The sequence below is a fragment of the Manihot esculenta genome, chromosome 5 (assembly GCF_001659605.2).
Source record: "Manihot esculenta cultivar AM560-2 chromosome 5, M.esculenta_v8, whole genome shotgun sequence".
Lineage (NCBI taxonomy): Eukaryota > Viridiplantae > Streptophyta > Magnoliopsida > Malpighiales > Euphorbiaceae > Manihot > Manihot esculenta.
In genome coordinates, this window is record NC_035165.2 from 29,785,993 (window position 1) to 29,930,171 (window position 144,179).

The 144,179-nt window shown below is 32.4% G+C and overlaps 8 protein-coding genes and 1 pseudogene across 12 annotated transcripts in view; 6 read left to right on the forward strand and 3 right to left on the reverse strand.

Annotated features, from left to right (window-relative positions):
- LOC110615774 (adenine phosphoribosyltransferase 1) overlaps positions 1-982 on the forward strand; it is a 3,605-nt gene extending 2,623 nt beyond the window's left edge. For both annotated transcript variants that reach the window (XM_021757868.2, XM_021757869.2), the window contains exons 6-7: positions 295-353; positions 671-982. In XM_021757868.2, the coding sequence (XP_021613560.1) occupies positions 295-353; positions 671-721 (110 nt within the window). In that variant the 3' untranslated portion in view covers positions 722-982. The remainder of the gene's footprint in view (positions 1-294; positions 354-670) is intronic.
- A 14,903-nt stretch (positions 983-15,885) lies between these two features.
- LOC110614522 (transcription factor bHLH84) lies at positions 15,886-17,809 on the forward strand. The gene is made up of 5 exons (XM_021756076.2): positions 15,886-16,111; positions 16,175-16,501; positions 16,584-16,817; positions 17,125-17,256; positions 17,717-17,809. Exons 1-5 carry the CDS (start codon positions 15,920-15,922, stop codon positions 17,807-17,809), a joined length of 978 nt encoding a protein of 325 aa, XP_021611768.1. The 5' UTR covers positions 15,886-15,919.
- A 1,749-nt stretch (positions 17,810-19,558) lies between these two features.
- Positions 19,559-30,953, forward strand: LOC110615433. Of its 2 annotated transcripts, none has more exons than XM_043956855.1 (9): positions 19,559-19,945; positions 21,801-22,543; positions 24,283-24,550; positions 24,672-26,046; positions 28,180-28,328; positions 28,403-29,114; positions 29,201-29,282; positions 30,026-30,073; positions 30,210-30,953. In XM_043956855.1, exons 1-9 carry the CDS (start codon positions 19,651-19,653, stop codon positions 30,411-30,413), a joined length of 3,876 nt encoding a protein of 1,291 aa, XP_043812790.1. In that variant the 5' UTR covers positions 19,559-19,650; the 3' UTR covers positions 30,414-30,953. The 2 variants fall into 2 exon arrangements, with proteins under 2 accessions (XP_043812790.1, XP_043812791.1); XM_043956856.1 differs by having other exon boundaries at positions 19,806-19,945; positions 21,793-22,543.
- A 3,771-nt stretch (positions 30,954-34,724) lies between these two features.
- On the forward strand, positions 34,725-42,901 carry LOC122723720 (activating signal cointegrator 1 complex subunit 2). 3 transcript variants are annotated; one of them, XM_043956857.1, is made up of 9 exons: positions 34,726-35,393; positions 35,902-36,061; positions 36,154-36,215; positions 36,521-36,615; positions 38,366-38,479; positions 39,188-39,253; positions 39,617-39,714; positions 39,970-40,388; positions 41,367-42,901. In XM_043956857.1, exons 1-9 carry the CDS (start codon positions 34,949-34,951, stop codon positions 42,563-42,565), a joined length of 2,658 nt encoding a protein of 885 aa, XP_043812792.1. In that variant the 5' UTR covers positions 34,726-34,948; the 3' UTR covers positions 42,566-42,901. The 3 variants fall into 3 exon arrangements, with proteins under 3 accessions (XP_043812793.1, XP_043812792.1, XP_043812794.1); XM_043956858.1 differs by lacking the exon at positions 35,902-36,061 and having other exon boundaries at positions 34,725-35,393; positions 36,532-36,615; XM_043956859.1 differs by lacking the exon at positions 34,726-35,393 and having other exon boundaries at positions 36,014-36,061; positions 36,532-36,615.
- A 2,294-nt stretch (positions 42,902-45,195) lies between these two features.
- On the reverse strand, positions 45,196-49,687 carry LOC110614422 (interferon-related developmental regulator 1). Its single transcript, XM_021755950.2, has 13 exons — positions 49,373-49,687; positions 48,934-49,108; positions 48,740-48,820; positions 48,361-48,443; positions 48,162-48,277; positions 47,947-48,057; positions 47,602-47,711; positions 47,007-47,289; positions 46,840-46,917; positions 46,687-46,737; positions 46,493-46,582; positions 45,930-46,007; positions 45,196-45,428 (listed from the first exon to the last, which is right to left on the reverse strand). The coding sequence occupies exons 1-13, from the start codon at positions 49,380-49,382 to the stop codon at positions 45,384-45,386; spliced, it is 1,311 nt and encodes a 436-aa protein (XP_021611642.1). The 5' UTR covers positions 49,383-49,687; the 3' UTR covers positions 45,196-45,383.
- A 5,406-nt stretch (positions 49,688-55,093) lies between these two features.
- Positions 55,094-57,003, forward strand: LOC110616080 (annotated as a pseudogene).
- A 2,904-nt stretch (positions 57,004-59,907) lies between these two features.
- On the reverse strand, positions 59,908-65,513 carry LOC110615151 (calcium-transporting ATPase 1). Its single transcript, XM_021756872.2, has 7 exons — positions 65,020-65,513; positions 64,290-64,344; positions 62,256-64,207; positions 61,732-61,890; positions 61,283-61,454; positions 60,883-61,181; positions 59,908-60,555 (listed from the first exon to the last, which is right to left on the reverse strand). The coding sequence occupies exons 1-7, from the start codon at positions 65,194-65,196 to the stop codon at positions 60,307-60,309; spliced, it is 3,063 nt and encodes a 1,020-aa protein (XP_021612564.1). The 5' UTR covers positions 65,197-65,513; the 3' UTR covers positions 59,908-60,306.
- A 25,719-nt stretch (positions 65,514-91,232) lies between these two features.
- On the reverse strand, positions 91,233-93,450 carry LOC110615969 (U-box domain-containing protein 4). The gene is made up of 2 exons (XM_021758244.2): positions 92,265-93,450; positions 91,233-91,495 (listed from the first exon to the last, which is right to left on the reverse strand). The coding sequence occupies exons 1-2, from the start codon at positions 93,243-93,245 to the stop codon at positions 91,418-91,420; spliced, it is 1,059 nt and encodes a 352-aa protein (XP_021613936.1). The 5' UTR covers positions 93,246-93,450; the 3' UTR covers positions 91,233-91,417.
- A 22,751-nt stretch (positions 93,451-116,201) lies between these two features.
- LOC110614682 (mitochondrial outer membrane protein porin 2) lies at positions 116,202-119,279 on the forward strand. The gene is made up of 6 exons (XM_021756299.2): positions 116,202-116,398; positions 116,472-116,539; positions 117,878-117,988; positions 118,071-118,157; positions 118,246-118,454; positions 118,797-119,279. Exons 1-6 carry the CDS (start codon positions 116,350-116,352, stop codon positions 119,101-119,103), a joined length of 831 nt encoding a protein of 276 aa, XP_021611991.1. The 5' UTR covers positions 116,202-116,349; the 3' UTR covers positions 119,104-119,279.
- Positions 119,280-144,179: the final 24,900 nt, after the last annotated feature.

The window sequence follows — 144,179 nt, forward strand, 5'->3', positions numbered from 1 at the left end:
GGTTATCAATGTTGCAGGACAGTTGTACTTGCAAGAGTTAGGTTTTCGTAGACATGGAATGACTATCCTTTATGCATTGATGTTTTGATGCGTAGGTTATTGCCATTTGTTTTGTTTTAATGATGTGTGTCACTTGCCTTTGGCTTCCTACACCTAAATGTTGGTTGAGAGCATGCTTAGTTGTTTGCAGTCTTGTTGATGGTTGTTAAATTATCACCTCCTTGTTATTCTTCTTTGTGAAGTCAGTTTATGCATCTTCATACCGTCAACTATTTTTTTTGTTTTCTATTGCAGAGCGTGTCGGTGTACATGTTGTTGAATGTGCTTGTGTCATTGAATTGCCCGAGCTGAAGGTATGTCCTTAATTCTCATGATATGTACATCCTGCGTGGCTGGTAACTATTGATACAACTAATCAATATTAATCTTGCACGATTGGAGAGCCTTAACTCTTCGAAAAAGTTTTTGGCTTTCTTTTTCTTTTTTCAAGAGAATGTTGCTTTCTTCTCTTGATTTTTTCATTTTTCTGCCAAAAATTATCTGCTGTCTTCTACCATCATTGTTTTCCGTCTAATAATTTCTCAAAGTTAGATCTAGTCATGGACTCGCTTACCATTCATAACTTGTTAATTAGTTTATGTACTATATGTGCTCTTCTTGTTCATTTCAGGGTCGGGAACGGTTAGGAGACAAACCATTGTTTGTTCTTGTAAACGGTTAGAAGACAAACCAATTTCTACGAGTGTTAAAAATTTGGATGAGGTGAACGGAACTCGGTAATAAAAGGATTGGACAACAGTATGCGGAACTTTTGATGCTTCTTTTCCTTTTTCTTTTGAACTTATGGCTTGGTTGCATTAAACTGTAATTTTAAGCTGATGGCGAATGTCCAATGGACTAAACAGTAGTGGAATCATCACCCTTCAGTTCTGGTTCTGGGGAAATGAATAGATTGGATAAATCAAATGCCATTTGCATCCCATCCAGTTTGGTATATGGAGCATGAACATGAAAAATGAGACACCATTGTTATCCCTTCATAGACACCAGCCCTCTGTTGCCTATTTGCCTGTGTGAACATTTGTTTGATGCCTTTTTAATATTTATTGTGCTTGAAGCTTGATTCCTAGCCTTCTTTCGGGTACAACTATTGGTCTCCCTCTTTAGCTCACCATAAAATTTAAGCATGCTGTGAAAAAATTGACTTTCTTCATTTCTCTTGCTATAACATAAAAGAATTGCTTAGGCTGGTGGCAATGCCAAGGCCCTAGGAGAGCTAGAGATCCCAAGTAGACATGGCCATGGGCCTGGTTCTGTTTTGGAATCGGATTGACCTTGCTCGTTAAAGTTAGGACCGGAACTAGACTAGTCAATAGTTTAGGAGCTAGGCTAGTCCAGAGGTTGGTAGGCCACAGTCCTTACTCTCCCTTAATGTTGAGCCAGACTAGAATTAGTGACCCGATCATCTAGAGCTGAATTTCTTTTTTTATTTTAAAGAAATTTTGAAGTTTTATTTTAATAGTTTAATTACTTCAATCTGAATCAAATGGAAATCAAATTGAACTGTGGGGAATTAGTCTCATTGATCATAGTTCAGGTTGGGTTCGCACGGGAGCCCTTGGCCAAAAACAGTGGGGGGTGTCTATCGTTTGGTTATAACCAAATTAATCAAATTTCAATAGGGGAAGTATACCAGTTTGATTTTGTTACAAGTCAGTGATTTTTAAAATTATTTGGTTTTCTGTTATTAATTCGGTTAATTTTGCTTTGGTAAACTAAAATAACCGACTGATCGAATATTTGATTTGATTTGATTAGGTTCGATTTTAGCCAAATTCATAATTTGATTAAAATTTTAGTTAAAATTAATTGAATGCTGACCCCTGTGACTAAAGTTGCAAGTTGGTGATGATCAGCCTAAAATTAGTGAACCAATCCGGCTTGATTCAACCTGATAAAAAATTTACTTCACTATATCCCTCTGTTTGATATTATTTTTTAAATGAATTCTTGTAAAATGTATAATTTTATTTTCTTTAAATCATATATTAAAAAAAATTTCCATTCCAAACTATAAAATTTAATAGAAAATAATTGAATTTTTATAAAAAAATTTATTTTATATTTTGTGACTGTTAATAAAATATTTAATTTTTGTATATGTCTTTCTAATAAAATACTCTATTCAAATTTAAATTAATTTTTATAAAATTATATAAAATGGTAACTTTTTCAAAATAAAATTTTTTTAAATTAAAAATTAAAAATTTATTTTTTAAATGACTTAATTTTTCAAGTTAAAAAAATTGAATTAATAAAATTCTTAAAACATAAAAATATTTTTTTTAAAGAGGAAGTCATTGTTTTAAATAATTTAATTTTTTAATTCGTAAAATAATTTTCATTAGATAATTTTTAATGATCCAAATGTTTTTTTTTTTCTATGATCACTCAATCTTGAAATATATTTTATTTTTATTACTCAATTTTAACTTGTTTAAATAAAATTATTCAACTTTAATTTTATTTTAGAAGAACTCAATCCCATATGCTATAGGATGTTTTTATGTTATCAACCCATCCTCTCTCCCTTAATTGCTCACATAATTTATATTTAATTAATATATAATTATTTATTAATATAATTATTATATTTTAAATAAAATTTGTATTATTAAATTTTAAATATATATACTATTTAATATGATTATTTGAATTTGAATTTAGAATTAAAAGAAAAAGAATTCTTGTTATACAAAGCAAGAGTTTAAAAGATTTATTCTTAACTATAAGTAAGGTTTAATTATTAATTTGTTTATTAAGATTTTTTAAAACTATACGATTGATTAATAAAAATAATTAAGTAGATAATAGTAAATATAAAAAATATAACATAAAATTTAAATAATTTTAAAAATAAATTATTAAATATTTAACAAAAATAAAATTAATGAGGATTTTCGTTGCTAATTGTTGAATTTTGTAAATAATACAAAATCTTTTAAAAGTAATTATTTAGTTGTAGAAGTAATTTGATGTAGATAAAAAAATCTTTATTCAATACTGATTAAATATTATTTAAAAAAAATAAAATTATATCAATAATTTAAATAAAGAAAAAATTATTTTTAATATTAATTATTAAGTATTATTATTGAACTCTTTTTATTACATATTATGTTCATATTTTATGTTTGAGATATATAAATTTTTGATTTATAGAAAATCTTTATTAACTAAGAAAAATAAACTAAAACCTTAAACTTAGTTTTTATTTAAGTTAAATTTGAATTACTTAATGTAATAAAGTTTAAAATAATAATAATAATAATAATAATAAAATAAAGATAAAAATATAAAATAATAACTAAATTATTAATAAATTTATAAAATTAAGATTTTTTTAAAGATAAAATAATTAATTTATTATTTCTTTAAACATAAAAAATGACAGTAATTAAAAAAAGAAATAGAGAAATGAAAAAAATATTTAAAATAATGATTTTTTTATTTTACAAATCTAAACTTGTTATAACATATTTACAAAATCAATGACTTCAAATAAAAATTACTCAATAATCTAAATGTTTTCCATTTTCCATAAAACAAACCTAAATATACGTTTTTATATTTATTATATTATTTTTATTATAAAATTATATTATAAAAAATACTCTAATATTTACATTTTTATTACAAAGATCATAACATATATTTTATACAAACTATAATATTATAATATTATATATTTCTAATTTTAATACATAATTAATTTCTAATTTATTATTTATATATATATATATATATATAAACTAATTTATAACAATGAAATTCAGAAAAATATAAATTAAAATTTTTATATTAAAAATTTTAAATAATAGTAAAATCCATTAAATTAAAAGATTAAAAAAAATTTCTTAAATTAAGTATTTTTTATAATATCACTTTCAATATAAAATTATATTATAAAAAATACTTCAATATTTATATTTTATTATAAACCTCATAACATATATTTTGTAAAAAATTATAATAGTATAATATTATATATATAAAAAATTAAATGTATAATTAACTCAATTAATTTTTAATTTATTATTTATACATATATAAATCAATTTCTAACAATAAAATTCAAAAAAATATAAAATAAAATAGGAAAAAAATATTTCAAATATAATATAAAATTATATTATAAAAAAATACTTCAGCGTTTATACTTTTATTATAAAAATGATAATATATATTTTATGTTTAATTATATAGCAAAATATTAAAATTATAATATTATATATAAAAATTTTAAATATATAATTAGCTCAATTAATTTTTAATTTATTAATTATATATTTATAAACTAATTTATAATAATAAATTTTAAAAAATTATAAATTAAAATTAATAGAGAAAATAATTATATTTTAACCTAATTCCTAAAGAAGAATAATTAATAAAAATATAATAGTATAATTAACGTATAAAATTTATTTTTTATTTTTAATTAATCAAAATAAAATCAATTTATAATAAATATAAATATGAGTATTTACACAATTTTATTATTTACTATTCCTCTCATTTTGATATATAATCTAAATTATATGTATATAAAATTTATTATAGATAATAATTAAATTAAATTAATATTTGATCAAATAATTTTTTATTTCTAAAAATAATATATTATAATGTTTAATACGTTTTACAAAATCCACTTAATTAAAAGAGAAAAACAATTATAATTTTAATTGATTAGAATTGATATAAACTCTAAAGTTTATTTAATCAATAAAATTTAAATTGAATTAGTTTGAATTTTTTGAAAATTTTTGAATTAACTTTATTAAATCTAATCCACATAGAATTATCAAAATTATCTATTAAAATAATTTTAGAAGTAAAACTATAAAAATATTTAAATAACGTAATTTGATAATTATGTTAAATATTTTGTTTAATTTTTTTAAGTATTTAGATAATATTAAAATTAATTTAAAATTAGAACAATATCTTTCATATATAAACTCTACAATTAATTTAATTAATAAAATTTAAATTTAAATTTAATTAACAATATCTTTCTTATTGATTAGTACCCTTTATGTGTAAATATGCCTTGGAATTTATTGGCTATCACAATTTTTTTATATCACCGTAGATTGGCTTACTCATCTCACCAACTTGTCATCTCATTTGTTGTCTTGAAGATATGCATCCATGTACATGCCATGCATGTTTTTTCATACATGTAAGCATCCATGTCAAGTTCACCATGAAGGAGCCAAAAAAGCCAACCATCGGCCGCCACCTCCTCATCCTTCTATATATATGTTCTTCTTGTAAAATTTATATACTGTGTTGGAGAGAAATTATGTAAGATTTTAGATTTTTTTTATTGGACGAAAGAAAAATGTTGTGAGTTTGAATAAATTAATTTGAGTGTTATTTTTATTTTTATTTAATATTTTAATTATGATTTAAAAATAAATTTAAATTCAAAAATAAAATTTGATAAATTTTTACTCTGGGAGTAAATTTAAATTTTGGGCGGTTAAAATTTTAGAAAAAGCACCACGTTGACAGCGTGAGGGTTTCTTAACTTGTACTATCCATATACATATGTCTAGGGGTGATCATTCGGTCGGTTTGGTTCAAAATCGAATCGAACTGAATAAATCAAAAATCGAAATTTTAGTGTTTATGAAAATCGAACCGAATCGATTTTGATCAGAATCCGAACCGAACCGGTCCGATTCGGTTCGATTCGATTCGGTTTAATCGGTTTCTATTTTTAATAATTTTTTTATTTTTTACACTTTATTTTTAATATTTTAAAATTTAATTAAAATATTTTAATTTTAGTATGATTTAATTTCTCTATATTATTGAAAAAAACATATTATTATCACTAATCGGTTCGATTCGGTTTTTTCAGTTTTTTTCTGATCAAAACCGAATCGAACCGAAATAACCAAAATTTTTAAAATTAAAAATCAAACCGAACTGAAATATATAAAAAATCGAACTAAATTTTTAAATCAATTCGATTCGATCAATTTTTTCAGTTTGAACCGAATACTGCTCACCCATACATATGTCAATAATAATTCCAGCTCTTCACAAGAAAAGGACGTTTGGGCAGTCTATTTGACTTAGAAGTGGTCCCCTTCTTTTCTTCTTTAAAAATTTATAACTACCTAAATAATTTTCATGTTTTTTTGAAATAATAATATATATTATTATTTAAGAAAAAGTTTGACATTTCATTAATTTATTTATAGCCTACCCATAATTTATGCATCCATATTATAAAATATCATAAAAGCATTGACTTATACTAATTAAAATAAAAGAAGCCATTCATTTTGGAATTTAATTAAATGATTTTGAAGTCGATTGGAGGGTTGAAAAAAATAATAAAAATAATAATCTTTATTTTAATATAAGAATTCGGTCACTTTGATTTAAAATTTAATCGAATTGAATAAATCAAAATTTTAATATTTATAAAAATTGAATTAAATTGATTTTGAACATATTTAAATTAAACTAATCTGATTCAGTTTGATTCGATTTAATTGATTAAATTTTTTATATTTTTTATTTTACTTTTATTATTCTAAAATTTAATTAAAATAATTCAATATTAACCATAGATTAATCTCTATATTATTAAAAAAATTATTATCACTAATATGTTGGATTTATTTTTATTAATTTTTTTATCAAAATCGAATCGAATTAAAATAATTAAAATTTTTTAAAATAAAAGCTGAAATAACCGATAATAATAAAAAATCAAATCAAATATTTGAATAAATACAATAATTTACTAATTAATTTATGTGATATGTGAAAACTCATTAGTTAATTTTTTAATTTTAAAAGATATATTAAAATATCTTTAAAATATTTTTAAAAAAAATTTGATCAGTATTCATTAATTTGAAGTATCAAATGTGTATTATAAAAAAATTATTAATTAATTTATAATTTTATATAAATCTAAGTATTTCAAATTTTTTTCAATGAATAAAATTAATGCTATGATAATTATTTTTTATATATATTATGAAAAAAAATACTCTTCATGTACGTAGGTTGCCAATTGATGTATTTTTATTTATTTATTTATTTTGGTAAGATTTTAATAATGATTGTTTCACTAAACAAAAAGTTTGATTATTTATTTATTGTGTGTGTTAGTAAGCAACCTGAAGCAATTAGTTTCTTTTTAGCTAATTAAGCAGTAATTAATTTCCATTTAAAAGAATTCTAATAACTGATAATTGATATAAACCCATAAAAAATAATAATCTTTATAATTTTTATCTATATATTTTTTAATTATTTTAAAATTATTATTTATTTTTTTAAACTATAATAATATATAAATCAATTATTATAATTTTATATAATTTTATTTTATTTTTAAAAAATTTTCTAAAATAATTTTTAGAATTTAATAAAATTTAATTTTAAATAGATATATTTAAAAAGTTAATAAAAAAATTTCATTCCTTCACATGAAAAGCTGAAATGAAAAAAAATTGTAATATGGAAAGGGTATGCGTTTATTATGAATTATTTTATTATTTAATGTCTTTTCTATGAAAATAATTATTATTAAAATATTAATATATTTAAACTCACGTTTAGTCTGGTAGTAAATATATCTGAATAAATTTAAGAGATCTCACATTTTTTATTTCTTCAACCTTTAATTTTTATTTTAAAAAAATATCAATATATTTTATTGAAAAGTTTGTGGGTGTGTAATAAAATATTTTTTTAAAAATGCATTTGTTGACTTTTTTAAGTGATAATTTTTACTACATTAATATATTTCAATATTAAATATAATAATTTAATCTAAAAGATAAGACCTTTCTTTCAAGAATAATAATTAAGCTTTAGTTTATGAGGTTCTCTAACACTAACATGAGACAACCACCAATATGTAATAATAAATTATTATTCCTTTTAAATTTAAAGTCCAGATATCGTAATCAATACCATAATTATTACTATTTATTTCATAGGCTATGTCTATTTTATAAAAAAATATTTTTTATATTTTTTGATATTTAAAATATTCAGAGAATATTTTTCTTGTTAAAATGAAGTTATTTTAAACACATCTATATATCATTTCATTAATAAAATTTATTTTTAAAATAAAAAATAAATTATCTCATTAAAATTTATTTTTCACAAAAAGTAATTTTTAAATATAAATTATTTTTTACAAATAAATAAAGTTAAAATTATTTTTAAATAGTGCAATTATTATAAATTTAAATTTATGTAAAAATAATTTTAACAAAGCTCGGTACTACATTTGAACTGTTTAAGAAGAGTTACATGATATGATGATGATGATCATCTCTGTTTAGGAAGCGTTTGGGTTTCATGGAAGTCAGTTTGAAGGGAGAATGCATATGACCTCTCGCGTGAGGCAAGAGGAAAGGCTGGTGGGATGCTAGTTGACTAACGCTTCACTAGCTAAAAAGGTTAAGCACTTTGGCTTACTTCTTTCATGAAGCTTCTTCTTCTTCGTTTTTTTTTTTTAAAAAAAAACATTTCCTTCTTTTCCTATAATTAGTAAGAGTTAATAGAACCTTCTTATTCTTATATAATTATATATTCAATAATTCAACTTTAAATACAAATAATTTTCTAAATTATAATAAATAAATAAATTAGTATTGAAGTGAAGAGACTCTTTGAAAATCGAAAAGACAATTTTTAAATGATACTTGTATAAAGAGAATATTTTATTCTCTCTCTATATGCATACACATACCATTGTACCAGAGCCTCAAAGTAGGAACACGTGGCATAATAAAGAAGAGTCACGTGGATGACTCTGGGTGGTTGATGCATAAAAATATATGTTGGTTGGTTGTTTAGTAAGACAGAAGTAGCTGTCTCTATAGCGATTTGTCTTGATAATGGTTAATACGCAGAAACGCAAACCCTAAACCACCGCAGCGTCGTGCAAAGCCGGCTTGCATTATCCCGTCTTCAACTTTCAATCCTACTCACGAATAAAATCTCACTTCTCTCTCTGCTAACATTCTAGATTTTATTCTCTTCTAATTTTAATTTCCAAAATTTTGGGATTTTTAGGGTTTCAGTTATCTTCTTTTAGAGATCAGATCGTGCAATGGCCGGTGGAATTTACAAATAAGAAAGCAATACCATATATATATTTTTTAAAATAGTACGTTAAGGCCAGTATTCATTTGACGCGTGGATAACAAGCGCGAGGATCGGCGGAATCTAAGGGGCCAAGGATGTGTATTTGTGGCTTTGTTCAGGTAATCTGATGTGGATTACTGCGAGACTTATCTGGTTTTTGCTATGGTTGATTTCGATGAAGATTTCACAGCTGTGTTTTTGTTTTCCAATTTCTTAATTAATTTAATTTCCAGCCACATCGTTTTAATTTTTTTTTTTAAATTAAAATTTAAAAAGATACCAAGTTTTCAATTTTGGTTCTATGCCAAGTATGCAAGAAGAGATGAAAACTTCCTTGAAAGCGCTTTAGAATAAAAAAAGAAGATGATAATTAAAGTATGTTACTTTTTGAGGGTGTTTTCACTCGTGCAGGGCAGTTTCCAAGCAATACTCATGCATGGCATGCAGTGCTATAGAGTAAAATTAAATAAATGAAATACAAAAATTAAAAAAAAAAGTAATGTATGATCTCAAATACTTGTGTTTGATAGTAAGTGATGAGAGAAAATTTTATTTAAATTTTATTTAAATTCGATTTATTATGATTCTATATAATTATTATATGAAGAAATTCACGTATTTATATTTTCGGTCATGATATATCGCATTTAATAAGAATTATCTTATTACATAGTATTTTTTTTTTATTTTTTATTAAATTCGATTTCAGAAATGACATTGTTATATCTAAAAATATTATTTCTTTTTTTTTTTCAATAATTTTAGTTGGAAATTTAAAATTTTCTAATTGAATTATACCAATCAAATAAAATCCAAGAGTGTAATGCAAAATTTGAAATTTTGTTATTAAAGGATTAATCAATGCAATTGTCAAGCATAATTAGTTAGTAAAACTAATATCTAAATTTCATTTTACTAATATTTATAGGATCTGTTTTATTTGTGAAAAATAACTTATATTTTTTTATAAAATATTTTTTAAAAAATAACTAATTTTTTATTATTAATTTATTAATAAAATTTTTAAAATTTAGAAAATTATTTTTTTAAAAAATAAGTTATTTTTTTTAAATAATATAATTTTTCTTTAATAAAAAAATATTTTTCATTGATTAATTTTTTTAAGTGTTTTAAATATTAAAAAATACATAAAATATTTTTCATGGAACAAAACATAGCTTTAATTGGTAATTTATTCATTCTATTTAATTTTGCATTTTACAAAATCAATAATAATTTCATAGTTCATCCAGTTTAGCTCTCACAACTCAACATTGATGAATTCAATCTAATTTAATTACAATTTTTTAAGTTTATTTTAGTTTAATTGCATTGAAAATTTAAATAATTAAAGGAGAATACTTAATCTTGACAACTCTTTTGAAAGCGACATCAAAAGTGTCCTTGTCATTATTCTATACTTAATTACTTGCAAGTTATGAATAATTACTTATGTAGATCACTGTTTGCCCCATAAAAAAAATGCATTATGCATGCAATTTTATTATGTCTCCCACTTAAAATTAAAATTTTACCTAATTGGTTTATTAATCCCGGCCATTATAATTTAATATTATTTTTATTTTTATTAAGATTAATAAATTACTCTCTCCCCCATAATTTTATTCATTTTATTTTTCATACAAATTAAAAAATATAATTTTTTTATTAACTTTTTAATTATAACTATTTTAAATACATTAAATTTTATTAAATATTAAAAAGTATTTAAAAAGATTTTTTAAAAATAAAATAAAATTAAATTAAATAGGTATAATAATAAATTTATATATTATTATAATTTTAAAAAATAACAATAATTTTAATATAATTAAAAAATAAACACAAATTATAAAACAGAAAAAGTAATAGTCAGTATAATTTATTATTCATATATATATAGTTTATTTTAACTATATAATTAAATACATAATTTAAATAAATCATTTTTGTCCTGCCGACAACATCACTGGTAGAGATGTAAACGGGTAGGGTACCTGCAAAATTGAGAGTACCCAAACCCGAACCCGATTATATATACAATTCTCGAACCCGTCCCAAACCCGTTTAATATTTTAATTTTATTATCCGAACCCGTCCCAAACCCGTTTAACAATACCCGCACAATACCCGAACCCGATTTTTTAAATTCAATTCAATGACAAAAACCAGCAAATAAACTATTTAACATTTGCACAATCTAGCAAACCCAGCAGTAAAAGGAGAAATGTTCAATGACAAGAACAGCAACTCAGCAACCCAACAAATAATGATTTATAACCAGATAATCAAATTAATTGTTCATAAATTCTAAAAATCAACAGTATTACATTAATCAAATAGCAAATAATTAATTTTTTTTAAAGTATCTAAATAATCAATTCAATGACAAAAATTACCAAATAAACTAGAAGGAGAAATGTTCAATGACAAGAAACAGCAAACCCAGCAAACCCAGCAACCCCAGCAACCCTAGCAACCCCAGCAGTAGAAAGTTCCAGTCAAAAAATTTGATTGCAAATTCAGCAAACCCAGCAGTAGAAAGTTTCAATAAAAAATTTGATTGCAAACCTGAAGAAAGTTCCAGTCAAAGGAGATATCGCCGATGCCGACCGGAGAGCGGGAAGAGTTGTCTCCGACTGGGAAGTGGGAGATGCCGCCGCTGGAGAGAGAGAAGGAGATATCGGTAACTGGGGAGAGAGAAGATTTATCGTCGTCGTCGACTGGGGAGAGAAAGGAGTCGACTGCCGCCACTCATCAATGCAGTGGGGGAGAGAGGCCTTGACTGGGAAGTGGGAGATGTCGCCGACTGGAGAGAGAGAAGGAGATATCGCACTGTGGAGAGAGAAGATTTATCAGGGAGAGAAAGAAGACGTCGCCGGTGCCGATTGGGCTGCCGGCAGTCGTCATGAAGTGGGGGAGAGGCGTCGACGAAGAGAGGAAAGGGAAGCGAGGGAGAGAGTCGACGAAGAGAGGAAAGGGAAGCGAGGGAGGGAGGCGCCGACGGAGAGAGGAAAGAGTAAAATGAAAAAGGAAATTAGGGTTAGTTTTGTTAATATAGGTAATCGGGTTCGGGTAACGGGTATCCGATCACCTAACCCCGAACCCTACCCGAATCCGAAATGGGTAAAATTTTTTAAATCCGAATCCGCTCAAATCCGTTTTGTAAAAATCCAAATCCGTTCTAATAGGGTTTGGGCGGATCGGGTACCCATAAAAACCCGCCCGCCTAATATCCCTAATCACTGGTTAAGGCGGAGAGTCTGGTTAGCTCTGATATACATATACATAATAATAATAATAAAACTCAATTTCCAACACTATATAAATAATATCAAATTTTACAATGTAAATATTTATTTTTAAAAAAAGTTATGCCTTTTTTTTCAAAACATATTCTTTTTTATGTTTTTTTTTATAAATCTTTTACTCAATTGTGTTTATTATTTTTCTGCGCATCCATACCCTTCCGTGTAATCTCATTCTGTTGCCCTACTTTATATAGTTTTCCATTTTTTCAATATTTACAATCATTGGTTTTCCATCTGCATATCGCTGTACTTGTCAGCGTACTTTCATTCTCACAAAATAGTATCATCTCTTTATGAAATGTTACGATACAGCGATACTGTTGGTTCTTCTCTCAAGAAAGAAGATCCTAAAAAGAAAACTCTTCTTAAAGAAGAAAAATCTCAAAGAGAAAGGTCTCACTAAGGTAAGACCTAGAAACACAAACCACTAAGGTCAGGTCGGAAGGGAAAGGCCGGAAGAGGAAGACCTGAAAGGACAGACCACTAAGGTTAGGCCGGAAGGGTAGACTACTAAGGTCAAACATTTCAAAAGAAGACCAGTAAGGTCACAATGTTTCTAAAGGAAGACCACCAAGATCAAACCTTTCAAAAAGAAGATTACTAAAGCCCAACCTTCTAAAAAAGCAGACCACTAAAATCAGACCTTTTAAAAGAAAAACATTAAAGTTAAACCTTTCAAAAGAAAGACCAGCAAGGTCAGACCGTTTTCAAAGGAAGACCACCAAGATCAGACCACCAAAATTAGACCTTTCAAAAGGAAGACTACCAAGACTCAACCTTCCAAAAGAGCAAACCACTAAGGTCAGGTCTTTCAAAGGAAGAATATTAAGGTTAAACCTTTCAAAAGAAAGACCTCAAAAAGGAAGGTCTCACTAAGATAAGAACCAGAAGGGCAGATCACTAAGATTAGCCTGAAAGGATAAACCACTAAGATCAGGTCGGAAGGATAAAGACCCGGAGGGGCAGATCACTATGAACAGGTTGGAAAGGCAAGGTCAGAAGAGTAGACCACCAAAGCAGACATTCCAAAAGGAAGACCAACAAGGACAGATCCTTTCAAAAGGAAGGCCACCAAGTTTAGACCTTTCAAATGGAAAACCATCAAGGTCGGACATTCCAAAAGAGCAGACCACTGAGGTCAGACCTTCCAAAAGAAGAACATTAAGGTGAAACCTTCAAAAGGAAGAGCACTAAGGTTAGACCTTCCAAAATGAAGACTACCAAGGTCAGACCTTCCAAAAGAGAAGATCACCAAGGTCAAACCTTTCAAAAGAAAGACTACTAAGGTCAGACCTTTCAAAAGAAAGACTATTAAGGTCATACCTTTCAAAAGAAAGACTACTATGGTCAGACTTTTTAAAAGAAAGACTACTAAGGTTAGACCTTTTAAAAGGAAGACCATTAAGGAGCAGACCACTAAGGCCAAACTGGAAGGGTAGACTACTAAGGTCAGGTTGGAAGAGAAAGACCCGGAAGGGAAGACCACTAAGGTCAAGTTAGAAGGGCAAGGCCGAAAGGGTAAGACTTGAAAGGGCAGACCAGTAAGGTCAGATTGGAAGAGCAAACCACAAAGGTTAGGTCGAAAGGGCAAAAAGGTAGACCAACAAAGTCAGACCTTCCAAAAGAAAGACTAGCAAGGTCAGACCATTTCAAAAGGAAGACAGTCAAGGTCAGACCTTCCTTTCAAAAAGAACACCACCAAAGTCTGACATTCCAAAAGAGCAAACCACCAAGGTCAAATCTTCCAAAAGGAAACCTATTATGGTCAGACCCTTTCAAAAAGAAGACTACCGAGGTCAGATATTTTAAAAGAAAGACTACCAAAATCCGACCTTCCAAAAGAGAAAACCACCAAGGTCAAACCTTCTAAAGGAATAATACTAAGGTTAAACTTTCCAAAAGAAAGACTACCAATATTAAACATTCCAAAAGAGCAAACCATCAAAGTCAGACTTTTCAAAAAGAAAACCACCAAGATCAAACCTTTCAAAAGAAAGACCACCAAGGTCCGACTTTCCAAAATAGCAGACCACCAAAGTTAGACCTTCCAAAAGAAGAACACTACAGCCGATCTTCCAGAAAGAAGACCATCAAGGTCAAAACTTCGAAAAGAGTAAATCACTAAGATCAAATTTTACAAAAAGAAGACCATAAAGGTTAGACCTTTCAAAGGAGAATTATCAATGTAAAACTTCATACAACCACACCTTCAAAGTAAGAACTCTAAAGATAGGGTCTCTCATAATCAAAACTTTAAAGGTAAGATCTTTAGAAATAAAATAAAAATAATTCTATTAACAAAATAATAAATTTAAAATTTTCTCTTTTTTTATAATAATAGAAAGTACTCATTCGGTTTTTTTTATAAGTATAGAATGTATTCTCTCGGTCTGATTTATATTTAGTCGTCTAACTCAATTGATCGCATTTTTTTTGAAATTTGTAAATCTATATATAATATTTTTTTATATATTTATTATAATAATAACTTTAAATTTTTTTATATATTTATTATAATAATAACTTTAAATTTAACTATATTATAGTAAATATATATAATATATTTGTTAAAAAATAAATTTTTAATATATTTAAAAACATATCACCACGGTACGGCACGGATTTAATGCTAGTAATATATATAAAGACATGGTTAATTTGAAAGAATTCCTTTATTACTGTTTCATTTTCAATTATATGGATATGCATAAAGGATAAAATGCTTGGAATGTTGATGAAAGATTAAAAATCAATGAAATAGCTCGAGAACAATATATAATCAAGAGAAAAACAGATTAGGTCTAAAGCCGCAACTAAGGAGACAAAGAACGAGTTCCAAGGTTAACGTGTCGGTTTTTGCGCGTTTTAGTTTGATTTAAGAATTTCAGATTCATGTCCATGTCATGCCGTCCTCAGCTCAGACTTATGTTTCTTTATAATCTCTCTCACTAATATGTCAGAAAAATTCCATGTCTTTTTATTTTATTCATCAAGACTCTTCCCACGTTCTCTCATTTTCTATTACATTAAAACTCACTTTTCTTCTTCTCATTAATCATAATTAGTCCTCTCATAATGACCCTTTTGCCTTCTAATTTCAGTTTATCTTATTCTTTAATTGCATTGAAAAATTTTCTATTATTTTAATCTATCATCTTAGTTGTCCTTTGCCTGGTAATGGGTCCACATTAGACTCCTGAGTTTAGTTGCAGAGAATGAAGACTTACATCAGAGGAATGATTAGGTAATTAAGAATTATTTCTTAGTATACAAATGAAGTCAACACTTTCTAACATCTTTTGTAAGAAATGGGTATAAATATGTTCCTGGTTTTTTGCTTGCTTCAGACACAAACAAGCTTGAATTGGCAGTTTCTTCACAGGCTTAGGCTTCTACTTGTTGATATGGAGACTTTGGGAGCTTTTCCTGATGGAGAATGGGACTTCAGCAGAATGTTTTCGACACAAGATCAGCTTGACATCACAAGTGAATTGCTTGGTCAGTGTTCATTTCCTGTCGGAAACGAAGAAGGGGTGCAGTTTGCAAATCCGACAGCTTTTTTCTCAAACCCTGAAGCCAATTTGAACATGGCTGACGTTAATGAGAGTCTGTTTTATTCTTGGAACACTCTCAATTCTGATTTGAATCTGATTTCTCAGGAAAATAGTAGCAGCAGTAACTGTAGCAGTAGTGTCTTGATTCCTTCTTTCAGACAAGAAACCTATTTGTTTAGTGATTCTAACAGTATTCTGACAACAAATGATGATTCTATGTCCATGGATTTTTGTATCATGGATGAGAAAAATTCAGGATCTTTTGTCGCAATGTTTCCTGAAATTGCAATGACAGAAACAGAAACTGTCTGTATAAATGAACCAGGAGCTAATTCTGTTCCTGCCAGGGAATTGCAGCTGAAAAGAATGCTTGATTTCCCTGAATCAGAAGCCAATCCATCAGGGAATAAAAGATCTCGAGTTACAAGAGATGTAAGAACATTACTTTTGATACTATGAACTAATTTCTTGTAGGAAAAATTCCTTATTACTTGTCATTGATTTCTAAATGCAGGTGCAAAAGAGTAAGAAGAAAGTAACTTCCAGGAAAAACCAGAAGTTCATTCCAGGAAACAATGAGGAAAATGGACAGAGCTCTAGCAGTTGCAGTTCAGAGGAAGACAATGCTTCTCAGGATTCTAACAGAGGAGCATCTTCTGATTCTAAAGTTTCTGAAACTCTCAATTCCAATGGCAAGACAAGAGCTAGTCGAGGATCCGCCACAGATCCCCAGAGCCTTTATGCAAGGGTAAGCTATTAATGCATATAATTCCTTAGAGCCTGTTTGACATTGAATTTGAAAGCTAAAAAGAGCTTTTTAGCATTTTAATTGCCATCGAAAAAAGCAGTTTAGGAAAAACTGTTTTGTTATTTGGTATTTTTATAATTAAATTATGTCCAACAGATTTTAAATTACTTTTTAATATTTTCTAAATAATATTTAAAAAAAAATATTTTTCTCAATAACAGCTCTAATGCCAAACAGGCTCTTAATGGTTTAAAAGTTGGACCCGTTGATATACTTAAATTAAATTTCTATTTATTAAATCTTGCAGAAAAGAAGGGAGAGGATAAACGAGAGATTGAGAATCTTGCAGAATCTTGTTCCTAATGGAACAAAAGTTGATATCAGTACAATGCTAGAGGAGGCAGTCCATTATGTAAAGTTTCTGCAGCTCCAGATCAAGGTAATGGCAACTGGGATTTTTCATTTTTTTTTTGGGATACTGTCAAAAAAATCTTAAATCTTTTTATTTTTTACAATTATAGTCTTAAAACTTTTTTTAACAAAATACCTAAACTAATGTTTTATTTACAATTACACCCTCCATATCCAATTCACTGTGTCATGTCATCCTCCGCCCTTTTCTTCTCATCTAGATACACTCAATGGTAGAAGACCAAGTTTAGAGAGCAAGATGCTAACATTACAATTCTTTGTCAATATTTAACAGTGAATTAAATAAGGAGGGTGTAATTGTAAGTAAATCATTAGTTCATGGCATTTTTGTGGAAAAAAAAAGTTAAAGAGTATAATTGTAAAAAATGAAAAAGTTTGAGGTTTTTTGGCACATTTTCCCTTTTTTTTATGCAGCAAGAAGAAAAATAATAAGCATATATGCTAATCTGTCTTCTTTATCTTTGCAGCTTTTGAGCTCTGATGATCTGTGGATGTACGCACCTATTGCTTACAATGGAATGGACATTGGCCTCAATCAGAAGATCTCAATGCTTCTATGAAGCTGTCATGACTTTAAATTAATGTTAATTTATAATACAAATCAGATCAACAGTAATAAAAATATATTCACTAAAATAATTTCTGTTCAATCACATGGATTATAACATATATATATTTCTACGCTGTCGTTTTGATGATCCTTGATCTGCTGATTCCGTTTTATATATAGATTTGTATTTATTAAGAAGATTTAGATGGCTTCACAATGATCTTCCAATTCTAAAGTGCCAGAGTTTAATCAACAAATTACAAATACAAACTGATCTATAAAGATTAAATAATGAGAGTAATGTAATCAAGAATATACACCTGACCATAGTTTGATTCGAATCGATTAATCAGTTTCGCTTCTTAAATCATACTAGAATTTTATATAAAGAGACTGGTTACAGTCCACTCTTTTTTGAACCAAAATCGAAAGTAAATTACAACTCGTCAATTTAATTTCAATTTAATTTTTAATTTTTAAATAAATAATTAAAACTGAAATAGTAAAAATTTATAACCGTAATTGAAATTCTCAATTTATAAGATGGATCTTTGATATCACCAAAGAGAAGAGTAATTGCTCTATTTTGATAAATTTAAATTCAAGTATCTATTTCGAATAAAAAACGTTGTCTTAAATTCTACACTGAAAGTGAAGGGTTAATTTGTTATTTAAATTTTAAACATGAGGCAATCTGTAATTTACCAAAAATCAATGTTTTGAGAACTTCTGATTCTAAAGCACAGCCAAATAATTTTGGGATAAATTTCACTAATTGTCCCTCAACTTAAGGTGTTATAACAATGTGATTCCTAAATTTTAATTTATAATATAAAACTTCCTAAATTTTAACTTAATTAACATAAAAATCCTTTTAAACAATTTATAATATTTTAAATTAATTAAAAAAGTAAAAAGACTTATATACCCCTTATCCTTCATCTATCATGGATCCATTTGCTTGACTTGACTTTACTGTGGAGAACCTAATAATCACATATCTCTCTTAGTAGACCGGTGATTAAATACTAATAAAAGTAGTTCTCAAATGCCCTCTTTATTAACAAAATAATATTTCTGTTAATTTTACCATCAATTATTTATTAATTAAAAAAGTCAATTTAAATTAAAAGGAATAAATTGTTATAAATATTAAAATTATAAGTATTAAATTATTGTAAATTATTAAAGTTAATAATTTATCTATTAATTAAAAAACCAATTTAAATTAAAAAAACTAAATTATTATAAATATTAAAATTATATGTACTAAATTATTATAAATTATTAAAGTTAAAAAGATTAAACTATTGTAAAAAATGAAATTTAAAAGATTAAATTATTTGAATTAATAGTGAATTTTAATAGAAAGACTTCTTTTAACAAAATAAAATTTTAAGGATTAAATTATATAATACTAAAATAATAATGATTAAATTATGAGTTTTATTAAATTTTAATAACTTTATTATAAATTATCTTTTATTTTTTTAATTACAACATGAAGCTTATAAATAGTCATAATTATTACTGGGATGGAATGTATGTAAACTAATTTATTTATCTATTTTATCATTATGGACTGTAGAGAGAAAGAGAGTGTTAAGAGAGAAATAATTGAGTGGAGAAAGAAAGTTATTATAACTAAAGTTTAGAATAATACAGTTAAAGTTCCTAAATTCAGGAACCATACGTGAAATTTACTCAATTATTTTGTGGGACCAACGAGAGGGCTACTTGAGTAATTTCGTCTGCCATTCCATTTCGTTCCCAAATGAGCCTAGAGAAACTCGACTCCTTCTCTTAGGTCCGGGTTGAGGCGCACTCCCTCTACCTGCGTCCTTCCGAGCAATGTCCTCATCAGAGCAGCCTCTCAAGAAGCGGAAGCTCTACGAGACTCGACCAGAAACACCGCCACCGGCACAACCCGCAGAAACCCTAGCTGAGCCTCGGAGCACCGTAGTTTCACCATCAACACCACCACCACTCTCCCAAGAGGAAATTCTCGCGAGACGAAGAAACAGAGATGAGATTAAAAATGTCTACGATACTTACAAGCGCCTTAAGTTCTGCGTTTCTCAAAAAGAGGGCCGCCACATGCCCGACCTTGAGCAAACTTATCTTGCTCTCATTACTGCCTCAAGAGGTAGCGCGTTCTGTTTTTGCTTTCCTTTTCGGTTTCATTGTCGAAAACTTTCTGGAATTTATGTGTTCTGATGTGCTTTTTGTTTAATCTTTTGAAGTGGATTAGAGTTTATAATTTTTCATTTGATTATAATAGAAGTTAATTCGCATTTTTCATCGCTGAGAAACCCGAGGAAAAAAGTTGATTATATTATCAGGTTGTGAATACCGAAACTGAATTGAATTTTGAATTTATATTAATTTCGTAAAGCATTTTTTTTTTTATAAAAAATTTCTTATACATAGATTGGGAGGAGGGAGAATGTGACTCTTTACCTTTACCAATTATGCTATGCATAAACCATGAGCTCGTTTGGGAATTTAAAAGTGCTGAAATCTTCACTCTTAGTGTGACTTTTTGTATTTTGAAACATTTAAGTCATGAGCCTTGGACATGCATAGATGATTGAATAGTAGCAAACGTGGAGTGATAGAAATATGCTTTTGTCTGTTGAAACAAGAATTTGAATACCTTTTATCTTTATTTGGGAGGAACAGTACCCCGAAAGGTGTGGCAACATTTTAGCTTTACATGCACTACTTCAATCATCTATTATTGTTGCCTGCTACCTTGAAGTTTTTTTTGTACTTGCAGAGTCATATGTGCTCATGTTGAATGCTTGAGCATAGTTGTCAAATCAAGATTTGAATCAAGAAGTAAAATTCGATAAAGTTCTAAAAATAAAAAATTAAGTTAAAAAATTCTTATAATATGTTTTGCTAAATATATAATTATCATTTATAAATTATAAAGATTCTTTATAATAGAATAATATGTATTTTCTATATTATATAGTTTTATGCTACAAATTATAATTTTTAAATTGTAGAAAATAGTAATCATCATAAACTTGCTAAATTTTTCTTTAAATTTGATCAAATAATTAAATAGTAAAAAAGGATAACAAATTTTAATATTATTAATATAAATTGTCATAACTTGACAACTATAATTAGTTAAGTAAATTAACTAAAAAGAAAAGAAAAAGAAAGAAGAGGGAGAAGGAAAAGAATGGATGGTGAAAGAAAAATAGTTAAGGAACTGCTTTATGTACATCTTTTATGGTAAAAATAAATGAGATCTTATATTTTAAAAATATAAAATATGATAGACCCTTTATAAATAATTGATTGAAATCGGGTGAAGACTCGGTTGATTCATATTGATTCACTTGATTCATTATTGATTCTTGCAATTTAGTCACATTTAGGCATATTAGCAATTTACTCTATATATTTGAATTGCTAGGATGTAGAATCGAATCGAGGATCATAAGATTCAACAATCTTAAGATTCAAGTTAAGAATCATAAGATTTTGGTACATTTAAGATTTACCCTATAGATTCGAATTGATTTGTTATAAAATTGATTTGAATTGATTTGTTATAAAATTGATTCGAATTGTACGATTCTGATAATGGTGTGCTTGAGATTAAATGAATTTTCTGTTAACTTGATTGTATTACTTAATGCCTATGTAGCCTAGTCCATCTTTCAGTATTTGCTTGCAAAATATACTTTACTTTATCAATTAAACAAACACCTAGTTTGAGGGCGAAAGAAGTTGGGCGCAGTGCAAATAAATGAAAATCTAACATAGAGAATATTATGACAAAATTTTTCCTCTACATTATACTATGTGCGCAACTGCATTAAAGCTTTTTTGACTCCTTAAGAAAGGTGTTGAAATATTCACATTTCTGAGATGTCCTACAATTGCACATGCACACATCAAAAAGAAAGGAAAAAGGAAAGAAAAGCGGAAGAAGAACAAGAAGTGAGAAATTAGTGACTTGTATGCTGCTAGTGTTGCAGGTTGCACTAGTGTACAGCGTATAGTAGCTGATCTCATTCCTCGATATGCGTCATATTGTCCAACTGCCCTTGAAGCTGCAACTAAAGTTGTTATCAATATGCATAACCAGAATACGGCAGTGATAAATAGAGGCGAGGATTCTAATGGTATCGCATTTGAGACTGCAAAGGCCTGTATTTTTGGTTTAGCTGATATCTGTCACACTGCTTCTCTGGTGGCTCCAACATCTTCTGTAATTCGGGGCATCTGTTCTGCTGTTTTTCAGAATGTGCTCTCATTTTTCATGTCCTCGTTTGAGGGAAAGGGTGCTTTTCAGATTGTTGATAAGGAAATATTGAAGATGCTGGGTTCTGCTGAGGTCTTTTCTGAGCTAAAGCAAAAGTTTTCTGATGAAGACATATCTTCAACAGTTAAGTTATTCAAGTTTCGTGTGCTAAGTATGTTCTGGATCTTCTTTTCTTGTTCGAAAAATCTGCTTGCAGCATGTTTTGATCTCCTCAAATCTGCTGGCTCTGACCACATTCGTGAAGCGCAGTGTTTTCTTAGTCAGGTGACAAGCAGTCTTGATGATAATTTTGTGCCTCCTCTATCAGATAAAGCACACGATAGGCCAGCATCATCCAAAAGCTGTAAAAAAACAAGTGTCACAGGCAATGAAGTTAGTGATGAGGACCTTTTATCAGATGGCAACCGTGTTTCAGCAGATTCACATTCTGTCCAGCGGAACTGCTTATTGCAACTGGTAATTCTCTAAATGTCTCCACGTGTTAAACAGATTATTATACTGCATTTTTTTATTAGCTTTATCCCTGTCAAGCATTACATGGTGATTGTTTGTTGGTGTATATATTATTCTTGAGAACATTCCTCGAATACAGAAAGTTATTCATGTAGCTGGTCTAAATCTAGTATGAGGTTAAGGCCTTATGGAGCTAAGTATTTTCTTATAATTATGAATTAATGGTTTGAACTGGAGATCATGTCTTGGTCTATGTAGACTTTTATTAATAGAGTTAGAAACAAAATTTAAGGGGATTCAAACATCAAAAGAGGCTGTAATTGTATTATGAGATTGAAATTCTTAATTGCAAACTATTTCTCCCTCAACAATGAATTCTTGATACTCACTCTTATTACACTGAATATACCGGTAGAAAAGAGAAATACAAGAAACAACTCCTAATAAAAGAAATTCCATGAGACACTCCTGTGGAAGAGATTCTTGCCCCAGCGCACAGTTATTCTTCAAAATTTCTTCCTCTCTCACACCTTTGCTCTGGTTTCTCTTTCACAGCTCTACTTGTGGATTTCAAGGTTGCTTTTCCTCCTTGATTCCCTCCAGAAAGAGCTTCCCTTTAGTTACTTTCAATTGGTTGCTTCTTGAATCTTCCTTTCTTTTTTTTTTTTTTTTTTGTTCCTCCTGAAATACATTCTTGGCTGCTGGCCTGCATCTTCTACTCCTGGGCTTCAGGCTGAAATCATATAATTGCCAGCCAGCCCCTTCAAGTTCAGCCTTGTGTTCAAGGCTGAATTGTGCATACTTATTTGTATATCAACAACATCTGTCACTTGCATAGTAAATTTCAGTGGAGGGCTTGGTTCAAGAATTGGGCCTGTCAGTGGACTTGCGCATTTGGCTCTTAATCCTTCCTTTAGACCATGCCTAGCACTCATTGTCATCTTCTTCCTTGCTGACTCCACAGACACGAACAGAGAAGAGTCCCACTCTTGCTTAGCAAATTGAAGCTTCCTTTCCATCTCATCGGCTATTTTTCTCGGACAGTGAATTGGTCCTAGACAATTTCTCTGCATCTCCACCATTACACTGTAACAACTTTGGGGTAACTGGTCCTGGACAAGGTGCGGCTCTTAATGCAAAAATCTGAATAATACTGATACAAAAGAAGAATCCTAGAAGCAACTCTTAATAATACAAGTTCCAGGAGACACTCCTGTGCAGTAGATTCTTGCCCGGTTCAAATCTGCTCTTCAGAATTTTCTCTGTCCCACCTTTGCCCTGATTCTCCTTTTTATACAAGTTCTTGGATTTTTTCCCCTTTTGTAGCATCTTTAATTCGAAGTGCCTTTTCCTGTGCGTCTCCCTCTAACAAAAAGAGCTTCCCCACAGCAATTCCAATTTCTTGCTTCTCAAATCTTCCCTTCCACTTTTATTCTTCTTGAAAATACATACTTAGCTGTTTTGGGCCTGCATTTGCTACTTCTGGGCTTGTGGGTGAAATCATATCACTCAAATGGATGGGAGATCTTCAATCCTTGGCTTACAGCAAACTTGTCAAATTTGTCTCATCCCAGGCCAATTTTAGATGCAATAGTTAGATTCTTATCATTGGTTATAAGAGTAGATAATAGGTTTTGAAGTAGTATAAGTAGAAACTAGGCACCTTTGTGTAAAATTTCCTATTAATCAAAGGGTATTTGAGCTTGACATTGCTTTCTTACTTTGAGATTTCTTCTCTGCAGGTTCTTGGTAACAGTGTATCATTGAGAAGTTGGATGTTCTCAAAATATAAGAAGCAATGTAACATGCCATCTTTTGTAGCTGTATCAGAAATTAGATCCACGCTGGAAGAAATCTTTGAATCATATACTGAACTTAGTAAACTAGAAGATACCCAAATGGACAGTGATGAGGACAATTTAGATGCCTCGCAATTTATCAATAGGCAATACGTGGTATCTAGGATCTCTAATCAACATCAAATCTCTGGTGAACTGTCTAGTAAAGATGGTAAGTTAAGAACTCATGGTAAATCCGGCACTGATGGTGTTGCTGGTAACATTTTTACGTCAGTATCTGAAAGCATGCAGTTCAGTACTTCCCCTTGAAACTAATATCTGTTTGAATGCAGGTACTAGTCATGATAATGGAGGGTCAAGATCCATGGACTTTGAGATGAGTGATCCTGCAGATGCTTCACATGGCAGGTCTTCCCTGCCCAGAGACTTACAGAACCAACAGATGCTTTCACCTGTTACAAGAACAATAATAGACTCTAGGAACAATTCATTTGAAGGTGGAAACCATAATGTTCATATTGACAAGAATACAACTTCAAATGTTGACTTCAGTTCACCAATTGCGAGATCTGCTAGTGGAGCCATAGATAATGCTTTTGCTTCTCCTAAACATCATTTGGGGACACCATATGGTTCAATGACTCAGACTGTTTGGTTCTGTGATGGGGACCCTGCTGCAATGGATATTTTCTCTGCTTCTAGACAGCTTTGGTTGGGTTCTGTAGGCCCTGAAGCATCTGAAGCTCATCTGAGGTTTCAGCTTGAGAGGTTTGGCCCTATAGAACAGTTTTTCTTTTTTCCAGCGAAAGGATTTGCCTTGGTGGAGTACAGGAGCATAATTGATGCCATAAGGGCTCGGGAATATATGCGCTGCCATTTTCCTTGGCAGATAAAGTTCATGGATATAGGATTAGGAACTAGGGGAGCTATGAATGGTGTTGCAGTTGGTTCTAGTTGTCATGTTTATGTGGGAAATATCTCAAGCCAATGGGCAAGGGATGAGATTTTGCATGAATCAAGGAAAGTGCTTTACAAGGGTCCTTACATGTTCACTGATCTTAGCAATGAAGGAGCATTATTAATGGAGTTTGAAACTCCTGAAGAAGCTACTGCTGTCATGGCACATCTCAGGCAGCATCGGAAGGAAAAAAGCAGTCATCTGCCGCCTTTTAATGCTGGGTCATCAAATGTTACAATGTCTCAACTGGATGGTGGAAGATCAATGCCAGCCCCAATCCATGCTGACATCAGAACCAGTAATTCTGGGAGCATGTGCAAGATTGAATCACCTCATACTCAAACCGCAGTTGGGAGCCCTGCTGACAGCTGTAGGACAAGGATGTCCCACTTATCTTCCTTACTTGCATCATTGCGGACAAAGTACAGCATTAGTGTACACCCAAACTATTTTGAGAATTATACATCTGGATGCAGCAATGCTGCTATGGTGAGGGATGTAGACCAAGTGCCATCAAGTACACTTTGGATTTGTATTCCAAATGTTAGCTCCCCCCTCATCACAGATGATGAGCTAATGTCAATTTGCAATCTTGCTTCTGCTAATGTAGGATCTATAGTTAGGTTGATGCGAGCAAACATGCAGATGGGTTGTGGTTGGTTTGTTGATTGCAGCAATGTTGAAGCTGCAAACACTCTTCTGAAAAATCTTCGTAGTTGTCCTGGGATGTTCTTTCAGATTGATTTCAGGTTTGAATTCTCTACTCCGTTAATTTATTTCTAGAATTCTCCAAATTGTTTTCATTAATGGAATTGAAAGTTTTCATTCCTTAGGATTTATTTTGCTTACCAATGGTTTCATACTTGGATGCCAAAATGACTTTTTATAATAGTCTTAGATGGCCAACAAATAATGCAATCTGATTTTGAAAATTGGCCTTTTACGAGTTCTTCGGCACAAAGCAGAATCCACTGTACTCAGGAAAAAAGTACCTGGAAGTTCTTGATTTACTTAAACCTGCTTGAACACAAAGATCACTCAAAACCTCCCTTAACCTAAACATGCATAACTCTCCATCAAACTCCCATAAAACCTTCAAAAATCAAGAAAGGAAGTTCAGGATCTTCACTTACCTCTTCCAAACAAGAGAATAAAGGATCCCAACGTGGAGATATGGAGAAATCCTCTCTCAAAGTCTCCAAGCTTCCAAACTTTGCTCTTTTGCTAAAAAACTTCAAAAACACATGAAAATCCATCAAAACCATGAACACTGCAGAATCCACTGTACTCAGGAAAAAAGTACCTGGAAGTTCTTGATTTGGAACTAACTTCTTTTATCTCTCTTCCTATATATTTGAGTTAATTTCTCCAGAAATATAAGTTTCCTGTTTCTTATATACATTTGCACTATGATGATTCAGACTTAGTAGCTGGCATGTCAAGGTAACATGTTACAGATGTTGCTTCTGTTAATAGCAGATGGAAAATTGATTTGCAGATGTTATATTTTATTTTATTTTCTAATTAAGTAGATTATAAAGATAGATGGAAAATAACTAACTAGATGGTAAAGTGTTAACTTTGTTACTACTGAATATGTGAAAGGTTCTTGATTTACACCTATCCATTAATTGACTTATTTATGTATTACCTATAATAACTGAATTAAGTTTTAAATTACTACTTTTTATATATACACAAAAAGGCTAAAAGGCCAAATTTACCTCTAAACTATACAACGGGGCTGAAAATGCCAAATTTTATCTTTCAATCCAAATTTACCCTAAACTATTATTAAGAGGCCAAATAAGGCCCTTATTTGTTAGGATCTTAGAGTGCAAGCTACGCTCTCATCAATTTTTATTTAACCTTTTAATGATAGTTTAGGGGCAATTTTGGACCAATATAGTTTAGGGGCAATTTTGGACCAAAAGATGAAATTTTGCATTTTTGACTCCTGCTGTTAGTTTAGAGGCAAATTTGGTCTTTTTGCCAAAACAAGTCATGATCATTGATTTTTGTTAAATTTTATTTTGCTCAAGTCTAAATTTCTAATGAAGATAAAACTTTCTTTGATGTTACTTTCCAGTTATTATGTATTTTACTGAAAATAATTTCAAAAATAAGGCAATAAAATCTGGCAAACTAATGCTTCTTATTGTAAATTTCATAAACATCCTAGCATAAACCATAATTTTCTTCCACAAATGAGCAAAAACACCAATAATAAAGACAAATAACTAACCCTTTGCAAAATGTGGATGTAGAAGTGTGATTAATTCCTCTTCTTCACTTGAAATAAATCTTAGCTAAATGATGATATTATCTCAAGAAATGAAGGTGTGTAAAAGATGGAAATTCGGGAGAAACAGAAGGAAAGTGAAAACCAAGAAAGAAAACATGCTTCTTGTCTCTGCTCTCAAAAGGAGCTTCTGCCCATGTGAGTAACAGGCTAACAGCCATTACCATTTAATGGCTAATATTAGCCATTACCAAGACCAATTTTTCTGTCCATTATTTAATGTGGATAACAGTAAGTCCCCCCTTAAAACCTGTATTCAACTGCTGTTTATGTTACATAGCAGCCCGTTGTTTAAAACCATGGTGGTGAATCTCTCTCTCTCTCTCTTGTCTTGTTCATCCTTGCCAGTTTGCCCATGGATGCGTGGTGCTTGATACAACCACTTTGTTTATTTCTGTAATATCCACTGCATGGTTAATTTTATTCGGCAAAGAGATGCTTGGTACTTTTATTTGCATAAAGTTTTATACTTGTTCTTTCCAAACATTACTTTTTGCAGGTTATTTTTCCTCGAGAAATTAATATTTCAATTTAAGCACCTCCTATCCCTGACAACAGATTGTTCCTTTTGTTTGGTCAGTCAACCAGGAAAGAACTATACTGCCTCGTTCCCAATGAAGTCTGATGGCAGCTCCATGGAGCTTGTATCACCCAGAATAAAATCAGAGAATCATGGGCCTACAGTACAAGCTGCTCGTTCATTTGGGGGAGTGGACCCTTCACAGGGAGGTAATATTTAATTTTTTATATCAATTGGTAGCTCCTTTTTCTCTCTTTACCGGAAGTATTTACTCTTTATTTAGGTGGCCGTGCTGTTTCTGCTGCCTCTGAGCAAATGTGGATGTACAAGAAAAATGAAATGGAGCTGCATCCTGCACCTGCGAGCATTCCAAGTGTACCAATTGGAGCTCAGGGACGACCTATTCTCCCACCACAGCAGTTCCAGCCATCTCAATTTGTCCGACCTGTTTACCATCCTCCAAACAGTGCATGGGATCCACGAGTTTTGAACCATCATGCTCCTTTGAACCCAATGTCTCCAGTGGTAATGCCCAATATCTTTCAGGGTAGCACTGTTGCACCGCCTTTTATACCTGCTTCTGTGACTCCATTGGCACAGATACAGCGACCTCCAGTACAGCACTTTGACCAAATGTTCTCCCTGCCTGTTGTTCCACCACCCTTATCTTCTGTGCCTCCTCAGCCTGAAATACCCCCTCCACCTCCACTTCCCCCTCCGCCTTTTGTACCACCACCTTTAGCATCAATACCACCTCAGCCTGAAATACTCCCTCCATTGCCACCATCCCCGCCACCTGCTCCCCCTCCACCTCGTTCACCTCCTCCACCTCCACCCTTTGCAGAATCAACTGATGCAGAAACGTCTGGAAAATCTAAGCAGTATCAGTGGCAGGGCACACTATGTAAAAGTGGGGTTCATTATTGCACGATCTTTTCATACAAGGTTGATTCTGATATTTGCAAATATTCAAGTCTGATTTCTGAACCTGTGGAGTAAGAAATTCATTCCTCATTATTTTTCAATTTTGTTGAAAATGAGAAAATTATCTTGCAATCCTTCTGACACACTACTGGTGCAGATGGCCCTCTAAACTGGATATGACCAAACGCACAGATTTTCGGCATGTGAAGTCAACATTTACAAGTACACCACCTCATAAAGTGAGTCCATAAATATATCTCTGCTGACTTCTCTCTCTAATATCTTTTCATCATGTTCATACTGCACAAGTCTTTTAAATTATTATCTATGAAATGCATTCTCTGAGGCTTTCAGTACCAGCTAAGCATTATAATGGGGTAGTGAATACTTATTGGGATCTAAATACTTCACATTTGTATGGTGCATACCAGAATGATCTGCATAAATTATTGATGGGTCGATTTGCTCCTTGAGAATTGAGTTCTTCAAACTTTATTTTTTTTTTCCATTTCTAAGGATGGTATTTCTGTGGATGAGATTCTCATATTGGAGCTTCCTTTAACTATCAACAATTTTTATTAGTTGATAGATGTTTCACCTCCCAAATGATCTAAACACTATTAGATGTTCCTTCCTAGGGTTACACCAAGTGATCATAAGGCCAGAAGATCTCAAGTTAGGCTAATTGGTGTAGGGACTTGAGATTCCGAGTCTAGTGATTCATAGTGATAGCCCTCTGGAACTTGTGTTTATGTGAAGAACTTGAGTTGAGTTTTATGTATAAGTGAGACATCTTCATCCATTGAATGTACGTCACATGCCTTGTGATCCTGAGGAGCACTAAAATAGGCCAAGTAGAGGAAATGACTTATCCATGTTAATTTTTTGTCTCTCTCTCCCTCTCTCTCTCTCTATATATATCTCTATCTATCTATATATATGTCCAAATGCGATTTTTTATGGGTTTCAATTCTTGATGCAGAGGGAAGTATGCCTGTTGATCCCCTCATCTGCGAGTGACCAAAAAGGGGTAAGTTATCTCATTTATCTTTATTGTTTGGTTTTGTAGTAATCAAACATTAAATCTAGTGATAATTCCTTTAATATTGAGCATCCAATAGGATAACTGTGAACATAGGGTATCATATTAAACTTTCGGCTTGCAGTTTCAGGACTTCATATCATACTTGAAACAAAGGGATTGTGCTGGAGTAATTAAAATCCCAGCTGTGAAATCCATGTGGGCAAGGCTTCTCTTCATACTTCCCTACTCGCATGAAACATGTTCGATGCTTTCTATAGCTCCTGATGCATCCAACTGCTTGATTGCTTTGGTTTTGCCTAAAGAAACAAACTTCGAATGGGTTTGATCGCAGTTATTAGTTGAACAGAAGCTTAGCAGAGTCTCAATTCTGCCATATAGTGATCTTTGAAGTCTCAAGGTAGAAATTTGATCTCTTTACAGCATATCATCCATTGGATAACAGTCGCAGCGACAGGAAGAAACCAATGTCAATCCTGGTTCCAGTTATCACCTTGAGGCTTATCGCAGGGCAAAAATCAATTTGATTGAATGATGTTGGTCAATTCAACTTTCAAATGATTTGGTGAGATGCAAGTCTAGCACAGTAGCTGGATGCAACAAATACCTTGCGGCTCATTTCCAGAATGGGAAAAACTTTTTAGTGCAAATCCTGCTGCAACCTAAACGAGATTTAGGCAGCTTCAATTTTGTTTTTGTTGTCTTTGACAGTTTTCTACTGTAACGATGATGAAGCGGTACATTATGTTTTGTATTCATCTTATTGCTGATTGAAAGTAGAGGTAAAGGTAGTTCTGTTGATATTTGTAGAATATTTTGTACTGCTAATTTGTCAGCACTATATGATGAGGACTGCTTTTTTCTTCTTTGTTGGTTGAATATATACTTTCATTCATAGACTAGTTGAGAGTTGGGATTAATTCATGATATTTACATTAAAATCATAACCTATTGAACGTATAAATTATACAAATCATAACAATTTAATACAAATTAATCATATCATTTGATAATTTATTGAAAAAAAAAAGTAATAGTTGATCATTACATGCAAAAGTAAGACTATTTGCAATATCTTGAAATAAAGGAGTACTATAGCAATATCTGAACTAAGTTTTATAATGAAAATAAAATTTTATTTTATATATTACAAATTTATATTTATTAAAATTGCCTCCCTAGTAACTAACTTTACGCAGTATGTGGATGAATTTTAAAGAAAAATAAAAATGATAAAAAAATATTATGGATAAATTTTAAAGAAATGTAAAAATAATAAAAAATAACACATTGAACAATTTAATTCATGTAAAGAACTACCTAGTTTTTTTTTTTTTACATGCAATTAGTTACATTACAAGGCTACAGTTAGCAATAAAACTTCTACATCATAACAAGCAACTCTACAAAAGTACAATGAAGCCAAGAATGTGGAAGCCAAACACTTTTAAAGTTTAAACCGTTATGCGTTCGGTATATGTGCTTATAAATAATAAAAAAAAATTGATGTATTTAGTTAAAAACAACTTATAAATATATTTATTATAAAAATCACTAAAAATGTATAAATTATTTTTTTATTAAACGAAGATAATGTGTTGTAATTTTAAATATTTAATATGAATAGTACAATAATTTAATAAAAAAACTAGGGGACTGGTTTATTTTATTTGTACTTATAAATTTAGATTATTATAAACAAACATGTCATTTAAGTTTTAGAACTTATAAGTTGATTTGACTATCTTATAAGTTAGACTAAACACCCTCCTAATCTTATACTTATTATCTCCAAAGAGCAATAATAGGTTTAGGTTTTGATTTTTGAAACTTATGTAAATTTTCCATTCTAACTATTGCTCGGAGTTTTATCAAATTAAAAAATAAACTATTACTCAGAGTTGACTTTTTTAATTAGATCAGGGAGAAATTTTCTTTCAACTCGATCTTATTCCTAAGACTTTATTCTCCTGCTAAATTTATCGGTCATTTTTTATTTTTTTTAATGGGACAACTCATCTTTCCATTTAGAGTTATAGATTTTTATATCTCACTTGAAATATTTTTTTTTGTTGGTTTATAGAAAGGGGGTTCATGGTGAGAAAATTAAAGAATATACTATTTCAAGTATTATTGCATTTCTTTGTGGTGTTCGTTTTAGAAATCTACATGCAAGTTTGGATCTTGATATGTCTTCTTTGGGGCAACCAAATGTAAGTTTAATGATTTTTTGTTTTCTATGGTGAGCACCTCTAGGAGATATTACTAGTGCAGTCACATAGTCTTTCAAAGACTATAGGAGATAAAGAACTTTGTTTGCTGCCAGTGGTTCCCCTAGGCTTGGATCCTCCCTTGATGCTACACTTATGTTTTTTGGCTCTCCTTCGATGGGTTTTCTTCTTGAAGTTGTTGTCAATGAGAATCATCTTAGTTATTAGATCACATTACGATGAAGATTTTTTATTGAATGAATCTGCTTACCCTTTAGAATAAGAGAAAACTAATATTATTCCTATCAACAAACTTCTCTTTCCAATTTTTTTTTCAATATCTCTCATCTTTGAGCTATTATTGATATACGCTAATAGCCTATTTTACTATAACAAATTTTAAAAAGCTTTAAAAATGATTTCTCACAAAAATGCTTGATAACCACTGGATTTCTCCACCCGGTCTAGAGTCAGACCCATAACCCATAACGACAATCCATCACTTGGAAGCCCTCTGGTCTCTTGAATGAACCAGGACCAGCCCGCTCAGCCTTAAGACTAAGATCCATTCAGACCCCTCAGTCAGACCGGCCCAGCTTAGTGGGTCCTGAGACCGGATCTCCACCTGAATCAGTCCACTTCTCTCCAACCCTGTCATGAGAAGAAAGGACAATAGGCCTGGTCACTTCGCAACCCTATCCACTCGCGCGCCGGAGGGAATTAAATGGCTACCTGACACAGAGAGGGTCGCTACATTATCCGTACGTACGGACCCATATGACAGCAAGTGTGGTCCTGTGGCAGAAAAGTCGTAACACGCCAAAGGAAGGGTGGGATAAAAAAGGGAGACACCCTCCTTACAAACTAAGTTTTGCTTTTAAACTTAGAGAACGTTTTATAAACCCTATCTTCTGGATCTCAGATTATCAATACTCATAAAACATTATTTTACAAATTGAGAACTTCTCCAAATTAAAAGAAAATTATACTATATTTTTTTGTTATATTTTAAGGATATATTTGGTATGGGATTAATAAGATAAGATTAATGAGTAATGGTATATTCTATCATGGAATAATTAATCCCTAACAAAATTATTTTTCATGATTTTTGGTTCATTTTAATTATTAATCCATTAATTTTTGTTATAATAAAATGAAAAATAAAAGAAGTTGAGAGGTTAAAATTTAACTCATTGATATTGTACTAAAGGAGGTACTGCAACAAATATGCACTTATTAAAGGGTGATAAATTAACTTAATGTAAATTTTAATCTAAAATTATTTATAACTAAATTAAATTAACTATTATCTATAATATATAACTCCTTTAATCTTATAGCAGACATGCTCTAAGGAAAAAAAAAGTTTAGATTTAGTTCATTATAAGCATAAAGTACTATTATATAAATAGTTAACGTATAAAATATTTTTTAATTAAAAATTACTATTATATAGTTATAAAAATAATTTTATTATATATGATCTTTAATAAATAGGATCGATCTATATAAATTAGCACAATATTAGAAATTAAAAGTATAATATGGATATCAATCATTTAGTTAATAATAAAATTTATTTATACTATTATTTAAAATAAATATAAAAATAATAATTTTAAAACTAATGCGCTAAAAAAATTGAATACTATATTCAACTTTACACTTATTTTGCTTTTATACTATAATAAAATAAAGTTAGTTAAAGATTTACTTGAAAATTAAATTAGTATCAATGAATAAATAAGAGATTTCGTGATATATAAAATCTCGTAAGGTAAGTGTAGTGTAGATTTATTTTGTGAACGATAATAAAATCAATCAATGAATAAGAGATTTTGTAATAGTAAATGTAGTGTGAATTTATTTTGTAAACAATAATAAAATCAATTAGTATATAATAGTTTCATAATAGCATGTACAATGTGAATTTATTTTATAGACATAATAAAATATTTTGATAGATTCGACTAATTCTTTAAAATGAGTTTTTTATTAATTCAGATATTTTTTATTCGGTTCATCGTTATCTTTAGATTAAAAAAATTAAATTTGAATGTTAAAATATTATGATCTTTAAAGATTATGCCGTGATGCAATTCTATATTAATGATGCCTTCTCGACTTTAAGTGAACATTAGATTACATAAAAAAATAATTAATAAAATTACATTCAAATTTATTTTATTAAATAAAATGATAAAATATATATTTTTTTTCATACATGAATAAATGTTACTTACAATTTTGAAAGTATTTCTCATAATTTTTTTTCATTTATTCCAGCATTTGCAATGTACTATGCTTTTAAATTTCTCTTTTATCAATAAAATTAATAATGGCATAATTAAAGTTAGGACTAATTTTTATATAAAAAGACTTGCATTTGTGTATCAGATAAATTAGCCTTGGTGGACCGAATTTGGGTAAAAATTACCTCTACTTCGATCCCCAAGAGAAAACCAAAATCGCCCACCCTTGCTGACGTCACGCCTAGAATGAGGAAGCAAAATACGTGCGCAAGGTACAGAGGCGCCACTTGATATCCATTGCCAGTCTATCACTCATCAGGAAGCAAAACCTTCATCTCCTCCGCAATCTCTCATTCACGTTCTGTATATTCGAAACCAGAAACACACAAGAGATAAACATGTCGCAGCGTTACTCTCACAACAACAACAATAAGTCACAACAAGAGTCGAGCAGCACCCACGCCAGAAATTTCCCTAAAAACAATAAAAAATTCATTCCCAGAAACCAAAATCCTAACCCTACACTCTCAAATTCTCTTAGACAATCGCTTTCGAAGCAATCCGATTCTGCCGCCGCTGCATCGACTGCTAGCAGCGGCGCAGCGTCATCCAGTAGGGTCCGGATGGGAGATAATAAAGCTTGGGTGTCCAGCAGAACGGCGGCGGGACCTCAGGATGTTGGCAATTTCATTAACTACTTGCCGCAGGATGAGGCGGTGGCGGCTGGGCTTGGCGCCGAGGAAGGAGGATTGGATCCAGTGGAGTCTCAGAGAGTTGTGGATCTTTTGAATAGTGAGTTATCTCGGTTGCTTAAGTTGAGCCCTAGAGAGTTCTGGAGAGAAGGTACTCTTGCACTTGGACTATTACCTTTCGCCTATGTTTGTTTTTAGTTTATTCCTACAGTGTTTTTTTGGGTGTTCGTTGATGGGGGGTTAGATGACTATCTTTTTTTGTTTTTTTCCAAGTTTAATTGTCAGGTTTTGATGGACTTTAATAAGGTTGATGATAGTTCTGCTTGTGATGAAATGCTTAAGGTCGCCTAGTGCAATGCAGCGAGTGTTATTACTAGTGTTTTATATTGGAGTTGGGGATTCAAAATAAGGACAACCTAGGCATTATTTGCCAAGTATAGAAACACCTTGAGATATTCTAATCATAGTCTCATAGTTGCTTAGCGATGTGCATTGATGTTGTTGCTATCTGTTTTAACTAAACTACAAAGATTATTATTTTTGTTACCATCATATGCTTGTTGCCTTTGTTATTGTAGTATTGCTTGTTTTTGGTGGAAACCTTTTTTTTTTCTTATTTTGGAATTATCACTATTTTACATTTGTCCGCATTTTCTTAGTGGCCAGTGACAATTCCTTGCATGAGTTTCTGGATAGCTTCCTGAAATATAGGAGTAGATGGTATGATTTCCCGCATCGTGGAGTTAAGGGCATTGTTGCAGGCATCATTGTTGGAGAACACGATTTAAGTCGCCGTGTTTTCATAGTATTGTATCGCATGTAGGTTCCCATGCTCTATGGTAGGGTTTTATGTCTCATTTCTTTATTTTCATTGTTTTACATGGCTTAATTTTGATGCTGTTTTGTTGCAGATCTTCCAACAGGGATCCAGGTGCTCGGGCTGCTGATACTCTTAGTTCAAGAGAGCATGCAGGTGGGTTGTCTCACTTCATGTACATGGTTTCCTTCTTGCAATTGTAAAGAGGTTCAGCTGACACCAAAATACTCCCCTTGCTCACTATACTATTTCCACCTTGTTGTAAAATAATAATAATAATAATAATAATAATAAATTGAGATACTGTACAGGAGTTGGAATCTGTAATTGTAAAATTGAAAGTTAATGTCGTAGGCCTTCTAGGATTCAACTGGTTTAGGCTGAGACTTTTTTATTAGCTTAGGATTCAACTTATTACTATATCTTTCTTTTTCCATTTTGTTTACTAGTTCTGCATGTAGTCCTTTTGCAGGACAAAAAGTTGCTTGACTTGCCAAAGCTGTTGGATATATGTGCCATTTATGGCCACGAAAATGAAGAATTGACTCAGTTACTGGTATACATGTTGTCCCTACCATCTGATCACTTTAATTATCTGATTCAGTAGATATTTAATTCTGTTCATCATACCATTACTGATTCTTTATCCGGGATATGATCAATATTAATTTTGGATGCTTACAATTTGTTGTCTCCTTTTGCTTGCCTTCACCGAGCCTGGTTTTCTAAACTTTAGCCTTGGACGAAAGATAACTTCAGAATGTACTATTATTTTTCCAATTCTGGTGAACATAATATCATTAGCTTCTTAACTGAGAACTGTTGCTTATAAGAGGTCTAGATGGAGGAAGAGGAAAGCAGCGGCTGAGAATAGAAGTTGAAGAGTCACGAGCAGGGATTCTGAGTAGTTTTTTTTTTGGGGGGGGGGATATTTAGTTGGCTGGTTGTTAGTTTTGGAGGGAAATAAGAGGAAGTAGTTATAGAATCTGTTGGGCAGTTAAAGTGTCACTGATGCAGGTATTGGAGGATGATATTTAATTTAAAGGAAGAGAAATACATGTAAACTCTTCTACAATTCAGTGGCAATGCAATGTCTTTCTATTCTTCTCAAGTTATCTGAGATTCCTTTATTGTCTTACCTTGTTCTACCTCCTCTCAATTCTATTCTCCTCTTACTATATTATAGGGTTCTTGTAACAATTTGGTATCAGACCTGTAAACGTGTGGGCCTTGCTTCCAAATTGAGTTACTGAGGTTGCAAGTAGGTATTAATCATGACAAGCTCTGTGGTGATAAGTCAGGAGGCAGTCAAGATGGCTGAATTAGAAGAACAGTTTTCGGAATTACTAGGGAGACTGACAGAGGCGTGGAGGAGGTGAGATCTGAGATTCAAGAGACTAGGAGGGTGCTTATGGATGAAATGTGGTCCATGATGGCCGGGTTCTTGAAGGAAAGAGTCAAGGTGAAGCTAGTAATGGTGATGATGGTGTTGCAGTAGCTAAGGGTAACAGATCTGATAAGAGGTAAGGAATTTTTACCCTACACCAGTAAATACTGGTTCTTCAATTGATACTGGACGCGCAGAAAATAGAATTGATTACTTGTGATGGGAGGATGCTATATTGGGAAGTGTTTGGAAGGGGATAATCATGTGGAAGATTTGGAGATAATGGATGGGTTTGTGGAAGATTATCAACGAAATTTCGGAGGCTGAGGCTTCAAATGTAAAGAATGATGCCAAAGTTAGGAGAAGCATACCTTCCGTAAGTGTTCATAGGGTGACTGAGGGACGAAATCAGACAAATGATGAGGATGTTTAAGCCTATGTTCTCATAACAAGAAAATACAGATGCATTTCTATTGATGCTCATCAGATTAGCAGTTGACATGTAACAACTAATTTCAAGATTTTGACTTGTTAATAACTCAAATACATGAAGATTCCAGTGATAAAAATGGATTGATTTCCCTCAGCAAACATATATTGCGTCATCATTTGACCAGAAAGAAAAAGTTCAGTTATATAAAAGTGTCTTGCTGTCCTTAGCTGTGATAGCAGAACTTGACTTTTTGCTTCATAATCTGCCTTATCCTGTTGAAATGTCATGAAATTGTTATGGAAGTGTTTGTGCAAATTATTGTTAAAGTGCCTCCTCCACTGGATACTTGTGAAAGTTGAAATTTCAGAAGATGGATGTAGTGGGCATCTCATATTATTGCATGTGCTCGTGTTTATATGAAGATGTTCTTCTAAGCCTTAAATTGAATTTTAAAATATCTCTCTCTCTCCCCTGATTTCTCCCCAGGTTGCAAATGCTTTGCAAGCCCAGACTGGGATCCATGATAATTTAACTGCTGCCATGTCACAGTTTTTGGAGATTGTTAACACAATGTTTCAACGTTGCATCTCATCTTTGGAGGTAACTTTTTGCCACTTATGTTCTACATCATGATCATGCGTAGAGTGGATCTAGCTGTGTGCTGATATTGCTAATGGAATTTACACATTGCATCAAGAAGATTTTCTAGATGTATACTTTGAGCATATCCTGTATGTATTAATCAATTATGTGAGCCTCCAATTGACTTTAGTGTGCTTCTAGCTTTTGTGTAAACTGAAACAAGTTTATATAATTTTTAAACTGTTAACTTTGCTTTTCTGTGAAACACCTCATCAAATTGTTTTTGCTGTTTTGCTAGATTTTTAATATTTGAATACTAGATAACAGATTCTTCACTGTAACAGGCATGCAATAGTCTCTGCGTGCAGTTTACCTACTGAATCAACCCTTTTTTCAGTGTATTTGGTATTTCAATTAGCCTTTTGCTCATGCTGCATTCATAGTGATGACCTTTTCGTTTTTAATGATAGCCTCCTATGCTATGAGTTATAACTTGTATCACTTTTTTCTCTTTATTCACTTAAAGCAAAGCTGGTTGTAGCTTTTATTTGTGGGGAAGAGGAGTGAGTTTGGAAACTGAAAGCTTTAAACTTATGTTCATGAGTATTATGTTGATGGAAAATTTCGTTGGTTTGTGGAATAAAATAACATTGGAATTAAAGCCATAGGTATGCATACATTTTTATGCAAGTCATGATAAACGTTTCCATGTGACATCATAAATAGGCTTTATTTTCCTCTGCAAGCCATGAAGACCGTGGATCTAGTTCTCTTCATTATGATTTCCTAGAGGTAAACTTTCTTTCTTGTTTGGTAAATTTATGACACTTTCTTTCACCCTGTTCAATTATTTCTCTATCTCTCTCTCTCTCTCTCTCTCTCTCTCTCTCTCTCTCTTATTCTTGATGAATAAATTAATGAAAAATTTGGTGCTGAATGTAATATACACTTTATACATACACACACACAGAAACAAACATGGTAAGCAGAAGTGCTTTATTCTGCTTCATCTTGAAAGATTTACCACAAAATAAGTTGCTGCTAACTTCTAGAGCATAGTTGTGGATGCAAAATGGATTCAAATATATTTATATTAATTTGTGTTGTTTACTAAGATCCATTATTGTGATTCAAGACTTTCTGTTCTATTTGTAGGTGATGGATTTCATAAATGATGCAGTTGTTTCCATGGATGCTTTTATTAATGCGTACAAACCAGCAGCTGCGTTCTTTTCATGCCCTGTAGAAACAAGGTAGCTGTTATGTCTGGAATTCTTTAATTTATATAACTGGAAAAGCCAGAAATTGTTTATGACGATCAGAAAATATGCTTGTATGTCATGCGGAATTATTAGTGTTTCCTTCTTCTGGGTGCTTGCAATTTGCTAATTATATGGCTATACTGAGTCAAATATAAGTCAACTTGATCATTGCATTTGAATTGGAGCTATATTTCAGCAAATTCTTGGAAAACTTGGCTTCGTCTCATAATTTGGTCATCTTTGCAGTTATGGAATTGAAGAATTGTTGGTCATGCTTGCAAGATTGCATGATACTTTGCTTCCATCTTTACAGCGTGGGTTCCGAATTATGTTGACAGGAGGAGATGAAGAATCGATATCAAATATTTCTGTTAGTTTGAAGATGTTATCCATGAGAATTTTCAAACTGGGCTGGAAATTATTGGATATTTGCTATTTAAGTAATGAAGTATTCACAGATTGCCTTCCCCTTCCAGCCATAACAAAGATTTTTCCAGCAAAAGTGGAGGACCCTGTCATTAGAGCAGATATATTGATTCAAACCTTTAGGGAGATCAGTGGAGTTCTGCTGTACACCCAGGACAACCAGCACAGAAATACATTTCTTCAGAATCTTGATAAGAATTACCATCTAATGAGTAAACTGCAGAGCTTACAGGATGCTGGTGAGTGGCCTGTTAACAAAGTCTTGTTTTCATACAATCAGTTAGATGCATATTGCAATCCATGCTGATATCGTCGTGATGTCGGTGTTACTGTGGCTGTTTAATATAATTTTGGAGAAAAATAAATAATTAAATATCTTTCATGAGTTCAAATATGTTCAATTTTCCAGGAATGACATTGTCAATGTCTTAGGAATTAGGGCCAGTGTAAATGAGAGAGTTTAGCTGTACTTCATTTGTAATTACCCAAAATTTATTACTACTAGTGGCTTTACTTTGCACTGTCATAATGACGGTTCAGGGATGACATTGTCAATGTCTTGGAAATTAGGGCTAGTGTAATTGAGAGTGTTTAGTTGTATTTCATTTGTAATTACCCAAAATTTATTAATACTAATGGCTCTACTTTGCACTGTCTCATAGTGTTGGTTCTTGCTTGAGATGACATTGCCACATAGTTGAAGAAAATGTTTAAATGCTTGATTTGGTAATTGAGGTGCAAATGTTATGCAGCAGCTCAGTGAACTAAAAAGTATAAATAAATGCATAATTGGCCGCCGCATCAAACTAGGTAACTTGTGTTCTCGAGAAAGATATTGTCACTTCTCTTGGCACAATGGCTTTTTGCCAAGCATGCATGGGTCAATTGTTGTCTTTTTATCTGTGGCCTGACAGGCTGACACAGAAAATTGTTATGTGCACAGCCTGGCAGAGTTATCTTCCAGATGGAAAAATCTGGACTGATGGGTTGTTCTGATAATGCAGGGCTTGAATTTTTGACAACTGCCTAATTAGCTTTGTAATTTACCTTCTCATTCATGTATCCACATAGCTGCCATTAGAATGATGCTAGGTTTGGTCTACATTGATTTTATTCTCCTAAGTATGAGTTTCCTTTCAGGCTACTTGAGTAAGTACAGTTGTGGAAATTTGAGCTTTGAAGCTATCTATGCTTATTGTTTAACTTGTTCCTCCCAGGATGGATATTCATAGATGATGAACAACTACAGTATTTATCTGGGATAATGATGTGTTCTCTGAAGGGCACTGTTAAGGAGCAACCAGTTATGCCAATCCCTGTTTCAAACAACAAAGTTGAAATGGATGAAGATGCAGCCATCAAAGAGTCCAAAATTAGTCAAATAAAGGACTTATTTCCTGATTATGGTAAGGGGTTCTTAGCTGCCTGTCTTGAAGTTTATAACCAGGATCCAGAAGAGGTGATTCAGAGAATACTCGAGGGGACTCTTCATGAAGATCTCAAGTGTTTGGATACATCACTGCAGATCATGCCAACAGCCAAGTCTGCTTTGACAAAGGATAAAGGAAAGGGGAAGTTAGTTGAATCTACACCATTCCCTTCGACGACACCAACTCATTCTACCAATACAGGGGTAGCAGGAGAACGACAATTTGACAGTCCATCTGTTTCGTCCTCATCTACAGTTGGGAGGTTTGTTAGAAAATCTCATGATGTGCAAGAACATTATACTCTTAATACCAGAGATGACAAGGATGCAGCTAGGACTATGGCTCTGATTTCACAGTACGAGTACGAAGATGAATATGATGATTCCTTTGATGATCTAGGTTTGAGTGTTGCAGATTCAGGGTTGGAGGAGAACGAAATATTTAGGAGCGAAGTTGGCTCTAGCTTGGGAAAACCTTCAGGGACTGAAAGTGTAGGCTCTGTTCAAACTGCTTCTAGTACGAAGTGGGGATCCAGGAAAAAGCCGCAATACTTTGTCAAGGATGGAAAGAACTATAGCTACAAGGTCGCTGGGTCAGTTGCGGTCGCAAATTCCGATGAAGCTTCGCTAGTTAATCAAGCACAGGGAGATCTAATTTATGGTCTTGGACGTGGTGGTAACCTTCCCATAGGTGCAGTTAAGAAGCTGATGGAGTATCAGGAGCAAGAACAGCAGAGAGAATCTGATGAACCAGAAACGGAAGGGAGAGGAAACACGAGGAATCCCAGGGGTAGAGGCAGAAGGGGAGGGGGAGGAAGGCCGAGGGAGTCTCATGAAGAGCAGGATAACCAATCTGATGGTTCTGAGATGCAAGGGAGAGGAAATGCAGGAAATCCGAGGGGCAGGGGAAGGAGGGGAAGAGGAAACAACAATTACAGGAAGGATAGAGCTATGCATAAGCACTTTTCAGGATTGTCTGGTTTTTAGGGAACTTGCAAAATTTTCAGGAAGATAATCTATGAAGAAAACTTTCTACGCTTGCCAAAGATTATTATATGTTGAGATATAAATACAAGTGTATAGTTGGATCCTTTCCAATTAGTCAAATCTGAACAGCCATTTCTGGAGGGTTGTTCTTACTGGTCCTCCAAAAGTTCCAGAAAGTCTCTACTAGGAACTGGGAAGTGAAAGATTTGATGTTGCTATTTACTCCGCCCTTTTTGTTTCCACCTTCCCGGGCTGGAAATACAATATATATGATTTTGAAGATTTGAATTAATTTAGCATAAATATTTATTAAATTATGAATTTCAAATTGCAACATCTTAGATTCTTAGTAATGTTATTTTATAAATTATTTAAAATTTATATTTAAGTATGATACTGTCCATGTCATGAAAAATTTAGTATCTTTTCGTTTGCAGAAAATAATTTAAATTAATTTTACTAAAATTATGCATGATTTTTTTTTAAATGAAAATTTTGAGTTAAATAAATAAATAAATTGAATTATAATGAATTGGATAAAATATTTTTTTATTAAATTTAAATCTCATATTTCAAATTTTCTTATCTGAATATAAGGTATATTTGTTTTTAAGTTTAGTTAATGACAGCTGCTTTTTTCTTTGGTTAATGATAACTTTACTTTAAATTATATTAAAAAAATTAAATGTCCAAATAAAGTTAACTAAATTAAGTAAAATTAAGCTTAAATTTTCGATTATGATAAATAATTATTTTAATTGGATATTTTTAATAATAATTTATAGATAAATTAAAAAAAAAAATTTATATTTTAATTTTTCAGTGGTAAATTTTACCTTTTAATTGTATAGAAAAATAAATTATTTATTAAGAGAAATAGGAAAATATTCTATGGTTTTACTTCAATCCTGTCATCAAAAAAGAAAGTTTCTAGAAAGCAAGAATAGAGTAAAAGTTAAAGCCAAATCTCTTTAAGCGTTGTATGTTGGCGCTTCATTATCATTAATTTAATTATTCAACTTGACCATAATAATATAATTAGTTAGTTAGATAATGATATGAATGCCAATTTGACAAGTAAATTTATATATATTATATTTTATTTTATTTGAATAATTTGAGAGACACTTAAATATTTAATTATTAATAACTCAAGAGTCAAGACTATCTATTAATACTATGTGTGCCATTGATGAAAAGTCACAAGACTATTATTATTATCATTATAATTTAAGATGAAAATGGATCATTTAATTTAAATTTGCTGCACAAATAAGTAATTCCATATTCATCTTAGTAATAAATTTTAGGATAATGTATAAAAAGATACCGTCTGATTTTATTACTTTTTTTTATTTTAAAATTTATAATTTAATTTATATTAAAATAATATTTATAATATCATATTATTAATAAATACTGATAATTTTTAAATATCATAAAAAAACTATTAATATAAAAGTTATATTATAAAATATTAATTTAATATAAAAATCAAAAAAAAAATTCTTACACACTTTTTTATTTTATTTTTTAATTAATAATTATATTTTATTTATTTCGTCAATATTTCTTGATAATATTAAAAAAATTATTACTATTTACTATTCACATATTATTTTAATATAAATTAAACTATTGTGAATATTATTTTAATATAAATTAAACTATAAATTTTAAAATGAAAATGAGTAAAACTCTTTTTTAATTTTAAGATAACTATATAAAATGACTTATATTGAAAATGTATCATTTATATTATCAATACTTATATTAAAAAAAAAATAAAACAAAAGAGAGGTGAGAGTAGGGAAAAAAAGATCTGATTTTTGTCAATATGACTTTTGTTTAGTTACAAATAAAATGATAGAATTTTGGCCAAAATTGATTGAAGAAAGTTTATTGTTATTTCCTTTTTTTGGGGGGTTTATTTTGAATGGGATGCTCAATAACTATGTTTTATGCGGCTATTCATTTTCTTCCCTAATCTGATAATCTCTTTCTCCTCTTAACTTTCAGTTTAAGAAGGATAATTTATGTATCTTAATCTTTATCAAAATTCACAACTTAGTCCTTTTTAGAGAATAATTTTATCCTTTTTTTGAATCAAAGAGAATAATTTAATCCTTGAATTTTTGTTTCCTTCGTTAATAAAATATTTCTCCTATTAAATTTATCATTAGTCATCCCTTAACTCAAATTAAAAGAATTAAATTATTATAGATATTAAAATTACAAAAACTATATTATTATAAATTATTAAAATTGAAAGAATTAATTTATTATAAAAAAATAAAATTTAAAAAACCAAATTATTATAATCTAATTATGAATTTTAATAAAAAAAAAACTATGTTATTCATAAAATGAAATTATAAGAACTAAATTATTTCTCAAAAATTATATTATAAATTATTAATTTAGTACAATCAGTTTATCCTAATCTTCTACATAATTTAATTTAATTTAATACTTGTGAAATCTACTAATAATTTAATATAAAGTCCATTAACTATGCTGTAGAGTTTAGAAACTTCTTATTTTATATTAAATATTCTAATTACATTTTAATCATTGACTATAAAATTATAACTTAAAAGAGTAAAAATATTAAAAGAATGACAACTTAATTTTAATTAAATTTAAAAAAAATCATCTAATTAATCAAATAATGAGCTTAAGCTTTCTGCATAATTCCTAGAAAGGTCCACACAAAACAAAATTGAAATTAACATAAATCAAAATCCTCTAGATTGTTACTGCATATGTTTATTAAGTAGCCTTGGGCTATGAACAGATAGAATTGGGCACCTCATGCCTAATCGTCACGAATATTAGCAGCAAAATACCCAGCTTTGCGAGCCTGCAAAGTTAGAAAAACATTTATGTCAAAGAGGAAAGACCAAAAATCTCACATAAAATTTGAAGATTTATTTTTTCAAATTAGGGAAACTAACAATTTAATTCCTCAAGTTTAGTAAAACTTAATAGTTAATCCACTGATTTAAAAAACTCATTAAAACATTCCTAAGTATTAAAAACTCTACTAATCAATAAATTGTTAATTTTAGACATTAAATATTCTACTATTTAGTCCAAGTGTAAATAAAGTTCATTAGTTGTTCTTTGATTTTATAAAAATTAAACGAATTAAACTCTCCAACTGATTAGTGGCTAAAATTAATGGATGGACTAATTAATAAATTTTCTAATACCTCATATATTTTAATGTGTTTTTCAAAACCACGGAACTAACTAGTGAGATTTCCTATACCACAAAGACTAAATTGTAATTCTCCCATATAATTAAAAGGACATGAAAAGCAATTCATCAACTTTTTGTTTATAAGAAGAAGGAACCAACATTAGACGACATCCTCTCCTTGTTCAGAAACCGGGTCCTGGCTTTGTTGAGCGCTGAATTTGGGGACTTGTACATCCTCTGCATCAAACACAATCATTTTAAACATATACCAGTAAATAAAAACAACAAAAGAATGATCATAGGTAGACAACCCAGAGAAAAGTATATGTTTATCAAATTTAAATGGAAGCCAAACATGCAAGTTCTTTTGATTTTCATCCACTGTCTTTCTCTGTGAAATCTGGTGCTGCAGTGCAGACCCAAAAGCACCAAAACGATAAATTATAAATTACAAAAGTTGAAGTTAGATATGCAGATATTTGCCCAAGTATCATCATAGTTCCTGCCTACGTATATCGCTGATATCAACAGTTACAAAAAACTTCCACAAACTTCCATAAGAAGTAGCCGATGGACGCTTACTCTTAAAAACAAAATATGAAAGTTTTACAAAATGTTTCAAGCGCAGTAACAAAAGGGTTCAGGAGGATGGAACAGTGCAAGCATAAAAAAATTTGGAAATCAGCACGCTGCATTGCATACTTGGAATAATAGGAACTCACCTTTTCAGTACTAGACATCTTGCGCTCAACAACTTTAACAGATTTCTTCTTTGGCATGAAGTCAAATATACTGTGGAGGAGGTCATTATCCTGTTTCAACAAAATCATGTACCAGAAAGTGAAAAATCAACAAAAAGAAAGTCAAATATTTGTAGAGAAGATGAAGATGATAGGCTGAGGGGTGAAAAAAAAACCTGCATGTGCTTTAAGAACCCACTGCCAAGAAAGTGCTTTAAAAAGTTCAACTGTCAAAAATATCAAATCAGTCTTTAATACTATTCACCCACACACCAAAACCAATGATACACCAAAGTAATTAGAAAGGAGGGAAAAATTAATTAAAAAACCTGTATTAGTTGAGACCATGTAGTTGTCTGTAGTGAATCTCCTCCAATCTTCATTGAGGTTTCAGGGCAATTACCACTCTAACAAAATCAGAAGTTATGTTATTGCAAAAGCCCCAAAAAAGAATTATCTTAAAAATGAGGGGAAAAATAAATTAATAGCTTAATACCTCAAGAAACTCCAAGATATTCTTAAATAACTTATGCTGGCTATTAAGATCTTTCTTCGTGGATCCTTTTCCACCTGCCTCTGCAGAAAGGTTTCTTATTTGATTCAGGATTTTAGCTTTCAGTTCTTCCCCTTCTTGAACCGTGCTATCAGTATAACCTTTAGCTTTAGCAGCAATCTTTTCTAAACATCCCATCTCAAAAATTACAGCCAGTGCTTCACCAGCTGCAATTCGTGTCAATCGTTCGTACTTATCCAGTAGACCAGAAAGATAAGAAATGGACCTGCATCAAATGACAAAAACAAAATTACACTAAAATGTGTCTCTTTCTCAAGTTGCAAAGCACAATGATTTCAGCCTTCTGGTCCAAGAACTCTCATGGCACACAAGAAGCCAAACTGCATCAGAACTACAAAACTTCCACAGGTTTGACAAAAACCATAGGCCCAAAAAAACTGACTAGGAAGGTTGGCAGTGGATGAGTCTGTGTGAATGGAACTTAGTCTAATGAATTTCTAGGGCCAAAAGGTGAGTCAAGTTTAAGGCACAGAGAGAGTATAATGGAGGAATTTTTTCAAATCAAGAATTTACTTACTCTTGCCAATTTTTAGGATCAAGTGTCCATCCATCCACGGTTGTTAGAAGAAAGGCCCACGCAGACAAAACTGCTGCTATTACAGGAGCAGAAGGTTCGACAGCAACTACCTGAATGAATAATACTGATTAATTTGTAAAGCATGACTAACAAACTTGCATCTCTCTGTATTAATTACAGGACTTACAGTTTTGTATGCATAGGATTAATATATAGACACATTCCATAGATGTCAGTGGCTAAAATGATAGAAGATATACATGCACCCCCAAGTGTAAGTGAGAACGAAAATGACCATGAATTAATATATGCTAACAGATGATAAAATAGGAAAGAGGTGCATACTTTGGAGCCCAGTTTAGGATGGACCAGTTTCCACATGATTTGCAATGAGCGCTCAGTATCTGCTGGCTCATTTCCTCCAACAAAAGTGACAACAGCCAAACACTCCAGTAGCTGTAGTCATTATAGAAAAAACAGAAAACTCAGCATATCAATAATTCCACAAATTGGAGAATAATTAACTCTTCATTAGGAAAATCTTTGCATATTATGTGTACCGATACTGTCTTCTTGGATTCAGACCCGGAATTAAGAGCTTGGAGAATCGGGGTGACTGACTTTTGTAATATTTCACATGCTTTATCACCAGAGCCAACTGTCAAAGCCAACAATCCTACAAAAAGGGCAAAACATATTGCTAATTCATTTCAACGGAGTAAAAAGTGCAAGAGTAAACAAGACGGGTTGAAGACTAACCAACGGCATGAGATGCCAGAGCTATTTCTTCGCTTGACCCTTTTTTTATGCAATTAAGACATTGATGCAGTAAAGTTGCAAATCTGCAGGAACATACGATGAGACATGAGAACCATTCAACAGAAAAACAATGATGAATGATGCATATAAATTATTTCATAAAACAAAAATAAACGAGAAAGTAAGGAGAACTGCATGAATGCAATTGATAAAGAAAGAAAGCAAGAAATAAAGAAGTTCACGAATGACTTGTACATAGTAATTTTAACAACCAAACAACAACGAACACATCTGAGTACAGCAAAAGTTTCTCGCCACTTGAATTAGTCCTAAGTTTCTAACATCTATAAAAACACCAAAAACTTGTAAGAATTCTTACCTCTTCTCCACAAATTCATGCTCCATATTTCTATTGAATGCATCAATAATATTTGCCAAAGCTTTCTCTCTTGTCGAACCCCTTTACCCACAAAATCAAACAGCATTAAATTAGCTTAATTCAGTAACAAAGTTCCAAATTACCAACAGAATTCAGAAAACAATGATTAGGAAAGAAAAAAATAAATAGCGAACCTCTTCTCGTATAAATCATCTAAAGCTTGTTCCAAAACACACTTTTTGTCGAGCTGAACTTCCTGGGTTTCCAACATGGACATGCTATCCGATATAATAGTCGCTGAGGAATTCACACTACTATTTTCATCGTCATCAGAATCTAACATGACAATATTTTTACGCTGACCATTACCTGCCAAATTTAACATAAACGCCATTTTCAAAACTCAAAACATCCTCTAATTTTCATCTGCACATGCAAAACTCGAGCAAAAAGCTTTCAAGCTAATTTCGAACTTCAAAGTTATAGAATTAAAATATAATTTCCTCATAATTGCCTTTTGCTATCAGAAAAAAAAAAAAAAAAAAAAAAACACATATTCGATGAAACCCTACCTAATTTTAACAAATACAAGTAATTGAATTCGAATTGCATTAACAAAAAAAAAGGACTTACGCCTTCCCATGGCTAGAGACTTCTGTGGCTGTTACGTAATTTGTTTGTCAAAATACGAACCAGGGTCTACTACGAATCTGAAAAGTAAAGGATTCATCAGAAAATGAAAGAGGAAGGAAATAAAATTGGAGAAAATTTAAAGAAGAAGAAAAAGATGACGAGATAGTTGAGCCGAATGAGGAGATAGCCATTAAAATTCCTGAGGTTAACAACAGAGAAAGCTTCGCAAGAGAAACTGGCATTAACAGAACCAACAAACAAAATAAGGAGAGGCTTTCAAAATTTCAATTTATGCTTCAGGTGAAACGGCCATGGACAGAAGAGTTTCCTCAGACAGAGGGGCATTGAATATTCGGTGTGTGTGTAGCCGAGAACAGAGGAGTCCTCGTGAGTCTCACTACGTGGCACGATCAAAACCGTTTAATTACTTCCTTTGGACCCACGTGAGTATTCATCATGCATTCTTCATCAAGAATAAACACAAGGATAATTTTAAAAATATGAGAATTACCGTACAGGGAGAGCGTGTGGAGGCAATCTCAAAAGAAATTTGTGAATACAATATCTAAGGGAGAAATTATAATTAATAGATATATGGATATTTATAGAGGGTCTGACTCCTAATTCCTAAACCTAGTAGGAATGTAATTTTATTAATTAATAGATATATGAATATTTATATGAAAAAAATTGTTTAAATCTACCGTAGAGAAATTTTTTGGAGGAATATATATCCATAAATTATATATAAAAAAATAAATATTTTAAAAATAATTTTTCTATATACTTATAGATTTACCTGTATCTGAATAAATCTGAAAAATTTTATATTTTATTTTTTTAATTTTCAATTTTCAATTTAAAAAAAAATTGATGATTTTTCTATAAAAAATTTATTTTTCATTCTTTGAATTTTAAACCCATCATATTTATTCCTAAACTTTATGAATAGTATAAAAATTAAGTCATGAGATATTAAAGAAGAAAGATTTACCCTTTTTTTTTTTATGTCAGTTTATTTAATGAGTTTCACTCATTTAGAGAAAAGGTTATGCTTATAACTAACTAGAATTTTCAACCTGTTGCGCGGAAATTATTAAATTTTTTAACGTTTTTTATTTTTTATTTTAAAAAAAAAATATAGATAATATTTTATGTATTTTTATATATATATTATTTTAGTTAATAAAATAATTTTAAATATAATTTTTTAATTATTGTCTTAAAATTATTTTCTTTATATTTATTTCAAATAATAATACAAATAAATTTCATTATTAATCAAATCACCACTATTCATATTATATTTTTAATTTCTAACATTTCTTTCTTAAAAATGATATGTAACATAATTATTTTTATAATTATATAATAATAATTTTTAATTAAAAAATAATTTATATATGAGCTATTCATATAATTATTAAATATTCTTTAAATTTTAACATAGATTTATTTTACTTTTACTATATTGAAATTTTTAAATATTTTATTTTTCTTATAAATAAATTAACTTCTATATTTATAAAATAAAAATATAGTACTTCAAAATTAAATTAGAATATATATATATATTAAAATTTATCTATTATATATATAATAGATAAATGTAATTTAATATTTATTAAAAATTTAAAAGATAAATTAAATAAATTTAAATTGTGAAAATAATTACTTACTAATAATAATACAAAATACATAGGTAAATTAATAAAAATATTAAAAATATTAAAATAATTCAAAAATCAATAAAAAAATAAAAACTATTTTCATGTTCTCTTTATCTCTCCAAAAGTCTTAAAATTATTTCCTTAACATTTATTTTGAATAATAGTATAAATAAATTTTATTATTAATCAACTTACTACAATCCATATATACTTTTAATTTCTAACATTATACTAATACATAAAAAATCGAGCCTATTTATTAAAAATGATATATAATATAATTATTTTTATAACTATATAATAGTAATTTTAATTAAAAAATATTTTATATATTATCTATTATATGTTTAATAAATATTTTTTAAATTCTAGCATTTTATAAATTTATTATTACCTTTATTATGCTGAAAAGTTTAGATATATATTTAGAATAAAATTAATAGATAAATATAATTTAATTTTTATTAAAAATTTAAAAGATAAATTAAATGAATTTATATTATGTAAAAAAATTCTGAAAATAAATTAAAGGAATTTATTTTTTGAAAATAATTACTTATCAACAATAAATGTAAAATATATAAATAGATTAATAAAAAATTAAGAGTATTATAATAATTAAAAATATTTTAAAAATGAAAAAATCATTTTCTTATGTAATATCTTATGCTTGCTACTGAAGCGACATTTAATAATGATACTAACTGGTGGTAACTATATATATTGCACGCTGTCGTTTTAGTTTTGATGAATGGTGGACAAAATTAATTAATTAAAAAATTCATTATTTAGTTTCGGTAATTTGACTAAATTTAATAGTTGATATATTTATGTTGTGGATTTTATTAAATTTTAAGAATTTTTTTTTTGAAATGGAAAAAACTTATTAAATTTTAAGAATTATATTATAAATAAACCTTATATAAAATATTATTACTTTTAAATATAAAACTTAAATTAGAGAACTATATATTTATTAATAAAAAGCTTCAGAGTTTATATTATAATTTTTTATTAATTTTTTAATTTCAATTTAGTTCTATTGATCCAGTTAATGGTAAAAATTGAAAATTTTTTGCTAAATATTTTTATATAAAATATAATTAGGATAAATTATATTTTAATCTTTAAAATCTTATTTTATTCTTTAAAGTTTTGTAAAAAATATAATTTAGTCCATATATTTATAAATTTAGTTATAAAATTTTATTTTATAATAAAATAACCCCTTTAGTTATAATTCCTCCTATATTCTTATAAATTAATCTTTAAATATTATAATCTTACAAATAAATACTTTTTTATTTAATTAAATAAAAATAAATAAATTTATTCTTTAACTTCTATTTTATTATTTTTCATATATAAAATACTATAATTTAATAAACAGATATATTAATTTATAAATATAAGAATTTATTAATAATTACAATATTTAGAATCCATTAATAATTAAAAATATAAAAATTTAAATTAAAAAATTATTTTATTAATAAAATAAAATTTAAAGGCTTAAATTCAAAAATTTCATGTAATATTCAAAAATAAATTATAATTTATTAATAATATTTAATGGTGTTAAAAAAATATTCACTTTATTAATGATATAAAAATATTTAATTTTTTTATTATAAATTAAAATATAAAATTTTATGTGAAATTTTTTTTCAAATTAAAATATAGAATTTTATATAAAAAATAATTAAACCCGTGATAGTTTTTTATAATTATTTTCAATTAAAATATGAATGAATAGTCATATGCCTTTAATTTTTTTTTCAAATAAACAATTTAACTATTAAAATATATCAAATATGAATTTTCAAATAGATCAAATAATTAATCATAGTATATATAAATTCCTCAAGTTTAAAAAATAAATTAAGTAATCTCTTCAAATTTTAAAAATAAATAAAACGATACTAACTGAAACTAAGACATTATTTTCATTATTTTCTTTAGAATAAATTATTACACTTTCCTGCTCCACTATAAATTATTAGACCTCCTTTACGTGACATTCCATTAAACGCGATACCATGGTCGTTCAATATAACACGAAACTTTTTTCTAATTGGTCCACAATGAGAAAAGAAACAAACCCCAACCAATCGCCAATAACCAATGTACGACCAACTGTCGGTACCCACCTGACAATTACAATTCCTCTCCTCATTGGACCGTGACTTCCACGATGACATTCGCTAGCGTAAAGCCAGCAAACCCGCTAGAGCTACTCGTGCTCTGAAAACAAGCACGCACTTAGCACTGTGTATGGTTTCTGAATTCGGAATTGAACCGAAATATATTGTTGAATTGAATTAAAATTAAAAAAAAAATGATGGTGTAAAAATAGAATTATATTGAATTTAATTTATTTAGATATTTAATTTTTATTTTTATTTTTATTTTTATTTTTATTTTTATTTTTATTTTTATTTTTATTTTTATTTTTATTAAGAATTATATATAAAAAATAATTTATAATAATATTATAATTTAATATATATTTTTAATAATATATTATATATATCATATAATTTTAATAAAATTACACATATATAATTATAATATTATTTAATTATTAAATATTTCTTACTATTTCATTTAGATAATTTAGTTAATTGATTATAATTTATTTTATTTAAATAATGTATTTAAATAAATTATATTATATACTATTTTCATATTAATAGAATTTATACTAATAAAATATGAATTATTAAAATTATATATATATATATACTTGAAAATTTTATTATTACTCTATTATATATATATATATATATATATATATATAAACGTTAACTAAATTATAAATATTAATAAAATATACTGTAATAAAATTAAAATAATTATAATTATTTAAAAAAATACTGTTTAGTTGAATTATGTAGTTTTAGATATTATATAATTTTAAATAAAACTATATAGTTTTAGATATAGATAAAGTTATATAGTTTTATTATAAAAAATAAAGAAATTAATAAATTAATAAATTTGCAATTTATGAGAAATAATAAAAATTCGTTTAGTTGAAATTTATTTTTTGTGAAAATATTATAATAAGTTTTTAGAAGTCCTATCAAGATTTTTTTTATTATTTTTTAAAAAATTTAAAAATTATAATAAAATAATTATATTACGTTTGATTATTAATATTTTGATACATTTTAAATAAAAAATATTATGTGGATATTTAATATTATTTTAAAATTTAATTGTGAGATTTGTTAGTTTGATATTAATAATATTTTTAATTATTTTAAAAATATTTAATTATTTTATTTAAATTTAAATTTTATTATAAAAATTAAAAACGGTATCAAAGCAAAAATCAAAATAAGAATTTATATTAAAATCAAATGGAAATTAAAAATACATAAAATTATATCAAATCAAAATAAAAAATGTATAAAATTATATTACAGATCGTATCAAAATGTAATTCTAATTTTAAAAAATTTTAAAAATTGACTTTTTAATTTGGATTTTAATTTCTGCGAGAAATCGTTCCAAAACAGTAATGGCAAACCCTGGCTTAGCGTAGTCCACAAAATAACAATTTTTAGAAATTGGAAAAGAAAAGAAAAAAAAAAAACTCAATCATCGTCCATTTGATTTGAAGATGGGTCTCATATTTAATAATTAAAAAATCTATATATCTAAGGTATCAAATTCTTGAATTTAAATTTAAATAAAAATTCAAATTTTTAATTTTAAATTAAATTGTAAAAATTTTAAATAAAATTATTATAATAATTTTTTTAATATTAATTATTTTTTATTTATGTGTCAAACATAATTCATTATTTAATAATAAAAAAGTTATGCATAGTCAAGCATTATTAAAAGCACACCTTTTTAATTTTAATTTTAAATTAAAATAAAATTTATATAAAACTTTTTAATTTTAGACTATATTACTATTAAAACGCTAAATAAAATTATCAAAATAGGAAAATATTTGACTTTTTAAGTCAATTGCCTTCTTTTTAATAAATAAGCCAAACCAAATCAAAATTGGTTCGTTTCTTTGAATCATTGAAAAAAAACCGTTAAAAGAGCCATCCCATTTCTTGCTAGACATTATCTACCCATCCATCATCTTCATCCCTTCCCTCTTCTTCTCTTCTCTATCCAAATCATGGGTTCATTACTTAAAATTATTGTATAGATTCAATTGTAGAGAGAGAAGAGAATGGAGAAGAAGATAGAAGGTGAATCTTTCTCTTGGCTTCTTTGTGAAGAAACTGATTCTTGTCTTATAGAAAATGTGGTAGATGACTATACGTTCATTGACATGACAAGAAATACATGTGGTGTTTTAGGAGTTACAGAGAAAGACGAAGGAGAAGATGGAGGGTATCTGGACATTTTGTTTGAGAGAGAGATCGATTTTTGGTTCAGAAGAAATCAATACATGGGTTTTGACAACAGGATCAAATGTGCTCGATTGGAAGAAATCTCATGGATTCTCGAAGTTGGTGTTCTCTGTTTCATTGAGCTTTGAAATGATAAATTTTAATATAATGTAGATTTCTGATTTTCTGGTAATTATGCAGACTATATTAATCTTAGGTTTCCGCTTCCAAACAGCTTATTTGTCCATTACATACTTTGATCGATTCCTCTCAAAGATGCCTATTGATGTAAGATGAATCTATTTTCACTTAAAGATTTTCTTTTCAGTTCTCGTTCTTGAAATTGGAGTAATCTTTCTTCATTTTTTGGCTTCTGCAGTGTGAGAAATCATGGACAGTCAGATTACTGTCAGTGGCTTGTGTTTCTTTGGCTGCAAAGTTGGAGGAGAGAGGACGACGCCCTCTTTCCCAATTTCAGATTGAGGATTACAATTTTGACAACAAATCAATTCAAAGAATGGAGCTGTTGGTGTTAAACACATTGGAATGGAGAATGATTTCCATTACTCCTTTTCCTTTTCTACATTACCTGATCATCAAATTCTGCAAAAATTCTCCATCAAAGAATATAATGTCAAGGACTGTGGGATTCATCCTTGCTTTAATGAGAGGTAACTTTAAATGGGTATTGATTATTTTTTCTTTCTGTGTATTTTCTGTGATTTTAAACGGGATTCTTATGTACAGAGATCAATCTGATGGATCATAGACCGTCTTCCATAGCAGCTGCAGCCATCTTAATGGCAATGGATCACAGCTTAACGAGACAGGCTTTGGAGTGTAAGATAAATTCCGTTTCTTACTCTGGGTTTCTTGAACTTGTGAGTCCTTGATTTTGTTCATTTATTTACAATCAGATGAATGCATTAAGTTGGGAGCATATTCTGATCAATGAGGTTGCAATTTCTTGGCCTTTTCTGTCGCAGGAAGATGTGTTTCAGTGCTACAATCTCATTCAAAAACTGGAAACGAAGAACTTGAAACAACAAAAACTTGTAAATTCTCAGGTTGTCTCACCTACCCAATCGAGGCCATAAATGTTTTAGATTATTCTTCAGTGACTTGTTGTGCTATTATCAGTAAAAGGATCAATGATATAGAGATTAGTTTCTAAGGGCTTCATAGGAGTTTTCCCCCTATTTTTTCAATTCATACTCACAATTTACAGAGGATTACTTGTCTCAAAGAGTGTTTTCTGGATTATTACATAATGTATATGATTTTAGGAGTGATTTGAGATGTTTATCAAGGATTGAATCATAGAGAAGCAGTAGAGAAATGAAAAGCAAAGCTAGTTTAAAAGGAGAGAGAATAAAGAAAGAAGAATATGTAAAGGGAGGCAGGGATGCAGCCAAAGCATTAATCAATCATGGAGATATAAATGAAGGGAAAGAGAAATGACGTGAAAAGATGAGAAGGATAGGATTCATAGGTGAAGTTTTTGGAGAGGATGCCATTGATGGAGACCAAGCTTTGTTAAGGAAGTATGACAGTAAATGGGGGATGAGAATAGAAGAGAAATATGGATTTTTGGTAGTAAAGGCGCCTTGCTTCTTTATGTTCATTGTGGAAGATGGATTTGAAAGTAAATGATAGCTTAAAAAACATTTTCATCTCTTTTGTTTAAGAGATTATGGCAGAGTATTATCCAGAGGAAGAATTTGCTCATTTTATACTTACTTTAATGAAATATTTGAGAGTTTTTGTTTTTTAGGAATTAGTGGGTTATAGATACTGTTTCAGTGAAAAATTTTCCACTCAGTTAATGGAGTTAATGGAGATGTGATACCATCAATTTAATTTTGGGCTAAAAAAATATTGATTTTAAATTTTAAAGGGTGTTAATGAAAAAAAAAAATTGACCAAGATTGAAGTGACATTTGACAATTTCATGACGACTTAAAGAAGCTTTTTGCCAAATATTAATTTTTACTCGGTACAAAATCAGAGTAGGGGTATCCATTCACCAAAAGCAGTCCTTTTTGCTTGCATGAGAGGACTGAAACCCAAGATACGAGCAGATTAGGTTGACGTAGTGAACATAGAACAGTAGATTTTGTTATTATTATTTTATGGATGTCTTAGCTACGTAGTCAAAAATGGCAGAGTACTTGGTATTTTGCCTGCCATTGGCAGCATTAACCACAAGTGTCGTTTAGTGTTTGGATAATGTAGTCCTTTGAGGGGCCTAGTAGGCTTGAATCCTATTATGGTCTATGATTTGTAAGTCAGAGCGTAAGAGATAAGGTTGGATTTTATCAAAAAATTTTTTTATTAAAATTGAATTAAATTAAAATAATTAATTTTTTTTAAAATTAAAATTAAATCAAATAAAAAATATAAAATTAAATTAAAATTTTGAACTGATTTAATTTCGTAAACTGTTTCGATTTAAATCAGCTTAGAAATGATACATCAAACTTCAGTTTCTGTTGACTGTTCATCATCAGTCGCCTGCAAAGTTCCAAATACGTGCAAATTGAAGTACAAGAAGCAAGAAAACGCTGCTGGGATCTTTTTCGTAATCTCATAGCAATTTGTTGGACTCAATTGTCTGAATCACGTGATAGTTCAATGCCTTTCTCTCATCTGATTGAAAAGAAGCTCAACTATTGGAATCTTTCCATTAAAATGGTTCGATCCTCACCTCTTGACCGTATTTGCTAGGGTGAAAATAAGGGAGGGAGAAAAAAAAATTTTCCTCCCTTCACATATTTGGATTGAAGGAAAATTAAGCAAGGAGAGAAATAAAGAGAAAAATAATTAATATGAAATACTATTTATTTTCTCTCCTAGATTGTGTCTAATAAAAAAAATTCAAATAAATTATATTCATTTTTTAAAAATTTCTTCTATTTAGTTCTTGAATATTTTTTTTAAGTGGTTTTTACATAGTCCTGTCTGTGTATTATTTCAACGAAGGCATGAATGTTCAAACTAGAAAAATTTTTCATGTTCGGAAATTAAACCCGATCTTTAGTATTCCTTAGACTCATAGTTCCTTTAAATAAGTTTTTCATGTCCTTAAGATCATGTCCCATTCCCTCCCAGCCAACCCATCGGATGATTATTCATGTTTGTTATTTGAAAATTCAAAGTGATAATATACATTTATACAGAGAGTCGACACATAAACAATTCATTATGTCATTTCGTCGAGTACATATTCCAAGCAGAACGCAACGTCTCGTTTGTGGCTGTAAACTGAAAGAATAACAAAAAAATCATTTACAAGGAGAAAATTCAATCAAATTTTTATAGAATTTAATTTTTTTTTTTAAAAAAATAATCTGCTACCGATCATTTCATCATACGATTTTAGATATAATTACTTCATCTCCAATTTTCTGCTAATAAAAATGAAGAATAGATGGACTAATTTTTCCTTGGCTAGAACGATAATTTATCCGTCCCATAAATGTATAATTAAAAAATTAATAAAAAAATTATATTTATAAAAAATTAAATAAAAAAATATATGAAACGAAGAGAGTACTAAAGAGCAGGTGGGGTAGAAAGGCAAAGGTTAAAAAATCCTTTCAAGATCTTGACGCAACAGAGCAATCTCTGGACAGAAGGGAAGCAACGTCATTTGCCCTTGGGAAATTCCCTTCAAGCTTAAAAGTCGAATATCCACTGCTGTGAATATTGAGGCAACACAAACAAAAACAAAGGTGCTTCTTTCATTCATCCTTAAGAGAATGCCCCACTAAACTAAATCCTTCTTTTCTGCCAGTAAGAAGATTGGATTGAACAAATTTGTCAGATAAAGCTTAAAATAAGTGCTATATTAGGACCTCCATGAAATCTAATAACCTTTTTCTTGAGGCCTTTCAGTCTCTTCAAGATTTTGCTAAAAAGACTCTAGAGCAGTAGGAATTTGGAGGTGCAGACATGTAATATTTTGAGGGAGACAATCACCATGGCGCTCCTCTTCCATTAAAGCCTAGGATGGGACGCACACAAGGGAGTGATTGAGTTGGGCACATCCATGATCTTTATAGGCGTATCCAAACTTCAGGACTTTAAGCAACAATCCAGGTTTGAGAAACTGAAACATTTTGTACAATTCACAACTCAACTCTCCCATTCAACCATGCCCTATTGTTCACATAGGTATAAATAAATGATAATGATGTTCTTTATTTTATGCATTTATTTTGGCCGATTGATGCTAGATATTCAGGGAAGTGATGTTGGTTTTTGAGAGGAGAAAACAAGAGACTGAATGGTCTTAGAATTTTATTGATTATATCAGGAATTATACAACCAAAGTATAACTAAAAAATCCAAATAAAAGCATAAAAAAATCTGAATTTTATAACTTATAATTTTGATATATATTATCTAATAAATCAAATTAAAACTAAACTAATCAATGATCTTAGTATCAATATCTAACCTATTCTCTTGAAACTAAATAGAATTCCTTTTGCAACAGTAAAAGAATGCAAATTTCAACAAAGGCAATGTTACTAGAACTGGATAACCAAGTAAAAGAACTCTCAGACCATGAAAAGGTTCAGTTTATAAATCGCATCACATTCTTTCTCCTACAAGCTTTACTGGTTCGTAACAAATCTTGCCATGAAGATCAGTTTTCATGCTTCTAATCAACAACACCTAAGCAGTCAAAACCATCTTTGGCCTCAAATTTTGGTAGCCATTCACACTTTTATTGTGAAAAAATTCTACAGCCCCATTGATGCTACAGCTGTATGATGAGCTGATTAAAAAATTACAATAAAGAATGGGTGGCAAAAGTTTAAAAAATCTCATTCATGTGTGAGAATTTGGATGGCAAAGGAAGTACCTAGCACATTAGCTCACTGCTCAGGTCTCAGTTTGATACCACTGGTATCATCTTTAAGGCAGCTGCAATTGGCATGCCAAGGAAACCAAGGAAAACGGTGACAAACCACTGCCGCCAATTGAGAGGAGATGTATTTGCATACGTACCAAGGAGCTCAACAATTGCAATTTGGAAGATCACGGTGCAAGTGAGTACAGCCACGAACACATAGTTCTTCAGTATTCCTTTGAAGACATTTATCTTCTCCATTTCTCGGGAGCTAATCTCATTGAAAACCTGAAGAAGGAAGATATTGGCATCAGTAACTGAACCTGCATAGGCTTATAATTCAGAGATGATAAGGGATTGATGAGTTTCATAAATCAGTCAGAACCTACACCTAGAAACAGCAAGTCATTTGTTATATTCTTGGTAACGAAGGAATCTAGATAAAATGCTATCATTTACTACCATAAAGTATGATATACAAGGACTGCTGCCAGGCCTATGATAGACATGCCTAACATGCAACAAAGAATTTTGCACAGGAATAACAAATGTGTGCAGTCTAAATACAAGAAAAAAACAAGGTCTGGTTAGATTTAGATGTAAGAATGGCACTACCTGACAAAAGACAAACGCGTTAAAGATTAGCGTGTTTAGTACTAAATCAGAATCTGGACCATCAAGATGGAAAAATGCTTTTCCTCTCGTCTGAAGATACCATATCATCACAAACTGATACATAGACTGCCCCAAAATATTTCTCCACATTACATTGCTAATGAAGTTTCCTTTCCTACCAACTGGTGATCTCTTCATCAGGTCATCATTAGGAGGTTCTGTGGCTAGTGCTAGTGCACCTAAAGTATCCATGATCATATTGACCCAGAGAAGTTGAACAGCAGTTAGGGGGGCATTACCTACAAGAACATTAGACCGAAAAAAGATGAATATTAATGTCATTCCCAGAGAGTACTATATGCGAAAAATCAGAACAGAGGCATGTAATAGGTTGAGTTACCTGTCAAACAGGCTGAAGAAAAGTTGACAATCAGGGCAACCACATTGACTGTCAGTTGAAACTGAACAAATTTTTGAATGTTTATATAAACTGAACGTCCCCATTTTGCCACTGTCACAATAGTGGAGAAGTTATCATCCAGAATTATGACATCAGCACTTTCCTTTGCCACCTACACAACAAGAACATGCTTTTCAATATATATACTTGATAGGTCTTACAAAAATTTCAGGAGGATAAGCATTCCACAAAAATCCAAGTACTGGAGCAGAATAAGCATGAAAGGATTAGAGTTTTTTCATCTGAAAGAATTGAACTGAATAAGCTTCTTCTAATACCAAAAGTTTGGAAGCACAGTGGTCATCAGGCTCCTAAACATGGTACAGAGCATTCTTCTAATAACATGCATTTAATTTACAGAGATGCAGATAGATCGAGCAGAAACAAACCTCAGTTCCAGCAATACCCATGGCTAACCCAATGTCCGCTTCATGAAGAGCCGGAGCGTCATTTGTACCATCACCAGTCACTGCCACAACCTCTCCAAAGGTTGTTCGCAGGTGCTTCACAAGGGTATGTTTATCCAATGGTGAAGATCGGGCCATTACCTGTGAAAATTAAGAATAACCAACTATTGTTTAGCAGACAAGTTTCTCATCATTTACAGGCAACACAGAGGTGCAGTAAAGCCATATATATCCAAACAAAAATGAATTATAGTTACTATTCAAGGGGTGTTAATGGCCAACTGAGAAACATAATACTAATGAACATAATAAATACCACAGCACATTTTCAATAATTAACCAGAAAGCAGGTGAAATATTATAACAAATATAAATTGAAGAAAGATATCCTTGGCATGCCATGCAAATTGAACGTCAAAATGTCATGAAGATGAAGTATGAATCAATCCACCAAATACAAACTGAAGCGATTCCAAAATATTGGAGATAAAAACAAAAAGATGCACCTGAATTCTTGGAATCAGTTCATGCAACTCCTCCTCACTCTTATTCCGAAATTCTGGTCCTTCAATTGCTATGCCCTTATCAGTCAAAATTCCACATTCTCTAGCAATAGCTTTTGCAGTGGTTATGTTGTCTCCAGTTACCATTCGAACAACAATTCCAGCTGATCTGCAAGCTGCAACAGACTCTCTGACGCCAGGGCGAACTGGATCTTTGATACCCACAATACCTAAGCAAGTGTATCCTTTGGAAGGAATAGAGCTTTCAGCAGAGAATTCACTTCCAATTTCTATGTAAGCAAGGCAAAGAGTCCGAAGAGATTCACTAGCAAATTGTTCAATTGTATTTTTTAAATGGTTGACAGCTGCTTCATCAAGGGGAACAACCTCACCATTTGTGTCTATAAATTTGTCACAGGCAGCTAAAATTATTTCCGAGGCTCCCTTACAGTGTGCCCGAAAACTCCCATTTGCAAGCTGTAAAACTACACTCATTCGCTTCTTTGTAGAGTTGAATGGTTCGACTTTCACAATGTTTGATTTTTTCCTTTCTTCTTGGAAATTTCCTCCAAGTAGCATCCCCAATTCTAAAAGAGCAGTTTCAGTTGGTGATCCCAGTATCTCAATTTTGTTGTCTTTGTTATTAACAACTTCTCCCCCAGTGTTATTAAATATTGATTCAAGTAGAATTCTCATAGCAGAACCAGGAACTGCAGACCCAAAATTAAAAGTCCCCTTGGAGCTTGTTACTTCCTTGATTTCCCCACAAATGGATGCTTTTACAACAGTCATGTGGTTAGTTGTTAGTGTCCCAGTTTTGTCACTACAGATAGTTGTGGCAGAGCCCATTGTTTCACAAGCTGCCAGATGACGAACAAGTGCCTTATCATTCATCATCTTTTTCATTGCAAAAGCAAGACTTAATGTGACAGCCAATGGAAGGCCCTCAGGAACTGCAACAACAACAATTGTAACAGCAACAGCAAAAAATTCCAACATTTCCATGGTGTCATCACCAGACCAGTTCCAGTGGCTTCCTTCATGAAGCTTACGTCTAAATAACCCTTCCACCAAGACAGCAAATGTCACCACAGCAAAAAATAGGCCTATTTTCCCAATGACAGTTGCTACTCCATTCAGTTTGACCTGCAATGGGGTCTCATCATCTCCTCCTTCACTGAGTGTAGCCATTAGTTTACCCCACTGTGTTCTCATTCCAACAGTAGTCACGAGCATTTTGCATGATCCATCCTGAACTTTGGTTCCAGAAAGAAGAAATGGATTTGTAGCATTTACAGGAACTGGTTCACTCTCTCCTGTTAAACTGGATTCATTAATTAACAAAGAAAACCCTGAGACGAAGAGTCCATCAGCAGGGACCTGATCTCCAATGGAAAGATGAACAATGTCACCAGGAAGTAAATCATATATGGAGATCTTCTGCCTCAAACCATTTCTGGTAACATGAACTGATATCTTTTTCTTCTCCTTGTCCAATTCTTTGAACTGCAGAGATTGCTTATAATCACTTGTAGCAGTGACAAAGACAACAAGCAGAATGCTTGCAACAATTCCTAGTCCATCATGAGCACCCTTTGGCCATCCTTCCATAATTATGCCAACAATAAGAGACACAAGGGCACAAACACCAAGTATCATAAGAGTGGTATCTTGAAGAGCTTCCCAAACAAAAACCCAGAAACCCCTTGGTGGGCTCTCAGTGAATTTATTTATCCCATAAATTTCAGTCCTTCTTTTCAGTGAGTCCTCAGAAGTAGAAATACCATCAGTAATTGACGTGGAGAGCTTGCCAGAGATGCTCTCCACTCCACCATGAATTGTCAGTTTCTTCACATCATGGCCTTCAACAATGGTTGCCAACTCTTCAGCACAAATTTGAAAGCCAGCAGACTCAACCTCCTCAGGTACCGTGTAGTCATTGGACAAATTTAGGCCTACAAGTATTTAAGGAAAAAAGTCAACATGGAAGGAGATTACCTCAAAACTTAGAGTTTGAATAAAGCAAGAGATTCTCACAGTGTATAAACTGAAGAGCAGCTTTTGAGACTAAAACTGCAACTCGAAGCTTCTCCTGAAATGTGAAGATGAAAAAAAAGGAAATAAAATGAATAAGGGGTAATGAAGATGTAATAATACCAGAGAGTAAGGTAATTTATTCATTTACTTTTGATGGACTTTTGCTTTCAACATATTTAGTTGATTCTAAGATACACATCAAGATGAAAATAGTTTTCAAGGCCATTAAGGAAGCCATCAATAGGATACAAGAAATCAGATATGAACTGAGGTTTTTACAGTAAACAGCAAATTAATATAACAATCATCTCAGTAACGCTACATTACTCCGAGAACAACCTGTCCAAGTACTATTGCAAAGTGTTCCACACAATAAGCAATTTCCAAAGTCGCACTAATGTAATGCGCGGTACTAGAAACCCACTGTCACCAAACCATGAGAGATAGAAGACTACAAAGCCCACCACCATGACTGAACAACTACTAGCTTACTCTCATTATGTTGCGGTATTATCCTCTGACGGATCACAAATCTTTACTAGCTTCATCCCTAGAGAAACTATCACGATGTAATCGAGTACTGAATATCTAAATCATTATGCATCTTTGAAGCTTAGATTCAATTTCCGATCAAGAACATGTTCTTATATAACGCGATTTCTATACAAGAAATTTAGAATCGAAAAAAAAAATAACAGTAAGACGTTCTTTCTAAGAGTAGAGAGTAGACCTGATTGGAGCGACGAATAGCCTCGGCCTCAAAGCGTTTGGAGAGATTAGCAGTGAAACGAAATCGCCGTTTCCGATTCTTGACTAACCAACAGAGCTTCCTCCATCTCTGCAGAGCTTCCTCCGATGAGTTCTTAGGCTTCACATCCCCAAAGTTCTCATTCAAATAGTTCTCCATCACATAGGATTCCTCCTACCAAACCAACGGATTTCTACTTGCTTGAACTTAGTTTGAAAATAAAAATGCTAACCTCTAAACTCTTCTAAAGCACCAAAAATAGTAGGAAAAATTCAAAGAGAAGCTGATCAGAAGCAAGAACCAAAGGTACTCTGATCTTGCAAAATTCTCAAGCAATTGCTTTATTCCATTGGCTCCACCTGTCAACGAAGAAATAAAAGCAAACCAAGACTAAACTTGACCTTGTAAACGGCAACTTCCTCACGCTTTCTTAGATCCTTGCCTGCAGGAGAATAAGGAGAAAATGAATTACGGAAATGAAGAGAAAACGACAGAAAGTATACATTTGCCTGGATTATTAGAAAATTACAATGTTATAAAAAAATATGATTTATTTTTGAAAGAGAAAGCTAAATATATATTTACTATTTAATTTATATACTATAAAAAAATTATTATTTTGATTTTTAATTTTAAAAATATATTAAAATATCTATAATATTTTTAAAAATTTATTAATTAATCTTTTAATTTTAAAAAAATTATTAATTAATTCTTTTATATTAAAAGTATTTTAAATTTTTTTATAATGTTTATTGATAAAATTAATAGATAATATAATCTTTTAAAATATAAATAATGTTATAATATATATTTTTTAAAATTGATCGACTAATAAATTTTTTTATATTACAGATTATAATTTTTTATATTTATTTATTTAATAATATATAATAAATTTAAAAAATAAAAAAAATTAAATCAATAATTTTAATGCAATGTGCATCTAAATTCAATTTTAAAGAGTTTTTCTTATTTAACTTTTTCTTTCTCAATAATTATTTTTATAAATTAAAATAAAAAAATATATCAAATTTTTTATCTTATTTTTATTTTATTATTTTTTTATATTTAGAGTATTAAAATTTAATAAATAAAGAGATTAATTTGTAAAAATAAGAATTTATTAGTAATTATAATATTTAAAAATTAATCTATAAAAATATTAGAATTAATTTTAATTAAAAATGTAAAATTTAAATTAAAAAATTATTTTATTAATAAAATAAAATTTAACAAACTAAATTTAAAATATAAGAATTAAAATATAGTTTTTATTAAATATTAAGAGTAAATTATAATTAATTAGTGATATTGTTAATAATGTGAAAGTAATTTTTTATTATAAATTAAATTATAAGACTTTATTTAAAAATTAATTAAATTTATATTTTTTTTAATTATTCTTAAACTTAATATAAATTTTATAATTATTTACCCTATTTAACAAAGGTAAATAAAAGAAAACAATAAGCAGATGAGTAGATGTAGATCTCACTGTAGAGAGAAAAGTAGATGTAGATCTCACTGTAGAGAATCGAAAGCCTAAGGGCATCCAATGAAAGTCAAAGTTTAGGTATGCGTGGTCTGAATGGGTGGGAATCATAATCACGCGTTTCAGGCTTGTGGTTAGTAGCCAATAACAGGACGACAGAGAGTCCCGTTTTTCATGGATCCGACTTGGCTTATTCTTTATTTTATTTTTCGTCGTGGGGGACCGTTTTGTTTTGACTTGGTACATTGTCCTTTCATATTTTGTGATTTTGTCCGTCTGGGTCCAAGGAGAAACCGTTGCCCCGGCTCCGGCTGAAGTCAGAATCAAACCAGAACCGAATTAGTCAAATCCAACTCAGACTTGTTGGCGATTGAACAAAAATTAGGACCAATCAAATCAATATATATATATATATATATAATTAGAATTTAAAATAGGCTATATAAATAATATAATTAAATTTATATAATTATACGGAGTGAAATTTTTTAAATTATTTATTTGTGTTAAATAACATATTTAATATATTTTATTTTTATTTTTAAATTTTTTTTTATATTTAATAATATTACTAATTAATATATTTATATTAAAAATAATATATTATTTTTATTATTATAATTTAAATATAAAGTTTTAATTTTTTATTATTACTATTTATATGTGACTTTTTAATTTTCTATTGTATGCGATTTTTTTATTTTTAATATAATATATTAATTAAAATAAAATAAAAAATTTAATATATATTTTATTTTTAATAAAATATAAACTGAAAATTATAAATAATATTATTAATTAATTAATACTACATGTTTTCTATCTCTTCTATGAATAATAATAAATATATGAGAGATTATTTATATTATGTAGTACAACTTTATAATTTTTTATATATTTTTAATTTTATTTTTATATAAAATAATAATTAATATATTAAATAAATTTTTTTATTTTTATCATCTTATAACTTTTTTAATTTTTAATTTTTTGATATAAGAAATATAATTTATTATATTGATTGTTATTGAACTTTTGATTTTCGAATACTTTTTAATATAATATATTATTATATTATAATAAAAAATTTATTCTATTTTATTATTAAAAAAATTTATTATATTTTTATTTTAATAATAAATAAAATATTAAAATATATTTATAAAAATTGGATAATTATCATATAAAATGATATTTAGACAATAAAATAAATTATTGTAAACAATATAAATATATATAAATCCATAACAAAATATTATGTAAAAATTATTTACTATCTTACCAATAGCGTTAGTTTATTGGTTTGATAATTTTTGAAATTATATTTAAATAATTTAATTAATAAATATTATATATTTTTTATTTATTTAATGTGAATCATTATAGAGAATAAATTTATATAATAAATTAAAATTATTATAAAAAATATTAATCGTGATAAAATATAAAATAATTTAAGAATTAATAAAACTAATTGTATAAAATATTACTAATTGTATAAAACTAAAATTTTATTTTATTTAAATAACTTATAAAAATTAAATAGATCCATTTCAAAAAAAATTAAATAAATATAAATAATTAAAATATAATAAAAAATAAAATAATATTTTTAATATAATCAACCCTTATAAATTTTAAAAATCTAAATTATTAAATTTAAATTATTATAATATATTATATTAATGATTGCGATAATTTTAATCTTTCACTTTCTAACCTTCATATGATCATTTTATATAAAATTCACTAATATAATTTTCATTCCATATAATTTTTCATAAATTTTTTTTATTTTCAAATAACTCATATTTTAAAGATTTTTTCTTTATTATTCTCTAAGTATCTAATATGATATGCATTATTGAACAGATAAAAATTATACTAGAGTCATTCAAATTAGACTAGAGAACAATAAAATGCCACCTCGCCCTCTTAAAATTTTATTTATTTTTTATTTTTTATATGAGAAAATTTAATTTTTAAGTAGGGGTATATTAAAGTTTCCCACTATAATGCTTTTATGACTCGATACTCTCATTTTTTTTTCTTTAAACCTAATTTCTTATTTTCTCTTTTTCATATAAGATAATATGCGATGTTGTTTTTTATTAAAAATTTTAGAGATATTCCGATCGTCACTTATAATTTCTGTATGGTAGAGGTACTTTTCATATACAATCCAATTAATTTTCAGAATATGCAGACCACTTTGGCATATTTATGGCGGCAATTCTCGAACAGTTATTGCATTGAAGGATTTGGTTCCTAGTTACAAACCAGACATTTTATTTTTGATGGAAACAAAAACTTTTAGTTATCGTATGAAATTTTTTTTCGTAATTTTTTACATTTTTATGATTATTTCTCAATCAATTGATAAGAATTGGAAATATACCTTTCGTTAATGTGAAAGAGCCATGGATCTGTTTCTGTTGTTAGCTTTTCTTCAAATTTTATTGATTCGGTTGTTTCGGAAGATAATATTCAATAGAAGTTTACTAGTTATTATGGATTTCTGAAATTCAATGACGACATCAGTTTTAGAACCTTATTCGAATTTTATCTCGTAAAAACTCTTTTCTGTAGTTTTGTTCGGGAGATTTTAATGATTTATACTCGAGAGATGATAAAGAAGAAGGAATATTTTTGCCAAATTATCTTATACAGGGATTTAGACAGGTAATTGATGAATATTTTTATCAAATTATCTTATGTAGGGGTTTAATTTTGAATGATTGAAAATTTTTGTTAAACTTTAAAACTAATATTTCTGTTAGATAGATTTGTCATAATACTACTCTAACTGTTCGTATTTTGGCTAAAAAATTTATTAGGTATAATTGTTTTTCTGTTTAGGATAATTTCTTTTTGTTTGATAAAATTTTATTAATATGATAGTAGGTTTGATTGAAAAAAATATATTAAATCATTTATTTTTAATATATTATTACTCTATTTAGTTAGAGCGTACATTATCCAATTATAACTAAATAATTGAACACAACTGAAAATTTTCAGTTAAATTCAATTTTATTTTAATTTTAATTCGTTTTGATTAATATTTTAAAAGTATATAAAATTTTTATTAATTAAAAATTTCAATTCAATCAATCGAATCTTCACTGTTATATTTAATTTTTTTTCTTTTAAAAAAATAAAAAATTAAATTTTTATTATTTAAATTAAATCTGAATTATATTTTTATTAAATTAATTTCAGTTAAATTACAGTTAATTTAATATAATTATTTTAAATTTAAATTTATTAAATATATATTTTATTTCTATTAAATATAAATACTGTTTTAATGATATCTTGATCTTTAAATATAAATATTATGTTAGTTTTCCAAATGTAAATATCACGCCGATCACTATGAATGAGCATTAATTTCTCTAGACTATACAGTTAAGTTGACTCAAGACATATACTCTTATCCTGAAAAATTAAGATCAAATCTCTCTCTTACAAGATAGTTAAACCAGAATTTTAAAACCAAAATCAATGATTCTAAAGCCGAAACGACTCCAATTTGATTTAAAAATAATATAATTTAAATTTTATTTAATTTAAAAATTAATAAATATCATAAAAAATTAATCAATTGATGATCTGAGATCCAATAGAATAGGGTTTTACAAGGGTTTTGTATTACTGAAATAGGCTTAAGTTTTCTGAGGAGGGGACTCCTCTTTTATACATTGTCTTGCTTGCTGGTGACGTGTAAAGGTCTCTCCAGGATTGGGCCACGCGTCTCTGCCATGCGGATTCGGAGGTATTGGGTTATCAGCCGCCTGCTCCATGCGTAACGGCCTCTGATTCTCCTCGTGCGTACGTTCGAGCGGATCTGCCAGGTTGTCTGGTGAATATTTTTCTGGATCCTGGGCTGGGCCGAGAGTTGATCCGGACGCTAAGCCTGAGTGGAGAGGGCTTGCTTCGTGTGGACCGGGCCAGCTTGAGTGAAGAAGATGGGTCGAGCCCGGCCTTGAGGGTTGGATGAGCCAGGCTTGTTATGTATATCAGGTGTGTGGGCCTCTACGTCATGGGCCTTGGGCTGTGGTCAAGCCCCTGGCCCGGGGTGAAAGAATCCAGCGGTCATCATCAATAGTCATGAATTCAAATCAAATTTTTATTTGAAATAATAGACAAGTCATAAGAATTAATTGACTAGTCATAGAAATTAACAGATAGTCATATTAATACAAATCATTTTTCTATTTGAAATTTAAATCAGTTTTTTTTTTTTTTAAATATGGAAGAAGACTATGTAATAAAAATAAAGATGTCGAACTTATTTTTAAATTTTAGCCTATATTTAATTTGTTTGTGAAAAATAACTATATATTTAAAAATATTTTACATAAAAAATATTTTTATAAAAGATATTTTCAATGAAAAATATTTTTCAACAAAATAACTTATTTTTTATTATATAATTTTAATTTAAAAAATAAAATATATTAACAAATTTATATATAAAAGAAATTATTTTTCTAATTAATTGAATTTTATTTATTTGAAATCAAACTATTATTATCAATTTTTATAAGCAGCCCATACCAATTTTTTAAAGGGCCAATTATATATTTATACTATATACTATTTCATATTAATGTTAAACACTTAAATGAAAATTTATAATTTATTAAATGATTAAATTATACAAATTACAACAATCAAACATAAAATTAATTATATAATTAATAATTTATAAAAAAAATTAAAAACAATTCGATTTATTATTTATTATATTTAAAATTCTATTGACCGTGCTTTAAAATTTTTTATAAAATAATAAAATTATCCTATTCAATTTTATTAATTTTATAAAAATTTAAAATACAATTAGCAAAAATTTGAATGCACTCAGTAATATTTGTAATTAATTTTTAGTGAATTTCAAAAAATTATCAATATATAACTAATTTATATTTAATTTTATAAATTTAAATTCATATGTTTAATAAGTTAATTTCAATTATTACATAAATATAAGTATCTATTTGACTTTTTTAAAATGATCAAAAAGTTGAGATAAACTACTTAACGTGTAAATTCGGTTAATCGAACTTAAAATTTAACTACTGAAATTTCACCGATTATTAAAATATTTATTTAACTGAACCAATTTTTTTTAAAAAAATAAATCTAACTAAGGTCGAATTATTCAATTTCTTTTAATAAAATAAAAAATATCTTTTATATTATTAATTTTTTAAATACATAAATAAAAAATATAATAATAATTTTTATTTATAAAAATAATAAATATAATTTATTTTAGTAAAATAATGATAATAAAATTGTAATTAAATATATTATTTAATAAAGATTCAGGTTGAGTTTTTATTAGAGATTTAAGTTTTCTTTTTAGCATGAATATGACCTTTCCTTGTCTACTTCTTCTCTTTAATAATTTTATTTTAAGTCAAAGTAAATTATGGCATAGAAAAGTATTATTTTAATCGATAATTGTTGTCCCTCATTCTTTTTTGGGCTCCCTTTGGGCCCATAAGAATATATCAGACCTAAAACTCAGAACGACCTTAGACAGGTCTGTCCGTCAGCCCAGATTTAGGCTACCAAATGCTCAGCGGATCGAGTCGCATTTGAACCCAGAGAACAGATATGATGATAAATAAACCGGCCCGGTCCTTCCGCAACCCTTTTTCGCATGCGTACTAAAAAAAATTAAATAGCCATCTGACGTAGATGAGAAAACTGATACTTCTGTACATACGGACCTGTTTCACAAAAATGGGCGTCACTGTAGTAGAAAGGCTGTTAGGCGTCATTAGCAAGCAAGAGAGAGGAAATAAGAAGGAGAAGGCCATTAGGCGTCACTAGCAAGCAAGAGAGGAAATAAGAAGGAGAGGGAAGCCTTCGACAATGATTAAGTTCACTCAACTATTGTAAACTTTATTTTTTTTAAATTTTAAAATGTCATTAATAATAATTTCTTTAAATATTTAAGATATTTACAACTTACAATATGGAAAATAAAATCTCAATAACAAATGTAGTAAATAATTTAAATACTTAAAATTATAGAAAATAATATTTATTAAATTAAGATTTATCTAGACCATTATGCAAAGTTTAGGATTTTATTTGACAAAAATATCAAAAACTCGTTTATTAATCCTTTTTTTTTTTTGAAAAAATGAGGGGCTTATTTCATTTATATATTGTGGCTATCATCTTGTAGCCCAGGCCATAACTGAAATGAACTTTCATCTACGTCTTTTCAGCCACAATTGACCCAAGAAAAGTTCTGGGCTTCGACCTCTGGATTTTCTACCTTGAATGCATGTTTTTGGGAAGCCATTCCAACATCCTTAATTTTTTAAAAAAATTAATTTCAGTAATTATTCTAAAAACAGATAAAAATTAATTTATTTAATAATACAAAATATTATTTTAATTAATTTATATGTATATAAACTTTTCAGCCAATTAAGAGGAAGAGAAATTAGTTGTTATTTAATTTGACTATATCTTTTTTTAGTCTATTTCATTATTCCTCCCTTAGTTATATATTTATATATTATAAATATTGATTATAAATTATAAAAAAATATGCAAATTATAATATTATATAACAAATGAATTAAATAGATAATATATTAATAAAATCAAATTATAAATTTTGTAAGTAATTTATTAATTTAATGAATAATAAATAAATGATACATTTTATATATTATTCTATTCGTTATATAATTTTTATTTATTTTTTTATTATTTTAAAATTATTATCTTCTATAATAATATATAAATGGATTGTTATAATTCTATTTAATTTTATTTTATTTTAAAAAATTTTAATTTTTTTTAATATTTAATAAAATTTAATATAAATATAATTAAAAACTAATAAAAAATATATTTTTTAATATATATAAAATTATAAAATAAATAAACATTATGAGACGATATCAATGTACCAACATCAAATATTATTATTAGAGGGATAAAATTGAAAGACCGATGAAATTTACTTGAAAAATTGCAAATTCGTAAAACTCCTCATATAAGTGAAATAGCATAATTTATATATCTAATAATTATACATGAATTATATATATTAGTAAATGATTATCTGAAATTAAAATTTGATTTTCTTAAAAAAATTATTATATTTTGTCATGATAGTAATGGCATGACTTTACTTATCTTCGACATTCATCATCATACATAAAAATATTTTTAAATATGTTGTCCAGTGGGTGAAGTTGATATGATAAAATATCAGCAAATTAACCATAACTTGATTACCATAAGTTAAAATTTTCACATCTATTAATTCAATAATATTTACTTTCATGCGAAATGAAATAATAATTCATTTATATTATATAGACTACCGGTTACACTCAATTTTCTCCTTTATTTAAATTAAAAAAATCTAAAAATAATTATCAATGAATCTGAATCTACTGAAAATAAATATTTGTTTTTATCAAGAATTATCAACCATGAGAATGATTTAATTTTATTTTTTAATAAAAATAAATTAAAATAAAATATAAAATATAGAGTTTTAAATTAAAAATATTTAACTTAATTGTAACGACCCGAAAATCGGACCGCTACTGGCGCTAGGATCCGGGTCGACTTAAGGCCGCCGGGACCCGTAGCAAGCCTAACATACATCCTGTGAACCTGATTAATCTCATACATGATCAACCACATACATAAAAATTAAAACTTTTCTTTCATTCATACACCAAACTCAACCTGTGCATGCACTGAATATAAACATAACTATAAACATTGATCCCTCTGTGGAATCTCATCAATGTCCCAATGGGCGATATACATGTGTTGAGTTGGCTAAATATAGACATCAATAACATTAAGATCATGTGTCAAAAGGGATTACAATATACTATGGTCAAGCACACTTATAATCTCAATATCCTTACATTACATATCTATACATCATTATACAATCTGTCATGTCCACTTTCTAACTATTACATACATAAGACTTCATTACTCTTCTTGACTTTTCTGTCTAACCCGTACCTGCAAACCTGGGAAATTTGGGAGAGGGGTGAGCTACTAGAGTTCAGTGAGTAGAATAGTAAAGCATTTAAAACATATGGTAACATGAAATGCATCACATCACAACTAATCATATCAAGGATGAACTTGTCACCATTTAGCCCTCTACATAATCCAATTATGCCAGGGGCATAGTGCAGGCCACACCTGGTCTTTCTCTTATACATAACATAACATAACATACATAATCCATGATGCCGGGGGCGTAGTGCAGGCCACATCCGGTCTTTCTCTTACATAGTGCTAGGGGCGTAGTGCAGGCCACACCTGGTCTTCCATATCATATCATCATGTCATAACATATGAGGGCTAATGGATCATTCAATATTCATCCACATCAACAACATATTATACAATGCAACATATTCGTGATTTCTAATGCAAGCATCCTAGAATATCACATGGCATCCGTGATGCATGAACATGCTCAAAACTGATTTATTTATTTATTTAAAACCATAAGAGTCATTCTACTCACCTCTGGCTAGCTCTGACACTGACTGAAGCAACTGACTCACTGCTGAGGTCCTCGGTTCCTCGGGTCCGAACCTACACAGGTGGACTCAAATGAGGGACCAACATACTAGAACATAACTCTAAAACATCCCCCAAAAACCCCCTAAAACATCTTAAAACATCCATGCAAAACATGCAAAGAAAGGCTGGACAGGGCACTTTCGGCGGCAGGTTCGGCGGCCGAAAGTCCCTCCAGAGCCGAAAGTCAGGCAGGTTCGGCGGCACCTTCGACGGCCGAAACTCCCAGACAGAGGCGAAACTCATGCATGTTCGGAGGCACTTTCGGCGGCCGAAATTCCCAGACAGAGATGAAAGTCTCCTTTCGGGGGCAAGCTTCGGCAGCCGAAGGTTGCCTCCACAAGAGGGTTCGGCGGCCGAAAGTCCCTTCGGCTGCCGAACCTGGTTTCTCCCAAAGGGCAGAAACTTGGTTCAAACATGCACAAAAGCCTCAAACTCATACCATCATGCATTTAGCTCAACCAAAACATGCACACAAGCTCCTAGGGGTCTAAAACTAACTTAAACCCCAACTACAACACATAAACACAAGCATTGCAAGCCACATTGTTCATGAACATACATTTATACCCATAAACATAACTAAAACCTAAACATGCGTTCTACCCCCATGAACTTCATAAAACTTGCTTAAAATATAATATAAGCTAGAGATCGACTCTTACCTCTTGAAGATCGAGAGTAGAGGCGACCAAACTTGGGGTTGGGAGAGATTTGAGTTCTTGAACCTCAAAGCTCCAAAACTTTGCTCAAAAGCTCAAATCTTCAAAACAAAGTTAAAACAAGTGAAAAACTTGAAGGATCTAGAGGAAAAGAATCAAAGATCGGTGAGGGGCGGCGGAGAGCTCACCTTGGCCGAAAATGGGGAAAAGCTCGCCCGTTTTCGGCTAAGGGACCCTTTTATAGTGGCTGGCCAGGCCACGTTCGGGGGCCGAATGTGCCTCCGCATGCATGCTGTAACGACCCGGAAACCGGTACCCCTTAGTAACGGTCCGAACCATCACTGGCACTAGGATCCAGATCGGCTTAAGGCCGCCGGGACCCGTAGTCAGCCAACTATACTCTCTGTGTACTTGATAAATCCCATACATGATACAAAACGACTCAACAATCCTGTAAAACTCTGTAGGCTTAACTGCTGCTACTCAGATATGTCAATCTGAAATGGCCCTCAGGGCCTATACCAGGGACTACTATCTGCTGTGGTCCAGGGATTAACACAATCTGTAACACATCCCACTGGTATCTCATCGAAGCCATACATTAAGCCTAACTCACACATTTCTCATCAAGAAACGTAAAACAGGATGCATGTACAAAGGGATTAATCATACATCACACTATGGCAACGACACTAGAGAAAGCACAAGTCTATCCAGTAACTGATAGTACATATCGATACATTACATGACAACTAATCTTTTATTTACATCATGTCCACTATGCTATTACAAACATACATTCATGCATAACTTTCCTCTGTACTCTTGCTGACTTTGACTTCCCATAGTTATCTCAGAACCTGCAAAACTGGGGTTAAGGGAGTGGGATGAGCTACTACAGCCCAGTGAGAAGGAACAGGCAAAACAATTCATTAATTACATGCTTTCATGAAATGTATCACATCACAAACATATCACCTCAAGGATGAACTTGTCACCAATAGCCCTTTACTGTATACATATAACAATATGTCCAACTTGCCAGGGGCGATTAGGCCTCACCTGGACTTCTCTTCCCTGTCTCTATCACAAGGCCAACTGTGCCAGGGGCGATTAGGCCTCACCTGGACTTCTCTATCTGAGTCAGGTCAAACTGTCTATCTCATAGTACCAGGAGCGACCTGGACTATCCAGGGGCGACCTGGTATGGCTACCTCATGCCATAGTTCTATATCTATACTCTGTGCTCTATCAAGGGCTAAGGATCATCCAACATTCATCCGCACAAATATCATCTTATGCAATGCGTCATATTCGTGAATGCTAATGCAGCACAACCTAATACATAACATGGCATTTTATGATGCATGGATCATGCTAGAATCGTGTCATTTTTCAAGATAAAATATTTAGTTTAGTTCCACTCACCTGTAGCCTCTGCTTGGCTAACTTTGGGCTAACTAGCTCTGGACCAACTCTAACTCTGAAGACTGCTAAACACCTCGTTTTCTCGGGTCCAATCCTACAATGGAGGACTTAAATGAGGTACCAAACATACTCTATACAACTGATAAACATCTCTTATACACCTTCCCAAAATCCCTCTAAAACACCTCAAAACATGCATGCAAAACAAGCAAAGGAAGGCTGGACAGGGCACCTTCGGCAGCACCTTCGGCGGCCGAATGTCTCCTCCAGAGACGAAAGTCAGGCATGTTCGGCGGCCTAACTTGGACTTTCGACGGCCGAACCTGAGTTCATCCAGAACTCAGTTTCGTGCACAAGGACGTCTGCCAGTCCCTCTAGCACCTGCTCAACCCTCAATACATGCATTTAACCCCTCTAAAACATGCATAAACACTTTAACAAGCATAAAGGAGCTTAAAACAACTTAAACTCCAACAAAACAAGCTCACAAGGCACACATCAAACATAAAGGATTCATCAACCCTATATGCCCATCTCATGCAAACTCATGCCTAGCTCCCTTTTCCCTTTACAAACCTCATATAAAACATCATAAAAACCATGGATCAACACTTACCTCTTGAAGAACAAAGGCTAGTATGATTCAAACGCAAAGATATGGAGAAACCAAGCTTCACAAGCATCAAACTCCAAAACCTTGGTTAAAGCTCATAGCTTTTCAAAACAAGGGTAAAACTCATTAAAACCTTGAAAGAGTTGACGAAAAAACCATGAAAACACTTCAAGGAGATCAAGAACTTACCTAGGCCAGAAGGAGAGAAGAAGTCTCCCCCTTTTTCTGCCACTCGGTGCCCTTATAGATGAGCAACCGCCTCAAGTTCGGCGGCCAAACCTGCATGCAAAACCATGCAACGTTCGGCGGCCAAACATTGCCTTTGGGGGCCGAAACTAGGGGACTTTCGGCGGCCGAACTTTAACTTTCGGGGGCCGAACCTGCATTCTGCCTCCTTGGCCTTTTCTCTTCCAAACTCAATCATTTTCACTCTAAACCTTTAAAATACTTGAAAATATTTTAGACAACCTTCTCTTACCCTTCTAGAAACCTCTGACATCCTCGAATTCCACCGGACGGTAGAAATTCCGATGTCTGAATCTGCCGGGTATTACACATGCCATGTTCGGCGGCCGAACCTGGACTTCCCTCACTTATGCTTTCGGGGGCCTAAAGCACACCCGCAACGCATGCATGTTCGGCGGCCGAACTTGAGGTTCGGCGGCCGAACCTGAGCTTTCCTCCAAGGTTGTTTTTATTCAAAAACTCATTTCCTTTTCATTCAAAATCTTCAAAAACATTAAAACATCTCATGAAAACATGGTTTTACCCTTCTAGAGGTCTCCGACATCCGCGATTCCACCGGACGGTAGGAATTCCAATACCGGAGTCTAGCCGGGTATTACATTCTCCCCCCCTTAAGAACATTCGTCCCCGAATGTTCCTCAACTAACACATAGCATGGCATACACATAAAACACATGAAACATATAAGAAACTAACCTTAGAAAAGATAAGGGTATTGCTGGAGCATGGACTCCCGTGTCTCCCAGGTGCACTCTTCCATATTGTGGTGGTTCCATAGGACTTTCACCATCGGGATTTCCTTGTTTCTTAGCTTTCTGATCTGGGTGTCTACGATCCGCACTGGCTGCTCAACATAGGTGAGATCCTCTTGGATCTCCACATCAGGCTCACTAAGAACCTTGTCGGGATCTGACACAAATTTCCTCAACATTGAAACATGGAAAACCGGATGGATTCTTGCCATTGAAGCAGGCAAATCTAGCTTGTACGACACATTCCCAATCTTCTGCAAGATTTCAAAGGGTCCGATGTATCGTGGGGCTAGTTTACCTTTCTTCCCAAAGCGAACCACTCCTCTCATTGGAGACACCTTGAGCAATACCAGATCCCCCTCCTGAAACTCTACATGTCTTCTGCGGATGTCTGCATAACTCTTCTGTCTGCTTGCAGCAGTCTTGATTCTCTCTCTGATTATGGGTACCACCCTGCTGGTGATCTCTACTAGCTCAGGCCCTGCCAAGGCCTTTTCTCCAACTTCCTCCCAGCAAACAGGTGACCTGTACTTCCTCCCATATAAAGCTTCATATGGAGCCATCCCGATGCTAGCATGATGGCTGTTATTGTAGGCAAACTCCACCAAGGGTAGATGCTGCCTCCAAGAACCGCCAAAATCCAGCACACACATTCTAAGCATATCCTCGATAGTCTGGATGGTCCTTTCAGACTGTCCGTCCGTCTGGGGGTGGAAGGCAGTACTGAAATCCAATCTAGTACCCATGGCATTCTGCATACTCCGCCAAAACCTGAAGGTGAACTGGGGCCCTCTATCCGACACTATCGAAACCGGAACCCCATGCAGCCTGACGATCTCATCCACATATACCTGCGCCAACTTGTCCACAGAGTAGCCACTCCTGACAGGGATGAAGTGAGCAGATTTGGTGAGTCTGTCCACAATCACCCATATGGAGTCCACTCTGTTGGACGCTGCCGGTAACCCCACTACGAAGTCCATAGCTATATTTTCCCATTTCTATTCTGGAATAGGTAGCGGGTTAAGCATTCCAGCCGACTTCTGATGTTCCAGCTTCACCCTCTGACACACTTCGCAGGCTGACACAAACTGTGCCACTTCTTTCTTCATCGCTGGCCACCAATAAACTTTCTTCAAATCTTGATACATCTTGGTGGCTCCGGGGTGAACGCTGTATCTTGCATTATGAGCCTCCCTCATAATGTCTCCTTTTAGCCCTATGTCATCTGGTACACACAATCGACTCCCATAGCGGAGGATCCCCTTACTGTCAAATCTGAACTCACTGTCCTTGCCTGACTGAACAGTCCTGGCAATCTTCACTAACTCTGGGTCCTCATGCTGTTTCTGAGCCACTTGCTCCAGAAACACAGGTGTCACTCTCATCTGGGCCACTAAAGCACCGGTACCAGACAACTCTAACTGTAGACCTTCATCAATGAGCTTGTAAAACTCCTTCACCACTGGTCTCCTCTCTGCCGTGATGTGGGATAGACTGCCTAGTGACTTCCGGCTTAGGGTGTCTGCCACGACATTCGCCTTACCCGGATGATACTGAATTTTGCAATCATAGTCACTCAACAGCTCTACCCATCTCCTCTGTCTCAAGTTCAAATCTCTTTGACTCAGGATGTACTGCAGGCTTTTATGATCTGTGAAGATCTCACATTTTACCCCATAGAGGTAGTGCCTCCACATCTTGAGTGCAAAGATTACTGCTGTCATCTCAAGGTCATGTGTGGGGTAATTCAACTCATGCTTCTTTAGCTGCCTAGAAGCATAAGCAATCACCCTCTCATTCTGCATCAACACACAACCCAGTCCCACACGGGACGCGGGACGCATCACAAAAGACTGTAAAGTCCTCATCACTAGATGGCAGAGCTAAAACTGGTGCTGAAGTCAACCTCTTCTTAAGCTCTTCAAAACTCTCTTCGCACTGGTCGGTCCACAGAAACTTCTGATTCTTCCTGGTTAGTCTGGTCAGAGGAGCTGCTATCTTTGAGAAGTCCTGAACGAACCTCCTGTAGTAACCTGCCAAACCCAAGAAACTTTTAATCTCTGTCACTGAAGTGGGTCTAGGCCAGTTAGCCACAGTTTCTGTCTTCTTGGGGTCTACCTCTATACCATTTTCTGTCACCACATGCCCCAAGAATGAAATGCTCCTCAGCCTGAATTCACATTTAGAGAACTTGGCATACAAGCCATGTTCCCTCAAAGTCTGCAAGACCAACCGCAGATGATGGGCATGCTCCTCTGCATTCCTGGAATACACTAAGATATCATCTATGAAGACAATAACGAAGTGATCCAAGTACTGGCTAAACACTCTATTCATGAGATCTATGAATGCTGCAGGGGCGTTAGTTAACCCGAACGACATTACAAGGAACTCAAAATGCCCATATCTAGTCCTGAAAGCTGTCTTTGGCACATCCTCATCTCTGATCCTCAGCTGATGGTACCCAAATCTCAGATCTATTTTGGAGAAACAACCCGCTCCTGCTAGCTGGTCGAATAGATCGTCGATCCTTGGCAAAGGGTACTTGTTCTTGGTAGTGACTTTGTTTAACTGCCTGTAGTCGATATAAAGTCTAAGGGATCCATCCTTCTTTCTGACAAACAAGACTGGAGCACCCCAGGGTGAGGTACTCGGTCGGATGAAGCCCTTGTCTACCAGCTCTTGCAACTGTTCTTTCAATTCCTTCAACTCGGCTGGAGCCATCCTGTAGGGAGGGATAGAGATCGGTCGGGTTCCAGGCATCAATTCTATCTCGAACTCTATCTCCCTAGCAGGTGGTAAACCTGGCAACTCGTCTGGGAAGACGTCTAGAAACTCTCTAACCACTGGCACCGAGGCGGGCTCTCTAACCTGACTGCTAAGCTCTCTCACATGAGCCAAATACCCCTGACATCCCCTCCTAAGCAACCTACGAGCCTGAAGAGCTGATATCAGACCTCTAGGTGTACCCCTCCTGTCTCCTCTGAAGACAACCTCTGACCCATCCTGACCTCTGAACCTGACTACCTTGTCCCTGCAGTCCAAGGTAGCACCATGGGTAGATAACCAGTCCATCCCTAGAATGACGTCAAAATCTGTCAAGTCTAGAACCACAAGGTCGGCGGACAAGCATCTTCCCTCAACAAACATAGGACTACACTGGCAGACTGACTCTGCCACTGATGGATCACACTTGGGTCCACTGACCCAGAGAGGACACTCTAACCCAGAGATCATCAACCCTAACCTCTGGACGGCTCTCGGTGTAACAAAAGAATGAGATGCACCAGGGTCCATCAAGGCATATACATCTGAACAACCAATGACTAAGTTACCTGCCACCACGGTGTTAGATGCATCTGCCTCCTGCTGAGTCATCGTGAAGATCCGTGCTGGAGCTGATGGACCTTCACCTCTGAAACCCGCTGAAGAAGAGGCTGCCCCTCTCCCTCTGCCTCTGCCACTGGCCTGAGTCATGGCTGGAGCTGCTGGCTGCGCTACACTGCCTGAAGCTGTCTGCTGGGACTGCGCCATCGGGGATGCTCTTGGACAATCTCGAGACATATGCCCCTCCTGACCACATCTGTAACAGGCCGTCGTCCCAAACCGACATACTCCTCTGTGTGGCTTACCACACCTTGCACAAACCGCATTATCCGCACCAGAGCTTGAGCCACTCCCTAGTCCCAGACTGGACTTAACCTTATTCCAGAACTTGTTCTTCTTAGACTTCCTGGGACCTCTGTCCCACTTCTTGCTACCTGAGGTTGCTGCACTCATTGAAGAAGAGCCTGGGGTCTTAGAACCAGAAGGCTGTGCCACTGACTGTTTAACTGATCCTTGAACGATGGCACTGGCCTCCATTTTCCGAGCCATATCCACTATGGCATGGAAGCTCTCCCTATCTGCTGACTGGATCAAGGAGGAATATCTAGAGTGGAGTTTCATGATATACCTCCTTGACCTTTTCTGGTCTGAGTCAAGGCTTTGCCCTGCAAAAGGCAACAGCTCCAAAAATCTGTCTGTGAACTCCTCTACGCCCATCTCATCAGTCTGCCTCAACTGCTCAAACTCTATCATCTTCAACTCCCTTGAACTATCTGGGAAAGCCCATCCTGCAAACTCGTTTGCAAACTCTTCCCAAGACATGCTATCCACTTTCGGGTTCACATAATTCTTGAACCACTCTCGTGCCTTCTTGCACTTAAGTGTGAACCCAGCCATTTGAATGGCTCTACTATCATCAGCCCCAATCTCATCTGTGATCACCTTAACCCTCTCCAGATACACAAACGGGTCATCCCCTTTTTCATACTGGGGAGCACCCAACTTCATGTAGTCGGTCATCTTGACCTTGCTCCCACTGGCTGAGCTAGGTCTAGGAGGTTGGGTAACTGGGGCTGCTGGTTCTGCTAGAGGAGGAGGAGGTGCAGCATCCCCTGGGGTAGGGTTTGCTGGATTTGGATAGTAAGGTGGGGGTGGATACATTGGGTACTGTGAATATGGTGGGTAGTAGGGTGGGTATGGCATCTGTGTGGGATAAGGGCTAAAGCTGTGGTAGTCCGATGTGCCTCCCATCGAATACCCAGGGTTTTGTGAGAAGGGTGGGTAGTAAGGTGGCTGAACAAATCCCGAGGCCTGAGTGCCTCCTTGGGATTCTCCCATTCCTTCTTCTGACATACTTACTCCCAAACTGTCATCCCTCATCTGCTCTACATCCATATCATCCCCCATGTCCTCTGACACTCCTCCCTGAACTGTTCCTCTGACTGATCTGCTTCTACCCAGATCCAAAGACCTTCTAGGGTCTCTTACTGCTTTTTCTCTATTAGACCTACTAGACATTGCCCTAGGCAATGCTGGAGGACGGGCGCTCGTGCCCTCATCCTCAGGTGGTACTCCAGTCAATCTTGCTGATCGACGAGTTCCTCTCATCCTATTTTCTGAAAAACAGTACACATCACATAAACATTAGCATCATATGGTTCATGTGGGCACACATGAACCCGCATCACACATCATAGCATATCATTCATATCATAGCATATCATTCATATCATAGCATTTCACATCATCATATAAGACAGGACTCCACATCCTATCCTAGTGGACATGACCTTTCCTACTGTGCTTGACCTTCTATAACATCTATGAGCCCGACACTCTAGGTCCGACCATATGAACCTAGGGCTCTGATACCATTCTGTAACGACCCGAAAATCGGACCGCTACCGGCGCTAGGATCCGGGTCGACTTACGGCCGCCGGGACCCGTAGCAAGCCTAACATACATCCTGTGAACCTGATTAATCCCATACATGATCAACCACATACATAAAAATTAAAACTTTTCTTTCATTCATACACCAAACTCAACCTGTGCATGCACTGAACATAAGCATAACTATAAACATTGATCCCTCTGTGGAATCTCATCAATGCCCCAATGGGCGATATACATGTGTTGAGTTGGCTAAATATAGACATCAATAACATTAAGATCATGTGTCAAAAGGGATTACAATATACTATGGTCAAGCACACTTATAATCTCAATATCCTTACATTACATATCTATACATCATTATACAATCTGTCATGTCCACTTTCTAACTATTATATACATAAGACTTCATTACTCTTCTTGACTTCTCTGTCTAACCCGTACCTGCAAACCTGGGGAATTTGGGAGAGGGGTGAGCTACTAGAGCTCAGTGAGTAGAATAGTAAAGCATTTAAAACATATGGTAACATGAAATGCATCACATCACAACTAATCATATCAAGGATGAACTTGTCACCATTTAGCCCTCTACATAATCCAATTATGCCAGGGGCGTAGTGCAGGCCACACCTGGTCTTTCTCTTATACATAACATAACATAACATACATAATCCATGATGCCGGGGGCGTAGTGCAGGCCACATCCGGTCTTTCTCTTACATAGTGCCAGGGGCGTAGTGCAGGCCACACCTGGTCTTCCATATCATATCATCATGTCATAACATATGAGGGCTAATGGATCATTCAATATTCATCCACATCAACAACATATTATACAATGCAACATATTCGTGATTTCTAATGCAAGCATCCTAGAATATCACATGGCATCCGTGATGCATGAACATGCTCAAAACTGATTTATTTATTTATTTAAAACCATAAGAGTCATTCTACTCACCTCTGGCTATCTCTGACACTGACTGAAGCAACTGACTCACTGCTGAGGTCCTCGGTTCCTCGAGTCTGAACCTACACAGGTGGACTCAAATGAGGGACCAACATACTAGAACATAACTCTAAAACATCCCCCAAAAACCCCCTAAAACATCTCAAAACATCCATGCAAAACATGCAAAGAAAGGCTGGACAGGGCACTTTCGGCGGCAGGTTCGGCGGCCGAAAGTCCCTCCAGAGCCGAAAGTCAGGCAGGTTCGGCGGCACCTTCGGCGGCCGAAACTCCCAGACAGAGGCGAAACTCATGCATGTTCGGAGGCACTTTCGGCGGCCGAAACTCCCAGACAGAGACGAAAGTCTCCTTTCGAGGGCAAGCTTCAGCAGCCGAAGGCTGCCTCCACAAGAGGGTTCGACGGCCGAAAGTCCCTTCGGCTGCCGAACCTGGTTTCTCCCAAAGGGCAGAAACTTGGTTCAAACATGCACAAAAGCCTCAAACTCATACCATCATGCATTTAGCTCAACCAAAACATGCACACAAGCTCCTAGGGGTCTCAAACTAACTTAAACCCCAACTACAACACATAAACACAAGCATTGCAAGCCACATTGTTCATGAACATACATTTATACCCATAAACATAACTAAAACCTAAACATGCGTTCTACCCCCATGAACTTCATAAAACTTGCTTAAAACATAATATAAGCTAGAGATCGACTCTTACCTCTTGAAGATCAAGAGTAGAGGCGACCAAACTTGGGGTTGGGAGAGATTTGAGTTCTTGAACCTCAAAGCTCCAAAACTTTGCTCAAAAGCTCAAATCTTCAAAACAAAGTTAAAACAAGTGAAAAACTTGAAGGATCTAGAGGAAAAGCATCAAAGATCGGTGAGGGGCGGCGGAGAGCTCACCTTGGCCGAAAATGGGGAAAAGCTCACCCGTTTTAGGCTAAGGGACCCTTTTATAGTGGCTGGCCAGGCCACGTTCGGGGACCGAATGTGCCTCCGCATGCATGCCATGTTCGGCGGCCGAACTTGAGGTTCGGCGGCCGAACCTGGACTTCCCTCACTTATGCTTTCGGGGGCCTAAAGCACACCCGCAACGCATGCATGTTCGGCGGCCGAACCTGAGCTTTCCTCCAAGATTGTTTTTATTCAAAAACTCATTTCCTTTTCATTCAAAATCTTCAAAAACATTAAAACATCTCATGAAAACATTGTTTTACCCTTCTAGAGGTCTCCGACATCCGCGATTCCACCGGACGGTAGGAATTCCGATACCGGAGTCTAGCCGGGTATTACATGAATAAAAGAATAAATTAATTTTAAAAATATCTCGATTTTAACTATCGAAACTCATCATCATAGATTGAAAAGATTTCTAAATTAATTTATAGTCGATCAGTTATAATTATTGTCAAGGTTTAATAATCTAATTTTTTCTTAGATATTAAACTAAAAATAATCAGCTAACTAATCAGCCTCTAATTAACAAATAAATTACATGAATTCATATTTAATTTGCTATCAATTTTAAAATTTAGAAAAATTTGACTCTAACTAAGAAAATCACATCATTGAGATTATGAAATTTGAATATATTATTCCATAATAAATTATTATTTATTATAAACATTAAAATTTCAATAATTATATATTATTTTTAATTAATTAATCTATCAATTAAAAAATAATAATTTCAAAAAAAAATAAAATTAAAAATGACCATTAAAGTTAATTTATCTTGCAATTCTTTCGAACACCACTTTGAAAATTCCTTATCTAGATAAAGAGAATCGACGGCGGGGGCATATAGTATGTGAGTAATGTAAAACTGATCAAAAGTATAAAAATGTTCAACCTAAAATAGTCTCCTTTTTAAAAGGTTCCTTCCTAATCTAAAAAGGATAAAAAAAAATTTCATTAAAAAAAATAACAATTCTAAATTATTATCTTCTTCCTAAAAATGTGTCTGAAAATAAACTTTTTAATCAATCATTTACAGAAATTTAAGAATTAATTTTTTTTTTATTTTCATATATCTATATATGCCACAAAATGTTTAGACTTATTATATTTTGAGAAATCCCATCTTATAATTTTAAAATTTAATAATTAAATTGAATATTTGATCCATTTATATAAAAATTATTTATAATAAACTATTTGACGTATATATACATATATATAATTCAATAAATGTTTAAATATTTGGTTTTCTTAAAAAATCTTAACGTACAGATAAAACAATAAAAAATATATAAATTAAAAATAAAAGTGAAAAATAAATATTAAATATTAAAAAAGAGAATTATTATCAAAATCTCTAAATTTTTAAAATATTTTTTAATTCGACTCTATAATTATTAAAATCAATTAAAAGATTACTTATTACTTTTAAATTATTATATATATAACTATATATTTATTATATAACTATATATATTTATAATTAAATATTTTAATATATTTAACAAAATTAAAATAACCTCATAATCCTCCATTAACACACATTGACACATATGATTTTTTCTGGTCATTCCTTTCGGAATCAGTCATAATATAAGAGACTCAAACATATATTTATTAAGTAAAATTATATCACGCTTTTAATTATTAAGAAAATTACTATTTAAATTTTATGATATTAGTTAATTTTTTAAATTTAAAAAATATATTAAAACGTTTTTATTTTTAAAAAATCTAATAATTAAGTGTCTTTTAATTTTTTTATTAAATATTTTATTATTTAATTTTTATAATCTTCAAAAATTTATTATTTAATTTCTTAAATTTTTAAAAATTTACTAATTATTTATTTTGTATCATAAATATTTTAATTTTTTTACTATATTTAACCATTTAAATTAATAGAGACTAATTAGTAAAATTTTTAAAATATTATAAATATTTTAATATATTTTTTAAAATTAAAAAAATAATTAATAAATTTTTTTATACTAATTCTTCTATTTTAATTTAATGGGTGTGTGAGCCTGTGGAAGTGGACTGGTCTGAGTCAAATTAAACATGTTGAAAGCTTTCTTATACTAACGCGTAAAGAGATTGTCGAAAGCCAACGCAGTTGGGTTGTTGCATGTCTCCTCCAAACCACGGCGACAGCCAAAACCGACATCGTTTGATAAATAGAACAAATGCGTATAATCCTCGGGACTGACTTGGCCAAATTTATTCTAAGGCCTGGCGTGTATTTTTAGTGTTATTATTATTTTTTAAATTTCTGAAAAAAGTGGTTCACTGTATATAGTCAAACGCTTGAAATTGAAGTGAGGCTCTTTGAGGTCCCTAAAAATTTGAATAATCTTATCTTATTCCCATTTTCACCACGCCAAGCTGCGGCCCCTTTTTAAAGAAAATTAAATTAATTTTAAAATTGAATTAGAAATAAATGAAAATTATTTTAATTACATTTTTAGTAAATATATATTTTAAATTATTAAATTTAATAAAAACTAAACCAAAATTTGAAACAAAACAACTTCTAATTTATTTGAATGTTAAAAGGGATAATAAGCTCCTATACTTCAGGAATTTTTGCAATATATTTGTAATTTTATTTTATATCCATCTATTCTATAGTATTTATCCATTTTATTTTTTTAGTATTTATTTATTTTATTTTTTTTATACATATTAAGAAAGGTATATTTTATTAACTTTCTAATTATATTTATATTAAAGATATTAAATTTTATTAAATTTAAAAGATAATATTAAAATATTTTTTAAAAATAAAATAAAATAAAATAGAATTATAATAATTAATTTATATATTATTATAATATAAAAAAAGAAATTGAACCATAATTTTAAAACAAGAGAAAATAAATAAAAATTATAAAATAAAAGAAATATTTTAAAAATAAACTCTACATTTTAAACATTTATTCAATTATACCTTATTGTCTATTTAATCATTAAGATATTAAGAATATAGTCACATCACTTACCATACTGTCTGTTTAATCATTAATCATTAATATTAGTCACATGCTATGTAATATAATATATTTATTACAAAATTTTATATTTTTCAATTTTTATAATTGTAAAACACTCCACTTTTAAAAAAATTGTTATGTATCTAATAAAAACATATTATAACTATATAATATGAACATCAATCGACTTCTGAATTCATTTACTAAATCTCATTCTTTAAAACACTCAGAAATTATTTCTATAATAAATTAAATATTGAATGAAAAATGAATTATAAATTATTTTAAGAAGTGAAATTTTTTAAAAATATTTTTTCATCCTTATCGATTTTAACTGTTATGATAAAAATATAAAAAGTATATCATTTTAACCAAATAACTATATCGTATAAACTCAACCTTAAAATAATAAATAATTCACCTTTCATTCAATATTATATAAAATTAATTCAAAATTATTTTAAATATTAAAAATTAAAAAATATATTTAAAAATTAATAGAAACTCATATAATATAATTATATAATATTTATATTAATATATTAATTAAATATTTAAAGTACCTGATTTAATTAATAATTTTTAAAATAAGTAAAATTATAATAATTTAAAAAATATAAAATATTTTCATGACAATTATAATGGAAAAATTATTTTTTAATTTCTAAAATTTAATGTAATTAATACTTATATTTCTCTATTTTAGCGATCCAATACTTAAGTGCTCACTTCCTCTTTTATCCAAATTCGTAGTCATTCCGTCTCAAATAGCCGTTTGGGACACGTGAATTGACAAAATTGACTCACTAAAAGTCCTACTATTTTAAAATTACGAAATCCAAATCCAATGCCTTCACTGTAGATTTTTCTTTTTTTTTTTCTTCTTACTATTTTTCCAAATCACTGATTTTTCAGTTTCCATGTCAGTCTCCTTACCATAATTCCTATCCTTTCTGCAATAAATCTCTTTTTATTTTTATAAGAGTTCACTCTCTCATCTCTCTATTGACTCTTTAAGAAAAAAATCTTGTAATGATTCAGGGAGAAGAAAGATAGAAACTGAGAAAAAAATAAAAGGAAAATCAATAATGTTAAAAATAAATAGAGAAAATATGAGATAGAATAAAGATGAAAAAGAGAAAAAAAAATGAAAATCAACTACATAAAAAATAAATAGAAAAAAAAATACGATAGAGAAAAAAAGATGAAAAAGAGAAAAAAAAAATCAACGATATTAAAAAGAAATAAAAAAATATGAGAGAAAAAAAATGAAAAAGAGAAAAATAAAAAAAAATGAAAAATGGATAAAAAGAAATGGAGAAGATATGAAAGTGAAGAAAGATATGAATGAAATGGAGAAGATATGAAAGAGAAGAAAGATATGAATTTTACATTGAGAAGATGATATTTTTGAAAAATAAATTATCATTTTTCATTTTTGACTTTTTTAACAAACAACTATTTTGAACAAAAGCACTATAAATTTGGACGAAAGAGAAAATAATATACTTAAATGTTAGCCTGTGAGAATAGAGAAATAAAAATGTCAATTACGTTATACATTAAAAATTAAAAAATAATTTTTTTATTATAATATATGATATATATTTATAATTTTATCGTTAGTGAATTAATAATTAAATAAATATTAAAATATAATTAACTAAATATTTAAAATACTGAATTTAATTAACTATTTTTCAAGTCTGTAGTAGAATTGTGAAAATTTATTAAGTATAAAGTTAAAACAGCAATTAGCCTAATTTTAAACTAAAACCATAATTTGGGTAGAAATCAAATTAGGACCGACAATTGTTCAGATAATCGAAGATTATTTTATACAAAAATCTAAAAAAGAAACAAGAAAACAAACAAATCGGCAATCATCAAGCCGTCAAAATGTTGGGACCCAGATAGAGACGGCCGAACTGAATGCCATCACTATCAACACCTCAAATCACACCACGTGGCAAAAAAGAGAAAAATTCAACCCGCCACAAAATTAATGGGTATTATTTGGATCAAAGAATTCGTCCGCAGCCTTATCATCACTGTCCTAAATTCCAAAGCCACGCACGAGTTCTTCGCGGTACTACTACAAAACTCTTTTTCTTGTTCCTTGTTCTCCCTTCGTTGATCCAGTCTTTGATCCGCTTTCCTATGAGCTCACCTCTATTAAATTACATTTTAAAATTTAACAGATATTTTAATAAGATGAAGAAAAGTGAAAAATAACTCAGAAACAAAAATTTTAATCCGCAAAGGCCAATATCAAACTGAAACCACTTAAATTTTACAATCTCCGTAACATAGAAATTTATCTACATATATTTGCTTTTGCCTCTTATCTTTCACTTGTTGAGAAAAAGAAAAAGGTTTATCTACACTTGGTATGATTGCACACGGCCATGTGGTAGGGACTAGGGACACCAATTCATACTGACACGTCTGCTGTTCTGGTAGCTGCATTACCGGATCTTGGTTGCCGTAGAAGATCTATTAATGTCTCCGACTGTACACACATCATCACACACAAAACGACAGGAATAAAACCACTCTCTCATTAGGGGAAAAAAAAAAAAAAATATATATATATATATGAAAGAAGAATACACAAAAAGAAAACACGCATCTTCAACTATGAAAACAACTCACACGACGAAGTAAACCAAAGATTATATATACTTTTTCCAAAACCCTTAATTGGTTAAGACTTGGTATAATTTTCCGTTTCTGAAATGGAAAGCGACACTACTAGGAGCTTATTTAATATTGTTAGAGCTTATTTAACGTGATTTAATTATAATAACACAAATAATAAAACCATTTTTTTCTAAACAATTTTTTTAACAGCATCTAATTTATTGTTTTTTTTTAATATAATTTTCTGACGTCTAACCTCTCAATAAGCCAAACAGACTCTTAAGTGGAAAACGAGGTGTACACACATAGCCCCCATTTTCTCTTCTGATTCGTTGCCTTTGAAATTCATGGACAACAAAATTTATACATTGATTTTTGAAAATATGTTTTTCTTTTAACCAAGTGTAATTCTCGCTAGATTCGATTTATCCAAAGTATGTAGATAGATTCTACTTAATGGAATTTAGGTAAGTATTTATCTTTAATAAAAAGAAGGCGGAAGATGAGGCTGACGTGGCCACAATCTTCACTTACCTTTTAAATTCAAAAAATCAAAACCAGCAAAACGACATTGATTTTGTAAATAGAGGGGACACGTCATCGGCACTTTAACGATCGGAAATTTAGAATTCGCTTACCTTTTGCTTGGCGCGATTGGTGCCGGACTGTGACAGAGCAACCAACGGAGGAATAGCTCCTTCGCGGGCCACCATAGCTCGATACATCAAATTGTCCTCGCAAATCTGCAATAATATCCCAACCGCAATCTCCTTTTGCCTCTGAGTTCCGACCTCAATGATCTCCACCAGAACCGGAATCCCACCTTCCTCAACCAACGCCTTTCTTCCCTCCGGCACAACAACCAATATGCTCAGTATGTAAGATGACTTGTCCACCATATTTGACCCAAAATCAGCCATCAATTCTACTAGTGGCTTCATGATCCCAGCATCGACAGCCCTGATCTTGTTCTCCTTCACTGAACAGAGAGAATACAGAGCTGTTGCTGCGTCCTTTTTCCCACGGATTCCTCCACTTTCGAGTAAGTTCACGAGAAGCGGAATCGATCCTGACCGTCCGATGGCGACCTTGTTTTCTTCTAGTTGCGAGAGCCGAAGCAAAGCACAGGCTGCGTTCTCTTTGGTTGTTGATGTCCCTGTTCTCAGAGCTCTGACCAGTGGCCTAATGGCCCCCGATGAAGCAATAGCTACCTTGTTCTCATCACAGAGAGACAGGTTCAAAATCGCAGTAACACCGTACTCTTGAAGCTGAGAATCCGACGATGATATCAACGTAATCAAAGGTTTAATTGCTCCTGCTTTAGCAATTTTGATTCGGTTCTCTGGGTTGTTCTTAGCTAGGAGCCTAATCTCCATAGCCGCTTGCTTTTGCTCGTCAATCGAACAGGACTCAAGATCCAATACGAGTTGGCGAATCAGATCATCGGAATTCTCCGATGAACATGCTAACAGTAGTCGCCGGCTCTGAGACGATGTCGTTTGGAACTCCCCAGATCTGTCGCTGTTACAGTCACTGAAAGGAGAGGAATCATCGTTAACACTCATATTATCGAACTTCCTTCCCATATACGTGAAATTTGCTCCATTTTCCGTCTCCATCACTATAATATCCTTGGCTCACTGCATCAAAATCAGCAATGAATTTGGTTTCTGGTTCGGGTTTTAGAACCCGAATTGACGATATTCGGGTTCGGTGGGCGGTGGCTGGAGGTTGAAGCTGCAGGATGACAGTGAGAGAGAGGAAGAGAAGTTGGTCATTGAGAGGAGGAGGCCAGAAGGGGCAGGCACAGACAGTGCTCTCGTTGAGATAACTTATAAAAGGGCCAGGGAAAGAGAACACCTGGACAAGAGTTCGTGGGTCGTTGGGGAATGGCTGACACGTGCAACTTTTGAACGGAGGCAATCCGAGTTGGGTGTAAGCACGTGCGAAAGCTGTCTTAAAACGCGTGCGTGGAACGTTTGCTATTCGATTTCCCTTCCTCATATTTCCGCTTCCTGCAGGCTGCAGGTAAATAATTTCTTTACCTATATATTATGGTAATATTAATTTCTATATTTAAAAATAAATAAAAAAATATTTGAAATTTTCTGGTTTATATTTTTATTAATTTAGCTATTAACAAAAATAAATATTACTAATAATTAAAATTAAAATTTATAATAACGAAATTTAGAGGAAAACAATAACTTATATTAAATAATAAAATTAAGAAAAAAGAATAAAAGTGTAAGACAAATAAATAAAATTTATGAATGTTTTATTTATCGCTTAAACGTAATAATTAAATATTTATTATGATGTAATATTTATGATAAATAATAATAATAATATATTTAGTGTGTTAAAAAATATATTAAATAAAACGGGATTCATCGCAAGTCAAGATATCTGGAAACAACGTAAAATTTGCAAAAAATAAATAAATAAAATAAAATAACTTGCTCATTGATTTTTGAGTTTTAGGAATATAGGGCTGGGCCCTTTTTTTTTTTTCTTTTTTTTTTTTTTTCTCGAAGGGCTGGTACAATTTGGTGTAGCTGTAATCAACGTTTTGGTGCGCTTCCGCGCTTTACGTTGCGCCACGATGCACACGTTTGAATCAATCACAGCACCAAAACACGATCTGGCGCGACACTATAGGGCCATCTAACACATTCACATTGTGTTCAACACTTTTACCTTGTAAAAGGATAATTTAATGTGGGATTTTTCAAGCAAGCTTAAAATCTTTCTTTGGCTCCTCTGCTTGGAGAGATTACTTTTTAAATTTATTCACCATGATCGCATAACCCACATTAAAAGTTGGCCATATTTTGTTCTGTCTACACATGGCAATGGCCAGGACTTGATTCAATTACGTGGCTTTCTCCTTTGGTTAATTTAGAAAGATAGGAGGAAGCCTATTGATGTACTCATCCCGGCGACTCAAATGATTAAGAAGATTTTATTCACGTTAAAGTTCCAGAGGGTCACCCTGTAATTTCAGACTATAATTTACTCTCCTCTTAGTATCCCTCATTTTTGGATTTCTTAAAACCAAATGTTAACGCGACAACATATATAAGAAATTGATAACCTCCGGATCTTTCCTAATCCAGGAATAAGGTCGGATCTAAAAGAAGGCTATAGGTCCAAAGTCCATCAGATCATACGCTCGAAAGGTGGCTCGACTTCATGAGCCTGAGCCAGCGACCCAGGGCAATCCGGATCAGATACGAGCACAAGCCTAATAAAGGAGTAGGTCCAATCACTCACCAACTCTGTTCGCATGCGTGCCATGGTAAATTAAATGGCAGCCTGCGTGGAGAAGGGGCTTGACACGTCCGTACGCATGAGCCTGAAGGACACAGACAAGTAACACTATAGACGTGAGGGGGGACAGGAAAAAGATGGATCTCTCCTCTCTCCTCTGGTTTTGGCTTCTTCTTCTTCTTCTTTTTGAGGGCCTCCATATTTTTCTCAAAAACTCGGGTTTATCCATGAAATATTATATCATAAACCTGACTTGGGTGTCGGAGGGTCTTCATCGGGGCATCCCCGATAGACCCCTGGCCATTTTTCCCTATTTTGCAGGTCCTATCGTTAACTAGAACATTGAGAGACCCATTTAATGGACCTATATGATGGACCAAGAAGAAAACCAGACCTATCATGGAGAAGGAGGAGAAAAAGATTTATCAGAAATAATTGTGGTGATCATCAAGTTAATTTTTTATATTAGTTATGTCATTTACAGTATTTCATTACGAATCTCTTGCTTCTAGAAAGTATCACTTGTAAGAAAGCTTTACTGCTTGTAAAGAGTATAGATTTGAAAATATAATTAATAGAGAAGGAAAATTAAATTTTATTGATTGTCTTATACATTTATTTATACAGAGAAAAGAGCATTCCAGAATAAGTAACAAAAAATGACAATTAGTCAAAACAGAAAAAAAAAAAAAAAACATGTACACAGGTCCTTCTCCAAGTTTCTATAAAACACATCGTTTAGCACTTGAGCAAAATGCTACATTTCGCTTAACTTAAACACAACGTTTTGCTCCATTGCTGTCCAAGATAAGACTTTATTCCTTTGAGATGTCTCATCTTGAGAGGTGAGTGAAACGATTTGTGAACCTTAAATAACATTCACAATTCCTTTCCTTTTGTGATTCTCTACTAATAAAGCACGGTGATCATATCAATCCTTTATTGTGATAATAAAGTGGCGATGCGCATTTCATATCAACCTTTTACTATGATAATAAAGTGGCCTAATGCATCGCCACTAACCCTGTCTTTCATGAGCGGAAAAAACACCTGGAGATCAATTGTCACATCATTCGCAACCAAATAATCAACGGCCTCATAACCACAAAGCATGTCCCTTTAAAAAGCCAGATTGACAATCTCCTCAAAAAACCTCCCGGAGCATCTGCTTTCCATTATTCCTTAAGCAGGTAAACTATCCATTATAGTTCACACGGTAGAAACTATGCATGCTTCTATACTCAGCCTCCGCCGAAGATATACTAACTATTATTTATTTCTTTATTTTCTAGGAAATTAAGGAGCTTCCAAGAAAAATGCAGAAACTGGTTAGAGAATTTCTCGAGACAGGGCTTGCAGCCCAATCAGAATCACAATAAGCAGAGACTCGAAGATCATTAGATGCAGAGAAGAAAATACATTTTCTTAGGTTCCCTTTTAGATATCAAACGACATGCAAGCTACATCATATGGGGTTTTCTGGCTGTCTGCATGTATTGGCTAAGTTACTGAGTAGAGTAAGTGATGTTGGGTTGAGTTAACCCCAAGATAGTACTAATCTTCTATATTGTTTAAAGTTTGGTAAAGGTGCTGACGAGTGTTGAATCCGTCAAATTAAAATTTACTTTCCTTTTCTTACTTGATAAGAACTTGTAGATAGAATGAGTGAGTATCGATCACCCAAAGATCTCAATTATGCTTAATTTAAATAACCAAATTGAAATGGAAAAATAGTTTAATAGAAAAAAGTGAGAAAGATAGAGTTTTTCTTTTTAATGAAAGTGGTTGTGCTTTGGGAAGCCAATAAAAATAAACTTAAAAAGGAAAAATAATAACAAACAATGCAATTGAAATTTGAGAAACAAATAAATAATCAAGACTTTCAGCTGAAGGTAATCAAATTGAAGTGTTTTGCAGATGATCATTGGTTAGAAAAAATAATTAATATTATCATCTATTGTTTGGTTATAGTGGTCAAATACGCGAATCCCACCGATTCTTCTTTATGAATAAATTAATTCGTTTCGCGCTTAAATTAATTCCTAGTTAACTAGGAATCCCAACACGCGTGTATATTTAATTAGTACATTAAGAGAGAAGAATCCAAATTTGATCAATAAAAACACGCGTTTTATTTAAAACAAATCTGTCAATTTCTTAACATAAACTAATATGTTAATTACTACTTGTTATTAACCTAATTAAATAATTACAGATTTAATTAGATTAATTAGCTATAAGTTATTTTCCCAATAGATTATATAGGCCTCTTGAATTCTCAAGAAAACAACAATAGAGTTGGTGTTTCTCGAAATCAGAAATTGACAAGAAATATAAATAAAATGAAGAGAATTAAAGTGTATAACCTCACAATTTAAACAAATCTCAATTTAATTTAACCTTCAACTGAAAATAAATGTTTAGCCTCTCATGGCCATAGTAAAATTACAACAATTAAGTAAAAGAAAAAGAAAATAAGAAGATGGAGAAGAAAGTGGGGGGAGGGAAGCAAGAGAGGAAATGAGAGTGAGAGGTAGAATTTCATTCCTTAGGTTTAATGCTAAAAGCCTTGATATAGGCACAAAGAGATAAAACTTAATAGTTTAAAATAAAATCTACTACTTCTATCTTATCTCTATACTAATATTATATTTATCATAATCTGATTGAGTTTGATTCAACTTGACCCATTAGTAGCTGATCTTATCCTTACTTAAGTGGCAAAATCTATCTTATCTCCCCATCGCCTTGGCTACAGGTATTTTTTTTTCTTTCTTTTCTCAACTTCTGCTCACAATTCTGTCCAAAATTAAATTCAAATTAAAATTAAATATTTATATTAAAATTATAGTAAAATCAAAGAATTAAATGAAGAAAAAATTATGAGTTTTGAAACTCATCAAGTGCTATACTCGAGTCAAGCTTAAGACCTTTTGAGAAAGGAACAGGTGTTGATTTTGCATGCTGTAGACCTGTATCAGTGATGATATCACTGATGTACTTTTTTGTTGGTGCAGGAACATCTCCTTAAGTGAGCGTACTATCTCCAAACTAAGGAAATATTTTACTCGGCCAAGATCCTTGATGGTGAAGGCAATATGCATGTAATTTTTAGTTTCTTGAATAAGCTTTTTATCATGTCCTACAATTAAAATATTATCTATATAGACAATGAGAGCTACGGAAGTACTGTTAAAGCCTTTAGAAAATAATTAGTGATCAATTTCTGATTGCTTGAATCCATGTGCACATAATTTAGATGTAAGCTTAATGTTTTATTGTCTCCCAGACTGTTTGAGGCCATATAGGCTTTTAATGAGCTTGCAGACCTGACCCTTGGGTAGTGGATAACCCTCTGGTGCTTGCATATAAAGATCTTCATAATATGCCCATGTAAATAGGCATTATTGATGTTTCACTTTTCCAGTTAAACTAGTCTAATTGGCTGGTCTGATCCAGTTTTAACAACCATGTGTAGCATTATACGTAACCTCCACATTATCTATTATGATATTAATCATCATATGGTCTTTTTAAGTGCAAAAATTAATACTAAAAAGTTCAAATTTCAAAATACATGAAAAAAAATCAGAAATAAAGGAAAAGTAATGGAGATAGAGACATAAAAAAAGATATATGTAAACAGGAAGAGATAGAACTTTGGAGGAAGGAGGGAGCTAGAGAGCTTCGTAAAAGAAAAAAGAAAAAGGAAAAAAGAAGAAAGAAAAAAGAAAAATCAAAAGATAGGGTAGCAAGGTTAATAAACTTTTTATCTCATTTTCTCTTTCAATCTTTTACCATGTCACTCTGTCTCACACACAATATATTTTTGTATTTTTTCATCTCTTTCTTTTAGTTGCTTGATCTCAAGAGAGAGAAAAGGACAAGGATAGAGAAAATTAGGAAGATGAAAAAAATTGTTTATCAACCTTTCTCCTTCAATCTCTCTTTTTTATCATACTCTTCGGATTTGTCTCTTTCTTATGTATCTTTCTCTCTTTATTAGTATATATCCTTCACCATATCTCTCCCTCTCATTTACTTTCCCTTTTTTCCTTATTTTTTACATGTATAATGAAATTTTAACACTTTTACTTTTCCTTTTTTCCTTATTTTTTACATGTGTAATGTAATTTTTACACTTTTAGCATTTTAACAATTAAATTTTATTTTATAGACAACTCAGAACATGTACTTTTAAATTTTTATCTTTCAAGACCACATATCAATTAATATTATAATAGATAATATGAAATCTAATAGAATGTCACATCATCATCTAAGATGATAAGGTTAGGGCAGTACATTTGATCGGTTCGGTTCTGAACTGAACCGAATTAGAAAAACCATAAAATTAAATGAACTTTTATTTTAGATCGAACTAAACTGAAAATAGGAGAGTAATTGAGTCGATTCGATTACTCCAAATCAAGATTTGCAAAATTTTTAAATTTTTAGCTTTCAATTTTAGCAAAATAATTCAATACGTATTTCATATAAATTTACCAATAAATATTATCTGAATATTTAATGATAATACTTAAAAAGTCTATATAAATCCATATAAAATTTAGAAGTATATATAAAAACCATAATTCCATATAATAAATCCACTACAACATATTAAATCCACTACAACTTTGAGTAAGATAAATTTTGGAATATATTTGAAAGACTGAAATCTGCGAAAAAAATAAATATAAAAATCACATTGGTTCCTTATAATCAAATAAATTTAAATTCTCAATAGTTAATATCACATTTATGAGGTAGGAATAGAAGAATATGATCCACTTAAACCATAGCTGTGATGAGTTGCAAAATTTACCACTTTTTTTTTTTATTAAATTATATGATTTTGCTATGATTTTTATATAAATAATTAATTTTTACTTGAAATTTGATTTTAGACAGATTTTTGAGTGGAAGTTAAGAAAAGGAAGGAAAAAATACTGAATTGAAAGATTTTCGGACTGGGGGTTACAACCTTGGGCAAGCCTGTAGCTCAAGGCGATTGATAGCTCCAGATTTCCAAAATAATTGCCACCTCAGCCCGATTTTGCCACCTAAACAAGGATAAAATCATCTTCAAGTTGGATAAAATACAATCAGATTAGGATAAAGATAAGATAGGAGTAGTGCAGTTTATTCAAAATTATTAAATTTTATTTTTTTTTCCTGCCTATATGAAGGCTCCTAGAATTAAACTTAGGCATCACATATTTTCTTCTCCCCCTCCTCTCCTCTCTTGCCCCCCCCCCCCCACTTCCTCTCAATTTCTTCTTTTCTTTAGTTTTGTAATTTTATTATGACCCTTAGGGGCTAAACAATTCTTTTCAGTTGAAAGTTAATCAAATTGAGGTTTTATTCAAGTTATGAGATTATGTGCTTAATTTTTTTTCATTTTATTTCTATTTTCTATTAATCTCTGTTTTTTAGGAACACCACCTCCATTGTTGTCCTCTTAGGAATTCAAGGGACCCATTGAGTCTCTTGAGAATACAATATATTGCTATTTAACTCAATTAAATCTATAATTATTTAATTAAGTTAATAACAAATAGCAATTAGCATATTTATTTATGTTAAGGAATTAGTAGATTTGATTTAAATAATTCGCGTATTTTTATTGATCAAGTTTGAGTTTTTCTCTCTTAATGCAGTTGATTAATTAAATCTACACACGTGTTGGGGTTGTTAGTTAATTAGAAATTAATTTAAGCACGAAGTGGATGTGTTGGAATTGTTAGTTGATTAGAAATTAATTTAAGTGCAAAGCGGATTAATTTAATCATAAGGAAGAATTGGTGAAATTCGTGTGTTTGACCACTCTAACAAAAAAATATGTAATAAAATGAATTATTTTTCTAATCGATAATCAACTGCAAAACATCTCAATTTGATTACTTTCAGCTGAATTTTTAATTAATTATTTGTTTCTCAAATTTAATTGCATTGTTTATTTTTCTTTTAAATGTTTTTTTGCTTGTCCAAGGCAAAAACCAATTTCATCAAAACTCTCTTTTTCTCACTTTTTGTATTAAACTACTCTTCTATTTCAACTAGTCATCTAAATTAAATAGAGTTAAAATTTTTATGAGATCGATACTCACTTACCCTATCTACAAGTTCCTATTAAATCAAGGAAAATGAAGTAAATTTTAATTGATGGATTCGACACCCGTCAAATTTTGGCGCCATTGTCGAAGACTTTTAACAGTTTGTTTTTGTTTTCATGAACAGATCTGAGAATAGCAGAATTTAGTTTGATCCAGAAATCGAGAAGACTGCAAAAAATTTGAGAAAAGCAACCAAGTTGCAAAAAAGGCATATTCGAGAGCCTCTCAACTATCTAGTCGATCCTCTCTGCCAACCGAAGATACCACATCCACCAACCGAGCCTCCAATTGACACAAACTAAAGAGACAATACCACAAGGTATAACTGAAGGTTAGTAACTTTTCCTTTTACTTTGATTGAATCCGCTAAGGATTGACTTTACTATTTGCCCCCAAGTTCAATCACCACTTGGGCGCAAATTAGAAACTTATTCTTAGAAAGATTTTTTTCCAGCAACCAAAGCATCATCTATAAGAAAGGAAATAAGTAGAATCAAATAAAGAAAAAAATGAAACTTTACATGAATATTGGGAACGTTATAAGAAATTAATTGCAAGTTGTCCAAAACATGGAATCACTTCAAAACAGCTCAACCTTCACTTCTACGAAAGGCTTTTGCCATTAGAATGAAGAATAACATATGCTGCTAGTGGAGAAGTCATTATGGAAATGGAACCTGAAGAAGGTAAAACTTTAATCTCAAATTAGCTGTCAACTCTAGATAATATGGCTAAGAAGAGGACATTTAAAGAATTGCCAACGAGGTAAGTATTGCATCTTTAGGTTCTAAAATTTCACAACTAACTATTGTAATTCAATAGTTAGCTATAGGAAATAATGTACGAACTTGTGATATTTGTAAATAAGCCGACTACCCTACAGATATGTATCCTACCCTTCAGGAATGTGAGCAATAGGTAAATACCATTGGAGGATTCAATGGACAACAAAGAAAGTATGACCAGTTTTCAAGTACCTACAATCCGGGGTGAAGAGATCATCTAAACTTTAGCTATGGGAATAGACAACAGAACTTCTAACCAAGAGCAAACTATCAAGTTGTAAAATCAGGTATATCTCTCGAAGACCTTGTTCAATCCCTTGCTAATAACACTCTAGCTTTTCAACAGAAAACGAAATAGAGCATACAGAATTTAGAGAATCAAATGAGCCAACTTGCTACATCAATGAGCAAGCTAGAATCTCAAAAGAAACTGCCCTTCTAAACCATGCCAAATTCAAGATAGAACGTAAGTGCAATTATGTTGGGAAGTGGAAAGGAGTTAGAATTTGCCATAGAACGTAAGTACAATTATATTGCAAAGTGGGAAGGAGTTAGAATTTGCCAGCCCGAAGAGGCTTGCCCAAGGCAGTATGACAGACCTGAAGGCAGAAGCAGAAATAGAAATTTCAGCAGAGAATCAACCTAAAAAATCAGAGGTAAAACAACTCCCAATTCAGATAATACGTCCTCATTTTTCTGAAAGATTTGCTCAATCAAAAAGAGAAAAGGAAGAAAAAGATATCTTGGAGATTTTTTGAAAAGTTCAAGTAAACATACCCCTTCTTGAAATCATAAAGCAAATACCCAGGTACGCGAAATTTCTAAAAGACCTTTGCACTAATAAAAAATAATTGTATGGGCACGAAAAGATTAAAGTAGTGGAGAATGTGTCAGCTATACTCCAAAGAAAGTTTCCACAAAAATGTAAAGGTAAATACATGTTTGCAATATTATGTAAAGTTGAAAACCTTGAAGTCAAGAAGGTAATGTGTGATTTAGGAGTTTTCATAAATATTATGTCTCTGTCAGTTTATTTATCTTTAGATGCAAGTCTTTTGAAATAAATAGGAATCATGCTCCAACTTGCCGATAGATCAATAGTTTATCCTAAAAGCGTGTTGGAGGATGTTTTGGTCAAAGTGGGGAAATTAATTTTTCCAGTAGACTTCTTTGTCTTGGATATGGAAGATGACAATTCATTCAACTCTATAGATTTATTACTAGAAAGACCATTCCTTAGCACAGCTAGAATGAAGATCGACGTGCATGAAGGCACGCTCACAATGGAGTTTGATGGAGAAGAGGTAAAATTTAATGTTTACGATGCAATAAAGTATTCTAATGATAATTTTTCTCTTTGCAGTATAGACATTGTTAATCCTCTCACTCAAGCAGCATTCGGATTAAGCAAGGAAGACAAGTTGGAGGTAGTTTTAACTGAAAACTTGACAAATTAATGGACTGCCTTGATAATAGCATATCGCAATTTGGTAAAGAAAGCAAAGAAACAGTCCACTCATTGGACACTTTGAGCCACAAGGCACCAGAACTTGAGTTAAAAATGCTTCCAGCTCATTTGAAATATGCATTTTTGGGAAATAATAACACACTTCCAATCATAATCACCTCCAAGTTGAATCCTTTAAAAATAATGAAGTTGATTTAGGTGCTGAATAAATACGAAGATGGAAGTGGATGAAGCTTAACATGCCACTGAAGTCTAGCCTAGGACAATAAACAAGGGTGCTGCTTGGGAGGCAACCTAGGGTTATAGGCTTGCTCAAGCCTGTAGAGCCGCCAGTGAGTTTCTTTTAATTTTTCAGTTTTAATTAATGTCTCTGCTATTTTTGGAGCAGATTAAACCTTCTGGACAATTTTGGACTTAATGGGACCTTTTTGGTGGTAAGTTATTATTAATTTTTTAACTGCTTCAAAGGAAGGTAAATTCTATTCTACTTGGTTTTATTCAAAAAAAAGAGAGAAATATAAATTAACTCTATTTTTCTTTTTCTTTTTTCTTATTATCTTTCTTCCTCGTGGCTCTCTTCAAAATTGTAGGTGCCTCAATGACGAAGAACCAACCCGATGCTGCCGATCAGACCGATGTCGCCCCTCTGATCGAAGGCCGCTTCTCATCGTGTTGCCGCTGGGCCTCGTCGATGCCACCAGCAACCTCAGCGACTAGTTCACGCGTGCCTGGTAGATCCGCAGTCGCGTCCCAATGCCGACCATGCCATTCTCGTTGGCTGTCGAGCCAATAGCACGATCCTCAGCGCCTTTACCGCCATTCTCTCCGCCGGCCGCGACTAAGGAATAGACGCGCTTACAGGTAAAGGAGAAGACCCCTGTTCATGAACTACCCAGTGATGATGAGGAAGAAGAATGGGAGGTAAAACCCAAGATTCTAAAGCAACTCCAAGTCCTATCATTCCACCACGATCACGCTTATTTCGAACAGAGGACAAATCAACGCTAGTAATCTTAGTAGCACCACCAACCTGAGTTTTCGGTGACTTACTCCTCAAGGAAGTTCTCTTTGACTCACTTTTAATTTATTTGTAAACTTCCCCTTTTACTTGAATTTTTTCCACATTGAGGACAATGTGAGGGGTAAGTGTGGGGGAAGAGAAATGATTGGGATAGAAGTACTTTTTGTGATTGGTTGATGGGTTGATGTACATATATATTTCTGATATTTCTGCTGTGTCTGGAAATTTTTTCTGCTGCTTTTGTTGTTTCTGCTAGAGGCTTGCCCAAGCCTGTAAGATTTTTTGTGTTTCTCAATAGTTTCTCAATACTTGCACTTGCCGAATTCTTTCTCATATTTTAATTTTTCTGGGTTTTTTTAGTATTATTTTCAATTTTAAATTTTATTCAAAAAAAATTTCATAGAATTCAAAGTTCTTATGTCATTTGTATACTAGTTTAAATAGAATAAATTCATTATTATTAATTTTGTTAGTTTTGTTTTTAAGACTTGTTTTGAAAGCTCATGAAGTATGATCCTTATTTAAATAATTGATAATTAATGCATGTTCTTTTACATGAGTTACTGCCGTTTGTTGAGAATGATTTAAAGGACATTATCTAGACTATGTGTTTATGTGAAAATTAAGAGGTTTCATCAAAGAAAAAAAAAAGAGAAAAAAGAATAATAGCAAAAGAAAAAATCAGAATTTAATGCACTTCTATGACCCATTCCTCTAATTGCTTGATTAATTGGTTACCAACCTAATGGTCCAAATAGTGCGGTATTTTGTGATTCCGTATGGAAAAATAGGTGTTTAGAAGAGTATCAACCTTTTTGGGCTGTTTAAAAACTCGCCTCATGCTTTTTAATTAGATAACCATGAGCGGAGTTAGTAGCCATCTAAGCTGAATAACTTGGGGCAAGTAGCTTAGTAACCATTTATTTCACGTTCACTTTATCGGTTTCAGGCAAGATATAGTAGGAAGTGTAAGAAAATAATAAACCCCCAAGTCTTTAAATTTTTTATGGTCTAGTAAAAAATTTCTAAGAGTCTATCCTTTCAGAGGAGCAGTTTAATATTATATGGCTTTCTAATATTTTATGTGGTTGAAATTGAATTGAGGACAAACTTTATGTCTTGAGAAACACGCTTTAAACATGAAATTGTTGAAGTGAACTTTGGTTAAATTAAACTATTTCTGCTATCATTCTATTGCATGACAATTTGATTCTTTGTTTTGGACAAATTAAATTTCAGAATGGTTGAGAACATGGTTGTTTTATTGTTAGATTTGAATTTCTATGCTTGAGGATAAGCAAAGGTGTAAGTATAGGGGAATATGATGAGTTGCGAAATTCACCACTTTTTCCTTATTAAATTCCATGATTTTGCTATGATTTTGATATAAATAATTAATTTTTACTTGAAATTTGATTTTGAACAAGTTTTTGAATTGAAATTAAGAAAAGAAATGAAAAGAGATTGAATTGAAAGATTTTCGGACTGGAGGTTACAGTCTTGGGCAAGCCTGTAGCCCAAGTTGATTGGACAGTTCCAGATTTTAAAAATAATTGCCATCTCAGCTCGATTTTGCCACCTAAGGATAAGATCAGCTTCAAATTGGATCAAATACAATCAGATTATGATAGAAATAAGATAGGAGTAGTAGAGTTTATTTCAAATTATTAAATTTTATCTCTTTTTTTACTTATATAAAACTTCTACAATTAAATCTATGCATCACATATTTTCTTTTCCCCCTCCTCTCCTCTCTTATCGCCGCCCCTCCCCCACTTCCTCTCCATCTTCTTCTTTTCTTTAGTTTTACAATTTTATTATGGTGCTTAGAGGTTAAACAATTTTTTTCGTTTGAAAGTTAATTCAAATTGAGATTTTATTCAAGTTGTGAGGTTATGTGTTTAAATTCTCTTTATCTTATTTCTATTTTTTTATTAATTTATGTTTTTAGGAATACCACCTCCATTGTTATCTTCTTAGGAATTAAGGGATCCATTGAATTTTTTCGGAAGACAACATATTGCTAATTAATCCAATTAAATTCGTAATTATTTAATTGGATTAATAATAAGTAGCAATTAGCATATTCGTTTATATTAAGAAATTAGTAGATTTGATTTAAATAATTTGCGTGTTTTTGTTAATCAAGTTTAGATTCCTCTCTCCTAATGTAGTTAACTAATTAAATCTACACGCGTTGGAATTATTAGTTAACTATAAATTAATTTAAGCGCGAAGTGAATTAATTTAATTATAAGAAAGATTCGATAAAATTCGCGTGTTTGACCACTATAACTAAACAATAGATAATAAAATGAATTATTTTTTCTAATTGATAATTAACTGTAAAACACCTCAATTTAATTATCTTTAATTAAATTTTTAATTAATTATTTATTTATCAATTTTAATTATATTATTTATTTTTATTTTAAGTATTTTTTATTTGTTCAAAACAAAAAATTAATTTTATCAAAAAAAAAAATTTCTTTTAAACTACGCTTTTATTTCAACTACTCATCTAAATTAAATAAAAGTTAAAGGTTTTTATGAGATCGATACTCGCTTACTTTATTTATAAATTTTTAATAAATTAAAAAAAATTAATAATAATTTTATTTAAGAGAAAATTATATAAAAAATTTAAAAAAATATATAAATTTTTTTATAATTTTATAAGTTTTTCACTGTACGGTAACTTTTAAATACTATTAAAAATATTAATATAAAAATTATATTAAAAAATAAAATTTTAAAATAAATTAAATTATTAAAAATAAATAAAATAAAATAATATTATTTTATATTTTTAATTAATAATTTTATTTTATTTATTAAATCAATATAAAAATTACCGTTATTTATTATCATATATTATTAATCAACTAAAATCACCTAGCCGCCTGCAGTTACATCTCTCCTTTTTTTTAAAAAAAAAATTTTTATTGCACAACATGAAAGTTTTTTCTGGATGTTAGGTGACTGCCCTATTAAATTTAAATTCGCAATTAAATGATTTTCATTGTCCTTTGATTTATATCTCTGACCTAACATTGAACTACAGTCAGTTTCAAACTGTACCAATAATTTATATGAATTTAAACAGCTAAAGTGGGCAGTGCCCAGTCCAACTGGGATTCAATGTCTCCAATTGCCATTAAGCTATGGAAAATTCTTATAGCTTAATAAATAAATAATAATAAAATTATTTACCTCATTCGTATCATAAAAGCACATTTTATGCTAATTTATTTATTATTCTAAATTATAAATAATTTTTTTAGATAATAATTTATTTATATTTTTTAATTTATATGAAATATATTTTTTAATGTGTATTATTATAAATTTATTTTTGTGAGATGGGAGGAATAAAGGAAACGTACTGCTAATTTCTAAGATACCATTTCGGCCGCGTGAATTTATTAGTTATAGGTTTCTGTTTTGTCCTTTCACCGCTTTTATTTGATCCGCACAGTGCCGACCAAAATATACAGCCTGGTTCCGCTGGCCACATCCTTTTCCTTAGCAGGTGGTTTTTATTGACAATTACACAATAATCAAATAATAGTTCATAATTATGTTTTTTTATATAAAAAAAAAAACCCATTAACCAATATCCTCCACTAAGATATTAAATTTCTCATGATTTAATGATTATAAAACTATTTTTTGAAAAAATAATTATAAAGTATATATATATATATATATATATATATATATATTATGAGAAAAAATTCTAAATATATATCAACATTTCAAATTCTAAAAATATTTTATTTATATCAAATTTATATTAATTTATAATATAAATTTATTATATTATATTTTTATTTTATAATATAAAGAACAGCATATTAATTGGCATCACTCATCATCACACTATATATAATATTAAAAATATATTAAAATATTTATAAAATTAAAAAAAATTATTAATTTTAATTATTAAATATTATAAATAAAATTTAAAATATTTTCAATAGGAATGAAATAACTAGTAAATATTTTTATAAAATTGAAGAATTAATTAATAAATTTTTTATATTATAAAAATTAAATAATAAAATATTTAATAATTAAAATTAATAAAAAAATAATTTATTTATTTTTAAAATATATTTTTTAAAAGTGAATAATCAATTAATGAAGTTTCAGTATATTATTAGGAAGAAGCATATTATTTAACAAAATTCACGTAACTATTTGGTAAACGGGTAGAGATTGGAGGGCGGCAGAAACAGAAAAGGCAAGCTGCATTAAAGAACGAGGAGGAAGTTTCTGGCTTGAAATTTTTACCTTTTTTTCAATGTTCTCTTATGGATTTCAAATTGCATATATGTTATTAATTTGTTAATTTATTGTTTATGAATCTGAAATTTACATTCAAATTTTTTTGTGAAACTCAAATATTTTTCACAGAGAATATTTTTTACAATCTTTTCATAAAAATATTTTATAATAAAATAATTTATTTTTTAGTTATAATTTAAAATAAAAATATTAATAAATTTATATAATAGTGTTAACAAGGATTCTCAAAATGAAAAAAAATAAAAACTCTCTTTTAAAAAGATAAAATCATTTTCTCTAATGGCTCTGTCTATCTAGAAATAAATTTAATATTTAGATTTTTAAGAATATCAATGTATTTATAATTTAACACGAGTTTCTTTCATATATCTAATACTATTTTTTTTTCATATATCTAATACTATTTTTTTTTTTAGAAATATTAATATTAATAGTTTGAGATTCAGAAAGAATGAGATTTATAATGGTTGGGTTGGCTTAGGTGAGGGGAAGGTGCTCTCTCCCCTTTATTCATTTTCTTTTTGTCTGTTAGCGATGTCTAACGGCTCCCTCAGCTACAATGTCTTTTATCTCCGTCATACAGGTCCGTACGTATAAAACCGTCAGACGCCCTCTCCACGCCAGGCGGTCATTTAATTCCTCCCGGCGCGCTTGTAGACAGGGCTGCGAGGTGACTGAAAGGATGGGCCGGTTATCTTTTCTCCTGTCACGTCCAGCGCCGAACTTAGTGTGAAAGGGCTGAGGCCCACGGGAGGCCCGACCTCAAGGCTAGGTGGTCCAGGCCGACTCGTCGAAGAGGACCCATGACCTTTGGATCAGGGTTGCTATCATAAGTTAAGTCTTATACCGGGGTAGTGAAGCCATCGGTCATCAAATATCAATACTGAATTATGCCCTCTCTAACCCTAAATTGTTTTTTTCAAATATCTCCACATCTTTAATTTGAAAATGACTTTGGTTAGATGCTGTTTAAGTGGAGAATGCCTTCATGATCATTACATATTATGATAATATAATCAACGTAAACTATCAAATAGTTATGATCGCCTTAGAAGAATGTCTTTGAAAAACTGGATAGTCTACTTCTCTTAAAAGCACTCCAAATTATTGGAGAACATACTAACCTAGGGAGGTTATTTCGAGTCATAAAGAAACCAACATAGCCGATGCACTAATTTAGACTCTCTAATCTAGACTTTCTTGAACAACAAATCTTAATGGTTGTTTATATAGACTTTAACAGAATTATCATGTAAGAATACATTTTTAATATTTAATTAATTAATGAATGAGGTATAAGAATGCAAATATTGATCTTTCGGAAAAATTACTTTTGACTTTTGTGTCAGAGGAAAATTCATTGGATAATACATCAGCTTTGAAAAATACATTAAAATATCTCTAACATTTTAAAAAGTTTATTAATTAGTTCTCTTACTAATTTTAACCGTTAAATATTGTAAAAAAATTTAAAATACTCTTATTACAAAGAAACTAATTAGTAAATTTTTTATAAAATTAAGAAATTAATTAATAAATTTATTTAAATTATAAAGATTACCAGTAAAATATTTAATATTGAAAATTAATGAAAATACTAATTAATATATTTTTTAAAAAAGTAAGGAACATTTTAAGTACTAATTAATATATTTTTTTCATTATATTGCAATAGGAAGGGTGCTTATGCGCCTAATTAAGAATGTGCGTTTATTTTAATAGGTTATTAAATTTGTTATTGATTTTTCAAACTATTACTCGGTTGCCAACTCTTCTTTTGATAGCGGAATGTATTGCTACTATGATTTTATTCTGCTTCAAGGATTTTGCTGTGATTGTTAGCTGAAGGTATTATTCTGCATGGTTAACGATCAACCATACAAATACAAATAAAAATAAAAATAAAAATAAAAATAAAAATAATAATAAATATTAATATATTAACAATAATAATAAATTATATGGTTGATTCTGATTCGAATCGATTCTCCGACAACAGAGATTAGATTAGATTACAGAGTTGTTATAGAGATAAAATACTAGTTGATACTTATAAATCAATGAATAGATTGTGATTATTGAAAACTCATATGAAAGATGACATATCAATATATACTGTATGTATTACAGAACAGAAGCACTATGCATGTAATGGACATTTGGATTGAAAAAATAATATAAACTAAAAAAAAAATATTAATAATGATTATATTTTCTCATGGGCAAATTAATTCCTCTCCCTTTGGTTCTTTGGCTTAAATAGCTACTTGAGTTGTATATGCTAAACATGAGATTACCTTAATTTAAAAAACAAATTATAATAATTCAGTTTTTAAATATCAATTTGCATTATAATATTATTTACATTTTAATTAAAATTTTGAATTTTTTTACCTGAATTTTAAATACTATATTCATCTCATAATAACTGTCATTTTTTTTAAAAAAAATTCCATATGATCCGTCACTTTCAAAATTTCAAAATAATATTAATTTTTATTTTTCTTGTTTTTAAGACATTTAATATTAATTAAGACATTTAATATTAATATGTAAAAAAATATGATCATTTAAAAGAGTATTTTAGATAAATTATTAATTATATTTATTAATTTTAAAAAAATAAACTTTAAAAGATAAATATTATAGAATGGAGATAATATTTTTTTTATATAAAAATTCTATTATTACATATAAATAAATTTGGGACACTATAAAAAAAATTACTTTTGTGATTAAAAGAAAACCAATTAATTTTTGAAAAAAATAAAATTTATTTCCTTAAAAGAGAGAGAAAATCATATCGTGATACTTTAAAAATATTATTTAATCACTGTTAAATTTTTTGTATACGTGACTTTAATATTCATAGAAATATTTTTGACATATCAATCACTTTCCGGGAAACAAACGATGATGAAATATTGATGTGAACTGACACCAATGCCCCCATTTAATAAAATTTATTAAATACAGTTATTTATTATTATTCTAAATGCATGCACTGCAAATTCACTTTTTATCTATAACTTTCTATTAATTGCCTTGTCCAATGGAATGTGACATTATTAGAAAAATGATTTATGATAAGTTGCTATGATGAGAGGAGGTTGGCGCAGGGAGAACACCACCTAATCAAGTGCTACGACCAGAGGAAGCTAATGGCGTTCATCTCTCGCACCAAATCATTAATGTTTGGGCAATTAAATGAGCCCGTGAAACTATTATACGGTGGTCGAATATTCCATCACTTGATATTGAATTAAATAAATTAAAAATAAAAAATTTAATATTTATAAAAATTAAATTGAATTGATTTTAAATAAAAATTAATTTGATTTAATTTAATTCAATTTGATTGATTAAAATTTTTAATAATTTTTTTATGTTTTACATATTATTTTTAATATTTTAAAATTTAATTAAAATATTTTAACTTTAGTTATAGTTTAATCTCTATATTATCAACAATAATAATATAGTATTGCTATTTGGTTTTATTAATTTTTTTAATCAAAATTAAACCGAATATGTAATATTCAGCTAAATTCAGTGTCGAAATTTCAATTTTTCGATAAAATCTCCATTGCCATAAAAAATTTTAGAGTAACATGAGTTTTTAAAAAATAAATTTAAAATATTTTAAAAATGTGTTTAAAAAATATTTTAGAAGAGTTTTAAGGTTTGGCTACTGAAAATTCACGTTCAGCCGCCGAAGGTGAATTTTTCAGCCCACCTATAAATAGTCGTCAGCTCGAGAGAGAGAGAATTTCTCTCCAATTCAGGTAGGGGTAAGTACCGCCAATATTCTTGAAATTTTGAATTTTGTTTCTTTAATCTTCTCCAAAAAAAACTCAAAAATCGTCATTTTTATCTTGAAAAATCAAGGTTTTGAGTTCAAAAGGCTTCAAGCTCAAGATTTTCTTTTCAAAAACTTCCTCATTGTTAGAAAAGAACCCATTCTAGATAGGCTATAATTTCGTTCCATTCATGTTTTTAATTGTATATAATATCTGTCTTGCATGTGAGTCATGTGTTCTGTTTTAAGTTTGAAATTTTGGTTTATAGGTTGTTTTTAGAGAGAACCTGTGTCTCTTTAATTTGAGGAATACATGTTGAAGTTTAGGTTAGTTTTAAGTGGGCCTTTATGATTTGAGTTGTAAATATTCAGTTTTAAGCTGTTGCATGTGAGTTTGGTTGAGTTTGGAGGGCTGTTGACAGAGGCAGAATCAGATTCTACATTGCAGAAGAACCCAGATTCAGTCGCCGAATCTGCCTGTGAAGGCTGCCCTTTAGGCCGCCTAACCTGTCTCCAAAAGTTTGACTTTTGGATTTATAAGGGGATTTTAAGTCGTCGAAAATCTCCTGTCCAACAATTTTCAGCCTGTTTTATATGCCTTTTTAAATGCTTTTAGGAGTTTTTTGGAGTAGTTTCAAGAGTTGTAAAAGTCATGTTTGGTCTCTCATTTAAGTCCATTTGTGTAGAATCGAATTTGGGAGACCGTAGAGACCAGCAATAGTATAACTACTTTAGAGCTAGGCTTACGTAAGTCAGAAGTGAGCAAAACTAAATCAAACTATTATTTTAAAGAAATCAAACATTTTAAGCATGTTCATATATCATGAATGTCATGTGTATGATTAGGTTATTTTGTATTAAAATTTATGAATACGATACATTGTATAATTAATTGTTATTGTGGATGGATATTGGATGACCCACTAGCTCTTAAACTTATTATGATATGTTATAACGTATACGGAAGTCCAGGTCGATGCCTATTCTACGCCCCTGACACTAAGAATATGTTATGTTATGTTTAAGAGGAAGTCCTGAGGAACACCCATTGTTGGTCGGACACTATTGGAACCATAGAGGGTTACTGGTGACAGATCCATCTTGATGTGAATTGTTTATATTATGATGTATTTATATATCATATGCTTTATTTAACTGTTTTACATTATGTTTCTACTCACTAAACTCTAGTAACTTATCCCTTTTCTCTAACCCCAGATTTATAGGATTAGAATTAGCTCGAGAGATCAGTAGTGTTTTATTGTATAGTTCTAATATAATAGTATAGTTCTAATATAATAGTATAGTTGTGAACATATAATATGTTATGGTTTAAAATTGTGTTTTGCCCAAATTTTCTTTTATGATCTATTGATTATTATCTTCTTGAATGATGACTATACTGAGACATTTGATGAGAATTCTAATATTAGTTTATGTTTTTAGTTATATTTATATGCATATATCGAGTTTTGGTTCATGAAATAGAAATGTGTTCATATACTTTTAAGATCATGGTTGAGATTATATCAGATATAATAGGAAATTTGGTAGGCTTTCTATGGAAACTACATAATTATTTTAGGAGAAAAAAAATCATAGTAATAAGATGTTTTTCACCAAGTCAATTTCACCCGCCTTTCCTCAGTTTAGCTAGTTATATTCTAACTTATATAATAAAATTTCTGATACTTCAATATATATAAATAATATTGATACATAAAATGATTGACAATAATTTAAGACAGGATACATGATTTTATTAGTATAAATAAAATATTAGCAAAGATTAGACTTTAGAGACTAAAATATTGAGTTTTAAAAAGGTAATTTAGTCATTTCTTTTTTTAATAATAGTATTTTTGATAAATTAATATTAAATTTTAACGGAATTAAATTTTAAAAATTAAAATATTGAATTTTAAAAATAGAAAGACAAATTCGTTAATAATAATATATCTAAATAACAAAAATAATTTTTCCTTTAATAAATCGGGTATCTCTTCTTTGTTTAGTGTATTACTTTCTATTGTAAGAAATTCCCTCTCTATATATAATTTTATTATTGTTATGAATTCTTTTATTATTACTAAGTGAAATGTATTGTTTTCAAATACTCAATCATTTGATATAAATTTTTCATAACAAGTTGTTTATTTATTTGAGGCCTATTGTTCCAAAAACACTCTAATTTTATGAATTTTTATATTTATAATCTGAATTTTTAATTTTGGATGAAAAAATTTTAATTTTTAAATTTATTATAATTATAGCAACTTTTTAAATTAAATTTGACTATCTTTAAATTAGATCACACGACAAATCATAAGTTATTATTTTTATTATATAAATAATTTGATTAATTTGAATTAAAATTTTTATTGAAGTATGAGAGAATTAAATATCTTAATTATATAATTTATGAATTTCATATAATTAAGAGTTTAAAATCTTAATTAAAATTTAATTTCAGTTAATTAAATTACTTATGTGATAAAAGAATGATATATAATATATCATGTAAATTGATTTAAATATAACTAAAATTAATATAAAAAGTAGTTACAATTATAATAAATTTAAAAATTAAAATTTTTTATTCAAAATTAAAAGTTTGGACTATAAATATGAAAACTCGTAAAATTAAAATTTTTTAAGCCAATAGATTTTTATTTGATGATTAAATGTGTTTATTATACTGAAAGTATTGTACTAAAAAAAGTTAAAAAGTAAATATCACACATTATATGTAGATATGTGAATTAGTAATTTAATGTTGTAATTTGCGAGTAATGTAAGAAATTACGTTTCTTTCTATTATTTATTTTAACCAATTAATTTACTCACTATCTTATTTATTTATAAAATAAATTTAGGATGAGACACATTTATATGACCCATGAACTTAGCTTAGTTATTTGGAGATGAAAATTATTATTATTATCATCCCAGAACTTAAAAGACTATAAAAGCATTATTCTTAAATTTTAAGGTGTAATATAATTTTCTTTTAATTTTTTTGCAGTAAACTCCATACGATAGGTGTGAATTTTCAATTTCAGTTCAAAGATCAGATTAAAATTAAATATGATTCTGATTTGATTTTTTACTATTTTGATTTTCGATTGGATATGATTCTTCACCTCCATTATAAATGATGTAGGAGGTAGGCATAGATGGCTGTGGATTTAGACCAACTATGGTGGGAGTATGTGGTGGTACAACAGTGGCTGGTGGTAGTGTTGGCAGCTGCGTTAGAAGCTCTACTAATGGATCTACAACAGGGCGTGCTTTCCTGGGGATACGCTGGCCCTCTGTTTAAGAAGGTGCAAAACACCATCTAGCCCCTAGCACATATCACATAGACTGGTAAATGGGTACAACTATGTGGTTGTCATCAGATACTAGCTGAAATCTTACTGTTGCTACATCAAAACCAAAATGTACTACTATAGCTGTAAAAATAAAACCAGACATGCAAGGTTGAGAAAGACAATAATAAATTATTAGACGATCGAAAAAGTAAGATGTGTTTTCATAAAATAAAAAAAAATAAAAAAAAGAGGATAACAGTTTGATGAAAGAAAGCAAAAACACACCCCATCATGGATATGATACTTTAGGTTTTAATGTTTAATTAAGAATAAATTTTTAAAACTATTTTGTAACAGAAGGAAACTTATAATTAAATTATCTCTCAATAGAAAAAGAGGGGTTAAATGATATGTATTTATTGCCAAATTTTCAAAGACTATATTACAAATTGCCCAATTAAAAATAAGGGGGGTTGTTGTATGCGTGGAGCGTAAGACAAGGCCGTTGCTGATCCCCGACATATAGGGTTTTAGTAAACCTCTCTCCTGTGTCAAAACCCCGAATTTTTTCTTTATCAACCATCGATTCTCTACCTCAAAAACCAAAAAAATTCTCTGTGCATAACCACCATGAGCAAGGGACCTGGCCTCTTCTCCGACTTCGGCAAGATAGCTCGAGGTAGATCTTCCCTCTGCGTCTCTGTTTCTCTGTCTCCATTTCTCACTTCTCCTTTACTTCTCTCTTTCTACAGATTTACTCACCAAGGATTACACCACCGACCAGAAGATTTCAATTTCTTCTTTCACTGACTCCGGCGTGGTTGGTACCCTCATCCCGTCTCCTCTCTACTTCCTTTTTCCTTAAAGCTTTCTTATAACTGTAAGTTCATCGGTTTTCACTTGCTATTAGTATTGCATTTCATTATTTAGGTCTGTTACTTGTTTGGATCCAAAGCTGCTTATATTGTTGAATCTTATTCAATACTCTAGAATTTATGTAGATTTGAGTTTTATAAAGTAATTATTCACGTTTTGATAGTTAAATTGTGTTATTGTTATTATTTTTTTATCATTAGTTGAGTCATAGCCATGGATCTATGAATATCGAATAGGTGAATTCATTGCACTTAGGGTTTATAATTTAGCTGATTTGAATAGAATTGAAGTATTGAACTAGAATAGCCTATTTCATATGCACACGCAAAAACAAATGTTGGTATGTTGGGGATCAGCATACGGGAGGTGTAAGCCTAATATGAGATCTAATTATCACCAATTCAGTAATCTGTTTTTTGCGTGATTTGTAACTCTTTTATGTGAGGCATAGTGCTACAGCTATCTACTTATCAATGAGGCCCTTATCATGGATGGAAATATCTCCCAACTTTGCAATGGCTTTCTGCCGTTTCCCATGCAGTGGGTTAGCAGTGTGAATAATTGGATCCTCATCTTCAGTGTGGTTTGACAAGTTTGAAATAAGTAAATGCCTTGGAAATTCAGTGACCTTGAGAATTAGAGTCTAGTATTTCAAACTTTTATTTGTCCTCATGCTAGTAAAGTATACAGGAAGTATTCCTTATAAGCTAAATGTGCATAAAATGGACAAAGTCTTCTGCAGAGTGAAAGAAACTTATGAGTTGAGTATGAGAAAATAGATATGTTGGTTCTGTAATATCTGTATTGAGTGTAGTAGAGTGGAAAATGGTGATACACAACCTTAAGCTTTTGATTCTGTTCATAAAATTTTCAAATTCTTCTGCAGATTACTCAGATGACTTGAGGATTTTTCAGAAATATTGTTTATGTTAATAAATAAGATAGTAATCATAGTGTAATGTTTCCAATACCATTTTATTTCAAAGAACTTTTGAGAAGTTCTAAACCAAAGTCATTAGTGAATAATATGTCTCTGTTCAGATTTACTTTGCTTTTATATTATGCATCCCTAAGGTTTGGTTGATGATCTTGTTGGCCAATAACATATTTCTGCAAGCGTACATGACTCCACATTCCATTTACATTTTTCCTTTTGTGTTTCAAAGCTGTTGCTACTTTGTTGGCAATAGGCAGTTACCACTTCAGATTGATGATGCATGGTATTTGAATGTTTCTTTCTTATGCATATTAAGGATAATAGTGTTATCTCTGTTTTCTTCAGGCTATCACTTCAAGTTTGGCTACAAAGGGAGGTCTGCCTTCAGGGGATGTAGTAGCACAACATAAATTCAAGAATGGCTCACTTGATGTGAAACTTGACACAGAATCAAATGTAGCAACTCAATTCTATTTCTTTTTTTCTAATTCTAAGCTGCATTCAATCTTGTTTCTGACGGATTTTATTGGTTGAACAGATTTTAACAACCCTCAGCGTCACAGATTTCCCATCATCTACAAGAGTCTTTGCGTCTCTAAAGTTGCCTGATTACAACTCTGGCAAGGTACTGAATTTTCCCTTGGTTAAAATTGGAGATGCATGTACTCTGTTAACCTTCATATCTCTTACAGCTGTCTGTAAATCTATTGCAGCTGGAGGTACAGTATTTACATCAACACTCTGCTATCAGTGCAGCTGTTGGATTGAACCAGTCTCCTGCCGTTGATCTTTCAGCAACTATTGGCACTCCGACCATTGCCTTTGGTGCAGAGACATCCTATGCTACAGCTTCTGGTGAATTTGCAAAGTATAATGCTGGTGTGTGTTACACAAAGCCAGATTCCAATGCTTCAGTGATCCTGTAAGGCTCCTTCATTTGCACGTCCATCAACGATGATTGAAAAAGGAAAAGAAAAAAAGAGAAAAGGAAGATAAACGTAGTGCAAAAGTTGAAATTGATTCTTGTCTCACAAAATTGTACAGATTGATTGAAAAGAATCTGTATTTCTTTTATTTTTCTTTATTTTTTCAGTTTATATATTTTAAATATGCATTTTGGTTGGTGTGAGAATTATGATAACAAGCAGGTTAACTAAATGTTAATTTTCTAGATGATAAAATTTAAGCATTGTGAAATTAAGGGAATAGTTTTTGCGTTATTAAGACGAGACAGTGATATAATAGTTTTTTTCTTCTTTTTTAGGGCTGACAAAGGAGACTCAATTAAGGCATCCTATTTGCATCATCTGGATCTACTGAATCGAGGAGCTTTGGTGGCAGAGATCAGTCGAAGGTTCTCCACTAATGAGAACACATTGACAGTTGGCTGTTCCTATGTGGTTGATTCTCAGACATTGCTGAAGGCAAAGCTAAACAACCACGGCAGCCTTGGTGCTCTTCTGCAACATGAGCTCAAGCCCAAGTCCATCCTGACAATTTCTGGTGCTTTTGATACCATGAACATGCAGAAGAATCCCAAGTTTGGGTTGGCACTCTCTCTCAAGCCTTGATGAGCTATACTCATATCCCAACAGAAATAGTGCGACCAATTTTATTCATAGATCTTGTCTTGATTTTCTGCTCACACAAATTGAGGCATTATGATAAAATGACATTGTATAAAATTCCTTTCAGATGGTATTTCTCATCTTGGTTGCTTGAAAATGTTTACTGCAGACTTAAATCATTTACTCGCTAGGTGCTATGGAGTATTGACTAACAGATTTGCTTGGGTTCTACTGGTTCTAATATGTAGAAATGCGTCTGGTTTTCATTCATCCTCAGCTTTTGGACCCCATTTTACTGATAAAAACTAGCATATGGTGCCACTTTGGAGAAAAGCTTCTTCTTGGTCAAGGATTTTACTAGTCACCGTTCAGCTATCACTGGTGGTGCCATTTAGCAAAGCAAATATTCCAAACTAAACAGGTTAGTGGGAACCTGTACAATACAATGCATTTTTTTTATAAAAAAAAATATAATAATTTAAGACTGCATTTGTTCGCGAAAATTATTTTTTGGAAAAACATTCTACACATCTTCTGTGGTTTGGGACCTTTAGAAAAATTAATGAATAAAAAAAATTTTCTGATAAAAAAAAATGAAGTCATTTATATTTTTTTGAAATAAGAATTTTTTTTAACAATTTTATTAACACATTCATACATAAAATCATTAATAGATTTTATTTTTTAAATTAAAAATAAAAAATAAAAAATAAAATTATTTTTTAAAAAATATTTTAAACAGAAAATATTTTCACAGAAAAATATTTAAAAAACAAATGTAGGCTATATGTTTTTTTATGATATCCCTTGTTTTAATACTCAATGACTTGCAACCTCCAAATATTTGGATATCAAAAACTTTTTTCTTGATATGCATTTTCCTGAGCATTGTGTTGAAACTATTTACTGAGGGATATTCATCAATAGTCTCATCCCTAATGGCATGTAGTCTCTCTCTTATCAAAACAAAACTTGCAGATCTATTAAAAATGGGAAACATGTGCAACCTCTCCACCCTTGAGATCATATCCCCAAATTTGTCCAAGAGAAAAAAAAAAGGGGTCTTTAACAGCACCGAAAAGTCAATTTTTGCGCGAACTTGCAGTCTAATCCAACTCCTTTAATTGCTAATTTTTGTGTAAATTTGCAATTTGATCTAACTCTCTTATATTTAGCAATCAAGATAATAGCTGAATTATTCTTAAAAAAAAAGATAATTTCTTAAATAAGTTACAATTTTATTCAATTCATAAAAATTTCTCAAAATTAGAATTAAAAAACCATTTTGTTTATTGAAATATACAATTTGATTAACCGTCAAAAGAGCTATATAATGGGATAAAATTGTAAATTTCTTTAATAAATTTTTTTTTTGAAATATTAATAGATTAGATACAAGGCTAACATTGTAATCATCATTCTTGTCATTTTTAAGTCGTCTTTGTCTTCGTTAGATATTAATAAAATATTACATTAAGTTTTAACCTAGTTAATATTGACCCTCTATTTAGAGTTAAATATCAATCATGTGAAGCTAGGTTAACAAAAGCTAAATTACACAAAAAAGAAAAGCTAAATAAGGTAAAATTGCTTTTCTTTATTCTTCATCCCTTATCTTAAATAAATTTATGAATAAAAATAATAATTTTATATTTATTATTAAATATGATAATAGGCACTTGATAAACTATGATTCAAATAGTTTACTAGATGTGGATATTTGGATTATGATTTGATTTGATAGACAGATCAATGAACTGTGATTGTTTCGATGAGGAGTGGATGCCTTTGAGATTTTATATAAAACCCTCCATACCCGATCTTGAGGAAGGGCTTTACAAAATATGAAAAAGTAGTCAGAAGTCTACCGGAGATGCCCCGGTGGAGACTTTCTAACGTTCAAGTCAGATCTATAATTTTTAGAGTGATCCCTTCGTGGAAAGAGAAATAAAATAAAGAAGAGAAGAGAAGAGAAGAAAAAGCTCTGGAGAGAAAAGAAAGAGGAGATGTTCGAAAGTATGTGAGGGAGAGAGATGCAGAATCTTCCAATATCCCCTTCTTTGGGTTAAATCAATGGTATATATACTAATTAATAGTTCTGACACCTTTATATCATGTCCCATCGGACTGGACATAGATATCCTCCTGTAGTTGCATCAAGTGGCTTATTAATGTTCAGCAACTGGCTTATTTATATGGTATTAGATATCATTTCGCTTTTCTGAGGGTTATTTATGACAGTTGGAGGAGCAAATTTAATCTTATGGAGCCGTTATGGATGGTTTTCGATGCATTTTCCTCTGAGAAATATGTCCTCATTGTTATCGGTTCTTAAACAAAAGCCATTAAATGAAGGCAATGATTATCGAGAGGGTTTTCGAAAAATCACCATCCGAGATCATTTGGGAAATTTGACATTTGAATTCTTTAGCCTATAAAAGCCTTCTACTTGACGCTTTAGTATACTTTGATATTTTGAACTTTGTCTTTCTACTTTGAACTCTCTCATTCTTTCATTTTCTTTACTGGGATTCTCTGCTACAGGCACATCTCTTTCCACCATAGCTCCTATTGAGTATCCTCTAGTTGAGAGCTCCCTTCTAACGTTACTTCTAGCATCCTTCGTTGGGCTATTCCTAAGGAGCTTTTATTTGCCCCTTCTTATTATATTCGAGCTTCTTGTTCTACCGATCGGAATGGGAAGGAGTTAGTTTTCTTCCTGAAATAGTTTGAGTATGGATTGTCTTTTTCTCTTTTCCATTTTTTCATTGGGGTTTTTAGGTTGTACAAGGTCCTTCTCAGGATGCTAACCCCTAATTCTATCTTATTCATGAGAGCCTTTGAGGTAGACGTTGATCCCTCTTGCAATGCTTTTCCTCGTTTGTTAGAGTGGGAGCAGCTATACTTTATTTGGTTCTCTGGTCTTTTCACCCTCTCTCTCCCTTCCGGTCCTTCCTGTACAACTTGTTATTGGCTTTTCTTGATTCGCCATGTGGATCTCAATGGCTTTTATTGGAAACTCCGGCGATAGAATAGTCTCCTTCATTCCTATAGACGACACCAATTGATGAATTGAGATTTAGAGGGGTCACCAGATACGGACACCTGGACTGTGGTTTGATTTGATGGGCAAATTAATGAACTGTGATTGGTTTGGTAGGAGTGAATGCCTTTGAGATTTTATATGGAATTCTTCATGCTCGATCTTGAGGAAGGGGCTTGCAAAATATGGAGAAATGGTCAGAGGTCCACCGGAGATGCTTCGGTAGAGACCCTCCGACGATCTGACTTTATAACTTTTAGAGTGATTCCTTCATGGAAAGAGATGTAAAGAGAAATAAAAAAGAAAAGAGAAGAGAAGAGAAGAGAAGAGAAAGCTCCAAAGAGAAAAGAGAGAGGAGGTGTCCGAGAGTGTGTGAGGGAGAGAGATGTGGAATGAGCGTCCCCCTTCTTTGGGTTAGATTAGTGATATATACACCAATTGATCGTTCTGACATGCTTTATGTCATGTCTTATAGGGCTAAACAGGGATGTCGTTTTGCAGGTATGTCAGGCTGTTTATTAATAATGGGCGGTTAGCTAATAAATACGGAACCGACTAGTCCATACCCTTTCTATCGAGGGCATCATGTCAGTCTGTTTTTTTTGCATGCACATTTATAACTCCAGCGATGTACCAAGGAGACAACCAGTGCGTTGGAGGTCGGTATTCTACCCTAATCTAATTAGGTCATGCTTGGCTCACCCAATTTGTACCGAGGTAGGGTCTGTTTTTAATTCCCATTTATAGTATGAGTTTTGAAGAGGTATGCCTGTCTATTCCAGATTTTAGTAAGATCAGGGGTATTGGTGATCTGATTCTCGTACTCGATAGATCGAATTTTCTATTGTCCGATTGGATTAGATGGATAGGTTCACACCTTCTAAATCATGTGTACATGTATCATGATCTTAACAGATTTTGTTATTTATATGTTATCACACCCATATACTTTATTTAAACTTTTTATTAACCTTTCATTAAATATTTTTAATTGTTAAATATTAATTACCTTCTATTATTTTAACAATGAAATTCTTAAATATTTTTAATTGTTAAATAACATTTGGCATATGTGAATTTCTTCAAAATTTTCAATTCATAATATAGTATGTTTATATACATAATCTTTTTTCTCATGAATGTTCATGCTAATTTCAACTAACAATTAAATTTTTACGCTGAGCTAAAATACTATAATGCTCGTGTTTGTATAATCATGAAAAATTTCATCTAAAATTTAACTTGCACAACTAACCATAATAACAAAATGTCTTGATCTAGAGAAATAACTGTACAATTTAGTTAAATCGCGTATGTCACTTTTCTCCCACGATTGATGGATCGTCCTTATGTTGCATGTAACGACCCGGAAACCGGACCGCTACCGACGCTAGGATCCAGATCGGCTTAAGGCCGCCGGAACCCGTAGCAAGCCAAACATACATCCTGTATACCTGATTAATCCCATACATGATCAACAATTACATAAAATTTAAAACTTTCTCATTTATTCATTCATTCTTTCATTCTTTCACCAAGTTTAACCTGTGCATGCACAAACCATAACATAAAACCTCTCACTGGAGTCCTCATCAAATACTCCAATGGGGTATCATAACATACATTAAGCTTGGTTTACATAATCATCTTTAAACATTTAAGATCATGTACAAAAAGGATTAACAACATACTATGGTCAAGCACAACTCTAAACTTCCATAAGCATCAATACATTATATTTCTATACTATACTTTTACATTACATCATATTCATGTCCACATCTATCTATTACATAAAACATGACACTACTCCTGCTGACCTCCTGGTCTACCCTGTACCTGCAAACCTGGGGGTTAAGGGAGAGGGGTGAGCTATAAAGCCCAATGAGCATAATAAATAAACATTCAATTTAAATTTCATGCTTTCATGAAATACAACACATCACAAACAAATCACATCAAGGATGGACTTGTCACCAATAGTCCTCTACATAGTCTGATCAAGCATAATTTAGCCACATTTTTATGATCTTTATTATTGTTTATTTACACATTATTTAGCTTAATTTATGGTTTTTACCTTGTTTTTACAGAAAAGGAAGAAATTGGAAAAATGGAGAAAAAGTGCAGAAAATGACAGAAAAGTGATTGGGTCAGTGATTTGCCCAAATCACTGCTCAAATCAAGCTGAAGCAGAAACCTGGAGGCAACAGGCAGAAGTGATTGGGTCAGTGATTTGCCCAAATCACTCGTAGAAACTGGTCAAATCACTCGCAGAAACTGCCGAGATCACTAGTAGAGATAGCACAGACTTGCAGAAAGTGATTGGACCAGTGATTTGCCCAAATCACTGCCCCGATCACAATGACAGCAGAAAATACAGCAGAGCGGGAAATTGTTCAGGAAACCGAATTTTGAGTTTTCAGAAGTCCAAATCCAACTCAATCACTACCAAAACAATTCCAAGAGCCACAAAAGAGTTTCTCACTTAAGGAATTCCAGTTGCAATTAAATTCAACATCAAAAGAGGAATCACAAGCCAAATTAAAAAGGGATTTCAAAACCCTAGAAGGATGGAATTCTTCAGCTATAAAAGAGCAACCTCCAAACCAGCAAGGGATATCTTCTGATCAGCTACTCAGCATCTTCTCACCTCGCCAGAAACTCTGCCGCCTCTTTTCTTCTTTCTTTTCTTCTCTTTTCATCTTTTTGTGTATTTAGTCCACCATGAGTGGCTAAATTCCTCCTTTTCTAGTTGAAGTTGGTGAATTTCAGATTTTGTGATGAATTGGGAGATTTAAATCTCCATTGTTAAACTTCTATTTATTATCAATATTTATGCAATTTGAGCTTTCCATAATTATTACTTTGCTTTTAGAATCAATAAGGGCCCATTGCTTTTAAATTGCTTAAGTAATATTATTTGAATGATTTAGGTCCGTAATTGCTTAGGTTGTTCAAATACACATTTAATCAAATTGCATAATCTAAACTTGACCACGCGGTTGGTAAGGATAGAATTGGGTTTCTCTAAGTCTTAATGCAGTCAACAGTTGTTCGATGCCAAAGGCCCCAAGGACGTTCCTTGGCAACTTGTTAACTAGTGTTTGATTAGCGAACGTTTCCTAATCAAACTAGAACTAAGGAGGAATTTGGATTGTGAGAAGCGTCTTCCACATCCTAAACTAATTTGTTGAGATAAATAGGAGTATTAAAGAATCAATGATCAATTCTAAACAATCTGAAAAAGATCCATACTTCAACTAGAAACTTTTCTCTTATTGATTTACTCAAACTTTAAATTATTACTTTCTTTTGCTATTTAATTTTAATCATCAATTCAAAACCCCCCTCTTTTATTTACTTGCTGTTTACCTAGTCATTATTAGGAAAATCTTTGGTGTCAATTCCCTGTGGTTCGACCCTATTGCCACTATCTGCAAATTTATTTGTTGATTGATAATAGGTTTATTTTTTACGGCTTCGACAACCGCCTATCAAAAATTGGCGTCGTTGCCGGGGAATTGATTTAAACTAACGTATTTTGATTTTATGATCAGGGCTGATCGTAAAGAAGCTCTTATTTACGATCCAGAAATTGAACACACTGCCAAGACCTTACAAGCATGGCTACGGTAAGTATGTCTTTTCTCTCTTCTCAAATTTATGAACTAACCTCTATTGTGAGAAATTATGGTCAAGCTCGACAAGTTCAACAACTTCAACAAGCACATGCATTTGAAGGATTCTATGGACAGCCAAGACATAATCCCTACCTTGACACATACAATACAGGTTGGGGAGACAATCTGAGTTATGGCTATGCTAGGACAGACCACTACCATGACTACCAAAGAGATCTGCAATATAATCCAGGTTGGAGGGACCATCCAAATTTCAGCTATGCAAGGGGAAATCAATATCCAAGCTACCAGCAAAGGAATCAAACTCAAGCTGCACCTCAGAACCCTAATGCACCTCTTGAAGAGATTGTGAAGAATTTAGCAAATACTGTGCAAAGTCTTGAGAAACAAGTGAGCCAAATGGCCACTTCAATGAGCAAATTTGAGTCTCAAGGAAAGCTACCCTCCCAAACTGAGATAAATCCAAGACAAAATGTTAGTGCCATCACATTGAGGAGTGGAAAAGAGTTGCAAGACAATAGGGCTGAAAAATCACAAAAACAGGCCATGAAAGAAATTCTGCCAGAAAGTGATCAGGGCAGTCGATTTGCCCAAATCACTGACCCGATCGCTAGGCAGACTGAGCTGCCCAGCAGTGATTTGCCCAAATTACCAGAGAAGGCAGAAAGTGATCTGCCCAAATCAACAGACCAGGCAGAATCCAGTCAAAGGCAGAAACAACAACCTATGGAGAAATTCAAGGTACCTCCTCCCTTACCAAAGAGATTTGCAAGGTCCCAAAAAGAGAAAGAGGAAAAAGAGATATTGGAGACACTTTGCAAAGTGGAAATCAACATACCCCTACTTGATGCTGTAAAGCAAATTCCAAAGTATGCCAAGTTTCTCAAAGAGCTATGCACCAACCGAAGGAAACTTGCTGAACGTGAAAAGGTAAGTGTGGGGGAGTGTGTTTCAGCTGTCATCCAAAGGAAACTTCCAGTCAAATGCAAGGATAGAGGGATGTTTGCAGTTTCATGCAAGATAGGCAATGTGGGAATAAATGCAAGATAGGCAATGTGGGAATAAATGCAAGATAGGCAATGTGGGAATAAAGAAGGCCATGTGTGACCTTGGAGCTTCAATTAATGTCATGCCCCTTTCTATTTTTAACTTGTTGAATGCAGGTACACTCAAGGGCACCAGCATCATAATCCAATTGGCTGACTGATCCATTGTCTACCCTAAAGGAGTGCTTGAAGATGTGTTAGTGCAAGTGGACCAACTAGTCTTCCCAGCTGATTTTTATGTCATTGACATGGAGGAAGATAAGAGCAACACCACCTCTGATATCTTACTTGGGAGACCATTCTTGAGCACAGCAAGAACAAAAATTGATGTGCATGATGGCACATTGACCATGGAGTTTGAAGGGGAAATTATAAAATTTAATGTTTATGATGCCATGAAATTCCCCAATGATGTTTTTCCTGTTTATGGCCTTGATATAATTGATGATTTAAGTCAAGAAATTTTTGATTTTGATCAAGAAAACTTACTTTATGAAGGTCTTTGCAGGAGAGAAGAAGTGGACAGCAACACCAATACAGACCAGATGGAGTACTGTTCACAGCTGGTTACAGGTGATTTGCCCAGCGATCTGCCCAAATCACCCAGACAATCTGCCCAAATCAGTGAGCAGACAGACTTAACAGAAAGTGATTTAACCAGTGATTTGCCCAAATCACTGGGCAAATCAGACAACAAGCAGACAGAAAACTAGCAGACAGAGAAAGCACCAGATCTGAAACCCTTGCCTAGCCACCTCAAATATGCCTACTTGGGGGCTGGAAATATACTTCCAGTAATTATTTCCAACCAGCTCAGCCAAGAAGAAGAGGAAAAGCTCCTTGATGTGTTGAGGAAGCACAAGAAAGCAATTGGGTGGACCTTGGAGGATATAAAAGGCACCTCAAGACCATTCGGTGGAGGCTCAAGACAGGATGCAGCACATGGAAAGCATGTTGCAGCTGCTGGTTCAACACTTTCTGCCCACAGACCATGACAGCCAGTGATTTGGCCGGGTGATTTGCCCAAATCACCTGCTCAAATCACCCACATCCCAGGCAGTCCCTTTCCTTCTCCTTATTAATTTTTTCATATTTATGTTTAAACATTGAGGACAATGTTTGGGATAGGTGTGGGGGTATTTACTGTTAGGTTTAGGTTATATTTTTTTCCGTTTACATTATCTTTTTGCTTTCTTTTTATTTCTTTTTGCATATTTTTGCCCCATAAACACACACCAAAATTTTTTCACACATTTTTTCACTTTTTGCACACACCAGAATTTTTTTTTCACACTTTCTGCACACACACACAGAATTTTGTCTTAGCTTTTGCTCTACTCAACATAGATAACAAAGTTAAAAGAGTTTCCTATATCATGACCCCATTGATTTTCCACCCCTTTAAGCCTAAATTGAATCAATTATAGTGTGCTACCTTCACTTTGGAAGTTCTTTTCTTGAATTGAATCTCTAAATTTGCATTGGTCAAGGGAAATAAAAATATAAATACATGCAAATAAAAAGTTAGTGTAACTCCCTATAAGGTGATTTGCCCAAACTGTCATGAAAAGAAAAGAAAAAGAAAAATCAGCACAAAGCACAAATCATAAAACCTGTTCCTATGGCCAAATAAGGTATGAACAGAGCTAGTAGCCACTTGAACAAGTGACTAACTGAGTAACCGGGCATGGGTATCACCAATATGCACCTTCACGTAAAAAGGTTAGTGACTTTTTCAGGCAAGAATAAAAAAAGTGCTGCTGAATAAAATAAAATAAAATGCTCAAAGAAGGGCAAGTCTCTCTTAGAGGTTGCATTGAGCTTATACAAAGAGAATAAGCATGAATGAATCAAAAACCTTTCCTTTGACCATGATAGGTAAGGGGAAACAAGGAAAAGAGAAGAACAACCTTGGTGCATGTATTCTATACTGTGATACTTCAATTTAGGAGTCTAGGGAGGCTGATTAAGTGGTACTTAGGCTCAAAAGAAAAAGGAGCTTGATTGACTAAGTTATTTGTTGCTTGAGGACAAGCAAAAAACTAGGTGTGGGGGTATTTGATCAAGCATAATTTAGCCACATTTTTATGATCTTTATTATTGTTTATTTACACATTATTTAGCTTAATTTATGGTTTTTACCTTATTTTTACAGAAAAGGAAGAAATTGGAAAAATGGAGAAAAAGTGCAGAAAATGACAGAAAAGTGATTGGGTCAGTGATTTGCCCAAATCACTGCCCAAATCAAGCTGAAGCAGAAACCTGGAGGCAACAGGCAGAAGTGATTGGGCCAGTGATTTGCCCAAATCACTCGTAGAAACTGGTCAAATCACTCGCAGAAACTGCCCAGATCACTAGTAGAGATAGCACAGACTTGCAGAAAGTGATTGGACCAGTGATTTGCCCAAATCACTGCCCCGATCACAATGACAGCAGAAAATACAGCAGAGCGGGAAATTGTTCAGGAAATCGAATTTTGAGTTTTCAGAAGTCCAAATCCAACTCAATCACTACCAAAACAATTCCAAGAGCCACGAAAGAGTTTCTCACTTAAGGAATTCCAGTTGCAATTAAATTCAACATCAAAAGAGGAATCACAAGCCAAATTAAAAAGGAATTTCAAAACCCTAGAAGGATGAAATTCTTCAGCTATAAAAGAGCAACCTCCAAACCAGCAAGGGATATCTTCTAATCAGCTACTCAGCATCTTCTCACCTCGCCAGAAACTCTGCCGCCTCTTTTCTTCTTTCTTTTCTTCTCTTTTCATCTTTTTGTGTATTTAGTCCACCATGAGTGGCTAAATTCCTCCTTTTCTAGTTGAAGTTGGTGAATTTCAGATTTTGTGATGAATTGGGAGATTTAAATCTCCATTGTTAAACTTCTATTTATTATCAATATTTATGCAATTTGAGCTTTCCATAATTATTACTTTGCTTTTAGAATCAATAAGGGCCCATTGCTTTTAAATTGCTTAAGTAATATTGTTTGAATGATTTAGGTCCGTAATTGCTTAGGTTGTTCAAATACACATTTAATCAAATTGCATAATCTAAACTTGACCACGCGGTTGGCAAGGATAGAATTGAGTTTCTCTAAGTCTTAATGCAGTCAACAGTTGTTCGATGCCAAAGGCCCCAAGGACGTTCCTTGGCAACTTGTTAACTAGTGTTTGATTAGCGAACGTTTCCTAATCAAACTAGAACTAAGGAGGAATTTGGATTGTGAGAAGCGTCTTCCACATCCTAAACTAATTTGTTGAGATAAATAGGAGTATTAAAGAATCAATGATCAATTCTAAACAATCTGAAAAAGATCCATACTTCAACTAGAAACTTTTCTCTTATTGATTTACTCAAACTTTAAATTATTACTTTCTTTTGCTATTTAATTTTAATCATCAATTCAAAACCCCCCTCTTTTATTTACTTGCTGTTTACCTAGTCATTATTAGGAAAATCTTTGGTGTCAATTCCCTGTGGTTCGACCCTATTGCCACTATCTGCAAATTTATTTGTTGATTGATAATAGGTTTATTTTTGACGGTTTCGACAACCGCCTATCATAGTCCAATCGTGCCAGGGGCGTAGAATGGACCTCACTAGTCTTTCTCTTAACATAACATAACATAGCATAACATTCCATAGTGCCAGGGGCGTAGAATGGTCAATGGTCTTTCTCTTAACATAGTGCCAAGGGCGTAGAATGGGCCTCACTGGTCTTCCATCCCGTATCATCATTATATCATATCATACGAGGACTAAAGGATCATCCAACATCCATCCACATCATCATCGAGTTATGCAATGCAACATATTCGTGAATTCTAATGCAAATAACCTAGAATATCTCATGGCATACGTGATGCATGTATCATGCTCAAAATTCATTTACTTTAAACATAAAGTTTATTCCACTCACCTCTGGCTGAAGCTCTAATGACTCTGAAGCAGCTATCTCACTGCTGAGGTCCTCGGTTCCTCGGGTCCGAACCTACACAGGTGGACTCAAATGAGGGACCAAACATCCATGAACATGACTCTAAAATACTCCCTAAAAACCCCCTAAAACATCTTAAAACTGTAACGACCCCAAAATGGACCGTCACCGGCGCTAGGATTCAGATCGGCTTAAGGCCGCCAGAACCCGTAGCAAGCCTGCTATACTCTCTGAGTACCTGTAAAATCGCATACATGGTCATACATTTTCTGTGAAAATAAAAACTTTTCTTTGGACCAAGACTTAACCTGTGCATGCACTATCTCTGTACTCTGTACCCCTGACTAGAGCTGGCTCTAGATGGGTTAATTCATACCTGTTAAGCCTGGTTTTTCACATACTCTGTAAAACAGTTATATAACAGACCATGTATACAAAAGCTTTACAACACAAAAAGGACTAAGTCAAGCACAATGCTAACTGTATACACAACTGTTACATCTCTTTAATGTTACATGTCCACAACATTCTATTACAAAACTCTTCTCTCTTCCTATACTCTGCTGGACTTCCCCTGTACACTGTACACTGAACCTGCAAGACTGGGGTTAAGGGAGTGGGATGAGCTCTATAGCCCAGTGAGTAGAACAGTCAAACAAGTCATTAACACATGATCTTATGGAATGCATCACATCACAGACAAGCCACATCAAGGGTAAACCTGTCATCACATAATCCCAGTAACTGTTCCGTGCCAGGCCGTAGACTGGGGTCCTGGTCTTTCTGTACTGTATATGTATACGTATATATAACACCGGTACTTACCATTTGCCAGGGCGTAGACTGGGCACCTGGTCTTTTCTATACCTGCCAGGCCGTAGAATGGGGTCCTGGACTTTACTATACTTGCCAGGCCGTAGAATGGGGTCCTGGACTTCCTGTCTGGAACTATTGGATCATTCAGCATTCACCCACATTAACAAATAAGTATGCAATGCAACATCTTTGTGAATTCTAATGCAATAACCCTATTGCATAATCATGGTGCATGAAATATGCTAAAAGCATTCAATGTCTCAATTAAAACGAGTAGTAAGGTTAGTTCCACTCACCTCTGGCTATCTGGACTGACTCTGCAGGCTCTGTAAATGCTAGAGCAGTACTCACTGCTGCTCTCTCTGGTTCCTCTGGTCTGTGCCTACACAGATGGACTCAAATGAGGGACCAAACTAGCTTATGAACAATTCTATTAAACTTCCTAAGAATCCCCTTAAACTCACGCAAACATCCATGCAAAGCATGCAAAGAAAGGCTGGACAGGACACTTTCGGCGGCAGGTTCGGCGGCCGAAAGTCCTCTCTAGAGCCGAAACTCATGCACCTTCGGCGGCCGAATCTCAACTTTCGGCAGTCGAACCCTTTCGAGGGCAAGTTTCGGGGGCTGAAAGGCACTCCAGAGATGAAAGTCTCTAACCTTTGGGGGCATCTTCGGCGGCCGAAACTCCCTTCCAGAGCCGAAAGTCCAAAGGCTCGGGGGCAAGCTTAGGCAACCGAAGCCACCTCCTCAGCACATTCGGCGGCCGAACCATTCTTCGGCGGCCGAACCATTCTTCGGCGGCCAAAGCTGGGTTCATCAACAAGGCAGAACCTTGCTCTGCCTCACGCCCAAAAGCACCAATCTTCCTCCAACTCAAACACCTCAACTCCTCAACATGCATACACCCAAGTATATGCTAAAAGGGGTCAGAAACTACCTTAAAACCCCAACAACACAAAACACATAACACATATACAAGCTTTTCTCACAAAAATATCAAAAACACTCTCTTTTACCCTAATCATGCAACTCTCCCCCAAAACATCAAAACTCTTCCATAAATCATGAAAACAAGCTCAGGATCTTCACTTACCTCTTGAAACCAAGAAGATGAACGATCCTAACGTGGAGTTTTGGAGCAACTCTCCTTCAAACTCTCCAAACTTCACAACTTTGTGTTTTTAGCTTAAAACCTTCAAAATAACAGCAAAATCAAGCAAATCTTTGCAAGATGGAATGAAAACATGAAGAAACCTTAAGGAAGACAGAGTCTCACCTCAGAAAGTGAAAAGATAACTCATTCTTATCCGTTCAACCGACTGAGGGCCTTTTATAGGTGGCTGGCCAGACCACCTTCGGCGGCCTATCGTGAAACCGAAAGCCATGCAAGTTCGGCGGCCGAATGTCACCTTCGGCGGCCGAACCTGGCTTTTTTGCCTTGGTTCTTTTCTTGCAAAAACTCTTTTCATTTGAGCTTAAACACAGTAAAACATACTACATGACTTTAGAAAACATAAATCTTACCCTTCTAGAGAATGCCGACATCTTGGATTCCACCGGACGACAGGAATTCTGATGCCGGACTCTAGCCGGGTATTACAAAAATAATCACATAAATCATGCAAAGGAAGGCTGAACAGGGCACTTTCAGCGGCAGGTTCGGCGGCCAAAAGTCCCTCCAGAGCCGAAAGTCATGCACCTTCGGCGGCACTTTCGGCGACCGAAGGTTCCCTCCAAAGACGACACTCGTGCATGTTCGGCGGCACCTTCGGCGGCCGAAACTCCCTTCCAGAGCCGAAAGTCCACTTTCGGGGGCAAAGTTCGGCAGCCAAAAGTTGGCCTCCACAGGCAGGTTCGGCGGCCGAAAGTCCCTTCGGCTGCCGAACCTGAGTTCTTCCAAAGGGCAGAACTCAGCCTCTTACATGCACAAATGCCTCCCAATCCAATCCATCATGCATTTACCTAGTCTACAACATGCAAACTCAAGCCAACAAGCACATAGGGGTCTCAAACTAACTTAAACCCCAATCAAAACACATCAAACAACCCACATTGCTCATAAACATAACATAAACCCATAAACTCAATAATAACCTAAACATGTATTTCTACCCCATAGATCTTCATAAAACTTGTTTAAAACATACAAGGAAGGTTGGATCTAAACTTATCTCTTGAAGATCGAGAGGAAAGACGATCCTAGCTTGGAGATAGGGAGAAATCAACTCTTTGGTCTCCAAGCTTCAAAACTTGCTCTTTTGCTCAAATATCTTTAAACCAAGTGAAAACTCATAAGAAAATCATGAAGATTTGAAGGAAGAAGCTCAAAATCGATGAGGGACGGCGGAGAACTCACCTTGGCCGACAACGGAGAGAAAAGCTCACCCGTTCGGACATGGGGACCCTTTTATAGGTGGCTGGCCAGGCCACTTTCGGGGGCCTAACGTGCCTCCGCATGCATGCTATGTTCGGCGGCCGAACCTGGACTTCCCTCACTTATGCCTTTGGGGGCCTAAAGCACTCCCGAAATGCATGCATGTTCGGCAGCCGAACTTGAGGTTCGGCGGCCGAACCTGGGTCTTCCTTCAAGGCTATTTTTATACAAAACTCATTTCCTTTCTTGTTTAAAACCATAAAATACATTAAAACATCTTATGAAAACATGGTTTTACCCTTCTAGAGGTTTTCGACATCCGAGATTCCACCGGACGGTAGAAATTCCGATACCAGAGTCTAGCCGGGTATTACATTGCACTTCTTTACACATCAACATCTTCCTCTTTCAGATTTTCATCGTGTGTCTTTTAGATTTAGTCGGTAGTTCTTTGGTCTTTTTACCATCTCTCTCCCTTTCGGTCCTTCCTGTACAACTTGTTATTGGCTTTTTTTGATTCGCCATGTGGATCTCAATGAATTTTATTAGAAACTTCAGCGACAGAATAGTCTCCTTCGTCCCTATAGACGACACCAATTGATGATCTGAGATTCAGAGGGGTTACCAGATACAGACGCTTGGACTGTGATTTGATTCGATGGGAAGATCAATGAACTGTGATTAGTTCGGTAGGAGTGAATGCCTTTGAGATTTCATATGGAACCCTTCATGTTCGATCTTGAGGAAAGGGCTTATAAAATATGGGAAAATGGTTAGAGGTCTACTAGAGATGCTTCGGTAGAGATCCTCCGATATTCAAGTCAGATCTAGAACTTTTAAAGCGATTCCTTTATGGAAAGAGATGTAAAGAGAAATAAAGTAGAGAAGAGAAAGCTCTAGAGAGAAAAGCGAGAGGAGGTGTCCGAGGATGTGTGAGGGAGAGAGATGTGGAATGAGTGTCCCCCTTCTTTCGGTTAGATCAGTAGTATATACACCAATTGATTATTCTGATACGCCTTATTTCATGTCTCATCGGACTGGACAAGGATGTATTTTTGCAGGTGTGTCAGGCTACTTATTAATGATGGATGGTTGGCTAATAAATATGGAGCTGGCTAGTCTATATCCTTTCTATCGAGGGCATCATATTAGTATGTTTTTTTTTTTTTGCATGCATATTTATGACTCCAACGATGTACCAAGGAGACAACCAATGCGTTGGAGCTCGGCATCGTACCCTAATCTCATTAGGTCGTGCTTGGCTCACCCAATCTGTACCGAGATAGGGTCTATTTTTAATTTCCATTTATAGCACGAGTTTTGAAAAGGTATGCCCGTCCATTTCAGATTTTGGTAAGATCAGGAGTATTGATGGTTTGATTCTCGTATCCCATAGGTCGAACTTTCTATTATTCGATTGGATTAGATTGAAAGGTTCACATGACCCTTCTGAATCATGTGTATATGTATGATGATCTTAACAGATCTTGTTATTTATATGTTATCACACTCATATACTTTATTTAAACTTTTTATTAACCTTTCATTAAATATTTTTAATTGTTAAATATTAATTACCTTTTATTATTTTAATAATGAAATCCTTAAATTTTTTAAGGGCAACACGTAAACTTTAACTTTTAAACCTTATAGCAATCATAATATTAGTTAAGGCATTGATGAATTGAAAGAGATAATTGATTAAGTATCCAATATCAACTTTGTATGAAGATGAATTTTATAACTATTAATTGAATATTTATATTAAAATTTACTAAATAATTAATTATAACAAGTAAATTAATATAATATACTTAATTTTAAATAAGATTTCATTATAATAACAAGTAAAAAAATCTCACTTTTTTAATTATCTTTTGAAGAATATTGAGGAAAGGAAAATCAGGTGGTCAATTAATTTTATTTTATTTTTCAAGGAAAAAGAAAAAGGGGAAACCTTCAATTCAATGTCTGAAACGGGCCAGAAACTTCTTGTGTCGATATCTTCCCAATAATAACACGCATCTGGTGGGTCTCAATTGATAAAGAATCTGACGTTCAGTAGCATTACGTTTCCAATTTCAGTCCACACCTATAACTTTCATTTGTCGTTTCTAAAAATTTTCTCCATCTTTAATTATTAAGGGCACGTTTGGATTAAAGGGGAGGATAGGTAAATAAAGAAAAAAATTATAAATAAGTTACTTATTTTCATTTGAAAAGAGTGAGTATTTAAACTAAATGCGAATAAAAGTAAATGATTAGTAAATAAAGCGTATAAATATGTAATATACTATATTTATAGATTTAATTTAATAATAAAAATATTTAAATAAATTTAAAAAGTGTCAGATTCTATTTTTTTAATTTTTAATTTTTATTTTCTTTTTAAATAAAAAACATGTAATACACTGTATAATTTACCGGTAGAGCTTAGAATAATTACCGAGTGGTCTACCAGTCAACGGAGAAACAAGAAGGTGATAGGGGAAATAACTAGAAGATAATCAATCTTTGAACTTTCTGTGAATCTAGAAAGTAGATAAGAATCCCTCACGTTTAGAAATTTCTACCAAATTCCAACTTTACTTTTCGTAGAGCCAATCATTTCATACCATAAAATAGCAAAATTACAAAACGAGACATGAACTTTTTAGCATTCACATATCACAAGTAAAACCAACACATCCAATTTTCAAGGATAATAGTAAGCTTGGATTCTCATTCATACTTCTCTACCTGACTTTTACCCACTTTTTTATTCTTGATAACTATGATATTAATATGCAAAGACTGATTTTACATTAAATATAAAAGAGAATTTTACTATTTAGGTTCTGTACTCTGCTTTAAATAATTTAGTTAATAAAAAAATATTTTTTTAATAAAATAAAATAATATTTTTTAAATTATTTTTTTAAGAAAAAAATTATTTTTTTAAAAAATATTTTTCGTATTAAGATCAAATCAATATCTTAATAATACAAATTCGGTAGGTAAACTAAAAATACCAAAAAATTTATATGAATAGAAAGCTAATCATTATGAATCCATTAATTCATAGATTCAATAACATAAAAAAAGAAAAGAAAAGAAAAGACAGAACACCTAAAAGAAGACAAACAAATTAATGAAGAAACAAAGTTCATTAAAAAATTGACTTTTGACATGACTATACAGTTTTTAGTTATTTTTATTTTAGGTTTCTAGTTTGGTATTTTGATAATTTAAATTTAATCGCAATAAAATCTGATGAGATTTGGATTTTTTCATTCTAGTCTAGAGCCAGATCCATGACAATAGCCATTATCTAGAGGCCTTCAAGTCTCCGGCGTAGACCCAGTCTGACCGTCTCAGTCTTGAGACCGGGCTTCATCTAAGTTCCTCAATCAGGCTCGCTCAGTCCATACGACTCACCAAATGTATCCTCTTTGAACTCAATTTTAATCTTATCTTCCGGCCCAACTCGAAACCTAGAAGGAGACCAATCTATCCATCTGATGGGTCTCTCAGCATGCGTGTCCATGGAGAATCAGAGGCCGTTACACATGTAGCAGGAATATGATATTTTCGTACGCCCAAATCAACATGGCAGGAACAGGTGGTCCAATGATTGACAGTTTGTTATACGTCAATAGTAAATAAAAGAAAACAGATAAAAGGAGGATTGCCCTCCTCTAAATCTAAATTTTTTCTAAATTCACAAAATTTTTATAAAATTTTAATTTTTGGACCTCAAATCATCAAAATCTTTAATTCGTTTAGTACATTTGAAATTAATATATATATATATAACTTTCAATTGATTTTTAAAATTTATGTGGAATCAATTCGATCCTCTATTAATAAATGAGAATTTTTAATTCTCGATTGGATTATCGATTTGAGAACTTTTCAAACAATGTTTTTGGATTATCGATTTAAAAAATGTTGTCCGGCCAAGCAATTTCCATTGAGTTTATCGACTTACTGTCCATTAGTTCTTTTAATTCCACCTGGGTTTTCACGAATATGTGTCCATAATAATAATAATAAAATCTATTAATTCAAACAATTTAAATATTTTAATCCACTCATATTTATATTTTTAATTTTTAATTTTAAATAATTAAATTAATTTTTTAAAATTTATGACGATTTTATTTATAAATTTAAATTAATTTTGATTAAAATTTAAAAATGTTACATATCGTAAATGATTTTTTTATTAATTAAATTTTTAACTTTTTAGCTAAATAATCTAAAATTTTTAATATCTTCACATTTATATCACAATTTTTTTATTTATTGAATAAAATAAATTAAATATTTTTATAAATTTATATTTATATTTTAATATTTAAATTTTAAAAAAGTAGAAATATAATTATCAAAATATATAAAAAAATCAACTATTGTATCCTTAATTAAAATATTGATATAAAAAAAAAGTCAAATTAATCTGCTTCTTTTTTTTATAACTCTAGTCGTAAGAAAGATGATAAAATTTAAATAAACAGTGATAATAAAGAAAGAAATAATAGTATGTGAGATCAGTTTGAATAAGAAAATAATTATTTATTTATTTTTAATTATTTTTTTTTCTAAATCAACTTCTATTATTTTTATTTTTATGAATATTAGTTTAGGTTCTATTATTTATTATTTTTATTTTTATGAATATTAGTTTAGATTTTATTCTATCTGTTACCTTTAAAATTATAGATCAATTTGGTTTTTTCTTATTCGTTGGTGTCTTGCTTTTAACTAAGAATGCGATAAGTGATTTTCTAAATATTTTGATAATTATTTTTATAACTATTTAATATTAAAATATTAGAATATAAATATAAATTTTCTGAAAAGTTTAAATTATTTTTTCCCACAAACAAAAAAATTGGATATAAATACAATGTGATGATCTGTGATGATCTGAGATCCAATAGAATAGGGTTTTACAAGGGTTTTTGTATTACGGAATAAGGCTTAAGTTTCCTGAGGAGGGGACTCCTCTTTTATACATTGTCTTGCTTGCTGGTGACGTGTAAAGGCCTCTCCAGGATTGGGCCACGCGTCTCTGCCATGCGGATTCGGAGGTACTAGGGTATCAGCCGCCTGCTCCATGCGTAACGGCCTCTGATTCTCCTCGTGCGTACGTTTAAGCGGATCTGCCAGGCTGTCTGGTGAATATTATTCTGGATCCTGGGTTGGGCCGAGAGTCGGGCCGGACGCTAGGCCTGAGAGGAGAGAGCATGCTTCATGTGGGCTGGGTCGTTATGAGTAAAGAAGCTGGGCCGAGCCCGGTCTTGAAGGTTGAATGAGCCAGGCTTGTTGGGAATATCAGATACGTGGGCCTCTATGTTATGGGCCTTTAACTGTGGTTAAGCCCCTGGTCCGGGGTGAAAAAATCCAGCGGTCATCAATTGCCCCTTCACCTTCTCGGGAGTTATTGCTCCAACTGCCGAGGGGGTGAATATCAAGAACCATTATGGCCGCGTCTGTTCGTGTCTAGGTGTCTTTATAATACCCTTTCCTCTTTTTATCGTTGCGCAGTTTCTGAATCCTATATGCTCTTTCCTCTTTCGGGCTTTTCTTTACTTTCCGCGTTCTCTGCTATCTTTGCTTTCTTGTCATCATTATCTGGACATGTACTTTCTTTCCTTTCCCATGAATACCTTTTAAGGACTCTGACGGCATTAGTTGAGAATTCGGCTCCCCTGTCCTGCAAAATACAAACTTTCGGATATATATTAACATCACCTCCTTACCAGTCCCAGGCATTCTGTGGGAGCAAAGGGATTTTTCTTTCGAATTTGTCTGTCTGTTTCCTTCTTCCGGCGGGATTTTTGTATTGCCCCAGGAATTTGCTTTAATCTCGCTTTTATCATCTCGACGGAAGATTATCCTAACTTATCTCTGTTTTGGGACCCTTTTGCAGTACCTGAGATGAAGATGAGTCAATTCAAAATTTTTGAGGATTGAAGGTTACCTCTAAGGAGTTTGAACGTTGTTTCGGAGATCCTTCTGGTAGGGCGGTCGATGGGTGGGACCATTCGGCAAGTTGCTGAAACTACTTCGTCCAGGACTTCTGGTCGACCCCCCCTGTTATCTTCTTTTGATATAAATGGAAGTGGCGCAAGTGCTCAGCTTATTGTTTCTTTTGATGTGAAGTACCAGTATTATTGCTCCCTTCGATGTGAAGTACCAGTATTATGTGAGACTGAGATCTGCTGCACTCAGTCAAGTCTCCAGCGATTTCTTCGAATGTGTACTTCGCGATCTCTTCGGGGCCTTAGCCCGAAGACTTATGTTTTTCATGTGTGGTGCACGGCCGGCATACAATATCTGAGCTTGTTCGAATGTACCGTGCATCACATTCGGGTAACCGAACGTTTGCCCAGGGGGACAGTGAGAAATGCTTATGGGAATCAACTTGTTCAGTTCCCCTATAATAGCGGGACAGATCTTGGCCTTTTCTGAAAAACTCACATTCCGAGCTGCGAGAAGTCCTCCGAACTGAAGACTAGAATAGTAGGGTAGGTGATAATCGTAGATGATGAAGTATCCGGATATGTAAATCCTTTAAGGGTGGTCTTCCATTCTGTAATGTAGGCCTTTGTAACGTGCTGTAATGTACTTTTCCTTTAATGAAATGCTTGTTTTTCATACTTGAGCTTGTTCTTTTCTCTGTCATGGATGAAGTACTGATACTGCTCTTCTTCGTAGCTTTAGCCAACTAACTTTTGTTCCGTTTTTTCCGAGCTGAATCGACCGTATTTCGCGAACTTCTTCTTTTGGTTGATGAGCCGAGTCTCAGGCCTACTTAACCAATTTGACGGGCGGTTTACTCTTCCGAGCTTGACTAACCGACCCGTGAGCTCGGTCTTTTCTTGATGGATTGAGCTTTGAGCCTCCTTTAGCCGACCGAGCTCTCAAGTTATGTTTTCCGAGCTGGACTAATCCGACCTGTGAGCTCGGCCTTTTAATCCTTGAGTTAATTTCTGAGCTCTCAGCTCTGTATGATCCCGAGGTGCTCTTGGCGCCTCTTTCCGATCTCACAGCCTTTGTTTAACGATAAATCAAATCTTATAACTTTTTAAGTGATGAGCAAGTCTGACCTTTATCATGCTCCCATTTGCTTGTACTTTTGAGTCTTTTCATGACTTGCCCCTCTGTTTCCTCGGCATTTACCATAGGGATGGTAAAGTAGTAGGCTAAGTTGCTCTGACTGATGAGTTGGGCTTGTATTATATGGATGGCGAATGGGCTTTTAAATGATGGGCTGTCATCGTGTACTTGGCCCTTGATAGATGTAGATAAGCCCAGCGATCATCCTTGTGCCCCTTTACCTTCTCGCCGGGTATTATCTAACCGTTGAGAGGGTAAACTTCGAGAACAATTAATGATCGCGCCGCTCCAAGACAAAACTGTTCAGATCAATGCTCTGCCTCATAATTGCCTTTCTGTTCGAATTCCTTCGGTCTTTTGAAGAACTAGCTCTTGTCTGCTCTCTGTCTTCCTGCAACTCCTTCTACAGTTTTTCATCCCATCGTGTTCTCAGGTACGCTTCCTTGTTCTGCCATGGCAAGTTCAAAGCTTCCTGATGTTTTTGACCTTGAGTCGCATATTACACCTTCCAACATAACTAAGCATATTTCCTAGAGGCTCTTAGATACTCCACTGTATCTTATTCGAGCGCCTCTTCCCAATGAGAGGATAGTTCTTCCTTACCCTCCCCCTCCTGGTTTGATCGATCCCCAAGAGAATCGCCATATAGTGTTCTTTCTAAAGCAAAGGGAATTCGGTCTGCCATTTCCTTTTTCCCCTTTCTTTACTGAGGTCTTCGAATACTTCGGGGTAACTCCTCGGATGTTATCCCCAAACTCTATTTTGTTCATGTCTTGTTTTGAGTGTATCTGTCTGGGTTGGGGTTTTACACCCACGGCCTGTCTGTTTGTCACCTTTTTCCGCCTGGTTAGGGCGAAGCAAAACTTCTATTACTTTTCGCCCCGTAATGGGTTATCTCTTCTCACGGGTTATAAGGATTCTATAAAGGGCTGGGTAGAGAATTTCCTTGTGGCAGAGCTGAAATTAGGGTCCTGCCGATCATGGGAAGTAGATCTAACGTGGGGAGAGATTTTACCGGGCTGTAACGATTTGCCCCAATTGAGTTTTATTGAGCAGGTGGGGCTGCTTCAACTGACTTCTGTTGAGAGGAAGTATGACGTCGAAAAGTGTATGTTTGCTTCCAACCTTAGGGATATCCGTGACACGGGTATAGTGCTTTGTCCAGTTATTCTGTCTCTTCTTTGCTCGTAATATCAGAAAATATGCTGACTCTTTGTAACTTCTTGTTTTTTGCAGCTTCTGAGGTGAAAATGGATGGCATCAATTTCCCCAAGAACTTTGACCTGTCTCGGGAGAATATGCATGCAATTTTTGACGCCTTTGGGGATGGGCGTTCGGTAACTGAGATTGCTGCGGAGCTGGCTCAAACTGCTTCCTTCAAGAAGGTCAGCCGACCTCCCGTCAAAGCTTCTTCTCGAGCTTCCAAGCCGAGCTCTTGCAGCACCAAGTCAGCTCGGCCATCTAGCCGCGGTGGGTCGAGCTCAACTTTGTCGCTTGCTGAAGGGTCTAGAGCTGCTCCAGCCTCCTCAGAGGTCGTGAGGGAAACTTCCCTAGCTATTGTGGAGCAGACCCAAGTTTCTGAACAAGTGGAGCGGGGTGCTGCCCATTCTACTGAGGGGGTGTCAGGGGGAAAGTCTGAGTCCCCTGTTGAAGACAAGGAGACCTCTGGGATAGGGATGGAGATCATCGTTCTAGAGGGTCAAAGCCCAGAGGTTTCTGCTGAAGGTGCCCCTGCCCCTGTGAGGACTGAGCCTGAGGGATCTGAGGGCGTCCCATCAAAGACCGGGGGCAAGCGTCCAACCCCTTCTGGAACGCCTACCCCATCTCCTGCTCGAAAGAAATCCAGGACTGCTGCGGGTCCTTCCCCACCTCTTCCTCCCATTGGGAAGGGGAAGGGTGTTTCTGCTGTTCCTTCGTCGTCCCCTACTGACAACATTCTGGACCTGTCAGGCATTTCCTCTGAGTCTCCGGCCTCTACTGTTGCCGCACTTCTCCGGGAGCGGATGTTCGGCGGGATAACAGAGGCTTCGGATCCTCGTCTTCTGGCCCTGACTGGTCACTTGGCCAGTTCTACCAAGGAGCAGGTGTCCTTCCAATCTCGCTCTCGTGAGGAGCTCGGATCCACGATTAGAGAAATGCTTCTGATGGTAAGTTATTTTTTCACTTCTCTTTGAGTTTGCTTTGTTTCTTTTCTTGACAATTGTTCTTCCGTACTAGGTGTCGGGCTTGTTTATGGAGGTGGATGCCCGTGACCTCTCTCTCCGGGAGTCCGTGGACCGCCGGATCGAGGAAGCGCGTCGCGATGAAAACCTGACTGCCACCAGCGACGCGAGGGGCCACCTGGCAGCCGCCCGGGAGCAGATCCAGTCTCTCCAAGTGGAGTTGCATTCTGCGCTGGAGGCCTCTAAAAGAGCTGAGGACAGAGCGGCTGAGGCGGCAGAACATAGCAAATCCCTGGAATCAGAGCTGTCTCGTACTCGCAGGGTTCTCCAGGAGTCCGATGAGAGGGCAGCTGAGGTGGAAGCTCGTTGTGTAGAGGTTGTAAAGCAGCTGTCCTCTATGACAGCGGCCCTTCAGGAGAGGGATGAGGCTGTAAGCCAAAAAGCTGAGGTCCAGCGCCAATATGAGGCCTTAAAGGCCAATTTTGAAGGGCTTCAAGCTCACCTGAATGAGGTGAGGGCTCAGAGGGAAAGTGCCCTAGCCCGGGTGGAGGTCCTTGAGCAGGAATTGGGCACAAGTTCTGAACGTATCAAAGATCTGTCTTCATCGGCTGAAGAGTTCAACCTTCGCCAACAACAGCTAAAAAATGAAGTCAGGGCTTTGGAACGTAAATGTTTAGCCCTGCTCGAGGTGGTAAAGTATGCCGAAAGGAAGGCTCAGCTAAAGCGTGAACAGTGTATAGCGGAGTATCAGGAGTCTGATGAGCTGAAGGTTAAAATTGAACAGGCCTGTGAAGCTCATCTTCAGGACTACAAAGACTCTTCTGAATTTAAGGAATTTGTAGCTGAGGCTTGTGAAGAACATCTTGATGAGTATAAAGCTTCTGGTGAAATGAAACAAGCTATCATTGATAAGGCCTTCCGCATGTATGTAACTGGCTACAATCGCGGTTT

Excerpts from the sequence above, each read along its gene's own strand:
- LOC110615151 (XM_021756872.2), bottom strand. The coding sequence starts at position 65,196 with ATGGAGAACTATTTGAATGAGAACTTTGGGGATGTGAAGCCTAAGAAC. Across the intron at positions 64,208-64,289 it reads TGCTCTTCAGTTTATACACT|GCCTAAATTTGTCCAATGAC; the intron begins GTGAGAATCTCT and ends AAATACTTGTAG. Across the intron at positions 61,455-61,731 it reads TGGGTATTGCTGGAACTGAG|GTGGCAAAGGAAAGTGCTGA; the intron begins GTTTGTTTCTGC and ends CTTGTTGTGTAG.
- LOC110615433 (XM_043956855.1), top strand. The coding sequence starts at position 19,651 with ATGTCCTCATCAGAGCAGCCTCTCAAGAAGCGGAAGCTCTACGAGACT. Across the intron at positions 26,047-28,179 it reads TTCTTTCAGATTGATTTCAG|TCAACCAGGAAAGAACTATA; the intron begins GTTTGAATTCTC and ends TTGTTTGGTCAG. Across the intron at positions 29,283-30,025 it reads CAAGTACACCACCTCATAAA|AGGGAAGTATGCCTGTTGAT; the intron begins GTGAGTCCATAA and ends TTCTTGATGCAG.
- LOC110614522 (XM_021756076.2), top strand. The coding sequence starts at position 15,920 with ATGGAGACTTTGGGAGCTTTTCCTGATGGAGAATGGGACTTCAGCAGA. Across the intron at positions 16,112-16,174 it reads CCAATTTGAACATGGCTGAC|GAAAATAGTAGCAGCAGTAA; the intron begins GTTAATGAGAGT and ends CTGATTTCTCAG. Across the intron at positions 17,257-17,716 it reads TTCTGCAGCTCCAGATCAAG|CTTTTGAGCTCTGATGATCT; the intron begins GTAATGGCAACT and ends TTATCTTTGCAG.
- LOC110614422 (XM_021755950.2), bottom strand. Across the intron at positions 48,444-48,739 it reads CATGAATTTGTGGAGAAGAG|ATTTGCAACTTTACTGCATC; the intron begins GTAAGAATTCTT and ends ATGTTCCTGCAG. Across the intron at positions 48,278-48,360 it reads TCTGGCATCTCATGCCGTTG|GATTGTTGGCTTTGACAGTT; the intron begins GTTAGTCTTCAA and ends CCCTTTTTGTAG.
- LOC122723720 (XM_043956857.1), top strand. The coding sequence starts at position 34,949 with ATGTCGCAGCGTTACTCTCACAACAACAACAATAAGTCACAACAAGAG. Across the intron at positions 36,216-36,520 it reads TAGTTCAAGAGAGCATGCAG|TCCTTTTGCAGGACAAAAAG; the intron begins GTGGGTTGTCTC and ends TTCTGCATGTAG. Across the intron at positions 39,715-39,969 it reads TCATGCCCTGTAGAAACAAG|TTATGGAATTGAAGAATTGT; the intron begins GTAGCTGTTATG and ends TCATCTTTGCAG.
- LOC110615969 (XM_021758244.2), bottom strand. The coding sequence starts at position 93,245 with ATGGAGACGGAAAATGGAGCAAATTTCACGTATATGGGAAGGAAGTTC. Across the intron at positions 91,496-92,264 it reads CCAATCGCGCCAAGCAAAAG|TCGGAGACATTAATAGATCT; the intron begins GTAAGCGAATTC and ends ATGTGTGTACAG.
- LOC110614682 (XM_021756299.2), top strand. The coding sequence starts at position 116,350 with ATGAGCAAGGGACCTGGCCTCTTCTCCGACTTCGGCAAGATAGCTCGA. Across the intron at positions 116,399-116,471 it reads CTTCGGCAAGATAGCTCGAG|ATTTACTCACCAAGGATTAC; the intron begins GTAGATCTTCCC and ends CTCTTTCTACAG. Across the intron at positions 117,989-118,070 it reads AACTTGACACAGAATCAAAT|ATTTTAACAACCCTCAGCGT; the intron begins GTAGCAACTCAA and ends TTGGTTGAACAG.